The 121,896-nt window shown below is 31.7% G+C and overlaps 1 protein-coding gene across 14 annotated transcripts; it reads left to right on the top strand.

The window, feature by feature from the left end:
• The first annotated feature begins 271 nt into the window (after positions 1-271).
• Positions 272-88,066, top strand: LOC148604154 (uncharacterized). Of its 14 annotated transcripts, none has more exons than XM_088547900.1 (10): positions 272-393; positions 37,171-37,317; positions 38,553-38,817; positions 71,963-72,124; positions 74,196-74,279; positions 75,487-75,627; positions 79,291-79,422; positions 82,611-82,673; positions 83,742-83,934; positions 84,322-88,066. In XM_088547900.1, exons 2-10 carry the CDS (start codon positions 37,171-37,173, stop codon positions 84,431-84,433), a joined length of 1,299 nt encoding a protein of 432 aa, XP_088404026.1. In that variant the 5' UTR covers positions 272-393; the 3' UTR covers positions 84,434-88,066. The 14 variants fall into 14 exon arrangements, with proteins under 14 accessions (XP_088404026.1, XP_088404021.1, XP_088404018.1 ...); XM_088547895.1 differs by having other exon boundaries at positions 279-393; positions 79,291-79,437; XM_088547892.1 differs by lacking the exon at positions 272-393 and adding an exon at positions 5,275-5,434.
• The last annotated feature ends 33,830 nt before the right edge of the window (positions 88,067-121,896 follow it).

The following is a 121,896-nucleotide window of genomic DNA, read 5'->3' as shown; positions in this document are numbered from 1 at the left end:
TCATCTAATGGTGCTGATAATTTTAGGTATTCTTAATTTACAAAAATAAACATTTTTATTTTAAACATCATTAAAAATGTATTTATACATTAAGAATTAGCTTTTAATTGTTAGAAATGATTGATTAGGTAAGACTCCATCAAATACTGCTAATTTGTTCATTTTTTATTACAGCCTATAGCAAACTCTCAATATCTCAGTTTAAACTGAGTTCATATGGTCAATTAGCTTCAGTAGTGAGTGATTACTAACATGATCCATGATTCATACCCCACACATCTGAACATGCATTTTCATTGATTATTTTCAGAGAATTATCAGAATTTTTGTCTGAGTTTTTGGAATTTGAAGATAGTGAAATTTTCTGTCTGGAGTAGTTTCTACTTAATAAAGGTAAGTGCAGTTAAGTCATGATATATTGGTGATTTGTAAATCATTGCTATTTATCTAAATACCATTCAGATTAACTTGAAGAAATGATTTCTAAGAAAAATTAGGGGGAGAGAGTCTTTTAGTGTTGTTAATTATAGTTTTTTTTGTGAATACAGAACCAAGGAAAATATAATAGTGTGAGTAATAGTCTGGATTCTCTATCATTTATATTTGTCTGCTATACACCTGTAAACTATTCGATTATGATCCAATAGCTATGCAGGTAGTGACAAACAGTTGATATTCAAATATATTAACTTACAGTCCCACACCATTATTTGATCCATAAATTTTCATAGTAATAGTTACTGATTACACAAGGAATTCAGCATTTTTACCATCAGTAGATGTAGCAGTACAAGTTAACAATACTTTTACCATCAGTAGATGTAGCAGTACTAGTTTACAATACTTTTACCATCAGTAGATGTAACAGTACTAGTTTACAATACTTTTACCATCAGTAGATGTAGCAGTACTAGTTTACAGTACTTTTACCATCAGTAGATGTAGCAGTACTAGTTTACAGTACTTTTACCATCAGTAGATGTAACAGTACTAGTTTACAGTACTTTTACCATCAGTAGATGTAGCAGTACAAGTTAACAATACTTTTACCATCAGTAGATGTAACAGTACTAGTTTACAGTACTTTTACCATCAGTAGATGTAGCAGTACTAGTTTACAATACTTTTACCATCAGTAGATGTAACAGTACTAGTTTACAATACTTTTACCATCAGTAGATGTAACAGTACAAGTGGATATGTTTTCTACATAATGCCAATTAAAATGTTTTTCTGAAAATCTAATATGTGTAATGTAGTTTTGTTAAAGTTCTAATAAAATATGAAATACCTACAGCAGACCAATTATTTTGTTGCTTTTGTTAAAAGTGCCCCTCCTGTTCGATTGTAGGGAAAAAAACTAATGGGAATGAAAAAAGCTGTAACAAGCTGTGAATCTTGTGAGTTTTGCATGATTTTGTTGGAGGAAACAGTCTGTACACAGTGACACTGAATTATCAATGTTATATACTGACTATATTTTCTATGATACGATGAGAAATTGGTGCTCATGGGTGCGTATATCTGTTGGTCATTTCAATGATCCCATTGAAAACTAATTCAGGTAGAGGAGCAACTTATGTCCCTTTCCTAAGTTATAATAAAAAGTGGAATTGTTTTAATGAAAAAACATATAAAAAGTAAATAAATATATTGATTCCCAAATTTGCATGTAGAACTGTGAAAGTACATAATGTACTATTGTTTGTGGGGTACCAATTTTTGTTGTTTTCTTGGTTAGGCCAAACCCCAAAATTGGGTTCCAAATGAAAAGGAGATTTCCTTTGATGAGTATACTGGAAACCTTAAAATCATGAATTCAAGAATTCATGAACTTGTGTTTCTTCCCTGATCCACGAAAATTGGTATCCTCGAATTAAAGTATTTTCACAGTAAATAAAAGAAAATTGAGTCAGGGTTTTGTGTTCTTTCAAGCTAAAGAAATGCCAATCTTATTCAATTAGACCTTTCAATTGAACCATTAAGTCACTTACATGCAGTGACTGAATGGAACAATTGATAGGTCTTATTTTTTAATTAGATTGAAGAAACTTTCAAGTTTAAAATGTTAGTGCATGAAGCAAACAAAAATACTCTTATTTTTCAGTAATTATAAGTCAAAATTTGAAATGTAGAAGTGATTACCGATATCTCTTAATAAATATCAGATCTTATGACTAAGACGATTAAGATATTGAGTTCCCTGATGTTTGGCTATTGAACAATTGAATAAATCCATTGAATGTTTGAATTTATTTGTAATCATTGTAACATTTGGGCTAATTTTGCATTGTATCTATTGTTTCTCTGCTTAATTTATGATTTTATGACATTGCATATCTTCAAGTTCCTTATTATTTGGCTTGTTTCATTTTCAGTTTCCAATGCCCATGAGAAATCTGATCAATAGCTGTAGCATGACACATTTTAATGTCATATTTATTATTTTACAGCACTTTAAAGTAGGATTTATTGGCTTATTATTGATGATTAGTCAGACTGATGAGGGATAACATGATTCACTGAGAATAATGTACGTGCTGTGGTGGCATTGTCTGGGTTTAGACAAGTATATTTCCAGTATTGAGTATTGAATTTAGCAGTGAAAAAATGAAAAAAAGTGGTCCTTTCATTTGTATTTCGAGTTTTATAATCGATTTGGTTAAAATTTCTTTCTGGATGGAACATAGAACCTATAAATGATAAAAAAAAGATGGAGTGGTGTTGGGGGTGGGGAGTGGGGGATGGGGGTGTTACTATTTAATCTGGTACTTGTTAATTATGTTGTGTAAGAATTACAGGTCTCATGATGAGTGAAAGTTGAATATCGCTCTAATATCTACTGCTTTATTTCAGCAAGTTTATTATGATGTTGTAATTGAATTTTAACTTGAATTGATATTTTGCGTTATTGGACTTTCATGAGTTACAAAACCATTTTCTTTAAAAATTCGTTGGAATATTTTGGCTGTTTGATATACGGCATCTTTCATGGTGGAAATTCTATTGATCATCTTTCTTTGAAGTTTCCAGTGGTGTTGGAAGAACAATGATAAAAATGTCACACGTTTGATTTAGACCAATCAGGTTATATAGAAAATATTACACACAACAACCAATTATAACAGTGAGTTTTTCATATCACTAGCTCATATCACATGGTTCATGGTGTGATATCGCAAATATCTAGACATCCAAGAAGAATCGACCAAGTTATAAAGAATTAATATTTCATTGCATTGTTTTGAAGGTAACATAAAAGTCTGTGTGTTTGCTATACTTTTCATTTTGTTTTTTTTTTGGAACAGGAAAACAGGACATCAGTTATTTAAAAAAATTCAGAGTCTCTATATGGTAAATTTTATATATATTTTAAAGTACTGTAACATGTGAATTTTTTACTTTTTGCTCGGTAATGCCTGGTGCTAGAACATTTCGTTGAAGTACAAGAGCAGGTAAGAAATTACATAAGACTGAAAAGAAAAGATGAAACAAAGAGGTGGAAATCTTTTAAAAAAAATGTTTTTGATCAATCTTTCTGAATGACAGTTGTATTTTATTTTTGGAAGACAATTTATATTTCTATTGGTGAAACACTAAAATCCTTCACTACAAAAATAAAAAAAGCCATAATCTGACTATATAGCTGACTGGTGTCACTGAATATGAATGACTTGGATGGAAGGCAAGAGTGGATTAAAAAATTTATAGACGGAGGGATCCTAGTTATTGTTTTCTCATTTTGGTGCAAATTTTACAAAAAATTAGTAAAATTTTCGAACAAAGAGGGGGTTGAACACCAGGAGGAGGACACAGGGTTGGATGGCCCATCCCCTCTTTTTTCATACCTTCTGAAAGATTATACTTGGTTTTAGTCATTTCAATCTTCTCACCAGACTTAGTATTAACCACTTCCTTTTTTATTGCGTATTATTTCACTGCGTTTTGATCTTTACTTTCCTGGATGTAAAAATGTTCACAAGGCTTATAAGCACTGCCAATTAAAAATCTGTTAATCTCTTTTTGATGTCGTTTACATGTACTTGCGTACATATTGCGTTCCATATAAAAAGTTGAGTCAAGCACTGATTGTGGTGATGGTGTGAAAGTTTTTAATCCTCTCTAGGTTATTGTAAAAAATTATAGAATGGTGATGTTATTTTGCACAATATCTTGTAACTTCAAAAACCTTTTAATTGTATACAGTCAAACCTGTTTTAAGTAGTCTTCCAAGGAAGAGCAAAATCCTAGTCACTGAAGACTGGTAGTCTTGATATACATAGTACATGTTAATTTGACAAAGAATGGTTTACTAAATTCATAGTCTTTGAAATCAGATGAACACTGTTATCATATAATTATACCATTACATTTTCTTTGATTTCAAAATCATTGAATTTGGTACATCAATTTTAATTTTATTGTTTTTTAGAGTTATTGCCCCTGGATAACACTGAGTGTCATTCATGTTTGAAGTCAACTTTAGAAAATTTAGAAATTTTTGTTATTACTGTAGTTTGTTTTTTTTGTGCAAACAAATTTATATTGTACTTTAAATGTACTGTCTTTTCTTAAAACTTAACCAAGCCTGAAATTATTTTCTTCAGATGTAGGGTGTACATGACTATTATAATGTAGTAAGACCTACCACAACACAAGTTTACACACATAAATTCACATCTAAACATTGCCAATTGTTCCTTTAATTTATTGGTATCACTGCAAAAAGGCTATAAATCTGATAAATAAATAAATATAATCACAAAATCCTATATGTAAATATAAGTAATATGATTCTTGATATATATTTAAAGTTGAAAAGTCAAATTCTAGGTCATTTATAGATCAAAAGCTTACTTGTTTACGATAAGCATCCTCATCATGTTTTTGATACATAAGCTACATCCTATTATACAAGATTACATCTGCCTTATTCATTTATCAGGATTGTATCTTGTTTTAAAATTTCACTTGCATTGAGTAAATGCATATGAATGCAAATACACCCCTATGTTTACTGACATTGTAACTTAAAAAAAACTTTGTGAAGTTTTATGACTATGTAATTTTCCCATGGTGTCTAAATTTGGACATTGCCATTCTAAATAAAACTATAGCTATCATTGATGAGGAAAACAAAGATTTATATAAATTCAGGATAATCTGGTCTTTTACTACATGTAAGTGTATGGGTGTTCAGGTTGAGGCCATCATACAACAACTAAACATGTTAACTTTGTTTATTTTGTCACGGGGCTTTGTACAAGTGCAGGATTTCCTTTTTGAAGGCCTCTAAGTACTTGTATGTATCTCTGTCATATGGATATTGTACTGGAGGATGGTGTTGTAAAATTGTACCTCGATTTTTTATTTGTCATCGAAAATGGATAAAATGGATACTTTGATGCGATCTTTTTATTACGAGCTGAAGCAGGTTAGTTTTGTGTCTTATATTATCATGGCAATATGTGTGTTCTGTCATAATAAAAATACTAATGCATGTACTTGAGACTTTATGAAGTGACTCACTTTGCTGAGTTGAATGTTTGCAACACAGATTTATATTATTATTTTCTATACTCATATTGCAGAAAAACTAAAAAAGCAGGATTAAACCCATGTGTTGTTTTAAGCAAATGGAGTAATGTATACCAGAAACTAAGGGGTACCAATATATTTAAATCTTTGTAAAAGGAAGTATCTGTAGACACCTTAAGTGTATTAAGAGTAAATTCACTGTATATCTAACACGTATATCATATTAATATATATGAGGGTCTGTATTGTTCTGGGCCCTTTAGTGCCTAGTTAGGGTTGTGGTGGCTTCTTTTTGTAAAATACTAAGACCATAGCTAGCTCTGCTTAATTTAAAGTACTGTTGAATTTAAATGTATAACTGGAGAGTACTCTACTTAATTACACGTAGGTCACCTCATTCATTGAGTATTGGTGCTTATATAAAAACGATGGTTGAAATTGTAACCTCTGTGATGCTTTGCACAAAAAAGTAGACATATGTATAGGTCTGGATGGTTCATTTTATTTCTTGGGTGACTGGTACATTCTAAATATTGTACGTTATGATATCCACTTGGCTGTACTCTTTCAAACAATGTTTTGACATATGGTATATTTGACCTAATGTTTTCATTTGAAATTGCTGATACTTTCTGTATGATATCAGTAGTCTGAGATAGGAGATATTAAGTAGTTAGAAGAATGGAAAACTATGAAGTTTTCTATTGATTGAAATGAATGCTGTTAGGTCTGAGCTGTCTTAAGACTGGGTGTTCTCCTGTTAGTCTGCTTTGATATAAACATTGATATTAGTATGATCATGAAAGAATAAGGAATACTGATATATTACATCCATTGCTTATGGACAGGTCCAAGTTTTCAATGTGGGAAGGGATGGAGTCAGGGTTGAAAAAAAATGGCCAAGTTGGGTGAAGTGTGAAAACTTTTTGGGGTATTTTGTTATCAAACTTCTGTAGGGTGGGGTGAGGGCATTCTGTGTCTCGCCATATGTTGTCATACATATTCTTCAATACCATTGATTATTGCATGTACTTTAGTGATCTCCTCAGGGTTACGTTTTCTTTGATTATGTGAACCTATTCCATCAGGACAACGCCATATTAAATTGATAAAGATTCTATGTATTGAATGTTAGAACAGAAAATAAATAAATTGCATTTGAATTTTTATGATTGGATAAAATCTTGCTTCAATAATCACATCCCTAGTGTCATTTTAACAGTAATGAAAACACTGCAATAGATTCCATAATTTAAGCAATTTAAAAAAGCAGTATAATGATAAACAGTTGTCTTGTCTTGTCCCAATGCTTTGGTGTTTAAAAGTCATAAATCCCTGAAAAAAAATGCATCAAAACCATGAAAAAATTAAATAAAAAAAAAAATTATTGGACAAACAAAACTAAATATAAAATAAAGAATTTACATTATATATATACATTATATATATACATTATATATATGTACATATTCACTGTTTAAATAGGTATCTAATTGTCTCAAGTAAGTTAACAGATTAGGTAAGAATTATTCATATAATTTGACTGAGAGGCAATTGGAAGCATTATATAGCAGGAAATGGTTATTTATTATTGGGTTAAATCTTATTTTATATGCATGTATGAATGACATCATGACTTTTTTTATTGGTGAAATGAACTTACGTGTTATCCCAATGTGGTCAACAAACAATGCTTTTATACATTTAGTTATCTGTATATTTCCATAAAAGGCAAAAATCAATCTTCTGAAAATATTGAGTTATCTCCCTTTGTAGTTATTCATTGAGATCCAGGTGTGTCACAGGTGGAAAACCAATTTGTAACAACCTTAATTTAGAGACAACCAGACCAATAAAACATGCTCAATACACGTTTATGCGGTAAAAACTAGAACTTTGATTCATTTTTGCAGTTTGGTCAATGGTCTGACCACAAAGAGGTAGCTGGAATTTAGTAATCCTTTGAGAAGATTTAGCAATACATGTACTAGATTACTAAGAATTGCCTATGATAAATCAAACATCAAACAACAGTGTCAAGTTGTATTTAGGTATTTTATTTTGATAGCAGCATCAAATCTGAATTTATATTGGATATGATTCATAACTATCAAAAAAAAAAGATATGCTAAATGTTTTATTGAATTCTAACAAAATGTCATTCAGCAATGTCTTCTATCCTTAGTACTGTACATAATTATCATTACTTTTAAATACACATCTACTTTGTGGTACTTTATAGAGGATTTTGAGGAAGTGCACAACTTTTTATCCATCAGGCGATAAGTATATTTCTGCCTGAGGTTGTCCGTCTTCTTTGATTTTTTGTGAAACCTGTCTTAACCAAACCCTGTATAAACTGATCAGAACATAACATCTTCCTAAAGTGAACATAACATTCTGTTCTAAAGGGGTTCAGTTTAGACAGGTTTTACAGTACTATTTGATTGTTAAGGAAACATACTCTCCCAGCCAGGAGTCTCCACTCTTTATGGTTAAATTTATAATAGATATATGCTGAAAATTGGAAGTTCTCAACCTAGAGTAAAGGCATCACTATATATAGGATTTCAACTAGTAGTATAGAAACCTGGTTTCCCTTCAAACCACCTGGGTGGTGCAATTCTAATATCATTAATATGATTTGCCATTTTTCTAAGAATTTTTATTATTTATTTTTTATGACAAAGATTGAAAAAAATTATTTCTAGGTAATCTGAATCATGAAGAATTGAATTGTATCACTTAAGTCAATATATTTTTTACAATTCCACATTATATTTACATCACTTAGATCATGTCATTATTTGTATATTACATATTCGGTGTGCCATTGTCCATTTGCAGAGGTGGGCTTAGGCAAAGGTAAAGTGGGTGTGTGCCCTCCATATTATTGGCACATCATAGGTTGAAAAAGTGAAAAAATGGAAAAATAAGGCACAAATTGAATTTAGGAATAGCCATAAAGGGAGAAAAAACCCTATATTTATAGAATTACTCTCAAATGTTTTGGTAAATGTCTGCAAACTTTCATGACCCAGACTTTAAATCCTTGAGATTATCCTTGATTTGTCTCAACTATGATTTGAATGATTTTTATAATATTAGAGTAGAATATTTTCTAGTAAAAAGGATGCTTCTATGAATTCATTTATCCCTTATTATGTTCTCATGTAGTAGAAGATAAATTAATATGAGTTTAGGCTTTACCTATCAGTGACATAGTAAGTTCTCAAATTACATTTAACTTATGTGATAATGCACCATTATGATTTAATATCACTGATGTCTTGACCAAAGGGAATATGTAAGGCTTTCCATAACATAGGATTTGTTAAAAGGTCAAACAATCACATCCTTAGTGCATACCTCACTTACAAAATATGTCACTTCCTACAAAAAGATTTTTGAGCCATTCATGTTTTGACACTCCAGCCCTTTGACCATGGTCTGCATATGTGGATAAAAAAGTTAATAGTACCGGTATGTTGAGATTAAAAAGCTGAAAAAGTAAAAGTACTAAGCAAAAATACAGTACTTTTTTTCCTGCTTCTTTGTTCTGTAGAGGTTTATTTGTCTAACATGCCCTGAACAAATTTGTATTTTAAATTAAGGCAACAGTTTATTTGGATGTAATATCTTTTTCTTTAGGAGTAAAAAACTTTTTAGGTCTTTATAATGATTCTTGAGTTGCTATGAGGGTAACAAATGTTTTGGATTGTTTTATTCTATTACACCACTATGCTGTATACTGCCTTTGAATATAAAACAAGTACTATCTTTAAAAATTCAGATAGCCAATGCAGTAAAATTTGTTCCTTTTACTTATAATGTTCTACATTACATTCTGGAAATAACACATGGCACGCAATTTTAATTTTCGATACAGTTTTTTCAAACACCACTAAATTATCATTATTTGGCTAATCGGGAAACAGAATTGTGATCAAGTGACTTGTGTTTCCATGGAAGAGCGTCTGTAAGGTCAAAGGTTAAAAAGCGAAACTATACCCACTGTGTAGGAAAAATTCATTAGAAATAAATTTGTAGCATCCAACATAACTTTACCTGGAGTCACCATTGTGATGTATTTCCAACATAACTTTACCTGTAGTCACCATTGTGCTGTATATCCAACATAACTTTACAGTGTTCTAGCTAGGATTTGAAAATAGAGGGGCACAGGGAAGAGGGCACTTTAATGCGTAGCATGTTTTTTTTTTCAACAAAAAAAGGGACATTGATTTTGTATGTTTGTGTTAAGTCAGTAATTTGTATTCTTATTGCTTACCTGCCAACTTCTGAAAAGGAAGGTCACATCATAATTTGGCAACTGAGTAAATTTGACAACATGATTAATATATGCCTGACACCCTTATTGTATTGAAAGACCTTTCTCAGATGACCAAGTGCTTTTAGAAAATAGATACATCTTATATAACACATATTAGTAGAGGTGAATAAGTTGGGAATGTATTACTGAGGCCTTAAGTTCCCCTATGAAAGAGTTAGAATTCAGTTTCAATATTATCTGGATGATGTGTGAACAATATATGTCTATGTTCTGGCAGTGAGGCAACATATTTACTTGAACTGGTGATAAGTGCAACAGATTCTTTACATTTACCACATACTACAAGGTAATATGTTGCATGAAATGTTACAAATATTCAATATTGCTCCAATTAAATATCAAAACCATACGTAAGTAGAAGGAACATTATTTCATATAACTATTACAATTACAACTTATAGAAAATGTCCTTTACTGTTGAAGAAAATTTTAAAAATATTGAAATTATAAGGGAGGTAACTGAAATTTTGAATCAACAAACATGTGCAACATGTAATTGTGTATACCGGTAGTTCTACATAATTTAGACCTGTTAACTTGAAAATAATTGTAAAATTAATTGTGCAGTAGAAATTAATTATTAAACAATGATTGGCTGTCCAAAAAATTGTTATAGGTCCAATCGGGATTCATTTTCTACTTGTCAATCATTAATTATCGGATAACCCTGGTCAGCTGATTCATCACCAATAGTTACCTGAGGTTTACCTGAGGGTTAATTATGACAGGATGTTGTTAACGAAGTTGACACTTCTTAATTGGCTTGGAGTAATTTATTAAGAAGAGTGGAAATCTTAATGGGTCATACAGATAATTGTAAATGAGCACTTAGGAGGTACTCAATAGGGGCAGAGGGGTGCGGGTGGGTTAGGGGCGGGGTGTTGCGCCCCTTCATTTTGCCCTAGCTAGGACACTGCTTTACCTGGAGTCATCATTGTGCTGTATCTTCAACATAACTTTACCTGGAATCACCATTGTGCTGTATATCAAACATAACTTTACCTGGAATCACCATTGCGTTGTATGTCGAACATAACTTTACCTGTAATTACCATTGTATTGTACGTCCAACAAAACTTTACCTGGAATCACCATTGTGCTGTATGTCGAACATAACTTTACCTGTAATTACCATTGTATTGTACATCCAACAAAACTTTACCTGGAATCACCATTGTGTTGTATAATATTTCTCTAGGTGCATTCAACCATTGGTTTGCATTAAAGACATAATGAATATCAAATCCTATGTTTTATTGATAAGAAAAAAAACCAACAACAAAACCAACAACAAAAACAACAAATCTGTACATAGTTTTAGGAATTCTATGATAAACTTTGACTTAGTCATACAGTGTACTTATTTTCCTTATTTACTTGCAAGTAATAAGGTAGATGATTATTGAATTGATTCTTACAATAGACTAATCTAATTGACAGAGAGAATAGTGTACTTAGATTTCAAGAATCTGGCAAATTTCTTGGAATTTAAGAATGTCATCCAGCTTTGCTTTTCACAATCTTTTTTTTTGAATAAGGATGTTAATATTATATAACCAAACTAAAATACAAAAATGTAGTCAAAAAATTCCTAAACAAAGTATGTCAAGAGTTATATTATGGTAACAGAAATATTTGACAGATGCCCTGTCTAATACTTTGTGTTTACAATACAAGTACCTATGTCCTACAAGATAAGCACAATAATATGATAAAAAAGGTATGTTTTTCATGATAAGCAAATTTAATCTCCTCTATGATTCAGTTTTAAGATCGGTTTTCACTGTATTGTTATAAAGTTGTCCTAATTTAGGGACATTATTTTCAACCATTTTCACAAATTATTTACTTGTACATGCAAAAAAATTTGTTAAGATAAATAGTTAGTATTCTGTTTTTTTTGTGTATTGCCATTTTGAAGGTCTCAATTATCATAAATATTTTCAAAGCAATATCAAAGCATCAAAAGGAGGATAATTTAAATAGGTCAAGATATATCACTTATATGGTAATCAGAATAGAATTTCATTAAATATTCTAAGAGAGAAGATACCAGAACCCCCTGACTGGAATTTGCTTAGATTTGTTAAAAATCAAAATGCTTCATCTACATATGTTATTTCATAAAGCATGACTGCCATGGTGGTGTCATGGTAGCATGTCAGCCTTGAGTTTGGGAGGTCATAGGTTGGATCCCAGGCCAAATTGCACTAAACACTCGAAACATGTCCTTCCAACAAGCACATATATATTGATTGTGATGGCTCAGAGTCAGAATGTAATGACATGTCTACCTGCAAGCTGTTGCTTTATTTGAATCTTGCTCACTGTGTCAGACTAGTACAAAGCAGTTTTTTTAAATTGATCAAATATTCTGGACTTGAAATACTTGAAATATTTGCTGCAGGACATAAAACCACAATCAATCAATCAATCAATAAAAAAGTGTACATGTAATATTTAAACTGCAAAATGCAATCAAAAGATTTTGTACTGTATTGTATATCTGCTTTTTATTTTGGTCCTTCAGAAAATTTTACGTTGTTATAACGTCTTCCGACTGAGGTATACATGTACTGAATGGATGAAGTTGTTTTTGCATTAATTTAAACAAGGCGGGACTAAGAAGTTTTTGTTCTGCCTTTTTGCTGAGAAAGGTATTTTTGATTTGGATAAAGATGACTAGGTAGCTATATGTCTGCAGTCACAAGAAACCTTTTGTTTGTTTTGACATCAAAAAGTGTTCTCCCATAGTACAATTATAACCAATTTTACACTTGCAGGGTTTTCAAGTTAATTTTGCTGATTTAAAATGAAAGACTGTCATGGAAATTGGCAGTGGTGAATAGATTATAGTCGTTCATCATTAACTTGGGTCTGTATTGTCTGTCCATGGGATGACCAGGAATTTCTTAAATATTACTTTTTTATGTAAACCACTACTGAATAATATGTCATAGTATGTAACTTGTTTTCCTGCATGTTGTACATTTTCTTACTCTCCAACTAATAGACTGAGAACTCTTACTGTCTGAACAAGAAATAGGGTACTTTTACAAATCAAATAGATAGAAAATAACCAAAAAAACATAATATGAATTAAAGATTTACAAGCAAATTTTCTTCAAATTAATGTCTTTATAGAAATCATTGATCTCCTATTTTATAGACCCAATGATTAGATTATTTTGACTGTGTGAAAATTTCACTTGTTACAATAGAAGAGACTTATTTGGAGTTCAAACATGTAACTGACAATGATAGGTTTGAAGGATACACATTTAAATCACCTGTTATGATGGTAATTTGGGGTAGTAAGGAGGGAAATAATGTTCAATGATGCATGGGCTGCTTATCCATTGAAACAACTTGGATGACATTGATTTTCATGCCTTGATGAGAAGTGCTTTAAAAGATGATCAGCCCAGACTTCCTTACAAAAAAGATGTAAAATCAGCACTTTGATCAGTGAGGAGCCTCCAAGTTTCATTTACAATATGAATTACAATAATACTCCACATAAATGTTAGGCAGAGGTTAGCATATAAAAAATGTCTCTGAAAACAATATTAAGCATGATAAAAAAAAATAAAAAACACGTAAAAATTTTTTTCTCATAAAAGATATTTTTTGATTAGTTATAGTGATAATAACTACGATAAAATCATCTCAAACTTACGATAAAATCATCTCAAACTTATGATAGAAATATCTCAAACTTTTTTAAAAGGAAGAATTCAAATAAAGTTTGCCTTTTAGTTTTTTGAAAACTAAATTATCAAAAACATTTCAATTTGTAAACAATTAATCTGTTGTTGCTTAGATTTGATATGAAAAAAATAAATAAAATTGAATTTAAATATACATATGAAAATATTGTACATTGGTATTTTCTTGATTCTTTTTTAGTGCAGTATTTATAGTGTTGCATGACTTCTGTTAAGGCCAAAGGTAGCTAAAAGTAGGTTTTATTTCATATTGGAGAATTTCCTTTAATCAACATTTTTGTGTTAGTCTACATGAAGTAAGTTTTAGGCCTTGTAAGTCCTTGCATAGTTCAATATTCAAGTAGAGTACTTTATCCCAGAATTGTTTAATCTCAACTTTCAAAAAAGCAGAACACATAGATCATTATTTTCCTTCATTCAGACAAAAGATAAAAGAAAATTATATTTGCACAACTGTTTTATTTTGAAATTCTAGCTTACTGTACTTGTCAGAAGATGTGTAGGGCATACTGATAACATAAAATTTCCAATTAGTATTGACTGAGAATCTAAAGAAATTCTCCATAATTTTCTAAATGTATTACATTACATGGTATATTTCAAAGTGTGCAATGCACATCTGTGGATGTTATATTTTAACCCTTAGCTATAGAAGATGTTGCTGCAACATATGTATAAACCTAATATATCATTGTGCCTCCCTACATCAAACTATCAATGCATGTTATGAAACTGTATCTGGTGCCTTAACTACCAGTGGGATGGATAGAATGGAACTTCAGTATAACTGAACATGCCTACATGTCACTGAGGCATGTAATTTATATATGTTATCTTCATGTATCTGCATGCTGTATATTAATAGGTTGATTAAAAATTGAAATTTTATTAGGGATAGCTCGAGGATGGAATTACTTTGAAATCTCAACCTGAAATTATTTTGGAATCTGAAAAGCATCTTGACTACTGGTAGGTCAAAATATGGCTGAAAATTGGCATATTCTGTAAAATTGAGAGTTCAATTTTATGCGGTTGTAATTCAGTTTTGAATAAATGTCTTTGTCCCTTAAACTATCCTTTACTGTGACTGTACATAAATATTGTTTTGTTAGAAAAAATGAACAGCATTATGTTGGTAGCATCATGGAGGTTAACTCAATAGTTTCTGTAAATTATTTATATTATATAGAGTAATAATAGTGGTACATGCAAGATATGTTTTATTATGTTGATATTGGTCTATCTTCATGGCTATGAGTTAAAGTTGGTAAATATAAAGAGTTTACGCACTGAGTTAAGAAAGGCACTATATCACTGAGATAAAATAGAGTATTATGATCCCTTAATAATCAGAGAAATAAATAATAAATTTTTATTGATATTTGTTAAGATGAATGGGCGTAGCCCCTTCATTATAAACTGAAGAAATTTACCTTACATAAGTTTATGAAGTTTGACCGAGACGTAAAAATGAGTCGTCATTTTATCATATGAGAAGTGAAAACTGAACCCCTGTACTAAGTCATGCATGACATTCATAATAATCGGGACATTTTTTAGTGATTTTGACAGATTGTCTATGTTTACCTGTAAATGTAAGGACTGGGTATAGTTTTATAACATCATCTATATATGTTACATGATATATGAAGTCTTACCTGTGTGCACAAAACTTAAAACAGGATAATTTTCAATTTAAAATTGTTGAACATCTTGACTGATTTGTTACAATTGTAAACAAGGTTATTTTCCCAGGATATTTCTAGCTGACTTGCTGCATTTTAAAATTTTGGAATAAGAGTTTTTGAAGTGGATTGTATAGGAGTATCATATCTAGAGTCAACGTGAGTATCATATTCAGATGACATTTCAAATTTAGGTTTATTGCTCATATACTGAATTTCATAAATCTTGTCTAGTGTGTTTGCATTTGGGGGGATATTATAAAGGTTAGACCTAATGGTTAACTTGTCCCTTTTAATGTATTTTAGAAACTTGCATTTTTCAATCACAGACAAGGAGCTTGTGTTTACCTCTTTATTGTGAGTCATCATTGTAAACCACTTTGACCCAAGCTACATGTATACATGTACATGTATTTTGATGTGTTAATATGTCCATATCAATAAACAGTGAACACTATCCAATATAATTTTATGGTATATATATATATAAGGGACATGGCTTGACTGAAGTATGACCATCTTGATCAATATGTCAGTTTACACTGTGACATTCTATAATATAAGGATCTTTACTGTATATTTGCCACCATTATGCAAACATCTTTTCTTTACAACCAGCCTTCACCATCTATGTCTTTACAACCAGCCTTCACCATCTTTTCTTTACAACCAGCCTTCACCATCTATGTCTTTACAACCAGCCTTCACCGTCTATGTCTTTACAACCAGCCTTCACCATCTATGTCTTTACAACCAGCCTTCACCATCTATGTCTTTACAACCAGCCTTCACCATCTTTTCTTTACAACCAGCCTTTACCATCTATGTCTTTACAACCAGCCTTCACCATCTATGTCTTTACAACCAGCCTTCACCATCTTGTAGATCCTAAAGCTTGTCCAGTTGGAGGTCTGGGGACAGAGTTGCATCCAGAAAATTATATCAAATTTTCCTATCCTGATATATAACAGAGGCTCCAGGTTATCATTTGCTATTTTATGCCCTGATTTGGCACAAAATTAACAACTATTCCAACAATAAGAGGAATGAACGCCCCATACCAACCTCTGGATCAATCACTGGAGGGGTAGAACCATTCCCTAATTGTAAACAACAATTTAAGATACTGGATTTGAATGTTTTATTATAGGTGTATTGTATGTATCTTTGTCAGACTTGATAAATGTGGCTTCAGATTTCAAATCTTTGGCTGCCTGTAAACAATCTATGTAATTTTTCATAATTCTATATCCTGATATGCAACCCTGTGCACTGAAGTTGAAAAACCACACTCTATACCTCCTCTTATTGTTAAATTGACAAAAAGACTTTAATTGCAATATTTTCCACAACTTTGACCATTTTTTTTCCTCTTCCTAGGCCTTGAATAAATACACTGATCTGATTAACCGTTCCACCAAGCATTTCACAACTTCTTTTGGGATATTGTGTCATAATTTTCCTTCCAAATTATATGACATAAAACATATCAATGTGTCATAATATATATATGCCTGGTGGGATTTGCCAGTTTGTACTCTTATCTATGTATGGTTGAATTGATTAGTGATTGTAGCTATTATATCAGTGGCAGATCCACGGGGAGGGTTTTACACCCCCCCTTTTGTTGGACAATTTTGCTAATTGTGTGCAAAATTGGACAGTTTTGTTATTCATGTGCAAATTTGACAATATGAGCGAATTAACCTGGTACAAACCCTTTTTTGATAATCTGGATTGGAAACATTGCCCCCTTTATTAATTTCTACACTTTGTGCTAAATTTGGTTACTCAGATAGGCACTAAAAAGCAACAAAAATAAAGGATAGTCCTTAAATTAATTTGATAAATAGTAACTTTCATGATTTAATGCTCACAATGTTAAACAAATTAGTTAACTAAAAAAATATCCCTACCTACATTGTACATGTATATTTTTACAAAGGTGTAACATGAAACACACATATTATTTTTTTCGGCCTTATTGCAATTATGTTTTGGACAATAGGTGCATTAAACTATTACACATATTACATAATTTCAAATAATGACATCAACAGGAACTAAAATGCTTTATGACTTGAAGCATGCTACTGAGAGTTATATGTATTTTGAGTGGGGCTTTCTATGGTGCCATTAAGATTCTATCAAAACGATGAACAAAGTAACATACAAGGATATACATCTAAGTATTGTATAGTTGAACTTTTTATTTTGGCACAATGTACTGTTTTACGTGACAGGATTACCCTTTCTTTATTACATAACATTGGAGTCATGTAGGAAAATCCACTATGATTCAAGTCAGATTTATCAAAAATTATTTTTCTCACCCTCCAGAAAACCTGCTTCATATTTTTCTTATGACTGCATTGAAGCATCATTAGGGCATGCATTATTTATGTACTTTTCTCACACTTTCCTAAATTAGTTACTTAAAAGTCCCAAATTTATTGATTTTTCGTTATCTCTGTTTAAATGCGGGTTTTTCTCTGTTTACTCATGTGACACATAATAAATGCAAGAATTGCGCGACTTTTATTTTTCTCTTTTTAAAGCCTTTTAGAGTTTCAAGGTCAGTAGATTAGACTGGCTTGTTGTCTTATTTATACACTTGATCATACCTTACTGTACAGTCATTGTACAAATGTTTAGATCCCTTAGAACGAATGCTTATTATGATTTGATTGTTTGCTAGGGGATGGCAATTTAAATATTTACTCAAAAGCTCATCCTTTAAATTCTATAGTTTAAGCGGCTATAATTGATAAATTACAGAATAGTTTTACTACATTTGTGATTAGGAGTGTAAAATTAGGAATTGCATGTGGATCACAATAATTATGGATATTAATTAACAATCTTGCATACCAGAGGTAATGTATATACTTTAATAATGTCCTGAAAGAATTTTATGGAATTTCCCAAAGAAATAAATACATGATAATCGTTGTGGGCAGGAATCATTAATGCATTTAAATTGTAAAAAACAAAGTAGATTAAGTGATATTATTCTAAGAACAAGGAAGAAGAAACTCTATTGTTGTTACTTAGAACAATATGTCTAGCTTTGAAGTGTATAGATGATCATTGCAGATTTTTGATAGTTCTCTAATTGTTGATACAGTCTGAGTATAAGTTTTGTTTCTCGTGACATTTTCCAGCCATATTGCATTCCTTTGTCTCAGTTTTACATGTACTAGCAATTAGTTTTCCTTCAAACAAGATTTCTAGGGGCTGATTCAGACACTTTGCAAAGGAGGGTGCCAGCCGGGGTTCCTCAGAAAAAGGGGGTGCTAAGATGTTATTTACCATTTATTGTCAAGTTTAAACACAAAAATAACCCCCTGCACCCCAGGATCCACCACTATATTCATCCACAGAAAAGAGATCATTTCCATACTGCATTGACTTATATACCTATGGCAATGGTTATTGAGCATGACCTGGGTTTTTAAAGCTTGAAAACATTTTTGCAGATGATTTCAAAATCAAAATACTGTTGATGTTTCTTGCCAGTTGTTTTTACAAAAAAGATTTTATGAAATTAAGTAGCTGCCCAGCTAAGAATCATACAAAAATGTTAATGGTACATTTTTGAAAAAGTTACATACATGTATTTCAATTTTTGATAGATATAAAGTCTTCTTTTGAAAAATATTTGTAGTGAAAGTTTTTATGGAATGTGTTGACAATAACTTAATTATCTCCCTTGAAAAGAAAAACTGATATTACAATCCATTGCTTCCCCAACTAGAAAAATTATATCATAGGACTCTTTTGGCAAATTCCAATACTTGATACACTGAGGCATTATTAACAATATGAAAACTTAGTTGCATTTAAAATCTAAACCTTAGGCGTGATCAAATAACAAAAGAAGAGGATAAATGGACTGCTTATTATATACTCCCTAGATCTTTTGACAGAGAATAAAATCTGGACTAAACGGGGTTTATATTTGTAATCTCTGTATTACAGTGCATGTTAATTGAATGTACATTTGTGACTGTGACAGGGGCCAAATTGCAAATAAAATTATTATTATTATTATTATTCTACATACTGAGAGACTATGTACAGATTGTGGAGTTATTGAAGATGAATCTCATTTTATACCAAAATGTAAAGTCAACCAACATTTGAGAGAATCATTTTTCAAATGCATAGAAATAGATGATGTAAATTTCAAAAAAGTTTGTATGAACCAAAATTAGTGTATTTATTAGATCAAATTTGTTTAAGGCTTGTTAAGAGTTATTGGTTTCTGTTATTATATCCAAGGACATCAGTATTAACATGCCATGTTTAATATCCTTTTCTTTGGTGTTGTGTTCAGCTTTGTCACAGACATAATTATCATGTTTAATGACAATAAAGTTATTTGATTTGATTAATAATAAAAAATATCTCTGGGAAAGATGACAAATGGATTGACACATGTATCTTTGCCAACCACGTTGGCCTGGACTTGAGGACTTTAATAGGCCATTTATTGACCTTGCTAAAGAAATATTTTAATATTGGCAAATTAGAATAATTATCTATACATAGACAACATTATTGTGTATTTATTACCTAATTATGGTGAATTATGCTTTATGCATATCATTCAGTTATGAAAACATGCAAAATATTTGCCTCATATATCTAGGTATACCTTGATGTTTATGATCAAAATGTAAATTAGGCTCTCAAATGTGTCGGTTTTAGTTATAAATTTGGCCTGTTTAAGTTCTTATGAAGAATTTTGTAAAATCTTTTATAACTGAAATTGAAGGGATTGTATAATTGTGACAATTTGACCTTATATGGTAAAGGCTTTAGGGTTATTTCTAACAAATAATCCTACACTTGATTTCAAATTTAAATCATGAGGTCAAATAAAAGTTTACAACTTTCTTTGTACAGGTAAATTGTAAATTTTTCTGAAGATTCCTTGCATAACATTGTATGAAGAGATGGATAGGTTTTTGTGGATACAACAATGGTATTGCATTTGTGTGACAAAAATTTGTAGTAGGGGCCTCCACATGGGTTGGTTACTGCTCGAGGTAATTGGTGCTTTGCTTTGGCCGTGCCATTAAGGTAGATCAGTTGAATTAAAAATATAACGAGAATAGGTATGGTGAACATGTCAAAGAGACAACAACCCCACTAGGATGAAAATAGTAGCCCAAGGCCACTCGTTGGTCTTCAGTGACCAACATGAAAACTCTCACACCACAGGGCAGGCTGCAGCTGGCCTCAAAACATCATTTTACTATGATACAGCGTAAGAGTTGCCTCTATATACTCAAATACTCAAGTAACATAATAAAAAACTAAGGTGAAAATGAAACAAGGCATACAGAGGCAAGAAATTTCTGACTTTGGATAGATGCAAAAAATGTAACAGGGTTAAAGAGTAATCAAGGGAACAAAGGTTATAGCGGTAATCAAAAGAGTGTAATCTAGGGACAAAGACCAGACATGGAAAACAGACACACACAACAAAGAACATAAAGTAACTAAAATCATACATACAAGGTAACAAAAGCAAATGAGCAACTTGGACTCCACTAAAAACTGGGAGCATGGACCAGGTGCACCGGTAGGGTAAGCGTCCTCTGCTTTTCCAGAAACACCCGTTGAGTAATAAAGTAATAATTGGCATGATTACAACACTTGCCCTTTTAAATCTTGCCACTGTGGAAAAAATATTACACAATAAAACACACCTAAAAATCAGTTCAAAAAGGTCTGAGTCCCTTGTTACAACAGAAATAAAAAAACTGAATATGGTACTTATTACACAAATGTACAAACTAAGGACTACTAGAAGTATACTGATATGCCATCTCCAGACCAGTTTAAACCTACAAAAAGTTGTCCCCATTGTATGTACTTGTAGGAAATACATTAACTAATGAGTAGTGAATTTTCAAATAAAAAAAATAATTGCTGTGAATGAAGCATCTAAAATAAAATTCTACAGTAAAAGCATTAACTCCATTCTATAATTATTACCAAAACACAAAATTTCAATGATTGGTGCATGCATCTTTACAACTAGAAGATAAAAACTGCTATGAAACCACTATTTGTCAACCAGTGCATCTCATAACAAGCTATCTAACACATTGATGTTGTATTTCATAAGTTGGAGAGGACACTTTTGATGTCCTGTAAGCCATGTTTGATGTCTTTTTTAAATAGTTGGCCATGATACTGACTCAGGATTAAGATCAAATCTTCCGAACCTATGTCTAATTGCTTTAAATCATAAAAGAATTTACTATTCAACATCAGTGACTGATTTTAACTGTAGTATGCTAAGTATTTGTAACAAGATTTGAAAATACAGATAATTCATTTATATGAGAGGATGTGTTGATACAACCTAGATAACACTATACAAACAATTCTTCGGAATTTAAAAGTCTCGCATTTTGGGTATATTATCGTAGATGATTATTGTAATTATCTGTGGTTAGGTTTGGTAGATTATCGTATTGTTCTTATAAGTACTATAATTAGTAAGATATGCTAAGACAGCAAGTTTTTGTAGTGCATTATTGTCAATAAGCCTATATCATAATCCCTTTGGTAGTAATACTATTTGATGTCCAGGATCTGATGGGTGTGTTATGAAGAAAATTTGCATATATCTCATTGTAGTATATTAAATTACATTGTAGTGGCTACATAAAATTACATTGCCTTAGCTCCCTAACGGCAGTGTAGCGTATCCTAACAGCTGATTTTAATCAGATTGATTGTTATGGCTATATAGGGTTCTCTGTACATTTATGATGTACAGGGGTGACAAGTACCTTTTAAGTCAAAGTGAGTGTAAAAAAACTTGGACCTTCTTGATCATTATTGGGTATTTGAGTTGATTTGTGAGGAACAAACTCTGATGTACAATAGCCCAAGTTCTAGTAACTCTTTCTATGCATGCTTGATGAATGATATTTTGTAAAGTAGAATTCTGTATTGTCTTTAGACTATTGAATACATGCAGGGGTATAGCCCCTTGTATGACTGGTATTGTTAAAGCAGTACCAATAATTTTCATTGGTACAGCATTCAGTACCTAAAATTTCAGTAAAAATTATACAAAACAAAATATTTTACTCATTCTGCAGTACCAATCAATTTTGGGCTGCTGCTCTTCTGAGCATGTCAGACTAAAGACACCACATTAACACTGACATTAGGTCTGTACCTGGACATTTTTCTGGTTATTTGGTCCAATACATTGTCCACTTATCAGTTCACATACTTTCTTTTAATTTTGAAAAGCCCATTACTATGAAAATGTCTTTTCATGTTTAGTAAAGTTTGAAGGATATATGCAGTAATAAGATTCTACTTATTTGCTATGTTAAAATGGCCAAGAAGTATTACATTTAAGACTAGTATAATATGGTGTATGAAAATAGAAACATGTATTAGTCAGTGGTTTTTTGACTACAAGTACCATACAAATTGTAACAGAACAGTTTTTAAAGTTAAAGAGAAAAATTTGTCATATACAATTGTTTGACAAATATGGGAAATTCACATAGATAACTTTATCCAAATATTTCATAGTAAATTCTTTCTCATGTATTTAGACTACATGACTGCTTGTTGCTGGAGGCCGGAAATATTGAAATAACTAATTTGTATAAAATTCATCAGACCACCAAAACATATATGTTTTATGAGTTTGTTACATTTTACAGGATGGCATATTTAAATTGTCACTTTTTATAAGTTCTAAGCGATACATGGAGAAAGTTTGACTTCTTGATTTTTCTTTTCTATTGCAAATAGTTAAATAATTAGTACTGCTATCCTTGATAATTCTCCTATCCCTAACACTAGTACTACTATCCTTGATAATTCTCCTATCCCTAACACTAGTACCGCTGTCCTTGATAATTCTCCTATCCTTAACACTAGTACTGCTATCCTTGATAATTCTCCTATCCTTAACACTAGTACCGCTGTCCTTGATAATTCTCCTATCCCTGACACTAGTACCACTATCCTTGATAATTCTCCTATCCCTAACACTAGTACTACTATCCTTGATAATTCTCCTATCCCTAAAACTAGTACTGCTATCCTTGATAATTCTCCTATCCCTAACACTAGTACCGCTGTCCTTGATAATTCTCCTATCCTTAACACTAGTACTGCTATCCTTGATAATTCTCCTATCCCTAACACTAGTACCGCTGTCCTTGATAATTCTCCTATCCCTGACACCTTTGTAATTTCTACATGCATGCTCAATCTATTTCCCCTTTAAAATAAGGTTAAAGGTTACAGATTCTTTTTTTTTATGGGAAGGATGAAGTCAGTGTCCCACGTATTGTCTTGCTTTTATGAACTTAAACCGTAACTTCAGTGTTAAATGTACAAATATTGAATTGTTTAGCTAAAATTCAGATTTATAAGATAAGGGATCTATTGATTGCTATTTTAAGTTTCTGTATATAGCTATATTTGTTTCTGTATGGAACAAAGCTCTCAATTTCTTAAATGAATAACTATTTTTAACCCAAATTAAGTAGTTAATAAGTTCTTCCTTATTTAAAGCCTAAGTACAGTCATACTGGTTAAATCCCACAACCCAGATAGTTTTTTTCTTACATTTGGGTGCTTTTAAATCAGAAAAATTGAATAAATTTATTTGCATACTTGGGAAACAAGTGCAATGTTCATACAAGCATTATGATTATATAACTTGAAGAGGTATATTCATCTAATGTAATGAATGGCTCAAGTGTGGTATGTTAGTGGTGAATCTTTGTAATAATCCTCTTGTTCTTATCCCAAATACTAAATACTTTATGAGATTTCATTGTGGAGATTATATCATTATAAGCTAGAGACTTAAAATACATGTGACTTAAGATTGGTGATTAAATATTTGTGAGGTTTCCCACCATGTGATACCAGTTTTAAACATTGGTGGTGATTAAATATTTGTGAGGTTTTCAACCATGTGATACATGTTTTAAACATTCCAACCATGTGATACAAGTTTTAAACATTGGTGGTGATTAAATATTTGTGAGGTTTCCAACCATGTGATACATGTTTTAAACATTGGTGGTGATTAAATATTTGTGAGGTTTCCAACTATGTGATACAAGTTTTAAACATTGGTGGTGATTAAATATTTGTAAGGTTTCCAACCATGTAATACATGTTTTAAACATTCCAACCATGTGATACATGTTTTAAACATTCCAACCATGTGATACATGTTTTAAACATTAGTGGTGATTAAATATTTATGAGGTTTCCAACCGTGTGATACATGTTTTCCCATGTTTTCAACAGATTTCATGGTAGCAAACCAATTATTCAATAGTTTTCTTTTAGTTCAAATGATTTCTCCACTTTCTATGGTAAAATTTAGATTTTAACATGCTTGCGACAGCTATTTAAATTTTATTATCTTCAGTGGAGAAAACCATTTACAACTGAACACAAATTTTTGTCTTTTTCGTGTGAATGTTTATACACTTGAGTTTTAAGAAAGTAATCTAGAAAAGCATGCAATATATGCAGTTTTGTTTGAGTTGTGATAATAGAAAATCTATTTTATTCTTCTATTGGTTTCAGTATGAATGCAGTTTCATTGCTCGAAACTTAAGGGGTAAGATATTGGTGTTAAACCAACCATACATCCTTTTTTGCACTACTAGTGAACTTTGGGGTACTATTCCAAATTAACTGAAGTGTTGAAAAAGATTCTGGTAGTTCATGTATAATGTTACCCCCCCCCCCCCACACACACACTGATAAAACATAATATATCTTGCTTTAATTAGACCCTCATATTTTGACAAGTTTCTAGACATTACTTGGTAATAAAAAAAATTTCATTCTTCTTTCTCTGTATTAAAATTTATTAAGCATCCATAACTTAGACCCAGGTTATATATACTTTCTCAACTGAAACCAAAATTCTCCAGCTCCAATACTACAAATGTATTATATGATCATGGTATGTTGTCTTTATAACATATCCTTATTTGTCACACTAATGTGCTCTGAGGCTTGTCTGTTATGGCCAATGATGACCTGAGTCAGCAATCTGACCCTGGGGGTATACATTCACATTACAGTGATAAGTAAATGGGAATATGACGCTATCAAATGTATGATAGTCATTTGATTAGACAGGCAGTCATTAACTTAATTCATTTATAAGGTTAGAACATTTTTTCTTTTAATTGTGCCATCCCCCTCTTTTTTAAATTTGGTCACTCATATTAGGTTATAACTTTCATCACAAAATATGTATACAGTGTTTGTTTCAAGGTTCAGTGTATTAATATGAAAGAAAATCTGAACGGATTTAACAAACCTTGTCCAGGGTGAAACCTTACAATGAAATGTCTAAAACCTCGAGGCATGACTATTTGCAATAGAGTTATAAAACAGTGATAGATTAGGGAGTCCACTTGAGGGTTGGTCTCCAGAATTTAGACCTTTTGTTTAATTCCCATCTATCAGAAACATTTTTATGGATGATTGGGGAGGGGGGGTCATATTTTTCTTTAATGTCCCTCACCTTTAAATATGTTTTTACTTCTATGTTTCATGTGTTTTTACTTCACTGATTAGATACTGATAGACATGACCATAGGTGCAAGTGCACCCTCCTTTTGCATTGAGATACTGATAGACATGGCCATAGGTGCAAGTGCACCCTCCATTTGCATTTAGATACTGATAGACATGGCCATAGGTGCAAGTGCACCCTCCATTTGCATTTAGATACTGATAGACATGACCATAGGTGCAAGTGCACCCTCCTTTTGCATTTAGATACTGATAGACATAGCCATAGGTGCAAGTGCACCCTCCTTTTGCATTTAGATATTGATAGACTTCATGGCCATAGGTGCAAGTGCACCCTCCTTTTGCATTTAGATACTGATAGAAATTCCAAGAGAAAATCAGCCAAAATTGGATGTGCATCCACTTTGAAGGATGAAGTTGTATACAAGTTACAAGTTCCTTCCCCCCCCCCCCACCTTTTCAAAATTTCTGACTACAGTACTTGACTTAAAAGATATGATTGGTTGTAACTTGTATACAATGATAGGGAATAAGTAAAGGGGACCCAGACTGATACTTTAACCAGTCTTATACATCAATATAATAATCGGACTGGGACCTTCATTTATATAGTTTTTAAAGTAAGCTATTGATATGTAAATACATTTTAATAGTAGAATGTAGGTCTTTATATAATGTCTGTTCTTTAATGATAATGTTTACATTCCCTCTTTTTATTTGTTAATCAATACATAAATATATTTATTATCCATAATTTTACAATAATAGTCATATTTTAAAAATGGATTAGCTGACCTTTGAACTTTTAATAGATTTTTTTTAACATCTGTGTGCACAGTGTTTGCATTGGTTAAATGTAGCTTGAATAAACATTTTATTAAATTGATAACCTTGCATGTGTGTAAACAGAAACTTTTGTAAAACTACCAGGAAGTCCTTATACCTACTGAAAGTTTTATGAAGAAGAAGGTGGGAATTAAAGGTCAAAGAGCTGTTGTTTATTAAAAGGTCATAGTGAATAGAACAGGCCTTACTTACTTTTCTGCAATATCATTATAGAAATTACAAAAAAGTGCATGGTGACACTTATGATTTCTGTCAGCACTTTCACTTTTTGTTAGGCATTTTAAATGACCTATATGAATGTAACATTTGCTGTGCCTTCCTTTCATAACTGGCTGCATATGATCTCTCAAGTACCAGTCTTTGTAAGATTCATGCAGTGGATGAAACATGGTATGAAACAACCAACCACTTTAACTTGACAGTGTAGTTTGACAATTTGTCCATCGGAATCCAGAAATGAAACATGATTTTCATGTTCTTTGAAATGTACTGCAGTCAAACATTTTAGGGTAGACAACTGTATAATTACATCAAAAACATAAATTTCACAAAATTTTTTATGAAAAATTTCCGAACATTTCATGTAATGCAGAGATGAAAGAGTGGTCATTTCAAATAGATAATGCTGCCTTGAGTAAAATTATATTGTCAGACTGGTAGGTTTTTGACATTCATGTTTTTACCTGAATTTTTAAAGAATTGTAGTTTCATGTTCAATTTTATGTTAATTTACATGATTATATGATATAACTTACTTTTGGATTTGGTGTCAATTTATAATGAGTGACTGGATAACTTACAGTGATTCAGTCATGACTTCAATATTCCCTATGCTTGATACTAATAACGACACAATGTGTTTTCAAATGCCCCCACTCCCCAATTTTTTTTAACTACTTGTATATATTCTAAGTACATCCCTTTCCTTTACATTAGTTTTCACCTTTGTGTGTTGTGTGTTTGACTCATTCTTGGTCTGTTGTTGTTTTGGTGTTGGTAGCTATGTTTTGGTAATTTTTCTGTTCTCAGAAGTTTTATGAACTAGTACCAGTATGTCAAGAATAACATTATAACATTTTTTAAGATACATGTAATTATACATGTATAGTACATGATATTCATGTATAAGTAGCATAAACACAATCATGTGGAATATCATTGTGTATGTTACAAGTAAACCATGGACCTAAATGTTTCTCATTCCGAATTCAATGAGGTCAATAAACAATATGAATTAATGAGACAATCTTGTCATAACTTACTGATACCTGACATGACAGAGTGCTGTTGACATTGACACCATGATGGTCCCCGTTTTTTTTAAGCACTGAAGGGTTTGGTTTTTGGTATGTTCTATCAGGGACTATATGAATAATAATATAAGGTTCCTGGCTCTATGTCTGCAAGGCAGCAGACTAGTTAGTATGAAAGAAGAAATTTTGTTTTGCTATGAAGTGATTTTGTCTTTACTAATTGATTGGGTCCCTTATAGAATTACATGTATTATCATTACATGGTCAACCTAATAGAAAATTTCTACAAATAAAGCTTTATTTCATTATTTCCCTAGCTACCCTTACCTCACAGTTTTAGAAGGGGTATAGAGCCATTTTTTATAGTTATTTTGGTGGGCACTTAAACAGTACTGTTCCAAGGTATATTTACAGCATATTCTTTAATTATTGTACATATAATCTTAAAGTTACAATGTCCATGTTCTTTAAATGCATGGATATTTTATCCTGCAAGATACCCTTACTTGTAGTAAAAGTTTCTGTCATTAATAGGATAGTGGATCACATGCAGTGACATACATGTAAAACAATAGGATAGTGGATCACATGTAGTGACATACATGTAAAACAACATTGTCATTATACTCGTCAGATTTATATCTGGATGACCATAATACACTATATAGTTCCTAATAGATTCTATTATAAACTTGAGAATGCCTTGAACAATACATACTATATACTTGTACTTATTTGACAAAAAGGTACCTTAGTGATAATTAATGGCCATTGATGGTCAAATGCTGAATAATGAACCCTGATTACCTCTGTCAATAGAGAAAACTGTATTGAATTTTCAGATATAGTCTGGACAGTCAACTTAGTGTAAGGGATGTTTTATGATTATTTTGACGGGTTCATGGGCTATTCACCCTTGTTAAAAATCTTCATATTGCAATGGAATTTTAAATGTGAAATTTTATCCTTGTGTTTTCATTGCATAAAGGTAAGTAAATTCAGAATTTATCTTTGTTGAAATTAAAAACACTGACTTTTTTTACGATTTATTATGTTTTGTGAGAAAACATTTACATTTGAAAGTTTTTAGATAAAAAGGCAGGGAGACTATAATGGTACATTGTGTTATGATATCTTTTTTATCAATATCTTCTTCTTGTTCATATTCAACGATTTTAAGATGATATGTATAATTTTGGAAACAGGTTGTCTTTGTTTCTTGAAATGAACAGAATACAGATATATACTACACTTAATTGTTTTGAATAAGACACTACAGTTCTCCTATGTAACCTTTTATCGTTCTTGTATTTCTACAGTTCTCCTATGTAACTTTTTATCGTTCATGTCTTTCATACATGTATTCGCAGACTTTACAATAGTTTATCCTGTACAAGTTGTCTCCCCATGGAAGCACTATCACTCCAGTAAGCTTTATAAGCTGCCTTTGAATGCTAATTGACAAGAAAAGTATTAATTATATTACTTAAAAGCATCTAAAGCTATCATTTTTCATTTTTCCATAATTTTCAGATTTTGCCATTATGACACATTAGTCCATGGTCCTCTGTCCTTGTAATCTGCTGTATCAACCTTTGCTGATATACATTAACTAAACTCTTAATTGATTCCTTAAAACTTAATGCATCAAAACCACTTGTTTAGGAAAGACTTTTGAAAGGGAAATCAATTTCATTATCAGTATGTAGCAAGTTTAATACTCCTTTGTTTTGTGTCTCGTCTGGAAAGGAAAATGTCATCCTGTTTACGATGGCGTAAGGTTTCTCTTGTTTAGTAACATAATGATACATTACAAATTTGGCCATGTTAATAAATAGGAAAAGGAAAGTTATTAATGTTTCCTCAGTTCAAAGGAAATAGGAAACTTCAATTGTTCTAGAGTAATCAAGGGAACCAAGGTTATAGTGGTAATCAAAATAATGTAATCCAGGGACAAAGACCAGACATGGAAAACAGACATACACAACAAAGAACATAAAGTAACTAAAATCATACATACAAAGTAACAAAAGCAAATGAGCAACTCGGACTCCACTAAAAACTGGGAGCATGGACCAGGTGCACCATTATAGGCCATTGTAACTTAAATTGACTTAAATGGAAGGAGTTTACAGGTTCTTAAGGGGAAAGGCAGAGAAATATTTATTTACATGAAATTTGAAAGGGAAATCAAGGGAACCAGGATTTGAGGACATGATCTAAGGATAACGACAAGGAAATAGACATGCACACACAGCAAAGTTATTAACAAACATTATTTTCTGTATCCAGCGATAGGTGAAACTGGTTGTCTATCATCTTCTCCTTTTATAATTGGGGAAGGGTAAAATTTGGGGAACAATGACATTTATCTTCCAAAAACAATGTTGGGCCCTTTGAAGATCGACATACTTGTTTCAAAGTTTTTACATTAAAAGGCTACTAAAAATAAACCTTCAATGTAATGGAGGTTTTATTCAAATTGAGATTTACTTTTTAATTTTTCCTCAGCTCAATGTTTGACCAATCAGATCACTTGAAATAAAAGATTTGAGGGATAAAACTTGAGTTTTGTCTGTCCATCTGTCTTCTCAATTGTCTGTCCTTCAAAAAAATTTAGTGCAAGACCTTAACTATGTGAAGATGTAGATGTGCATGAAGAAAGCAGGTTGTTTGCAAAAGGAGAAAATCCAACTTCTCGGTTTTCATGATAAAATCAAGAGGTATCACTTGGTGAGGTCAGTCTGCCTAGTTAGAGGAAGTATCTACCATGTTAAATGGAACCTGCAAAAGCCATGTTAAATATCATGTATCTATCATATCCATTCATATTAAGCCATCTATATAGCAGACAGACAGGGATCAATGTCCAATTAATATTGAATCCTCAGGTCTCCTATCTCAGTGTTATGTCAACTGATTGGGTTAGTTTGTAGTGGCTAATCAATACTTGAACTCCCATTCTATAGTTACATATAGTCTGCAATTCAAGGGCTGTACTTTCAATTGTGAAATCAGCATTGATATGCCTATTGGTTGTTAGTAATTATGAAATAGTCTAGTTAAGCACCTTTATGAGGCTTACTTGTTTGTAAGCCTCAGTGAGACTTATAAATGGTTGTGTTCTGCTATTATGAAAGCACTCCCAGACCTTTGTATTTGTACAATCAACTTTGCTAATTATTACAAGGACCATTAAGGACACTTGCTAGACACATAATGATTGGATGAGATCTCTTAAAGCTTATAATTGTACATGTATTATGGTGGGCCACCAGGATGTATGTTGGTTAGGAGATAGGCTTTATTTTGTTTTGGTGATTCACATTTTTTTTCATATAAGCTAAAAAGCTTTAAACTGGCTTCCTCAAATAATTCAGGCTTCAGTTATTAATTACATTAATAGTCTGTTAATTACTATCACCTCCTTATTCTAAAATTTTATGTAATTTTAATACTTAACTGTCCTTGACCTAACATATCCTTGAAAAAATCTCCTGTAATTTTATTTTTGTCTCCCTGTTCACCTTCATCTTACTTACATGGGATATATTGATTTTAAGGTGATCACCAACAGAACACATAGTTAATATGTCATTTATTGAGTTTAGTCAGTCTGTCCATCTGTCACTATGCCGGTCAGTCTGTATATCTGTCTATGTTCCTGGGAAAGACAATTCCTCCTAGTCAATTCAATTTATTTGATGATACTTTCTATGAAGGTTAAGTATCATATTTGATGAACACGAAGAAAGAACAGATGATTATTGTCAGAACTTGCAATGGTCGTCAGACTGTAAGGTTTCTATCTATGGAAACCAAATTGATGTATAGGGTATCATATTGTGAGTTTATTGGGGCTAATGATCTTAAACTGCAAGATAAAGACATTGGAGGCTTAAGAAGGAAAGTATAATTGTTATTCTGTACTGTGGTTAAAACAACTGTGGAAAAGAAGTGGGATAATACATGGTCTTACTATAGCAACTCTGAATGAGCTTTTTTCAGTAAATTTAATAAAAAAAAATATCCTCTTTCTTAGTCATCCTTCAAATTCTTCAAGTTTTGCAGTATTACCTTGAGGATATGTGCACTTATCTAGTACATATGTACACGTTTTTTTTTTTTTTTTTTTTTTAATTTCTTTCTTGATTTATAGTGATTCAATTTAAAAGAGAAGTTAATATAAAGAAAAGTGATGAGATCTTACTTAGCACCCATTGATTCCAACACAAACTGAAACATTTAAAACAGAAATGTTAATCCTATGAAAATATAATAACTTAGATCACTGCATCCTCAGCCAAGAAAAATACTCTTGTGGCAACAAAAAAGTAAAAATAAGTTTCAAGGTTTTCAAAACAAATTTACTATTGATTGACCTTGTGATGAAACCAATGAATCACATCATTCAGATCTTCTGGTGAAATATTGGATAGAGTTTATCACCCCAGATAACAATGTAAACACTCATACACACTGAAATGGGAAATGGTATCTGTAGGGTGGGTGTCCATATACAGGTAGTATCATCACTTGTACAATGGTCATTGTTTACTCTCTGATGAATTATGTCTGTAGTGGGGGCCTCTTTTTAGGATTGATTCTATCTTGTTTAAGGGAGTGAGATTTCTTGATTTCTTTAGTTTTTTTTATTCCATCAGCAAAAAAGCTTCATTTATTGTGATACTTATGTAAGATAAATTGTAAACCATGGATAAGATAGATAATTAAAGGTTTTTTGTATGAACAGAAGTTTTTTGTCCATATCATAACATTCCCCAAGAATTAACCTCTTATGGATGGAAGCCAAAGCTTATAATCTGTTGACTATGCCTTACATTTATTTTAATAATATTGTTGATTCATGCTATGTCGCTTTTACATTCACCTGAGTTCATTAGAGGTATTTGAGAACTTTGAACCTGAGGATATGTGCTCTGTCTAAATACAAACAAAAAACATGAACTAAGGTTGTGTAAACAAGGAGTGAAAAGACAATATTTTGATGAAGTTTTATATTAAATTTGACTTAATCAGGGATAGAATCAGAAAAATATTATGGAAATTTTCATATCCCCTTTCTTCTCAAAACTTGAAAAATAAGTAACACTAAAGGCTGTATATAATGGGAAAATTGGGCCTTGTATTTTTTCCTTTACATTATGAATATACTGTAATTTAAAAAAAATTAGGGATCTAGAAAAAAACCCAAACATCAGTTAATAGGAAAATATTCTGAATTGTAGGTTGATTAAAACCAAGTTAAATGTTTCATGATAATAATTAATAATATTGCAGCAGTTTCAAACTGGAGTCCCTTAGTAGTGATGGACCTCTGTCCCTCAGTAATCTCAGCTTTGCCTGACAACTGTCTTATTATACCCCTGCACTACTGAGCAGAGGGTTTGCTGTTTTACCCTTGTCTGTGTTTCCTGCTATAACAATTTTTTTCAGTCACAGTTTTTTCAGCAACTACTCATCACAGTGGTTTGAAATTTTAATACACACTTCCTACAGGTAGGCCATCTGGTGGGATCCATTTTGGGAAAAGTTCAACAACATTTTGTTTAACAAGGACATTATATATCCTGATTGAAAGCCATTGCTCACAGATTTCTTGTTTTGACAATTTTTGGCCCAGAAGTGGTTCAGTGTTTTGAAGGTTCAATGTATTCTTACTGTTTTGAAGATTTTAGAGATCAAACTTTTGTTGACTGTGCCTTTTTAATAAAGCTGAAATCTGATTTCAGTAATATGATAGGTTGCACTTACCAGTATGATTTAAGGATTGAATTCTATTTTAAACATATGACAATATTAGCTGGGTTTTTCCTATTCTTCATAATGACTCCTATAGATCTCAATGGCCTGTAAAGATATGTATTTGATTCTTCACCCCTTTATTTGATCTTGAAATGCCATATAATGACTCTTTTCTAAATTTAGCATAACTTCATGATGTTGTGTGGAAAAAGTCATGTCAAATTGTTAAAAGTTTAATTTTTTGTTGTTATCTGATATGCTTCCTTTTAGTTTTTCTGGTAAGATGTGAGAAAGTAATTAAAAGTCAATTTTTTTTAAAACAGGGAAATATTTATGTAAACCCCACGGTTAACTTATATTAAGTGGCAGTAAAAACTCATGTCACCATAATACAAAGGATCTTTTTTATGGTACACACACTCTAGATTTTGGTGACAGGTGAATAACAAATAGATATTATAATATTATAATACATACATGTATTTATTGTCAGTATACATGTACTAGTAAAACATAAATCTAACCATATATTCACACATGCTAATGGAGGGGGAGAGATCTGTCTAATGCAAAACATGGAAATACATGACAAATGAGGTAGATTACAATTTCACCTGTCAGGTAAAGATGGGGCTCGTTTATAGGAAAAATGCATCTGTAGCTCTTGCTTGATAAAGAGCCTTAAGACATCATATCTGTGCACTGTATGGTTAGATTAAATGTTTATGACTGAGATAAATCAATATGGGATTCCTGGTTTATAACATTATCTATATTTAATTCAAAACCTGATTGGCTTGTTTTGTTTGTAAACAATATCCCCTCTGTTGCCTCAAGGTATCTTTCAGGTGTACCACAGGTCAAATGTCATATTGATGGGACTTAAAACTGATCAAATTGATAGAAAATTACCCCATAATTGTTGTAAACATCTTTCTATATCCTAAAGATAGTCAAACAGACAGTTCATGAATTTTGAATTAAGGTTACTCATACAGTCAGCTGAGAATTCTATTTATAGAACTTTGATTAATCATCTTCATGATTAGTTGTTTTGAATCAATTTTAAAGGGGTGTGTATGATATGATGTGATTGATTCTATGAAATAAGACATAAGTGAAATATCTGAAGATATTGAATTCTCGCAGATTTAATTGGATATTTGTACTGTAATTCATAAACAAAGGACATACAACAGCCAGACACATTGTAGTGTCTAGCACAATTGGATTTTGCACTGAGAGAGTTTTCTTTTAGGATAATTACATCCCATATTGTAATAAAGTGTTGTGTGAAACTATTTGGATTTATTCAGAAATAAGTAAGGATTTTAATTTTGGGTGGAGTGCATGTTTGAGTACCTTTGATTATTTTGCCATCTGCCGAGATATCTTTGTTATTTCCATTGATTATTCCCCTTGAATTAATTAAGTCTGCAAAATTTGACATAAATGATGGAATTTCTATCAATTTGATTTTGTAAGAGCTTAGTTTATACATGAATAAGAAAATATGCTGGTGTTATATACTTGTATCGGTATGTGTATATTAAAGATCAATTTTCATTTATTAATTAATGTACTTTAGATATTACTCATATTAAATTTTTGCATGTGGTGATAAAAAATTGTCATGAAATGCCAAGGAATTACAAAAATGCTGATGAAGTATTTGGATTACAAACAATATGTTAAATAAAAACATCTGGAGAAAACAGAAACCATTAACATGGAGATTCATCATGTGTCTGGTACATCTTGCATAGAACAAGCCATTTCATTTCCTTTTGCCATAAAAAAAAATGGGAAACCAAATTGCTTTGCAAATTATCTACACTTTCTGAAGACTGTGAAAAACCTGTCAACATGGCTAAACTGGGGCATTTTGAAGGAAAATATTTGGAAAAAAATGAATAATTTATAGCCTGGATACCCCCGACTTTTTAAAAATAAATTCCTTGAAAGGAACCTCCCCTTTTTTAAGACGTTGGACCCACCCTGCTTTTGAAACATTCGTTTATATTGTTTCAAAATTGTTCCAGATCAAGTAGTATTTTTTGGTGCATGCTAAAAACAGTAGTAAGATATTATTCAAAGGTTTCTTTTTAACTGTGAGTAGGGGAGACCCACATTGTGTCTTCTTTACAGCTAAAACAACCTGAAAGGTCACTTGGTGGATACTTTGTAAAGTCTTTAAGGCAAGCTATTTAAGACATTGTATCTACAATAATGAAGGTCTTAGCTACTTTTCAATTTTCAATACTTTCAATGTCCAACTACTGATATTCCTTTACTCTGACTTTCTCATACCTGTATTATACCTGGGTGTAAGGTGCATGATTTTGAAGTCATAATAATGAAATACATCACCTTATTTAACCCCTCTGGAATGGATATTTATACCCCACTTGCAAGGGAAGTTTGAGGGGATATATATATATAAGTTTCATTTATTTCATTCTTGGCCATTATTAATAGAAAAGGGAAAAAAGGTATAATATTATAATGCCATGTGAAATTTTGAAATATTAGTTTATTTCCAAATCCTCTATGTTTGAATATTTCACAATACAGAGCACTTTTGGTCTATTGATGTTGAAAATAACTCTACATGTAAACTCAATATTGATTGTAAAATTGTATAATTTCAAAAAAGTGTTAATATTACAAAACAAATGGTACAGTTGTCTGAAAGGTGCACGTTTTAATTTTCAAGTTGAAAGGTTATTGCCAAAGTAAGATAACAATGAAGGTATTAACATTTTTATAACTTGATTGGAAATTAATTGGTTCTGGATTTTTTATTTAGCATCAAAGTTTTACATTTCATTGGAAATTACAATTTGTGGATTGATTAACCATAAAAAAAACCATCAAAACTGATACACTATTAACAATAGTTCTTCTTTCAAACAATTTTATTGCTGGCTAAATTAAGCATTGGATTACCCTTCTCTTTTTATTTGTAGTAATTAGAACAGTATCTGTAATGGTGAAAGTCTTCTGACCTTTGAAAACAAAATCTTTACCAAATAGTTAACTCTAATGAATCATGCACCACAAATACAAAAGAATTTTATACATTTTTTTTAATTATGCCTGCTTGGCAGAACTGTGAAATCACATAATTCTTTAATTAAACTGAACAATGGACAGCGTATAAGCTTGGCCATGATCTTTCAACATCTTCATGTGTTAGCTGATGTGTAAATCAGAATATTAATCCCATCAAAACTTATTTGTCTGAGATGGAGTGTACTAGTACTTGATTCAATGTATTGGTAAGGAGATGGTAGACTTGCCACAAATCTAAGGAGGTTGGCTTGTAGAGGCATCCTCAAGTTCTATAGCATCATATGTTTTACAGTATAACTATATGATGAATAATACTTTCATGCATTATACTTTATCTCTATTCATTGCAGATGATGGTTGATGTCCTTCCAACTGAAGTAGAGGATTTCCATTTGTCTTCACCATTTCTGTCTTCCGACTCAGAAACTGAAGATGATTCCAATGGGTCGTACCAGTTCAATCTGGATAGTGATACTGACACGTCTCCTGATTCCCTTGTGAGTATTGGTAGATGATTAGCATTATAAACAATGCACTGTTAAAAGCTGTCTAAACCTTTCAGAGGGTTCTATGGAAGACGCAGGCAGTGGGGGGGGGGGGGGTTACATCCAATAGCTTTCTTTCAAAAAAAATTCAGCCATTTTAGATCACAAACCCATGTTTTCTTTAAAATGAGTGTTAGTTTGAAAAAGCACTACAAAATTTAAAATAAAGGAAAACAAAACTCTTTGATCTGTTCATAATTAAGTTGATTTGTAAGGGAACTTTGAACATATATTCTCCGTCATCCACTGTTTCCACCAAAAAATGTCCTGTTTGTTCTGACATCAGTTAACATTCTGAAAAAAAAAAAAAAAAAAAAAAAAAAAACCTGTGTTGTCTATATCATAGGATCTGCATGGTTTCTACATGGACAGCCTCTTTAAAAACTTCAACTAGTTCATCGAACTAGATTTTTCTGTGTAGTAATATTGGTCATTTCATTTGTTTAAGCAAATTTGAGGGAAGGCTGTTTCTTCAAATGCCTTAGCTAAAATTTGACTCATTTTGCATTGGAGTATTAGATATACAGCAATACTTGCACTGGCTTGACCTTACATAAATTCTGTATTAGTTTCTTTTGGTGCAACCCCACTCCCCTCCCCACAAAAAAAATCTTATTATTTTTTGACATAACATGCATTAATTTATTTATTGGTATATTCAATCATTGGCTAGTTTGTATTTTCTTACATCAAAGACTTTACACGAAAATCCATTGATGACTCAAATAGCTGATCAAGGGGAAGTAACTCAAAGTGAAAAACGTTTTCTATCCTTATACAAAATTTTAAAATTTAATTGTTTTAAAGTGTACCATAGTTTATTTGAATTCAACAAGTAGATCAGAGTTATCGCCCATGTTATAATATCATAATTGATTTTAGTTACATTTTCTTCTTGTTGTTTTGGAAACAACAATAACAAATGAATACTTATTGTTCTGAATATTAATGAATTAATAGGGACAGATAGTCAGCAATACTTTATGTTTGTAGGGGTTCTGAAACATGAATGGCTAAAAAGTTTTCAGTTGCTAATGACATATTTTATGCACACACAGAGTGGGTGTTCTTGGAATTCTTACATATCCCCTGTTGGTTGAGACAAGAAGATTTACATGTTTTTTTTTTAATTTCATATTCAAAAGAAAAGATTGTTTTTCATCTACATTATCTTTCTATTTTTGCAGACTGGTCCCTCAGTAATTGTTGTCCCTGAACCAGAAATGTCTGATCTCAATGTAAACAAACTCCATGCCTTCACTGATGATGAATGTAATTTTGATTTCTATGATGAAACAGTCAAATGTGCTCGATTTTATGAGGAATGGCGAGTTGACTGTCAAATAAATGAGAGAGTGTTCACTGATTCCAACACATCTGATAGTGAAGATGAAGCTATCTACATTAGGCCAAAGAAATTTAGGAAGAGGGTTCGATGGAGAAAAAGAGGAGGTCAGTCAATGCTTTTTTTTCATTTGAATAAAAACTATGACAGGCATGTACATCAGATTTTAAAGGAATTTGTTATTTCTTAAATTTACCTTTTTGTGTGAAATTCAGTTGCTCAAAAAAGGGCACTTTATGCACCCAATAAAATTACTCTCTATGCACTGGCAATTGTAAATGGTTCAAAAAGCAGGAAATATTGTGCCTGAAACCTCATGTTGAATTTCGGATTGTTAGTTCTTATTGAGATTCTTTAGGTTTTCTTTTGCATTCTGCTCATTACATACTGTAGTTAAAGGAAAATGATCAAACTCTGTGCAACAAGAAAAATCTCATATATTCTGTGTAAGGTCATTATCTTATCACTGTACAATGTATTTTTGACATTTGGTATTGTCAACTTTCCTTTCCTCTGTGGCAACAGCCCTTCAGCACCTGCATATGGACTTTTTGTATTGCACTAGATAAATTAGATTTCTGGCACAAGGTTGTGTTGCTACAAGATTGAAGTCCTCACTGAAGAAGTTTTATGGTTGTCATTGTGAACTTGTGGATCATTTAGGTGTATCCATCTGCATTATCAAAAAACTGATTTGTTCAATGTGTCATAGTTTTCCTTCCCTCTTTAGTCTACCCTGGACTTGACTTTTTATGAGCAACTCAGCGGGTTGTTCTAAAAAAGCAGTGGACACTTATCATACTTGTGCCCCTGGTCCATGCTCCCAGTTTTTACTGGAGTCTGAATTGCTCATTTACATTTGTTACTTGTATATTATTTTGGTTACTTTATGTTATTATTGTGTTTGTTTGTTTTCCATGTCCGTCCTTTGTCCCTGTATTGTATTACATTCTTTTGATTTCTGCCAGAATCTTGCTCCCCTTGATTACTCTTAGATAAGTGATGCGAGTGTGGCCCCAAAATAAGTTTTAAAAATTATGAAACAATAATATGGGAATTATTTACTAATTTAACCAACTAAGGGGAATTTTCTCTCATTAAAAATTGGAAATAGAGAAAAAAAAACAGTACTAGAATTATCGTGTTTTATATTGTGTGTATCAATGAATGGGGAATAAGTTTCATACTAGTTATGGAAGTGGAACCATGCCTAATCAGCAGCTTAATGTGGTACAGATCATTTGCTGTACCATATATTATTTTGAAAGCAAGTTTTTACATTGTACATGCACATACCAATAGGCTTTAAATTAGGAGGAAACTAAGCATAAAATAATTTCTCCTGTTAAAATATTTTAAATTTTCTCCGTCCTTTCATGGATAGCTGACCCAGAACTTCTGACCATTTGACCTTTTTGCGCTTTACAACTTTCTGCAGTGTTTGTCTTAGAAAGAAAAAAATTACTACGCCGGTGCCAATACACATTTCCTATCAGAAGCAGTTTCTATTTTCTTCACCAACTTACGTAATCCAGCCAATATATTCCATCAATTTGATGATAATTTGCATTTTTTTGTGTATTGATTCAATAACTTTATGCTACACCTGTGCAACACACAGATAAGCAAAGAACTCTATTGTATTAAATTTCATTTCCGGCTTCTGTATACGTAAACACGCGGAGGTCTTAACATTGTTCTAGAAAAATGGAAGGAACTGAACATAAAAGAAGTTTAGGGCTAGAACTTTTGATTCAAGCAGGTAAAAACACATTTTAATTTCTTTATTTATGTTTTGATACCAGAGAAACACGTGACAAACTTTTACAGGTGTTTGTTTACTTTTTTTCAGTTTTGTATCGTAATATGTGAACCAGGAAGTGACATGACAAATCATTTCCTGTTTGAAATATTCTTTGATTTATGCTCTTAAGCACTTTTCTCAAATTGATAAGTGATACTTCAGACATTCTTAACTTCTTTGAGGCGAGAATTTCATTACAATGACCTCTGATTACCTGTGAATAAAACGTTGTCATTTTATCTGATTCGATGATTGATGACCCCGGTTTGACACGACCACGTGCGTGTATAAACAAAACAAAAATCAGAACTTTTGTAAAACGATTCCAGTATCAAAAAGTGATACATCTCAATGAACTGTAATTAAATTAATATTTAAAAAGTATGAATTTTTAGGCTGCATCATCTCTCAGTTTAAAGGCAAATGTTGAACTTCCAATAGTTTGATATTTCAATATTCAATATTTTTATTTGTTGTAACACATTTACAGTTAATAGTCAAAACACAAATAATAGAAGCAAAGTATGTAATTTCTGACAACAACAACAAAGAAAAAAGAAAGATCTAAAGTTTGATTAACGTAGAAACTTGTGCTGTGCTGACTCAGTTGTGCCAAAAAAAAAAAGAATATATGCTGTAAGTTGATAAGATGCATGTGTAATTCATTATTGTCTGGACATTACCCTTATCTTAGTAATTTTAGACTATTTTTTCAAAAATCATTTTAGATAAACACATTCTAATCTTTTTTTACACAGAAGTCATGTGACTTCTGAGTCTTAAAACCATCTGATGTCAATCAAAAGGACTTTCGATTGATAACTGCCTTAAAAGTACTTCCACCACGAAATAGATCTGATGGATGAATATTAAAATGTATCAAATTGATTATTTCATATAAATGCATTGCCTGTTTTTTCAGCATACAATTGAAATTATATTTTTTGCATGATTTATTGTCAAAGAAAAAAATCAAATACATACATGTATATAGAAGTTTTAGCTGCATTTCATTAATGCCTATGATATCCATACATGGATTCAATGTGATTGCTTATGTTTAAAACAAAAAAATTGGTTGTGAAGATTACACATTCAGAAACAAAATAAAAATGAAATGAATCAGAAAAAAAAATTAAATTTTAATTGAAATGTTGAATTATCAGTATTGTGTGGATGTGTAGTACTAGTAGTGGTGAAAGCGCTGATCCCATTGTAAATGATTAATCTTTTTGGAAATACAGAAAGAACAAATTACTATCATCACATTATAAAGTTTTTTTAATTTTGAAATACCTAAAAATATTTCATGACTTCCAAGGTTCAAAGCCATTGGCGCTTTAATTTCATTTGATCAATGTAGGTAGTATGGTATTCAATACATCATACATGTATATCACTTATTTATGAAAAATAAATGTTTATAAGAGGATATTAGACTATTTTTTATGAAGTGGTATTACTTTTACAGCAGTTGTATTACATACAGTTGTGTGCTCATGTAATGTAGTTGATGTTATTGTCAATATAAAATTTGTTTGATGTTAAATATGGGGAAATTTTAAACGGGAGGAACTTATATTACCCCATTTCAGTTAACTAAACATATATACATCCAAAATTAAAATGATTTTCAATTAATTTCACCAATATCCTAAATATGTAATACTTGTATTTACATGTATTTAGGTGTTTTTGTTTGATTGTTTGTTTGTTTTTTTTAATTACAAGATATTAAACTGACCTACATGTGTTGCATAGTCTAATTCAATGTATGTAGAGATTTCTATAAAAATGCTTTAATAATGAAGACCTTTCGGGGGACTGCAGTGTTTTACCCATAACTCAAGTTTTGCTGAACATGTTTTTTGGGGAGGATATATACCATTGGTAAGTAGATTTTCACTGTGTAAATGAAATATACGACAATGACAGATCCAGATTTTATGAAAAGGAAGGGGTCCAATCTTCCACAACTTCCACACAATTTTCCAAAGAAAATACGAATCCAATTTCCGGACCCATTTTTTAATTTTTGTAAAGTATCTGGTAGAAAATCAAATGGCCCTTTAAAATCTGTCAGTGGCCCCATAATAACTGAAATGGTCCCATGAATCATGGAAAGATGGGGCCATTGTCCCATTATAAAAAAATCCTTCCCAACCACTGTATTTTAATCATTTGCCTATGAGAAAACCTTTAAACAAACGAATGGTGTAAGGCTTACTTCTTCTCAGGATTCATTTTTGTGAAGTTGTTTATCAACCACATTTGCTATAAGCACCGCTTTTGAAGGAGTGGGTTTATTTGGGTATGGTTGGTTCAGACTTGAAATTTTGACTTAATGAATATGTATGAATTTGATGATGTACATTTGTTCTATTTGTATTTACAATAAATAGTTTAATTCATAGCTATTCAAGTGTAGGTTGAAGTATAAACATGTACATGTATGTTACAAATCTTAATATTTATAGTTTATGGCATTCAAATTTTGCACATTTTTCTACAAATTGTGTGATTTACATATGATATTTCAATTTTTATATTAATGGAAAAGAAAAAATCCTAGTTTTTTTAAATGTATTTTTGGGAAAGTTTTGTCAAGTAACTACAGTTAATTTGTTTGAAATCATTTCATTCAACAAAGGTTTTGTCATTGGCAAATGTTAAGAGTTTTTTAATTTGACCTGAATTTGATTTTGTAGTTAATAAAGTACAAGTATTTTTTTTCATATTTTGATCTGGAATATGTAAATGGCTTTGATATCAACCTGTTTATTTTCTCATGAAAATAATATATAGAAAACATGATAATGTATTAATATTGTGCCCATTTTGCTGAAATGTTAAATTTTTAGGGCTATTCAAAGACTAGAAAGTGGGTGAGGGAAATTGTTCTCCATTCATTGAAGGCCCATATTTGTCTTTTTTAAAATTTGGTAGGGTTGATATCTCTGACATAGTCCTGGTTTTAACTTTTCTCTGTGTCAGTGGAAGAGGAAGGTCAGAGAAAAATAAGACTACATTTAACTCAAATTGTTAGTATCATTGCTATTTAGACATAGTGAAATTTCCTAGTTTAAGCTAAGCCCTTTCAAAAGATACATGCATGGACTGTGCTCTTGTTGTGAAACTGTAATATCTTAATTTCAAAGTTTTTACCTGCACCACCAATGGTGAAAGCAACTGTTGACTAATCTAGAATTAGTTGTAAGTTGAGAGGTCATTATTGAAAATGTTGTTTTGGCAGTCATAATTTAAGACTAATTTTACCCTAACTTTTTTTCTGTGAAAACTTTTCGCATACAGCGTTTATACTTTGAAGATGTACACCTCCTGTAAACTCTTGTTGACATATTCGACTGATGAATTTTTACTTGATAAACTTTTTTTAAAGCAGTATATGTTGTCTTAAGTGGTAGCCCTCACAAATCTTTTCTAACTTGCTTTAGTGTTTATGCATATATTGAAGGTATTTATGCACTGACATATATATTGTACATGAACATGTATAAACATATGATTGTGATGCAGCTCAAGACATGTTTTGGTTTTATTTTTATGAAAGAGTCCAGGTGCAGGGAAGGCAATCCTTGTTCTAAAATTAGTATTTTAATGCTCTTCTGCAGGGATTTCCTTGAGATTTAATGAACGTCAAAACTAAACTGAAAATTGATCAGAAGATTTTTAATTAATTCAGAAAGCATTGCCAGTGCACAAGCATATATTTGCTTTTCATTTGGTTTTAAATTGTTTAAAATAAAAAAAAGTCCTTGAATAAAAAAAGAATAAATTTGTCGTTTGCATGGTGAAGTGAAGTCAGTATTGGTATAAAATTAAGTATAAGGGGAATAACTCAATTGAAAAGTATGAGACCAACCTAATTGTGGTATGTCATCACTGTTTTTATTCTTTCAAGGTTGTACTTGAATGATTTTAAAAAAATGTACTTATTTGTGTATCATTCTATGCAAGGTAAGTGGTTCCACTTAGCGAAAGAAATCACTGAGGGACATAATATTTTGTAGCTTAAAGACCGCTTTTTATAGTTTTTAAATTTAAAAATATATGTACCTGGTCAATCATTGTCATTCTCTGCAACACGCATAAATTTGATGTTTACCCTTTATACATAGTGAAACATTTGTGAAATAGTCTATAAAGGAGTTAATTCTTTTCATTGTGTTGATATAATTGATTTTATAAATATAGGATCAATGCTGCAGTAGTAATACAATATTTTTTTGCTGTGAAGGGGCAGATGTGCATGATAAACTGATTGTCCTAGAATAAGCTAAAAATCGGTCAGAGATGTAGTTTGCATACTAATTAGTCCACTAGTTCCAAATAATTGTCATATTAAGTCTTCATTTATATGGAAGATCATGAAGTAGGCATATAAGGTAAAAGAATAAAGATTATCTTTCAATATCCATCAATGGAACACCTTCCACACCTTTTTTGTAAGAAGCATTACAACCTTACACTAGATGTAATGGATTCATTGATTCCATGGTCACAGTGGCAGATGATGTGTTTCATTATTGATTTACTCACATCATCTAGGCATGCTCACTCTGTTTACTTCCTTGTCAATTCTGATTGGTTGGTCTTGGTTCTAAAACAACGAATCAATGAAATAGATTTGCGAATTTTTTTCAAAAGAAGTATGAATTTAGCAAAGGGAGATAATAAATATAGTAATCAAACGTTATTCTATATAGTATGGATAAATATAAAGTTTAAAATTTTTGGAATAATGCGTTCTTACAGGAGACTTTGCACAATTTTTATGGTATGTTTTAATTATCTATTGGTGTATTTTTGATTTCGTCTTTAATTCTGTAAAAGTTACGCAAGTTTATAATCCCATCATAAAGGTTGAAACTTTTACAAAGTGTTAATATTTTTGTTGTTAACACTTAGCAGGCATTCTTTAGCACATTAAAGTTCAAACTTACTATATCCGAGTTGAGACTAGTTGTTAATAAGTACCGGAAGAGGTACAAGTGAATTGCCTTAAGTGTACAAGGTGATTCATGAAAAATAGCTTAACTACGAGCTCTTCAATTTTATTGCTTATTTCAAATTTTTAGTGCCAGCTTTTAGCAACATTTTTTTTGCCTTATTTAAAGTTATAGAGTATTTAAGTTGATGCAAGTTGCAAGGGTGGGTCATTTTTGCAAAGCATCGTCTATTTTCCCTCAGAAAAAAATTTGTTTTAATTTTTAAATTTCCCCTAAAAGAGCAAAGAAGATACATTATATTAGTACATGTACATGTAATAAAAAATGGTAAATTTACAAATTACTTTGTTCTACTAAAAACGGCTTTTTTTCCTACTGGAATGCTGATGAATGAAGACTAATTGAGGTTACATTATACAGATAAAAATATATATATCTATAACGATGATAACCCTGCAGTGAACGCTTTGTGCTTTGTTGAGTTGTAAAAATAATGTTTGGAATAATTGGTTTCTTAATTATTTTCTGAAGACTTTCATGTTCTCTGTTTTATATATCATTTAATATATTATTTATTTATCATGTTGAAGAAAATAACAGTACCGTGCAATGAAGGAACCTACGTGTATGATAATACATCAATTAGAAATCAGACTTCCTGGAAATTATAAACAACTGTTCAGTCATTTGGTTTGACAGGCTTCTATCAAGCTCTGAAACAGCCTCTGACATTCAAAATCCACTCTAGATGCTGCAGCCAGCCCTTTCAGAAATTTCAAGAGTCTTAAAAAGTTGGCAAATATTGAATGATTTTATGTGAAGTTATTTGATTGTCAAATGACGTTTAATTTGAACATTGTCCAAAAATTCAAAAGACCTGTCTGCAGGGGTTAGTAAAAGAGGAAATGAAGGACTGCCACAGCGAGAAGCTTGGTCTCCTATCATATGGTTATCAGATTTTATTAATGTTCTATATTCAAAGCAATGTTTTTCATCAGTCTTGTAGTTTGACAAAGTGTGGCTAATTTTGGTGGTCAAGATTGAATGAGTAATAATATTGAGTTTTACTGCTTTTTGAGGACTGTGCTGAAATTGATGCTAAATCTTGGTGAACTGTACAATAATTTATAGTTCTTCTGATTGAGAATATATCAAGTTTGTTTACTCATTTCAGTTGACTTAATTTTAGACTATACCTATCATAAAGATAGTGAAGGCCATGGATTACCTGTTTTGTATCAGAGCTGTTACTGTGTCTGCTGTTTAGCTTTTGGATGAATAGTTTGTAGTAACTTATTTGTATTTTTTGGTCTTTACTATCTGTCCAGATTTGTATTGTAATATGTATGAGGTCTCCTTGTTACTGTAAACGTGACAATTATAATCTTAAATTTTGGGATGAATCAAGTTTATTCAACATGCATCAAACACATGTCCAAAAAACACTATTTGTGATGTAACTACATTTTTTGGGTTCCATGTTAAGAAGAGTCCTAATGCATGTGAAAAAAAAAAACATTACCTTTGAAGAGTATTGACAAGTTTGCTTTATTATCCAAACGTCATATATTGATTATTATGGTATACTTTTAACCAAGCAGCACGACACCGTCTTCAATGTTTATGAATGACGTCATTTACATTTACTTTCACTTCCAGGTTTTGGGGATGACATTTCATAAGTTTTCAAGCTAGGTTTAAGTTATATGTTGATATTGTTTAATGTAAATGTTGACTCCTTGATTGATAGCAGTTTCGATATTTATTCCGATATTTCAAACCTATAGATATTTGGGACTATGGACTATTTGTAATGACATATTTCACCACTTCACATAGCAACAGCATCAATGGAAATGCTAGCTGATTAATTTGAGTTTATAGAAGAACGAGTTCATGGAAGAGAATCACAGGGATCTTTACACACATCTATGAAATAACATTAGGGACATATCATGAGCCAAGGTTCCTTTGTTTGCTTACATGTAATCATTATCATGAGTGTATGAATAATTTTGAAGGTATAAATACGGAGCAAGTTCGTCGAACATGGCAGATTGCATTTGGCTGCAGTGCTGTCAACATCATTTGAAATATAAGAAAACAGCCATGGAGAGGACTTAATGCTGCAAGAAACCATCATTAATGCAATCTCCCACCACACCGATAGTGTCGTTTAACGTTTATTGCGTTTTACAATATCATACGATATTTTCCGCCAATATAGGAGCACCACCGGATGAATTTAATGGGAACCTGACTTTGAAATGAGTGAAATACAAGCATTATTTATGGTGGATAAGAAATATGAAGGGGCTTTAGGATGCATGGATAACATTTAAGGATCGTTTGATGTGGAAAAGGAACTAGGAACTATTAACTTTAGTTGGTGAATACCAGTAGTATTACAATTGGACTAGGATGAGGGCGCAACATAACAAGTCACACAAGACGTATTAAAGACACAGAAACTGCTATCACTAGGAGTCAACATCAGTCTGTTATATGTCCTGCTGAATAGAACATGCATTTATTGTAATAAATTAATCGTTTATTTTTAATTGGTTTGTTCTACATCCATATGCCTACAGTATACAACAGAAACGTAATATTTAAAACCGAGAGCCATCTTATCCAACGAACCATTCGCCATACCTGTTACAAACAATTATGTAGGCTGGCAGGTGCTGTTAGGTTTGAACATATCTCTGATGCAGTACTAGAAAAATTTTTTTTTAGTGCTAGAACCTAGGAATCAGGCAAATTTGAATTAAAATCATGCTCAGAAAAAAAAAAACGGACTTTGACAGTATGGACACATAGTTTGTTGTTTGAAGATGAATTGAGAGTTTGTTCTTCAAAAGTGTCAGAGGATGCAGAAAAAATGAGTTCTAAGGAACATCAGAGACCTTTAATTAAAGAGTTAAGGAACTTTTAATTGGCCAATTTATCAATAAAATTATCATGTAGTGGAGAACAAGATTCCCTGACCTTTCCACTTATTTATTATACTACATTATCCCATTTTGATGAAATGATCTAAAATTAATTGTAGCAGACACTCAGAAGACATAAAAAATGGGAAACTGAAGATTTTATTCAAATATCTTTAAAACAAAAAAAGTTGTGATCGGTTAATGTGAAAATACGGAATTTAATTTTTGAATTATTTTCTTTTTCATAAAAATTGGGAGTTGGTAACTTGTTTTCAATACTTCCTTTTTGTTTGTTTTGGCAGGAAGAAAAATGGGGTTTGAACATAAAGCTACGATATTATCAAATTGTAAACTGAAGGTTTTATTTCAATATTTGCAGTACTTTTTTTACTTATGATCATTTTAAGTCAAGTTGTCATTGTTGCCTATGTAAGTTTCCCGCAGCGTGTTAATGCATGATTTCTGTTAGTTGCAATTTTCTTTAATTACAGGTACATGTACAATAGAATGGTTGGGGAAAAGTGGGTTTTCTCCCTTTGACAAAAAAAAAATGAAATGCATTTCATATAAATTATACCATGAATTACTGGCAATTACAATGAAATAAATGCCATTTCTGCACTTCAGGTAACATTTTTAATAAGATTTCATAGGAAGACGTGTATTTTTTTCCAACAAGGATTCACCCACTTCCTGATTCTTACAGAGAATGTACATACATTTTTGTAGTTTTTACGTCTTTAAATTAATAAGGTTAAAACAGTTTTTATGAAGAAGATTAAAACAATATATAAAGACCTTGGAAAGAATTTGAAAGAGTCTTGATCACTTTGGCAATATTGGTCTCTACATTACTTTGTGTTTAACATACATGTACATGTATATGCCCTTTCAGAACTTAACAATGCACAATAACTTTACAATGTTTAAATCTTTAAATCTAGTTCTAGTAATGAAAAATTGCAATTGAAATTAATTTCCATACTTTAATACATACATTGTTTACAATATATTCTTGTAGGTGAATTCTACCAATTCAAGAAACCAAGATATTCTTTAAAAGCCTCTTCAAAATTTTTCTAAATTCGAGTTTGCTTACTAGGTGCACAGATTTGAAATTTTGAGGAATGAAAAAAATCTCAATTTGAAATTATTGATAAGCGAGTTAAGGATTTGTTTGAAGGGATTATCTCTTAACTATAAACCAAATAGTTTCATTTAAGCCAAAGTGTATATTTGTAAATGCAGAAAATGCTCTGTAAAAGAGGAATGCATTATTTTTTTTTGTCTTGAATATGTCTTGAAGATATATTTTTCATATTCATCTTAAGTTACTAACTTGTCAAATATGTAGAGATTTTTATATTTCATAGAGAAAATTAATCATTTTGTCATAATCAAAGGGGAATAATGCAAATCATTTCTATGATAATTGACTTAGAATGTGCATGCAGAGTTATTTCCCTTTGACTATACTAATATTTTACCATAACCAATATTAATAACTTAAATATATAAAAAAAAAATAAAAATAAAAATAAAATAAAAAAGCTGTTTATTTATCAATTTCAAATACATGCACATGTACATAAACAAGTTGAACACTGTTTATTAATTTCAAATACATGTACATGTACATGAAAAAAATAGAACACTATTTATTTATTTCAAATATGTGAACATAAAAAAATAGAAGGCTACATGTATTTATTAATTTCAAATACATGTACATGTATAAAAAATATTTAAGTAAAACTAAAAAATCCAAGTACTGTATCAATTTGATGGAAAACAATTTTGAAGCAGTTATGAAGTGTGCCCACACTTATGTTAATTGTTGTATAGTAATTTTTCTTACCTTTTGTTACAGTAAGGCTCTTTTTCTGGAAAAGAATTAATGAGGGTGCTTTTTATATTTTTCATAAGTAAAAAAGAGAGGTGATCTCTGTTTTTGTTTCGTTTTTATATTTATCAATGCAATAATAAATGGGTTATATGGTCCATAAATACAGATGAAGAAGGGACTTAGAAACAAGAAATCAATTTCAGTTTGTTGAAAGATAAATTCTTAAAAGAAATTTAATTATATGTGTTTTGAGTTACATCACTCAACACATTCTGGTTAGAACATAATTATTTTCAACCATATTTGTGTATAATTCAACATTTTCTTTGGGAAAAAAAATGTTCCATTGTAGGGTTATCTCCCTTACACCATAATTATTTTCATTGTCTTAATCAATATCAAATGTTACCTATCAATAGAGTTTTGAAAAAAATTCACAGCCTAAAGTTAAATTTGATAGGGTTGTTATAGATGTGTCATTAATTCCTGTATTTTCAATGACTTGTTTGAGAAAGCTGAATCATCTTAAACAGGTCTCTAGGCTGATGAAAAATGAAAAAAAAAAATGGTTTGCCGTGTTGTTCTTTTTGAACGTAATAAGTAAAAGAAATTATTGATGCAAGCATCTCTTGACTTTTAGAAATGAACTGAACCTGAAAATATGTACATGTAGTAAATACATGGTAAAAACTGCTGACTTATGTTTCATCTGAACATGGCATTACCAACATGTACATGTATGTGAGGAAACCTAAATATATTGGAATGGAGATGACGAGTAAATAAAATTGTTAGAATGAGAAATAGCCTTGATCAATCCTTGAAACACACCATAATGAAATAGAAGGGAAGAGCTATAATGAGGTTTAATGGTCTTAGAATATACATTTTATTTGATATATTGCATGAACAACTATTAATTCATAAATTTTTGTAACATTGTAACCATTATATTGATGTATCATTTTAATTATCATCGTGTATAAATGTTTACTGTTGTTAAAGGGAAATTTTACCCCTTATTACAACCAGATCTTAAGAACATGAATAGAACCTATTGTAAACCTATTTAGATGTAAATAGTATGTATTTCAGTTGGTATCTTTTTTCATCAATACTTTTTTTTATCTTGTTTTAAGTTTTGTAAATTGACAATTACTAGGGGAAGTGATATTACAAAAAAAAGTCATCAGTTTTTTTCACAATTCTTGTCTTCCCAATCATGATGTAAACTGTTCAAAGATAAATGTATCTACAAGATTAGACTTCAGGCAGTTATAGCACTGTAATGAACTATGTCTCCATGCCTTGAATATCACATTACATGGATCTCTGTTTACATTAATTCCATTGTTTCACTGGGTTGTGTCTTGTTATTGTTTAACAATAGTTCTTTTATAAGTAGGGATAATTTTATCTTCTCAGGTTAGTTGAGAATGTCTTAAATGGTAGCATAAGCTGGAGTATCTTGTTTGTGTGTATCATACTGTGTCATGTCCATATGAGTACATGTACAGCCATGGCCTGTCTAAGTGACTGCCTGTCTTCAGCAATTACATGTCTTCATAGACTATAATTAAAACATCCTCATGTGGTACATTTATAAAAAAAAAAATAACTGGTATATAAAGACTGCTTGTGTTTTTTTACTGTGACTTTTCCTTTGAAGGTTATTTAAGACTGGTCATAACTGTATCCTAAATTTCTCATTCTGCAACACAGACATTTACAGTGAAATGAATGAGATCTACATAGATGTAAGCTTACTTATAGCTCACCAAAAACTGTGTTTTTAATCCAAAATTAATTGCTTTGTTTTATTTTTAATTTTAATTCTCATTCATGTTGTTAAAGTTTTAAAATCAATAATTGTTATTATGTCTTCTGATATATTCTTTGCCACATCGTCATGACAACGAAAACTCAATCAATGTCAATTATGACTTAAAATGATTCTTATGTCTTGGTTCTTCCGACTTATCCATGTTTATTACTTAAAATGATTCTTATATCTTGGTTCTTCCGACTTATCCATGTTTGAACAATTTGCCTTGTATAAAACATCTATTCTTGTAACATGTTGTTAGACATAATGATATTTATCTAAAGTAGCATGATAAGATGTAAAACTATCCTGCCTCTGTTTTTAAATTTGGTATTATATAATTTCATTGACTAAGGTTTTGTGTTTGATTTCTGTTATCGTTAAGGTATTTACAAATTAAGTATTCCATTAATTTTTGCTAGTTTTTGACCGAGAATGTTGCCCATTATCTGATTATACGTGAACAAGTGTCTTACCCAAAATTTGTATAGAAATGAAGTCATGAAATTCTCTCTGGTGACCTTTGTAGTAATCAAATTTTACATACAATGTCTAATTGCAAATAATGTTTGGTTTTTAGTGTCATGTTTCCAGAACAATTTAAATAATTTGGAAGAATGACAAGATTTCAATTCAGGATAAATAATGTATTCTTGCCTTTATGACCTACATGTGAGACCTGGTGAACAACCTGGTTTTCAGTAACTGATAAGACCAGATAAGGTTAGAGGTGATGTGGGGTCATAGTGTTGTAACATAGTAACCAAGACATGTTTTTGTTTTAAGTTGCTCTCACTCCAATTAGCATGTAGTATTGAAAGGAAATGACAAGAGGAAGTTGTTTGAAGTACCTGTTTCTTCAGAATAAGGTCCATTTAAGGGAAAGCGAACAAAAATAGATAACACACTACATTGTAACAAATATTAAAAACCAGTTTAGGCAGTCTCTTTAAATCATATCATTTGTTTTCTGCCAACATATGCAAAACAATATTAGTTGAAGTGATGGACCTGACAAGTTGTTTATAATCAACACTCCTACTGCTTTCTTATATCTTACATACATGTACATGATGGTTCCTAGGCTCACTTTGTAAAGTGATTCACACTTGAATAAGATCTAGAGCATTGTTGTCAAGTGAATAAGTTCTGTACTTGTAATCACTTCTCTGAGTTCAAATGTGACAGTATATATCTTTCTGTGAACAGAATTCTTTAATATATAAAATCCAACCACTTCTAGTAACAATATGTACAATTTGTACATGTATGTTGTACTTATTAACAAAGTATCTTTACTTATACTTTAAAATGTTTCATCTAAAAAGATTTTCGAAGTTTTAAACTGAAAATTTATAACAGCATGTACATGTATCATTGTACATGTATGTTTGTAGGACAGAGTTTGCTAAATACATGTAGCAATACAAGCAATTTCAGCATTCAGAGTATAAGATGGCATGTATTGTAAAAAGAATTCTCTAAAAAGTTATTATCGAAAATGATTAACACATGCAAGGCAATATAATCCTTGGTTTAATTGTTTTCAAGTATCAGTTACAATGTTTTATCAGTGAATTGTAATATATATATAGTACCTACATAGCTTAAGGCATCCTTTAAAGTTGGTGTAGTTTTCTGAGAAATAATATCAGTATCAGAATGAAAGGATCTTCATTTCATTCTCTTTTTTTCTAAAGGTTTATAACTAGAATTTGCATGATTAGAAAAGTCTTGTTATAATCACAAAACTTAAGATACATGTATATACGATCATTTAAGAACAAAATCAAAGATCTGACAAGAAAAAAATGGGTTTCTGACGTAGACAGCAGCTTGATATATCATATACGCTTGAAAACTCATGTCCTACATATGAAAATACTAATAGGAAAAACAAGAGATTTTCAATAAATGTGAAACTTTTTTTATAAAAAAAGGTAGGTAAAAATGCTTTCCCTGTTAACAACAGCTGGGAGCACTAGACCTCTTCATGACAAAAGTGGAGACAACTTTGTATAATTTTTATTTTGTTTGTTAATGGCAATAAGACAAGAGCATCATCAATACAGGTTAGAAGATCAACTATTAGCAGAAGGCCTGTTTTATTGATCATACATGTACTTTTGTTTCATTGCACTTTCCAATCCTTCATCGACAAGCTATATCAATTTGTTGGTTGGAAGTAATAATTCATGTTTAATTTTTTTAGTTATAATTATCAGGTACATGTATAGACATGTCAGATGTTACCATGATACATACAATTTACAACACAGAATAACTCAAGTTTAATAAATTTGATCTGTGTTTGGACTGATTCCAGTTCCCCCTTTTCAGATCCTTGGTATTTTATATACTTCTTTGTAATAATACTTCCTGCCAAATTCTTTTATCAGTTTAAATGACCTCTCTTGTATGTACTTGTACTCTAGGAACACTTTAAATAGATTGTAGTCCTTTAACCAGACAACAGTGTCACATGGGAAATCTTCCAGTTGACGGCATTGTTCACTGACTTATATCTTTTTTATCTTATAGAAAAGACTTTCAAATCTTTATAATTTGAGATAGATGTATAGGATGTATTTATACATTCAGTATTATGTTTAAGAATTAAATGCATGCTTATTTTAGTAATAGGACCTAATTTACTTCAAAACATTGACTTGGGTACATAGGTAGTCTGTTTTAAGGACTCTTGTATTGTGGACCCTAATTCATGCTGAACATACATAGACAGCTGTAGTAATCTAAACTGGGTGGGGCTTTTTCATATGTCTAGTTTCATAATTTATACAGGCTAGGTCTTTGGTGTGACAAAAAGTACCTTAACAGTACTAGTTACCATGGTTACAAAATTTTCATATCATCACTTGCAAGAAGTCAGTATTTTAAGTGATATGTGTTTCTCTGTCTGTCCATCTCATTTGGTTTCCTGGTGATAATTAAAGAACATTTCAGCAAAGTTTGTTCTGTCTTCAAAGCTTTGGATCAGGGAATGAATGTCAAGATCATTATTTCATAAAACGCATTTCAAGATCAGAAGAAAGGACCTTTTTTCACTTCAGAAACTAGGAATGTTTAGTATTTCTGGGAAATCAATAGAAAATGCTTGGCTTTCCCATATTTTTTCTACTTGATCAATGTAAAAAAGAATGAGAAAAGTCAGTGGGCTATTGTTTCATTTCAGTGGAGTCTGAATGGTTAGATTGAAGGGTCTTTGGCCCCTTTATATCAAATGTAAGTGTCATAAAGAAGGGTAAATGGACAATGGCCCCACTCTTCCAAAGTTATGTGTGTATCACTGATATAAACTAATGCTGAAACTCTTTTATTGTTTGAAAATTCCTCAAGTGATTTTTTTTTACTTGTACATGTAAGCTTATACTATTGAACAATTCCATTCTTTCAGCTTTATGTCTTCTCTGCATAGAAAACTTTTCTAAATCAATACCATACTAAGATTTTTAATATGAATTTTTAACTAACCATTAAGTATGTAAGTATGTCACCTGTGTTAGAGACCAGTCACCATAATTTACTGATGTTTAATGTATAGAGTATTAAAATGTTTTCATCTTATATTTTCTGCAGTTGTATATTTATACCATGCCGCAAGAAGTGGCTGGCTTTTATGTGATATCCTCAGAAAAGTTACTTTCTTTCTATCAATCTCTCCATCCACAATGGTTTCCAAATAACTTTAGAACAGATCAATGAATTTAAAATAAATAACTTTCAAGTTTGTACCATGAAATACATGTTAAAAACAATTTTAGCAAAATCCAGAGTGTAGTTTTGAGTTTTTTTTTAAATTTTGCCGTCCGCCTTTTTTTCACCATTACATAGTGGAGTATCACTTAATGTTCCATCAATCCCCTATTTTCCCCCTTTTTTAATGACTGGGTACTTTCTTAAGAACGAAACAGAGGAAGCAACCACTTTATTGGGCATTTTATTTCATAATTAAGTAAAACTTAAAACATTGGTAATTTCTTATCCTGGCATTACCATTTTAGGTCTGTATGTCTGTAAAAACATACATTTATTAAGTATGATTTATGTGCTGTCAATACAAGATGAAAAGTTAATTAAAATGAAAGTTTTGAAACCCTGGAAATGTTTATATTTGTTCTTTTTCCATTTGAGCCAAGGCTTTTGTTTCATTGTTTGTTTGTTGGGGTTGAATGTCCGAGCAGCAATATTTCAGCTATATTCAGACAAACTTTTGTTTCAAAATGAAAGCATATACATATATAGAAGAATTAAACAAGCTAACCTTCTACACATTTGTCATTTATCTAGTAAAATGTAACTTGTATATAAAACATTTGAATATGTTGAACTGCAAGTTGTTGACCAACCTTGAATTGTTTCAAGGACTTTTATCATAGGCTACCTTTTATGATTCTATTGCTCTAAGACAGAAAATCCGAGTCTCTTTTAATTATGGAAGGAAGCAGTATTAAATATCAAAAGAATAGATGAGGACGGTTCTGGATAGATCAATAATAATAGAAAAGTATAACATTAAATGTTGTCGTTTCAAAGAATGGAAATAATTTATGTTGGAATGATAAAGTCAAAGGTAATAAAAAAAAAAAAAAAAAAAAAAAAAAAACGATACTGATGCATCAGTTGGTATGGAAATTAAATGAAAATATCTACGTAACTTGTTTTGAGAAGACATTTTGGGCATACTGATAATAAAAATGATATTTTTGGAGATTCAAATCTATGCTTTTCCTTCTAGGTATGCTATGGAACGAAATTTATTACAGTGAGTTTGATATAGAAACCGTTAAAACATCACAGAAACATTAATAGCCTATACACTTAAAGAGGAGAAAGGAAAATATGACATCTCATGATCTGAGAAAAATTTCCATATAAAGAATGGAAAAAAAATTAAAAAATATATAAATTTACTCATTCTGGTTCATCCATATTTTTTTGCATTATGCTAGCAGTGTGTTGAATTAAGTTTGGTGTTTAGACATACCATAAAGAAAACAAGAACGTACATATTTTGTATATTTTTCCTGGTAATAAGTTACACGAAAAAATAAAAATGACACATATAAGTACATTAATATACATTTTTACACCTGCGTTCCATGCACTTAATTAGTAATTCACTCGAAGACAAGAAAAAGAAAATGTTTTGGTTTTAATTGAATATAGCTAATTTTTTTGTGTGTAGAATAAACTGTACAAAAATGTTCTCTGCAGGCTATTTATGCTACATATCACTTCCTTTTAAGCCCTCTGTGTCTATTTTGTCTTTGGACTTGATGCCACAGACTTGTATATGTTTCTAATCCTTGGAAGAGGATTACACACAAATATATGCCACAACATGTTGAATAGTTCAGAGACATCTAGTGTGCTATAAAATTGTTAGGGTCATGCTACTAAAATAGTTTATAGATTTGCAGAGGTGGAAATATGTGCTTATTCATCTAAAATTTGTAGGATTCTTTTAATGTTAATATGCATTACTTTGAACTATCTTGAGAATTTAGTTTAAGTTAAGGGACCTTCACTCCAGTTGTATATATCTCATGGAAAGTTTTTAATACCGTTTTAATACCCTCTGCTCTGATTGCATTGAAAAGGTGTATAGTGACTTAAGGAATTCCATTGTGCATTAGTTATGTTTTCTTGGAAAATATGGACATTTTTTTACAAAGTAAAGCATACATTGTAATAAAGTTGAAATAACCTCTTAAAATGAATTCATTGTTGAGAATTAAAAAGCATAAAAGCATGATTTAAGATTCATTGGATTTCATTATATTGCTTAACAGGAAACATTAATGTCAAAAAGAAAAAAAGTAATATGTATGATTATAAACTCATAAACTTATACATTGAAACAAATGTTCAACTTTTTAAGAATGAACTCAGTGCCATGCGACTGAAATGTTTTGTTATTTAAAGACAGTATAAATGTAGACCCAGCAAAAAATTGTTATTGACATAGACCTAAATATTAATACCCAACGCCTACTGACATTCAAAGGTCTACAATTTGTCATGTTTACTTGTATATGTTGTCAGGTCGGTTCATTACACTAGCTGACAATCATTTCTATAACTCCCGGCTCTACAAGGCGATATATGCGGAAACAAGCAATAAAATGGATCAAATTTCCGCATCCACCTAACTATAAAAAATTTACCTGTGTGAGTGTCGGCCAATCTTTAACACTTAGTTTTGATCCTTTAGAAACTTTTGATATGTCTTAAAGGTATTATCCCTCATATTTGATGGCTCGAAACATTTAGTTAGAGCTGTTCCTTTTTCTCAGAATTGCCACACACATATTTCTGAACTCAGATATAACAGTGACTAAGCAGATGCTAGTTACTCATCTTGTTCCACAGAATTTCTGACCTCAGATGTAGCAGTGAGGAAGGCAGATGCTAAACACCCATCTTAATCCACATAATTTCTTACGTCAGATGTAACCATGAGGAAGGCAGATGCTAGTCACCCATCATAATCCAAAGAAATTTCTGAATTCAGATCTAAAAGTGCTACACATAAAAATCATTTGTAGTGCTATATATGACAATAATACGAATCAAGTGTTAGAACAAGAAAAATTAAAATGTAGATTATCATCCAATCTTTACAAAAGTTCTGGGGAAAGTTGGAGAATTTTATTTTTTACTTCGTACTAGATACTTGCTAGTCTAATTTTAGTTATTTGACGTAAATCCATAGCCACATCAGTTTAAGAAATGAAACATCATTTCTATCACCAAGAAATTAAAGATTTGTGTGTTATAGTATCTCAAAACTAGAAACTGATGTGAAAAAATCCTGATTTTGAAACTCTTTCCCAATTTTTTTTTTGTATTTGTCATTTTTTAGGGACAGGAAGAGAATCTACTAATTATTATTATTTGGCTTTATATGTTGGACATAGGTTTCAATTTTCTGTTGATTATCATAGGATATTACGGTAATATGTTTTTCACAAAAAACGACAATTGTATCGTAGCAAGTCAATACTAAAAATGTATTAATTTTTTTGCAATTTTGGCAGGGGACAGAAAAGAGTGTACTTGTGATATTGATTTTTAACACTATGTAATGCAAATATTTTTTGAACTGCAAAATGTGAAACCAACAAATATATTAACTTGTCAGAATCTGGGAAAATTCATACATTCACAATATTTAATAATATGTAAATTATGATATTGTTATACAAATCAGGCAACAGCACTATTAACTATCCAATATGTGTGCCACTGAATGCTTATTATCTAGTGAAAAAGGTGACCAGTATGCATTAGGTATCACACTTAGATCATAGAAATGTAATCTGTATGATAAATAATTAACTTCTGCCTTATACTGAACTAAAATGTCAATATGTTGCATCGTTGCATTTTGTACTTAATTTCTAAATACACCTGATCAAATATAATTAAAAATTTTCTATATTAGTTGCACTATATAATTCCATTGACTGTGTTTCTACACTTTTGTGTCACATTTGTGATATTTCTACATTTCTACATCAAAAGAATGAAAAAGAAATTTGTCAGAATTGATTAATGAAATATGTATGTTTTCAGCTCACCACATGTTACTGACTTCAAGAAAAAACATACCAGTATTGATTATATTTCTTTACAAGGCATGCTGTAGAGAATACATATTCTTTTTAGCAAGCTTGTTGGGTTTCATTTCCTGTAAGTGGGAAGTATTTCCTAGAAACAAAGCCATATCCATGGAAACAGAATCAATTTACAGCAAATGATACAATATGTTTTATTTGTATTACAATCCTATTCACACCCTTACTTTATGTTTCCTGCTTGTCTTTTTAAATTTTTTTTTCTCATTGTTTGGCTTTTTGGCCATTAGTTTTGTCACTCAACTGGTCTTCAAAATATTGCACTTCACAAAAGTTTTCTCTTGGTCTGACATGTTTTCAGTGATACTGGCTATTGAAACTGAGAAAGCACTAAATGGCTTATAATTTGAGGGTCCATTCTCTTTTTAAGTGTCATATTCTGGAAAAGGTTGTGGAATTCCTGAAGTTTCATTCTAATTCTTTGCAAGATTAAAATGACTATATTTTTGTGAATTGTTTCCTTCCAGTGGATGTAGTCAGACAATGAAGGAGGAAGTAAATTAACGAATAATTCATAGAAACTTGAAAAAAACCATAACAAAATTCTAGGACACAATTATAGTGTCCCATTTTTGTGTAAATGCACTTGTGAAACTGAAATGATGTCAAATAAGATGTATTATGTAACATTCATCAATTCAAGTCAGAGATTAAAATTGAACAATGTCTTCTTCAAGGTTATTTGCAGTGGCCAGATTTTCACAGAAAAGTGTCTACCTCTAAAAATATAGCACTTTCAGCACTTTGCATGAATTGTAGACTAAAATGGTCACAGGCTATTGGTGTTTTAGTGTTACCCTATTTTTTATGCAGGGAAACACTTATTTTAAATTTACTTTTGCCATTTTGTTGGGAAGACCTAGTTATAACCATTTTTCTCCCATTTACACGAAGTGATAAATAATCAGCTAAATAAGTGAAAAAATAAAAAAATGTACCTACTCTGATTTTCATGTGCTTTCATATGGTTCTTGTTTGTATCTAAAATTCTTTTCTTGATCTTTGTCCCTTCAATTATGAATTTCTGAATAACAGTTACTTTGATAACTCTTGATTTTTTTTACATAGGTGTAGAAGTTTGAAATAGACAAAGACACTAATCACAGTAGAAATGAAACAGTAGTTATACCCAGAAGTGAATGGACCCCTCTTTTTTGCCCCAGTGTATAAAGCCTGTTAGATATGTTTGGATATACCCCCCCTTCTAAATCTTTAGATCCATCCCTGTGAAGGGAATCTAATTTACCTAGAACTCAGTCAATGTTACATTGTTGTTACCAAACATGAAGTTATAGGACTATAAATTTCTGCCTTGGCACACACCTGAAGTGTACAAGGACTGTCATAACTTGGGTTGATTAATGTATCTTGTTGTAGTAGTTGTTCAGGACAGTTATAAAGACTTTATATTACTAACCCTTGACATTACTTGTTTGCTTCCTTCCTTAGGGTGTTCCCAGTCTTGTTATGTCTTTATCACACATATTCTTATTATAGAACTTTCCGTCATATTTATTGTTGTGTTTTAAGCTATGTTTTTGTTGGTATTGTATATAAAGTTTTGATTTACATAGTATTTCTTTGAAGTTTAGAATATACGCCTTTGAAGATTTCTCTGCAAACTAATGAAATTCATTTTTATGCTTTTTACTGTTAAAAAAAAGGGCATAGTAATGTTTTCTACTTTTTAAAGAATTTTCTGTAATTTGTGCGTTTGTTGTAAGGGAAATAAAAGTAAATTGGAATGACTTGGACTTTTGTTTATTTGGCTGTGTGTAATGTGTTTTCCTATCCTATAGTTCATTGCCTGTACTTGTAACTCTGTCATAAAGAACTGTAAGTTTGTAAATAGTCCACACAAATTTATAGGACTATATGATATCATGTTCCCTTATCAAATTCTACTTAGGATCAAGAATTTATGTTTACTAAAGTGAATAACAAGTACACAAATCCCATAGTGAGGAAATCCGGAAAGACTGTATTTAAGTGCATCAAAACAAGCTAAAAAATAATTGTCACCGCACATTAAATATTTAAAAGATATTATTATCATAATGGCGCAAGCACTCCTATTTCTATCTCTTTCGAAATCATGATGTGATTCACAAGCAATGTCGTATGTAATCTATCTCACTGTAAAACTTACTTGTATCTAAACAGTTTGACGTAATAGCATGGTTACAATCGTGATAAAGGTTGTTTACTAAGAAAAATGTTTCCGGTTTAGGTATTCAAGCAGAATTATATTAATATGTATGTTTTTGATGGCAGGTTAGGTAATTGTTGGTAATAAAACTGATATTGCCCCAAAGCGTTTGTCATTCTTACATTGTATTTTGGTGAAAATTAAGCTGTAGTCACGTAATATTCACCTTGTTTATCTATGAGGACATTAAATTGATATATTTGTATAGCCATCACTCCCACATCACAGTTAAAGTGAATTGGTTAAGGTATTTCTTAACAGGACATAATTAGTATCCTGTTAATTAGCGTATTACTCGTTTCTCTTCTGGTTTTGTTTAGATTTAAATATTGAAAAGTCTTGCAAAAACTTAGTACTGGTTGGTCATTAATGATAATGAGAAAAAGAGTTGTGGAAGTGTTGCATTGGTGCAAAATTTTTGGAAAAATTAAAAAACTGAAAAAACTTAGCCTTTAACCCCTCTCCTTTTTAATGAAAATCTGGATCCATGGATATCATTTCTTTAAATTTAGATTATTAAAAAAACTTTGAGTTTTTCTAATTGAGGAATTTGAATTATTTGCTGTTTAATTATATGTCTTCAGATTTGAAGAACAAAATGAATACTTGTTGGCATTACTGTAATGTATCGACTAACGTTTGAACATTGGCCTAAATATGATCAAAACTGCCAATACAATACAAAATACAAAAGTGTGCCAATACAGGATTTAGCCATCCAATACGGTATTTTACTCGTCCAATACATCAAATTGGACGGGTTAAAATCGATATTGGCCCAGCGTAGTAGACTAGTTAGTCAATAAAGGTATAATTGTGTAAGGTTTTCCTTATTGGCTGAGTTATTCGTCCTTGGCTGGAAATATTGAACTTCGTCTCCACCTCAGTCCAATATGGTTTGCCTCGGAACAATAACTAAGCCAATATATAAAACCTTAGGCAATAATACTGTAATATTGCTGTTCAACCATGGTATTTTGGTGGCGTGTTTGGCCTTTCAAAAAACCCTATTAGTATGCAAGTACACACTGCCTATTTAAAAAATGATGTTAGTTTGGACTTCTTACATTCATTTTTTTTCTATGGTTAATGTCTTATGGGCAGTCACCCCATACTTTTCTACAATTTGTCCAGTATTTGTATTACTGATCGATAATGGTATTTTGTCATTTGACAGTAACTACTTAATATATGGAAACACAGAAAGAATTCACCCTCTATGAAAAATGTTTAGTTTAGTCTGTTGTTAGGTTTTTTTTTGTCAATATTTTGTATGTTGTTTACAAGGTTTTTGACATTTGTCAGTAAACAAGTAAATTTGAGTACAATCAGATTTTATCCTATTTGATAATTCTCTGCGTGATCAATACTATTAGAAAACCGGAAGCTATCTGATTTTAATGTTTGGAAGTAGAATAGATATTTGTCATACTGCCTTTCTGAACTCAAGGTTTTATGTTGTTTGCGTGATTGTTCAGTAAAACATTTTCTGATAGATTTGTTACTGTTGAATACAAGGACATTCATAAAACTCAATAAAATATTGATTTCTTTTCTTTTGGTCATTTTTATCTAGGCTCTCTGCTTCTGTATCTTTATTATCTCCCTTTCATCTAACTACATGTACACATACTATTGATACATAATGTTCTTTTAATGGGTTTGTCCTGTCAGAGGACTTTCTCTGTCAATATTTGTGTAATAAAATGGTGTCTGTAGTAAGGGATTTCTTAATTGGACTTTGTATAGCTATATTTTTTTAAATGCATTCTTAACTTTTTTTATGATGAGGACTATGGCTTGGATATTGGAATTCTAAATTAATTCCTTAAATCATGCAGCTTTGTTCGTTTTATCCTTGATCTACATGAAAGAGTGCACCTGGAAACTATACAGTGGTCTGAAACTGGAAGTTATGAAATTTTCAAGTTTGTTTGTATGTGCTTTATTTCCCTAATTACTAGGGATTTCTTGATATCAAATATATCAGGTTATTGGTGTCAAAAACATGAATGTATCTTCAGAGGAAAAAATGCAAATGTGATTATCAGTATTGCCCTGAATTTTGTGACAGATTATTTCGTGTTGTCCAAATTATATTTCACTGCTCTTTCTGATATAAGTTGTACTACATGTACATGTATGTACAATGTTTTTGAGTACTATTTAGGTGTGTGTATATGATATGTGTAATGTTTACAAATGATATTTAAGTAAAACCATTTATACTGACACAATCCTTTCAAAACAAGTCATAACCTTTTATCTAATCCTGTTTCCTCTATATCTAATAGTGTGTAACAACTTTTTTTACCTGTAATTTACCTGTGTGTATAATACTACCTATTGGCTTCCCCCCATTAACAAAGGTATTTTTCATTAATCAATACTCTTATTTTGAAAATAAATTTTCCTAATCTTAATCCCCCTAAAGCTGTTTTTGTCACTTTGAATCAAGGTAATTCATTTCCTACTTGTGTATACTAGGTAGACACTATGTTGTTATCCAAAATTGACAAACATATACATTTCCTACAGTAAGTGACCTAGAAAAGGAGGTCATGTGACAAGGCTTTACTTCCTATGCATGCCTTGTTATTTGACATTAATAGAAGGGACTTCCTTACCACTCTGGTATGTGAACACGGGAGCTATGGACTTGTTAACAATTACCTCTGTTTAGCATTGGGGAAAATGTGCTAATTGAAGAAATATTTATTTATAGACATACTGCTGGATGACATTATATGTAGAAATTTTTTCCTGTATTGATTTATATCTATAGAAGTGTAACACCAACTGAGTGTAAGATAGACTAGCGATTGGGTTTTGTCACTACATCACTTACTAACCAGTCTGTCGAGATGTCAACATTCAGGCAGTTATTTGGACATAATTACAATTTTAGATTATAAAAGAGATACTTTGTTTTCTCATATTGTGTGATATTTTTTAAGGACATTTATTTTTTTTTTTGCTTAAGTTCATAAAAGTCAAACACAATGATGGATTATTACAGACTGCCGTTAAACTTTGCAAATGCTATGGAGTATGAAACATCTCCTGTTTTGGATCTATCAATGAAAAAACAAAGACGAGAATCAGTTATGTCTGAGGATAGCTCTTGTGATCAGGCAATGGATGATTCAAAAAGAGACATGTGTAGTACTAGTGCTAAGACATATAAAAAGAAACTACTAAACCGATATTGTAAGTTGTTTTTTCTTGTGGTTTTTGAAAAGTATTTTTGCATTTTTTAATTGTGAAATTATTTTGTTGCTTTATTTAGTAAAAAAAATTACTAGCTTGAAATATGACTAACTGTTGGGCAAAAGGAAAATTCATCTTTTTTATGAAAGTAATTTGAAAATTTGATGTTTCATGTAAAGATGAAACATTTCTTGAAAGAACTTTCTATTTTTTTTTATTTGAATTTTTATAAGAATTTGTAAAATGTTTGATTGTAAAAGAGGCTCTTACTAGAGAAAATTTAAGAGTGAAAAAGGAAAAATTGGACAAAAAAAATATTTTTTAATTTACATGGTGGATTGAAATGACTAAGTTGAAAAAAAAAATGGTTTTAAAATAAAACTGGGAGAAAGGGAATAGAAAAAGGTCTGTTGAAGTAAACTTACAAACTTATTTGTACCAATTTGACATCATGATGAAAAAAAATGTGGATTTTCTTTATGACGAGGATGGTTTATTTAATGTCTGACGTCACCCTTTTTGACTGTCCGTTAATTGAATACCAGTTGGGCGGGTTTTTATGAGGCTATCATATAGAAATGATTTAAATGCATAAATTGTTAAGTGGATCACAGATTTTTAAACCTGTCTTGTCATGTTTTTGACATGAACTGCTAGGGCAAAAATATATCTATAAAAAAATAATCGTTTTATGCAGTTTATCTCTGACTGACTTGTATTTGAAGTTTATCCAGTACTTGAAGGTGGTTCTTGGAAGTAGGATAAGGGAACTTGGAACAAATATTGTTCCGTGTTTTGTCTGGTTTATAAGGAAGTTATTTTTCGTTAGAAGTGATTATATTTTTTCAGTGCAGGTTTTTTAGGTTGGTTAACTGTACTTGGTTTAAATGCTTCAGTTCTGTTAGCTTTAATTGAGAGGGTTTATTTGCATGTGTAGCATAATAGAAATATTACTGAGTTAATACTCATTGAAAGCATTTCCTATTATTATTTATTCAAAAAACTTCTAAAATACCCGTATTTTAAAAGATAAAATCCGGAAAATATTGTAAATGCAAATACACAGAAAATAGGATTAATTCCATGGCTGCAATAAACAGAGAGAAATCTAAGATGCAGATGGTGTCAGCATTTCCTTATTTTATTCATTAAAGCTAAATATAAACCAGTTTATGGCTATACAAATCTATTTCTATGACATACTTGTACTTAGATTTTAGTAGGCTTAAAAGTGCTGTTTGCAAATGAATGTGGTGACATACATGTATCACATGTTAATAGGTTTTAGGTGTATTACATCTGTCTCTGCATTAGTTGTTTAAATACATTTTGCAATCATTGAAAATAACATTATCGAGCATAACTGAAATTTTAGAGGGGTTCAAGATTAAGGGATTGGCTTGAACCAGCTCTTTATGGAAAAATACCACAAACTATTCAATGTAACATACATTTGAGTTAAACAAAAAAAAAACTTTTTCAATCCACCTTTTGTCTTTTGCTCACTTAGACATACATTTAGAGCATATAAATTTCATTACTCACAGTTTCTTTAAAAAGCTGTTTAAAATTAGACACATTAACAGATAAATTGATTTGATTCCTTCTGAGATGAAATTTACATTGACATTCCAAATGTTAAATAGAAATCTGACTTGTATGTTACATCATGCCTTAGATAACTTTAATTGTTTTTGTTTTACTTTCCCTATCACTTTAAGAAACATAGTAGAATTGTGCATGCTTCAGCTGGCTGCTTGAATCAATACAGAGGTGAGCTAGTATAAGAATTTCTACAGTTCTGTTGATCAGCATTGTTGCAATTCAAGTCTTTAGAATTCATTTTCAGCATCTCAAGATTTTTATTTTTAACTAGTAGTTAAGTTTTCTTTATATCACACTTGTTGTGAGAAATACTTCACATTTCTCATCATTTATTTAATACATTTAAATTACAATTTAAAAGGAAAAGGGGGGGTTATAACACAATATCATGTAACCTTTTACGCTGATGTTTAGAATTATATCGTTACACAGCTCAAATTTCTATCTAAGAGTAGTCCAGAAATGCATATTATGTATTAATAAGGAACTGATTGATACATTTCTGTACTAGCTTATGTCCAGATTAAGGTCAGAAGGGTAGGATAATTAACCAACAATATATATTTAATCTATTACAGTGGTCTGTGATGTGTTTTTCTGCCTTGTACTAACCCCTTTCACCCTTGTCATGGAATGGTAGATATTGTTTTGAGTATTGTTAATATTGTGCCATAACAGACTTAGGATATCATATGTTATAGATAGATTTACACGTTCATATTCCATTATTTTTTTTGTTTGTTTTAAATCTTATTGCATTGGATCACATTTAATTTTAAATCCTTCTAAAAGGCAAGCTAAAGAAGAAGGCTTTATAAATCTAACCAACAAATTAGCTAAATTGAAACATTTTAGGTAGGCAGGTCTATATTAAGGAGAAGAGTAAAATCAGCATGATGTATTTTAAGTACAATTTAAATTATTAAGGACATTTTAAAACACAAATTGCTGCTCCGACGTTAAACCCCAACAAACAAACAAACAAAGCAATCTCAAAGCATGTTTTCCTATTGTTTTTATTTTGAATCTCTGTTCTCGGACTTGGTCTTTGTAACAACATACGTTTGGCATATTATACTAATTAAAACATGTAATGCCTGGGGTGAACACATGTATCATCTGAAAACAGATCTATGATACTTTTGTCAAGATGAAGATGTCCAAAAATATTTCTTGTCTATGGTTTTTGGTGGCCTTCAGGCTGAAACATATGTTTCCGGCATAATCTGTGTTTCCTACGTCTGACAAACATAAATTGCCTGAACTTTCTGTGTACTATCCCTCAGGGGACAAAACTCCTGTCATGTTTTCCAAATATTGTTATTCTGTATTATAGGATTTTGTCCTCTTTTTACTTTTTGTCGATATATGTCTGTTTTCTATGAGAGAAAAGCTTGGTTAAAAATTGTTTAGGTTTCAAAAGTCTTAATTTAAAACTAGTATAAATGACCTGTCAACTAGAACATTAAGCTGAGAGATTAAAAATTTTCATTTGAAATATTTTGAATTTTTACTAAATTCATGCAACTGAAATTGCATTACACCGATAAATGTAAATTGCTGTTTTGAGAATTAGCCTCATTTTCATTTTTTGATATAATCAGTTCCCAACTTGCATGTTTTACCAAGGTCATGAAATGAGTTCAGATTCATTTGAAAAATATTGGATAAATATACACTTAATTTTTTTTATCTTGCTGAAAAAGGGGGGTGTAATTTAGACTGTGGCATATATAACCAAAACCCTTAATGTTAATAGACAGCACTAAGTGTTAAATCTGAATGTCTAAGGTCATCAGATACACTTATAGGCTACAAAAAGTGATGTAGTGCATTGTTTAATAGTGTATTATCAATCCTAATGAGTGCCAAGATAGCCATGGCTGTCAGGTGTATATAATACCAATGTATTGATGGAGGAGAAACTTACCTGGGCATAACTAGTATTTAGGATTCTATGGGTCTTAAAGTAGACAGGTCAAAGGCTATAAAACCAATACATTAATTATACCCTTATGTTTAGTGGCCTTGAACTTTGAACTTAGGCTCACATTTGCATCCACTGCATTCATCTACCATGTAAGGGTACTGGTACATGTGAACTGATCAACATGTGAACACTCTTGTTGTCTCTAAATGGGTCATCTAATTAATTAATAGAATGTAAACAATATGTTACTAATTATTCTTATTATCTAGGAAGTGGACCTATAACAAATAACCATTAATTGTTTGACCATCAAGGATTGTTAGAAATATGTTTTCTGGCAAGGCTAATGTAAGGCGAAGTCAACATTATGTTATGTTGTTTTTTTTATAGGAAGATACAGCCATTGTTAACACGTCATTCAAAACCATTTGAAATTGACCCAACTAATTGAAAGTATTTATTTTGGTCACTAATAATTTGGCAGGATTTATAAGAGATGTTAAACATAAAACATAATGTCTTTTGTGGTCTGATTAAGAGATGCTAAACTCAAAAGATGCTGTCTTTGGCCTAAGAAATCCATTATATAACAGTGCTTTTGTTTCCTAAGTCATTTGTCTCAGATCTGGAACAGTCAACTTGAGCAACAAAAATGTTTGAATCTGTTGTCATATTCCTCCATTATTTTTTTTTTTTTTGTAATCTTCCATGAAACATTGACACTTTCTGCATTTTCAATTTACATCTCAATTTCACATAGGTGATGCAAAATAAAGAAGAATGAAATCATCTGTAAGCACCATTTCATTTTTATATAACATGTTTTTTTTTAGTTATTTGTGAAATATTGAATCTAAAGGAATAGGTGTTCTGGATTATAGTAGTACATTGCCTCCAATTACCTTGAAAATTTGGAAGTCCTTAGGAAAGCTTGTTTTCTGTAGCTTAGTGATAGCATGTACTGTTTGTTTTGGAGGAGATTGATACAAAAATAATGGCGACACAAGAAGTTTTTCATGCCTTGTTATTATAACTAAGAGACGGAAGTTTTTTTTACTGGTAATTGCTGTTTGGTGCGCTTGGGGATATCGGTTAGGTCTAGATCTGTAACACTTTTATTTCAATAATGAATTTCAATTAATTTAACAAAAATTCACAGAAGTATTAAAAGTTCAAATTCATTCAATAATTCCGTTTTTGATAATAAAAGTGACAATTCTTAACAAAGGAACAATAGTCATCTGCTAATGATGAATTCCGATTCTATATTTGCATAATAGTGTACATAGTGCACTTAATGAATGATTTCCTAGACAACAAGTACTTACCACCTACTTAAATATTTCACAGATTTTTTTCCTGAAAGGGTCTTTGGTTTTTTTTTTGGTTGTATTTTTTTTCTTTCAAAAAGTGCCAAGTTAAGATATAGAAAAAGTGCAATTTGAATATACCAAATGAAGCAATAAAAGTACATTATGTTTGGATAAGATATATTTGCAGTGTCTTTTTCTATTATTGACTGAGTGTTATAAATGAAGTCCCTTGTTTTAACCCCAGTAACATTGTTTAGTAATTATAAAACCAGAAATGAATCACGAAACATAAGTTAAGGAAATACATATCTTCCTTTTCTAGTCATGTTTCAAAGTATCTTGTGTTCTTACTTTGTCATAAGATTAACATGTTGGTATTAGGTCGTATCCTTTTTAGAGTATGAGTTATGACCAACTACGGAAGTTTGTCATTTGTAACAAATCTAAAAACTACAAAGTAGATGTTCCTTTGCCTAATTTATTTTTGTCATCTTTCATCTTACAAAAAGTTGTTTACATGTTCATTAGTGTTGAAAGGTTATTGATCTTAGTATATACTGATATATTTTCAGAAAAAAGGGGGATCATCCTAATTATGTTACAGTGCTGTTAGCTATACTCAGTTCAGTAAATTCTTTTAATGTTGTGTAAAATATTCTAAAGAATTTCAACCTATGGCATCTTAATCTACAAATTTTGCTTAAAAGTTATTTTGTACAGACATAGATTTATTTTTGATCTAGATAAAGTTGAATTTTTTACACATTTCTTTGAAGCAATTGGGAAGCTGCCAGAGTTAAGGGTAAAACAGTCTTTGTTATAAAGTCATATTTCCTGATTTGATAAAGAGAACAAAGGCATTTAACCAACCATAGGTGTGTGGGTCATTGTAATTATACAATAATGCTGTCGGCCTGAAAAAATATTTGTCGGAAATTCGCCTTGTTTACATTTTTAAAGATTTAAAACCTTCTATTGTAATTCTGGAACTAAATTTAAAATGCACTCTAATTCCAATAAACTTCCACAAACCTTTGGAAAATTCTTCAGATTATTTGGAAATCTGCCATTTTTACAGAACAACTTAAAAATGATCGGAAATAATCAATATTAATAATTTTAAGACAACATGAGACATATATTTATGTAGACATTTTAGAGTTTATTGACAGATAATGTAAATATTTGATCAATAACCCCAGGTAGTCCAAAGATTATAAATAAACATATTTATACCTTTTTTTACAAGAATGGGAGATGATTCAAAAAGTCACACTTTTAGATCTTTGATTTTGACCAATGAGCTATATTAATATATCTTGCAGAGAAATATCTGTCTGTCTGTATTTGTAGTTGTAATAACCAATTTTTATTAGGATTGAGAACTCTGTTAATTTTGAAGTGTTTCATAACATCTTTTTAGTAAAACGTGATATTGCTGCACACAATGACCAGTCATAGAAGAAAAACAACATATTTGGTTAGGACAGATTGTTCTGTTTTTTTCCTGTTTGTTTTTTTTGGTCCCTTTCCATGTTGTCTACCTCTCATTGCCAGGACACAATATCATTTGTCATAATTAGTGCAAGCATCTGTAAAATTCATGATTATTATTGGTTTACACACAAGACTCAAACCTTGGTCTCTGGTGTATCGGTACACCTATGTTAAAACTTAACCAACTGGCAACCTTTTTTGATAGAAAAGAGATTTGCTAAGAAGGCTTTGTATACTGCCCTATTAAAAAATGCCTAATTTGGCATGTATGATACTTGCCAATACCCATACTATTTCCCGCATGTAATTGTTTGTGTTGGCGGAGGTCATACATGTAAAATGGTTCAAGGATGTGTATAAGAATAATAAAAAAGGAAGGTTTATTTGTCTGTATGTAAATCTTATAAACATAATGGTAAAGCAATGTTTATTTTTTCTCATTCTAGTGGATGCATGTGAACAACAAACAAAGGTCAAGGAGGAGCCAAGATTACACATACAGAATGGCCATCATGTGGCAGCAGAGGCCTTACTTGGTATGGACTCTCCACAGGAGGAGAATAAAACCTTCCTCCAAGATTTCCTTAGACAAAATCAAAACAAAACAAGTGAGTCCTGTCATTAAAGATTTTTATTTACAATAATTTTGGTTGTTTGTTTTATGTATGTTATGAGGTCTCTTATACTTTTGAATTGAACAACACTCCTTGTTTTCACTTAAAATCATATCTAAACTGTTTAGTCTGATTTATACTGAAAAAGCATTGATTTTTGCTTCATGGCATTAGACAATTACGTTGCTTTACAGGATATTCAACAGGAGAGCATGATTTGATAAGTTGTCTCTGAATGTACTTAAAAGCAGCAATAATATGAGATAATTAATTATTTGTGTGGCTTGTGTTGATCACTACTACAAAAGTTTTGATATTACTCTTTTTAAAGAAAATTAAGGGATAATTTTATATTTTTCTGTATTAAATTACCAGGCTAGAATTAAGCATCAATTTGATAAATTTTATAGTTTGTGAAAAATAAACATTCAAGTTCATTGAAACAGTTCAGTATATGTCATAATTTTCTCACATTGCCTGATATAACAGTGACCCTTAATCTTTTTTCATGATAAAAGCAACAGAATTAATATTCAAAATCAAGGGTGACCAGTTATGGCATCAACTGTCTATAGAGAAATATCTATAGAACTCCACTGCATATCATATCCTATTCACAAGATGAAATAGTCAAAGGGTCTTTTATTGTAGCTTATGTTTTTTTTCTTGCAAATCAAATTTATTCAGAATGAATTTCTTTTCTTGAAACATCTGTATTAACAACTGAGGGCTTATATAGAAATTACCTTTGTAAAATGTCAATCTCCGGTGATAAGTTCTTGTATGCTTTGTCATTTGGAATTATATCTTTTTAAGATGAACACAAATATTTTTAATTCCTTATGTAAGCATTTGTAATGTTACTTAGTTTATGATATTTTTTTGTCTTCTTGCCAAAGACATTCAGGATATTGTCACAACATTCTATTCATGTTCGAGTTCCGCTCCTTTTTAAACATAATAACACATAATGAAAGTAATGAATGTGTTTCTTTTGAAAACGGAAGAATTACAAGCTATTGCCTTTCATGTTAAAAGATATTATAAAATGGTGTAAATTTAAATCTCATAACTTAAATGAGTAACCTGCTTAGGTAATAACGTTTTATGCATGAATTCATTTCAATACATTGATAAGAATAAGGAAATGAAGCCTACAAAGAAGGTTTTTTTACATGATTGTAACTGAGAACCCTATGATAGTCTTAACTAAGGTTAAATATTTAGGACTCGGTGAACACATTTATGACAACGTGAATTAAACTATAGAGGAAGTCCATCAGATAATATAAATCTTTGATTGCTATGTATTAGAGTTTTTGCATTGACAACAATTCATACATTGTCAATGTGTATTCTGAGCCATGACATTGGATCCTCACAGGATTGTACTAGTTTAAGATCTAGAATTTAAACACTGTATTAATTTAAACCTTTTTATGCTTTAAATTATAAACATAGCATGCACTAGTATTAAGAGTTTCCTAATAGGATATTTTGTTGCGCTCAATGCACGTAACTATCAAAGAGTGTATTTGCATTTATCAGAACATTAAAGTCTCCACTAAGACAAAAAAAATAAAGAATGTCCTTTGGGTCAGTGTAATGACATTAATAGGCAAATGGTCTTAGGAATTTGAGTCATGAAATATTGTTTTGTTATTATTTGATTAGCTCTTAGTTAATGTAGTATTCCATGGAACCAGTCTTAACTGGCATCTTAGTTAATGTAGTATTCCATGGAACCAGTCTTAACTGGCATCTTAGTTAATGTAGTATTCCATGGAGCCAGTCTTAACTGGTATCTTAGTTAATGTAGTATTCCATGGAGCCAGTCTTAACTGGCATCTTAGTTAATGTAGTATTCCATGGAGCCAGTCTTAACTGGTATCTTAGTTAATGTAGTATTCCATGGAGCCAGTCTTAACTGGTATCTTAGTTAATGTAGTATTCCATGGAACCAGTCTTAATTGGCATCTTTAGTATTAAATCAACTACATTTTCTGATATGTTGGTAAAGGCAGGTTCCACTGTTATGTAATGTTATATTTGTTTTGTCTTACAGCATCCCTACCTCCCAGTCCTTCAGACAGTGGTGTCTCCTCAGATATAGAGAGTAACTGTGATGACAAGTCACGGATACCCCCAGGTACGTCTAATTACCTATAATAAAAGTCAAAATAGTACATTCATATGTTGTCATCAAAGCTGAACATTCTGTTTTAGACTTGTTGGTATCAGATGACTCTTAGACTTTATGTTTTCTGGGCTATGTGTACAGTATAATGATACAACATACATAGTTATTTCACACAGTCAGACATGATAAGTAGAATACTTGGACCAGATACTGTTGAGCAATAAATATTTTAATATTTCCTTGAAAAGTGATACACAGTTATATAAGGACTGTTGTCCTGTTGTTAAACACATTAAAATTCTCTCAAATTTGGCAAATAATCAGCTTTAAAAACCACACAATTGTATAATGGCCAGAAATAGGAAGTTGTTCACATTCTTCTGGAGTAGTTATTTGAGAAACTTGTTTAGATTTAATTTCCCAGAAAGGGAAAATTGTGTTCCCTGTAACTCTGTTTGAGGAATGCTGTGGTTAATAAGTGAACTTAATATGTTATTGCTATAATAGGCTAGTCAGATTAAGTCTTGATGGGCCTTGAGGACATTCTATCATTTAAGTGGTGATTATTAACTAAATGTTCTCTTCCTCCCTCACTAGCCGGATCCAGTAACCTTAGAATAAATTCTTCTCTATCAATTTTATTTATAGATACTTTAATAAACTAATAAAAAGGGGTTTGTGTGATGTATGCTGAATGAATTTCCATGTTACAAGAAAGTTTGTTTAAAGAAATCAATAGTATCAGTTTTCCTTATTTAATAACCATACCACAAACTGCTTAAAGTTATAGGTGACAATTTTCTGCACTCTTCAGTGCAATTGATTATATCTCTAGGGGAGCTTTGGCATGGTTTATTTATTTCTTTAATGGTATGGCTATGCCATAATTCCATTTGATCAAATTTACCCTTTTTTCTATGTAAAAGATCTTTAAAGTGGTGGCTGTTTTTGTATAGACAAATGAATTTCTGAATAATTTAATCAGTGAAGACATTAAATATAGGTCAATATATTATTGCTATATTTGGAATGTTGCTGTATTTAGGCCAAGAATGGAGAATTGTTATATAAATCTGATAAAATTTGCCTGAAATAATGTGCAATGTGGCAATTCAGATATATTGGTAGTTAAGTAAGACTTAATAAGCAATTCAAACTTAATTTGAACTTAAAATGATTGAATTACCCATAAACCCCTGTTTTAATTTTCTTGCAGTTTATTTACATCGACAGCAATCTTCACCTGGTCCATTTGTTTCACCATTTTGTTCGATGACAGGACAGCTACGACCTCCACCTGCTCACCAGCCATTACCTGCACATTTTAACACTACACCACACATAGCCATCAGACAAGGTAATTTGCATAGCACAATTAGCAATTTACGTACTTAAACAGGTTATTTGCATGCTGAAATGTGGTTACACTGTGTAACACTGCTGTCACCATGAAGATGAGCTGGGTGAACCATGTCATACCATGATGGTTCCCCCTAGTATTAGATGTACATGTACTCAGAAGTACAGTTTCAGTACATTGGCACTATAGTAAGATAACTTTTTATTAAATGTGTTTCTTCTTAAAGAAAGTAGTGTCTGAAAGGAGCATGCAACATTTCTTGATACAGCACAGATAGTAATAATACTAAATTTATCCCAAGTTAACACCATTCTCTATTCTTAGGAGGAGATCTTTCTAAAGATGGCTTTCATTAGCACCAACTGTGTAAATGTGTAAATGTCTCTCTGGATATGTTTACGGTAGTTTTAGAAGGGGAAGGCTGAACTTTTTAATGTGAAAATTATATATTAACACTATTATTTCTTATGTTAAAAAGTAAAAGCAGACTCAGAATACCAGATATACAACCTACTTTTAATTATCACTGATATATGGTGTGAATCATAACAGTTAACACCATTGAAAGTTAGCATTGTTGTGAAGGAAATAAAACTTGGACCTATTATAAGTTGAAGTTAACACATATGTCCCTTCTATAAAAACACATTTTCTTTATCTTTTTTTCATGCTGCTACTATTTTCATCTTTATATTTTTACACATGCTATATTTGTTGATATTAGAATGTCATTGTTAGAAAAAATAAATATGAATTTCAAGGTGTTGGATGTTTTCAGTGCAAGCTGGTCCGTAAATAATCGTGACCTTTCCGTAACGGTCAAGATCATGATTTTTTAGGGTGTTAAGTTGTAACTGTATTTCGCATCATATTTCGGACATGTAAGTATCCAATTTAGATCAGATTGTCATATATTGAGTTGATTTTAAATGCTGTATCATTTAGCAGCATAGAAAAAAGACCTGAAAATTCTTGTAAACTGGATTATGTGATTTCAAACAGGAGTAATACAAAGGAAAACATATACTTTATAGTTCTTTAGTATAAAACAGGATGATATAGGCCTGAATAAATTCGTTTTTATGGTTAAAAAAAAACAAGAATACAAGGGTTGTCTGTTAATGATCTATTTAAAATCGACTTAAAACGATATTTATTCTACTACATGTCAGCTGGACATACTCCAAATCTAACAACCAGTGGAGATTTTTAAAATGCTGGGTTGAACTGATAAAGTAACCTTGATATAAGATAAAAATTTAAATGTACTTGATTTAAATATTTGTCTGAAGTAAACACCAACAGTAGTGTATATATTTCCTGGCCCAAAATCCTGTTCCTGACGGCTAAATACCTAGATGATTAAATGCTAGATTTTTGTATTCAGGTCAGATAGGTTTGGGGCTACTTAAAGGAAATTCTTGTTAAAAGGTGAATGTTTTACTAGGTAAACTTGTAATGTTGTATTATGCCATAAGAAAATTACTACATTGAAATTGTAAAAAGGGGGAGTAAGCTGTCAGGTTACATAAGTTGATGTATGGTTACCATTGGTATTTTATATTTTTATGACCTACAAAGTGGGTATATGTTTGGAGTAAAGTTATTGTGTAAACATTCCTCCCCCTTGTGGAATATGAAATTGATTTAAAAAAGAAATTTTGAACAGACAAATGAATAATCGTCAGATTATATATGTGGGCAACAGTTTTCTTGGATTTTATTTAGTTTTAGGTTCTTAGCTTATTACAAGTTTTCAGGTCAAATTTAATTTTATCCCATAATAACTAGCCAATGAGGGTATCAATTTGTCACATGGTGTCAGTAGGAAGTATATGATTGACTATTATCACATGTAATAATGTGAAACTGAAACTGGAAATAATTCACCAAAATAAGTAGCTTTATCAGTAGTACTAAAAGGAGACATAATCTGATCATTCAGATTTTTTTCATTATCATCTTTTTATTTAGGGAGCAAAGGATTTTCACAATCTTTCATGGCTTTCAAGGAAATTTCGTAGAAAAAAAAAGCAGGAAGTTTTTTATTGTCTAAAGGAAAACACAGAAACTGAAAAAGTTAGCTTTTTAGCATAGATGGATTGATGTATGAAAAGTATGAAACTGAAAGGTCAAACCCTTTGTACTGTTGAACTGTTACATGTGGGATTTTTGTAAATCTCTTTAAATTCTTCATTTGATTGCAACAGGAAATATCATCTGAGGTCGTCCCTTGTAGGAAATTTAAACTGTTATAAGCTTGCAAAACAGGTTGTACTTACTAAATACAAGGATTTAGGTCTTGTCAACGGGAAGTCACATGACTACCATCAAATAATTGAATCACGATAATTTCCGGTAATGTTAAGATAGTTCCGTACTTCATATGTAGACTTTGTGTCCCATAGCTTCGGAAGAAACTCCTAAAAGATCAAAGTTGAAAAAGATAGACATTTAGATAACTACCGTAAACTCCATATTACATGCAAAATATCTAAAATTTAAAAAGACAAGAAGTGCGTTGGCACTGTACTAAATAGCTCTCTCCTCAAATTTTACTTTTAAGCACTTGGTACGTTAAGTAATCCATCTTGGTATGGTTTCAGTATTTTTTTCTGTTGTATGTTATTATGAGATCACAAGTATTAGTATTCTATGTTTCTCTTCCTCTAATGACAATGTACTTTTGTATCATTGCTGTGAGGAATATGCATGTACTCTTAAGACAAAATATGTTATTGTCAGCAAAAAAATCATGGTCAGTGAAGTTTCTGAGGTAATTTTTTTTTATACCAATTGTTGTAAAAGGCTTTAATGTAAGGACATGGGATTATTTTTTTTAAACACCAATGCTCATAAGTGAATAAGGCATGTTTTGTTTGATTAACTTATTAGGAAACATTGACTTCCATTTATCTTGCCTGGTGAATGATCTCGCCATTTTATCAGAATATGGTGTAATTAAGTTTATATCTGAGAAGCATGATAATTATAGCTATGACAAAAACAGGAAGTAGGGCTCGGAGAAGCGGTAGACAATATTGATTTTCCCATCAGATTAGTTCGGCTTTCTATCACGGTATAGAGCGGAAGCCAAGAAATGGTGACTTGGATGTAAGTCTGTAGGCGCCATATAAAATAGTCAGTAATTTCCTATGGTCTTCTTACTTAATGATTTTTTCGCCATTAATTGCCCCTGGTTACAATATACCTAACGACCTGATGTTACTGTTTAGATACCAAGAGATTGGTAAATAATTGATACCTAGCTGTTTACATTTCAGTCCATGCTTACTGGCTAATAGCTGTCAATTGTGGGTTAATTAGTCATTGTTTATCATAGCTTTCACCCAAGGTCTGTTTCATCAAGGATGCATGTTAGAGTTTGTCCAATTTACAAGTATAGTGATTATAACCAAATGTCCAGCTCAAAATTTCAAGGTTGATACAAGTAGTATGTGTAGAATTCAGCCTTCATCGTCAGACAAACTTGTTATTCTGAAAACAGAAAATCTAGTGATGAGTTAATATCACTGAGACCCAATGGTCTGTACAGCACCTTTTGCTTTGTTTCAATTCAGGTGTTGACTTACATTGTTAACTTACAATTTGAGCAATAAACTTTCAGAAAACTAAAATGAAAAACAATTTGTGTTTCAGATGAGTCCAGGTACTCAAGTAGTTTGTTACAGACGCCTTTGCCTCACATGGGAATGGAACCCTGGGAATCCAGCTACAGAAGTGCATGCCATTCGCCATCAACGAATACACCTCCCATGTCTCCTATTAGAAGTAAGGATAAAAAAGGTACCACTATATCTGACCCCAACACAGTCTGCATTAGTCTCTAGCTAAATCTGATGACCTACTTTTCAGTTCTTAAGTTTAAACATGACTGAATAGTATCTGACTGTCTTCATTGATTGAAAGTAAATTTCTTTTAAGTCTCTTGTGAAACGACTTGTCTTTGATTGTCTCTTTTCTTATGCTGTCATATTATTGTCCCCTTTTGGCAAATGCCGAAGGGGACTTAGGTTTACACTCAGTCCGTCCATCAGTCTGTCAGTGTGTCAGTCACACTTGGTTTTCCGGACTTTTTTTTGTAATGCCTCATCCAATTGATTTCATATTTGTTAGCTAGTCTTATCATGACAAGTTACAAATTAAATTTAAATATTGCGGCAAAATGGTTTATATGGAACTTATGGCCCTTTGCCATAGAAAATTACATACAATTTTATGTTTCATCATTTTGATGCAAATTGCTGCTGTCATTCTAGAGTTATTTGCCCTTTAATTCATAATAACGAAGTTTTTTTCAACTTTCCAGGTAATAGAAAGAGAATGTCTTTATGCAGCTTTCTGTAATGCAAAAATGTTATTATCTACTGTAAAATGAAGCTCAGGTTTGATTTTGATGGAATTTGCTTTTGCTGTTCAAGAGTTATTTTCTCTTGATTGTTAAAATATAACACCATCCATTGTTAGTTCACATATATAAAAAAAAATCTCATAAAGGCAATGAGTTCAAAGGCCGAAAGGGGACACTGTATTGCATCAGCAATACTGTCAGAATGCTTGTTGAAGCTCTGAACTAACAGATCTAACGATCTCCATATTTTTGGGTTGCTTTTATCTTCCAAGCTTTAGAGGATGTATTTGGTGTAAATACATGTACCCAGCTATGCCCTTCCAATTGTCTCAGATGTAAATACATGTACCCAGCTATGCCCTTCCCACTGTCTCAGATGCACTTGACATGATTTTATGTAACCAGATAAAATATCATGGCACTTATTGCACGAGAGCAATTGTAATGAATAAAACAACAATTTGTTTGACTAGTTTTCAAGGCTGTTTTAATGTTTCATCATGACAAGCTAAAAATATCCAATTGTTTTATGTATATTACCCATCAGTCTATATATGCTTGTCAAATTTTATTCATCATATTTGACATGGGGGTTGTTAATTAGGAAATTTGTACAAACAGGACAAATCTCTCTTGTTTGAAAAAGAATCTTGTTTTTATTCTTGAATTATAATTTCAAAGTGTTTAAAATTCATTCTGTACTTTTATTTAAATATTTCTACAAATAAGATAAAAATTATGTAAACATATTTGTATTTGAAGAAGTTTTTTGGTTATATTTGCAAACATGGAAAAAAGCCTTCTTGCATTTATTACGTCTTATTTCACGCATTTCATTGACCGATTATATGTTAATGATCTAGTTTGATGCATGCATGTTATTTCATCCTATGCAAGATGTGTAAACACTTTATCTATTTATTTCCAAATAGTAAATCTGGTTTGTGTAACTGGGCTGTTTATTACCTATCTATAAACTTGTACCATGTAGGGTTGAGTGCATGCAAGGACATGTTTAGGTTAAAAATAGGAATGGCTACCAATAAGTCATTTTGGTGCCTAGACTACATGTTCTAGAGGAGGGTCCAGATGATGTATGTAGACCTATTCCTTAATGTTGAAATTTAATTGTGTCTGTTCATTTTCCTATCTGTATTTAGGACTTCTGTGGTTCTACCTATTGACATGATTGAAGATGACATATCATTCTTTCCTACTCAAGTCTGTTAAGGTCACATGACCTTTGTTACTCCTGTACTAACTGGAAAACCAGTTTTGAGAATCTAAGGCGTATTTATTTTGTTTTAAAGATTTTTCTTATAATAAAACCTCTTGAAAAAAAATGAAAAAGAATTGTCAGTAGTTTGATGTCAACTGAATTATCCCCCCTGTCTGCAGAGGACAAAAGCATGCTTTTTATGTGGCCTTCCATTAACAAATTAAATTAAATAAATTAACATAGTACAATATGTTACAAGAGGTTCATATTTACTTACAAAAGTGGAAGGTTCTTGACTTTTCCATTTTTCCAGTTGAGGAAAAGTCCATGAGAAAAAAGTTATAAAAGTGAAGATTAGAAGGTCATGGAACTAAGTAAGGGAAATGTCAATAGTTTTGTAGGTCAGAGGACCTTGGACCACCACTACTTTGAATCCCTGGTTACATGAAGTTCACCCATCTTTCATTTCATCTTATTTCATAGGTATATTTAGGTTTCGATGTGCATTTGGTTCTGAAAAGTCAACATTTTAATGATGAGTTTCATTTTCTTGTGACAGATGGTTTACTATATATAGTTGACATACTTTCTTATTAGTGACTTATTTTTAAAAAGTGCCATATGTTTAAAATTTGGTGACAGCAGAATAAAAAGTCTGTACTTAGGTAGGGATTAAGGAAATTAGTTAATTCATTCATGGCTGTCTGACAAAAAATTGTTTTTGAATTTGACTTAATGTGAACTGTAAATAGCCTTTGTAATGGGAATCTCAATGCTGTAAGCCAATAGCCAACAAATAAATGAAGTTTTTTCTTAACCTCTATAACACTTTATTTATTTGTAAACACTTTATTAGCCAGGTAAGTATGTCCTTAATAACCTAATAAATAGTATCTGTAATGCACTGATTTAAGGTGCCATTTCTCTTTAAACTGAAAAAAAAAGACCTTCGGTAAATTATAGGTGACAGTAGTCAATGATAGCGGAAAGTTTCTAGCATTGAAGTGCTCCATTTTCTTATCACGTCCTTGTGTAGGTGCTTCTTCTCTGATGATAGTGCCTTGTCTACTTGACGTCATTCTTTCCATGGTAAACTTTTCAGGCAGTAGTTCTGTCATGATATTGTTTTGAACATGTCTCTATATCTTTGAGTGGGCTGGAGGATATGTATTTTCTTTACTCCATGGCCTTTTCTCTCAAAAATAGGTCATGTTTTTTTTTATGGTGTCAGTTGAAGGAATGTCTAGAATCAGTGATTATGTTTGTGGACAATATTGTTCAGTATTAAAATTGTATCTTGATGGTATAATAAGTCCTTGAAGTCTGAAGCAGATTTGTGTTATTATTTTATATCTACTTTGTTTTAAGACAACATTGTTTCTTTTTCAGGTAGAAAACCAACAAAGAGCATGTTAGACTGTCCTATCAACCAACCTAAACGAAAGAGAGAAAGTAAGTCAGTTGGGATTTTATTTGTCATCCAGCCTTTTTTTGCAATTTTTTGGGACAGTTGTGGCCTGCCCGATGGTATAAGGGTTTTCTCATTGTTCATTGTTGCCCAATGAATGGCCTTGAGCTGATATTTTTCATCCCAGGGGGGGTTGTTGTCCTTTTCACATACTCACCATATCCATTCTTTTTATAAGGGTTTCATCACCGTTCATTGTAGACCAATGGATGGCCTTGAGCTGACATTTTTCATCCCGTTGGGGGTTGTTGTCCTTTTCACATACTCACCATATCCATTCTTTTTATAAGGGTTTCCTCACCGTTCATTGTTGACCAATGGATGGCCTTGAGCCAACATTTTTCATCCCAGGGGGGGTTGTTGTCCTTTTCACATACTCACCATATCCATTCTTTTTATAAGGGTTTCCTCACCGTTCATTGTTGACCAATGTATGGCCTTGAGCTGACATTTTTCATCCCAGGGGGGGTTGTTGTCCTTTTCACATACTCACCATATCCATTCTTTTTATAAGGGTTTCCTCACCGTTCATTGTTGACCAATGGATGGCCTTGAGCTGACATTTTTCATCCCAGGGGGGGTGGGGGGGTGGTTATTCTTTTCACATACTCACCATATCCATTCTCCTTATATTGGAATAGAAAAATATAGTAAAAAAAATAATTTACATTTTTTAAGTGTTGAATAGTAATGTATGTATCATTAACCTAACAAAATGGGTTTAGCTGTCATGTTTTTGTTATAATACATATATATATAAACATGTTCACATATTATCAAGGTTGAAAAATTTTGTTCATAAAGTGTATCTTCATATAAAAAAGATAACTTTATCTCAATGGTGTTGGACTAGATAATGCTGTTTAGAGAAGAAATTAAATGTTGTCTGAAATTATCCTGAAAAATAATGTCTACTGCTGTATGTTTCAGTGATGTTTATTACAAGTTAAACAAACTTTACTAATATAATTTTGCCCAATATGATAAATGTTTGACCTTTATTTTTGTCTGCCTCTGGTTTTCCTTGTAAAACTTTTTTGAACTGTTTACAGGTAGTACCACTTATCTGTGGGAGTTTCTGCTGCAGCTATTACAGAATCATGAAACATGTCCTCGATACATCAAATGGACCAATAGGGAGAAAGGAATATTCAAACTGGTTGACTCCAAAGCTGTTTCTAAACTATGGGGTTTGCATAAAAATAAACCTGATATGAACTATGAGACCATGGGCAGGGCTTTAAGGTCAGTAGATATAGGTCTTGTTTATTTTTATATATAAATATAGTTGAAGTAAGTTCTAAAGAAAATGGTTTATTTTTATTCCCATGTAAATCAATGCTGTCAAGAATTGTGATGATTGTAAAACAGATTGTGTATAATAAATTGATTCAAATACATCCAAAGTAACTGAAGTTTTGGATCCTTTGGTAATGATTTAATAGTCTATCCATTATAAACAAATATGGACATGTATAGCCTTGAGAGCAAAAGGCTATTAGTGACTTATGATGACCTTGACCTATTTTCAGCAGAAATAAGAATTATATTATAGCTATTTAATGTGTCCTCATTTTTCTGGTATATAACAATTTAAACATAGTATTGAAAAAATGCCTTTGGGTGTTTCAGGTATTACTATGCTAGAGGAATCTTGAACAAGGTAGACGGACAAAGATTAGTGTACCAGTTTGCTGAGGTTCCCAAGCAGATCATTGAGATAGATTGCAGTAATAATGTTTGAAGATTGACATTTATATTGTGTAAAGTGCCATATCCTTAAGTCCCTGTTCATTGCCCCTGTCAGGGACTTTTATAACTTATTATGTGATAATCATGGATCTACAGTGATGGTAATGTACTGCAGTCAACACTAGAGTGTAGTTTGGTTCCTGTTCTATCGACTAGCGTTTGTTTTGCCGGTGTAAAGTGCAATCAGATGTAATTTAAACATGGCTGGGAAAAATGGAAGACATAGACTTAACCAACGACCACGGGTGCCTTAGAGATGGGAGTTCTGTTAACGAAGTGAAAAAAAAAAAAAACATGTCGTGTGTGTTCACCGATGTGCTTTATAAGTAACTATGTGCTCACATAACTTTATCGAATGTACAGATGAAAAAAGATAGACTTGTATATTTTGTTGATTTTATATTGTTGTCGCTATTTTTGAAAGTTATTTAAATGTTATATATGGTATTGAAGTCATTTGATTATAAGAGAATGTATATTATAAAATGTAATACATGTACATGTATGATTACAAATGACATGTATTTATGAAATCCTTGGTACAAGTATGTATCAGATAATTGTATGATTTACTTATTTAAAACTTGCAGTTCAGATGATGTGTTAGACAGATGTTATTGACAGTTTTATGAGTCTTCACATAACTTTGGAGTTGAAGTTAAGATTGATGTTTAAGACAATTGATTAAGTTTTTGTACAATGTTCTAGTCACAGAAAAAAACCACAAAAAGAATTCCTTTTGTCCAAATTAAAAATGTTTTGAATGGTTTTCACACTTTTTATTTTAATGTCTGCAGTTGAAGTATTGTCCCTACCTGCTAATGGGGCAGTGATAGTGAGGCAAATTATTCAAAATTTTTACAAAGCTTTGACTAACAAATTGTGGCATCTCATTGTGTATTGTTAAAGATAATGCAATTTTTTGACCAGTTTGTTTATTTTTTATTTGGTATTTGATGTGGTTCAATCCATTCCGATTTCCTTTAACAAAACTCTATTCTGGTAACCATGGTAACTATATAATCATTTATCTTGTTTGCAGTTGCTCCACCTTTTTATAATAAATTTTCAGTGAGCAGTTTTAGTATATTTTCAGTTTCGTATTTAATATATATCATGAGCTTAATCCTTATTATATAATGTTGTTTGAGTATGAAAAAATCAATTCTTGAATTTATTTTTAAAGCTTTTTTTAAAAGAATTGTAGACTTAGCAGTTAATAACAAGAAGGAAATTACTCCAACAACTGCGCATAAATGGCTTAGAAATTCAGAAGAGATTGAAAGCTTCAACATGTTGTCAATCCATGTTTATTATTCACTTAATTTGTTTTAGAAAAACAGATTGCATTTAAATCTCAACACGTTTCGTGGTCATTGACTTGTTCCCTGAACTAAATTTTTAATGGTAAAAATTACAATATGTTGCCATGGTTACAACCTTGACCAAACCCAAACATTCCTTGTTGACCTTGATTTTTTCCTATGGTTTTGAAATACAATATTTTGTTTGTTATTTTATAATGTTTTTTTTATGTTTGAGGTATAAGAGTTGTCTGTGTGTTTAATATATTTTATGTATGAGTGAATGTTTGTGTTGAACCATAAGTTTTACTTTTATGGATTTAATGGTGTTTGAAAAGATTTTTTTTTCTAACATTTTATCTTATTTTAAATGTTCATTAAGTTTAAAATGCATAATAGAAAGTATTGATTCAGGGAAGTCCATGTTTTACTTGCCAAAGACATTAATAAGATCATACACTGAACATTTGATTTAGAATAAAAATATCATTCCTAAAAACAGTTAAATTGAACTATGATAGTACAAAAAAATTTTCTGGTCAATCACTATCCATTAAATTATTTTGGTAGGAGATTGAATTTTCATGAAATTTCAGCACATATTGCAGTTTTTCCTTGATTATTTATTCAACTGTAAACAGATAGAGCAATGAACACATATTATTGATTCTTGGCTCATTTTGTTTGTATCTTAAGAAAACGAGGATGAAAAAAATCAATGATGTGAAATAATAAATCCTGGAAATGAACTGGCATTTACGTATATACTACAGGAATATTGCCACAGGTTTCCATCCCTCATCACTCTACAGCGCTATATCTTCGTGCTGAAATTTCAAAATGTCATTTCAGTCTTGGCTTACATCAATATCTCTACAAGATATCACCAATGTAGAATCAATAATGCATATGGTATATACTTAATAGGTTAAAACATTCTAATGTCTTATCTACAGGCTAAAACATTCTAATGTTTTATCTATAGATTCTTTTTCCTTTGAGGATATACATCAGTTTCTATTTATTTTCAAATTGGAGTACATTGACCTTTTGAAAATTGTAATTAACATTTTTTGTTGAAAGTTCAGTCAATTGCTTAATCAGGCATTGAATTACTACTTAGAGGACCATTTTAGGTCATAATGATATTTTGATGGTTTAATGAAAAGGTGTTTTAAAGATCTTAACACTTTCTTATATAGGTTAAAAGATGCCTGTATTCAGTAATGCCCTTTTAGATAAATTGCATTGTTTCAGATAACATTTTACTTGAATTGTTTTCCTAAGGTTACTGGTCATTGATTTTTGTGTGGTTAAAAAAAAGACAGTTTAAGATAAAAGAAATTCATAATTCATGATTTGCTTTTCTGAAGAATGCCTAAAGGAAATATCTTGGAAGTTTTATATTTCATTGATTGATGGTAACATTAGCTTACATCGTTTCTCAGTACTTGTTATTATTATCAAGAATAGCATTGCCTTAATATAAAAAAAAACAATTTTATTATTGAAAGGAATGCAAGAGGTCTAGATCCTCATTAACAATACATTAGTTTAAGTCCAGAATATTTAAATTAAAGTACTGCACTTTGTGTTACAAGTTGAAAATGGCCAATAGGGGTTGCAACTGTCATTACAAACAACTACAATTAAAATAATTTCTTTAAAAGCCATCTTTTGTTGCTGTCACATTTCTTGGCTACAGCTTTGCTTTAACAGCATTAAATTAATCTTAGCAGGTTTCATTTAAAGCAACATTTGTAAATGTATAGCTGACTTAAATAATGGGCATTATTCATGTTACTGTGTCTGTCTGTGTTTTTGTGGTTATTTGTTGAGTACTGTCTAAATGGAAAGCTTCCTGACGTATATTTAAATTTTTTTTGTAGTCTCTTCAGATTTTGTAGTCAGACTAATGGCATTTTATCCATTCAAATTAGATCTGGTTTAAATAAATGAAGTTGTTTATTTTTTTTTTAATTTTGGAAGTGTCAAATTTATTGAATTTTGTGGCAATATTTAATTAGTATTATTGAGCCAAAACAAAAGGATTTTTAGCTCAATACTTTTATACATTTCTGTTTTTACAATAAATGATTTTAGATTGAAAAAATATTCAGCATGTAATCATAAAAGGATTTGAATATAAGGACAATATCACCTAGATTTTTACGGTTTTTGTAATTTTAACTAACCAAGATGTATGTACAACTAACTTTGCTTGGAATCTGAGCTAGAGATAATGAATGTGTTTTAGTATGATTGCTGTGGTTGGAAGCTATTGTGATACAAAAATATGACAAATAAAAAAATGAAATATATTTTCATTTAGTCAGTTGTTTATGCCATATTATGGATTTTTATTTCTTTCCTAGAAAAAGTGTCTATGAATCGTTTGAAGTCAAAATGAAAAGTGTAATTTTGTTATTAGGATTCATAAATACAAAACGAGAAAGAAGAATAGGGTTCATTACCTTTTAATTTAAGACATACTTGCACTGAAATCTTTTTGTACATTAAAATGAATCAATACATACCATGGACAGATTTGATAGATGGAACAACATAAGAGATTCCTAAAAAGAACAAATAAAAGACTAAAAACAGCAGGGAGCGTCGACCGAGTTGTATACAGTAAACAATATTAGAACTTCACAGTGAGGCTTCAACTCACGAACCATACACACAAACATGCAGTCAAACTTAGCCCACAGTAGTCATACAAAGACAGATTTAATCAACCAACATATTGGCGTGTTTACGAAATACATTGTAACATATGTTTCCATCAATAACACTTTATGAAACATAAATAATGATTTTCGAACGGTATTTCTAAAAAAAACACAGTAAAATACCCTTTTAAATTGTTTTATTGAGTGAATAAAAAAAGGTGAAGGGGCGACAACACTGTGATAGACAATAGCGTAAATTACGTGTAAATTAAATATTTTGTTCCATTCATTCATTTGTTAATGCTTAATAACAAAGTAATTTCATCTTAATTGTTTCTTCAAAAAAATAATTTAAGATTTAATATTTTTTTTTTTAAAAATGTTATGCGTGATTTTTTATTTTTAATTCAAATCAATTATAAATATTTACATATAGTCATTAAATTTTTGTTATGAACACAAATCATATGAAACATATCTAATCAATCTGGTTAAGCATACATGAAACAAATCGAGGAAACAAATGAAAATGTACATTATTTCCCCTTTCGTTTACCTCAGATGTGAAATTTTATTAGTCGCTAGGCTGGCGTTTCTAGTTAAGCAGAGTACACTTACCATATCACTGCACCTGGTTCAAGCCTCCAGTTTATATAAAACTTTTGTCCCTATGTAAGTGATATTTTGGTTACTTCATTTATTTGTTGTGTGTGTCTTTGTCTAATTGTTATCCTTGGCTTATTTTTATTACCGTTTGAATCCTGCCGATTCTTTTGATTTTATTCCCTTACGACACATAAAACTGTCGTCATATCCTGATCCTAATGAAGAAGCTTTTGAAATAAAGGATAGAAATTCACCAAATAGGAGCAAAAATGGTTATACGAAGGGCAATACTACAAGCACTTCTCAAATAATCTTCACTGTTCCCTGGCTTATTGTTGGCTAGCTTGAGCTTGGGTATACTTCTTGCATGATTGTCAAGTTGGAGCTCAGTTGCTTCATCATAATTTATGTCTTTTTTTTCTGCAAGTATCTTTAAGATAAAAAATACTTCATTAAAATATTTAATTGTTTGTTTTAAATTTTGATGTTAATATAGTTCTTTGAAGAATAAATAGAAAAGGCATTGATACGTTAGATCGTCCTCTACTGTTAATATACTGTAGAATAAATTGGGAGATGTTTTACAATAACGAAGCTACTGCTTTAAAATATTATCTAACAGATTATAAGTGCAGGTCATTGCCTACATTACAGGAGGATATATATCATTTATGGAGATCAAATAAACTTTTGAATTGTAGAAATATAACAATTGTTTTGCAATACAAAAAGCTGTGAGGAGTATTAAATTGAGAATTTAGGAACAGAACTACGCCTTACAAGTAGATCATATAGTTAGGACAAAGCATATCGGTTCATTGGAATATGCTGTAAATTCATCACCATAAAAAAACAAAACGAATGTATAAACTTTGCCATAGATTAATCCATTGCTGAATGTGCTTGGGCAATACTAGAAAATAAATATCCAATACTAAGACGACTACTTCTTTACCAATATCATATTCAACGTGTCAGAGAATAGTGAGTGGCTTCAATGTTGACCAGATCAAAATTGGAGTTGAAAGGAAATATATACTTTATTCGCCTTCTTAAAGAAATTAGAAATTAACATATAGGTCAAGTATGAAAGGATAAACAATTGACAAGAAGAAATATAGATTTAATGCACATTACTCACAAGCACACAGCTCAGATCAGCTTATGCAACATAGTTCAATCAAAAATATGATATACACACAATTGCACCAAATCCACTACTAACTGTACTTCTACCCCAAGATTCAACGGTTCTAGGTAGGGTCAGGGACTATCAAATATATACATAGTACCCTTTTCAGTGACAGTCCCTTTGGGTTTAATTGTTAAAATTAATCATTGAACCGTCTGATATTAACTTTTAAAAGAACTGTGCATACTTGTTTATTCAGAAGAGAAGATGCAGTTTGAGGTTTTCCCGTTTTTTTTCTCCTATATTATCTCCAAATTAGTTTTCCTTCCAATTCATAGATAAATGACATGTTTGTGACTTATGAGTCTTCTGAAATAAAATATATCAATGAGTTTGCGATCTTTTTTATTGAATAGATTAAACTGCGCCTTTAACCATCTTATGAATTTAAGATAACTAAGAAGTGTAAAAAAAAACTGGCAAAAACTTATCAATTGTCATTATAAAGGATGTAAACTAACATTGGAGAATTGGGCATAAGAAATGAATGTAGACTGTTTGAATTCGCCTTTCTAGAACTTTGAAAGATAACTGTTTATAACGCAAATGCAATAAGTCTACTTTATTTTTATTTTACAGTTGTGTCCAGATAAACGTCACCTGAATATGACTCTGAAACATATCTTATTATATAAGCCTCGTTTATAATAACGATAGATAGTAAGTGTAATTGATTTAATCGCGATTGTTTTTGCGATCTTGTGAGCCTAGCACACGTACCCTATAACCTCAGTGTTCAGTTTTAGGTTAGGGAACAGCCATAGCCTGGACCAAATCATATGAGAATAAACATGAATAGAGAATTATATATAGCGACATCCGTATCTTGCGAGACCCGACAGGGAAGTCAAGGACGATAAAAAAAAATCCTTAGTAGTAGTACACAGTATCACAGTATCACCTGACGACACCGTTATCAGATCGAAAGCATTCAGCACGAGTGCTAAAATTGGTTGAGAAGTGAATTGACACATGACACAAAAGTACGACTTTATGATCTATTTTTAGTCCCATCTCTTAAGAACATTGGCAAATGAAAGTATGCATTAATTTTTTCTGATCATGTATTCTTATACGACGTGCTTTAAAGGTCTTCAGACCACAACCATGTTAAAAGTGATAAACACAAGACCAACATTTCGTGCAACTCATTAGCTGTGTCTATCCAAAAAATATGAAGAAACTGGTAAAACAATGCTACATAATGGCCAGCCCGTGGTAAAACAATGATAAAATGGAGTTTCCGTGATTTATTTATAAACTTGACCACTGAAAGTCATATCATTAATATATATCTATATCACATCCAGTCACTATTAACAATAGTGTTGATTCATAATGTAAATAAAAAAAACCTGCTGAACAAACGATAATTATTCAGTTTACTCATGTCTGTATTTTGAAGTAAACCATACATTTATCTCTTATACCAACCAAATCAATAAGAAAGATAAGCCTTACAAAGTCCATTCTATATACATTATTATTTTCTCAGAAGTGCGACAATAGTCTGATTATGTGGTATGTAGCTGTTCCTGCCTTAAAAATGAACATTTTGGGTTTTTGACATGAACGTATAACACCCTGTACGAGATGAATATTAATAAAAAAAAAAAAAACCTCTGCTTCTTAAAAACTGAAGAAGGGACCTCCAGGACGCTGATCCTAAAAAAAAACTTTTTTGTTTTGCATCAGTGAAAACTGATATTTACCAGTTTAAATTAATTTGATGGAGAAAAACTGAATTTCGTTTTCCATTTTATTCCCCCGTTGGAGCATAACCATTGTTTGAAATTGATGATATAATATATAGTTTAAGAATCTATGTATGTTCGACCATAACACTAGGTGTTGGCAAGTCATATACTGATCATACATAGACAACAATATGAGCAACACTAGACCAATGTAATGAGTGAAAATATTGCCAAACGAATGTTTATTCAACAATCCTGTCACTGTGGAATTTACAAGTGGGAATATACAAGGCCTGTCTTCATAAATGAATTGTCCTTCGGAAACAGTCGTTAGCGTTTGCTTTAAAATAAAACTAACGATCATAAAGCAATGCTTAAGCATATATTTTGATACTACTCCAATACAAAAATACCAGTTTTATATATTGTGAATTTCGATATACTGTACACGTGTTTCAAGGAGTAACCTATCATCAGCAGCATTTAAATCAAATATGTAGGAAGATCATAATCAAAATGTTAGTTGTATACAAGAAGTACTCATGACCAAAACTATCGAAAGAGGAAGACAAATCCATTACCGAGAGGTTCTACCATATGCAATTCAAGGAATGAAGCCTCGGTGTTTTACATATTTTAAAATTTGGAATACTGCAAGATTTTATAAATAGGGTAGATAAAATATGATATTATTCGGGATCAGACAAGTCTGACCACTGGGTTGGTGAATACCCTCGGGGACCTAAGATCCACCAGCGGTTCTTAAATACAAAAAATACCAGAGCAGCAATGAAGTTTATAGTTAATCGCATGACTTTCTTATTGCTATAGTTAAAACGAGACCTGATGGCCTGACAACAAAAAATCAGTCGACCTATTCGCGTTATCACCGATAATCAGTCCACCTGACTGCGTCACAACCGAGAATCAGTCGACAAGAATGGAGTACTACCGATAACCAGTCGCACTGACGGCGTCGTAACCGATAGTCAGTCGACTGACGGCTTCACAACGGAGAATAATTCGTCCTGACGGCATTACAACCAATAATCTGTCGAATGACGATATTGATTATACTCTTGCTGTAGCACAACGAACCATTAGCAACAGTGGTGCATTGATGTTGAAAACATTCTATACAAGATGTTATTGTCACGTCATGCGAAACATATCGTTTACGACAGTTTTACAAGGAAACAATGAATAAGTACTTCTCCAGCAATATTTGCCTATATGATTATTTACAGTTATAAATACGAATCATCGTCCATTTTAAGCCCTCGTAATTTTATTTAGTTCCATAGTTGTATTGATGGATAAATTGCTTACCTATATATCATATATCTCTGGATGTATTACCGTTGTATTAAAGAGTAATCTAAGGAACCAAGATTCTAGCGAAATCAAAGGAATTAATTTTATAGACAAAGACTAAATATGGAAAACAGACACACAACAAAGAACATATACTAACCAAAATTATACGTACAAAGCAACAAATGTAAATGAGCAAGTGCTCTCTGTAGTATAATGATTCTTCATAAACAATTATTAACTTGTTGCTAATAAATTCAATGGAGACATTTTTTCCTTGACTTACTAAATCACGACATTACTAGGATATGGTTTGATGGGAGACTAATCAGAGATTCGTCATTTAATTGATACACTGAGTCTTGAATGGTTACCCATAAAGTATAATACGGCATTTCGACAACATTCCGAGGGAATAATTGCGCCTACTAAGTAGTCTTCGTGGAGTGTACAAGTCTAAGTAGAAATTGCCATTTCTCAAGTTACGTTTCAAAACTTACTTCCATATCGACCAGGCATTTTACAACGAGGAACCTGCTGTTGATTCCTTTTCTAGAACTGAAAGTTCAAACGAAATTCTTTACTAACAGCGAAACATGTCCAAATGATAACAATTCAAGAAATAAACCACGAGTAGTCGAGGGCTATGCAAGAAAATGGATAAAACGAGAACAAGAAGACATTGATTCTCTGTCAGAGTGGTTAAAGGCCGTGAGGTCTTTAATTTTGATACGAATGAAAGTTTTAAGTAGGTCAATGAGTGCCAAGGCTACATAAGTTTTTAAAGACCAAGATGTAGCAAACACATTGTCTACTGTACATGAAAAGTATGTTGTCGTACCTGCAGACAAAGCCCAAACAACATTGTTTTTGTCTGCAAAACATTTAATAATATCAGTGACTTATACTGCTACCACACTCTCCAGAGAAGAGATTGTGGAAAACCATAAATCTTTGTTATCCTCTTTTGCTCTCTTCACCAAGGACGATGACGTTTGTCTACCCCGGACTTGACTTTTTATGAGCAACTCGGCGGGTGTTACTTGAAAAACAGAGGACCTTTACCCAACCGGTGCACCTGGTCCATGCTCCCAGTTTTTAGTGGAGTCCGAGTTGCTCATTTGCTTTTGTTAGTTTGTATGTATGATTTTAGCTACTTTATGTTCTTTGATGTGTTTGTCTGTTTTCCATGTCTGGTCTTTTGATTACCGCTAAAACCTTGGTTCCATTGATTACTCTTTCACTAATGCCTACGGCCCATCAAGCGTTTAAAACATATCCCAACTGTAGAGTGCGTTATACAACCAAGGAATCAATCAACCTTTTATAACTTCTTGCAGGAAATCACAGACCAGTAATTTAAGAGATTTGCAAATAACTGAAATCTCGCATTAACACCCAACGTGAAACGAGATCTCGTATACTTACTTAATCGACAATGACAACTTGATCTTAAATGATCATAACTATTAAGTATTGCGAATATTGAAATAAAACCTTCAGTTTCATATTTCACGATACCTTAGCTTCATGTTCATATCCCATTTTTCTTTCTACCAAAACAAACAAAAAAGAAGTATTGAAACCAGGTAACCTACCCCCGATTTTTACGAATATGATAATGATTCAAAATTAAATTAATAATTTTCACATTCATAACTTTTTTGTTTTTAAAGATAATTGAATAAACTCCTCAGTTTTTCATTTTTACGTATTCTACGCGTCTGCTTCATTTATTTCAGATCATTTCGTCAAACGGGTAAAACGTAGTAAAATAAGTAAGTGGATATGTTAGGGAATTCCGTTGTCCGCTGCGTGTTCATTTTATCCAAAAATTGGCTAATTAACAAGTTTCTAATCTCTTTAATTATTGGTTTCTGGGTATATCCATGCATCCATAAGGTAAGCCTTAGTAATCAAAACCAGACATATGCAAGTCTTTAGTGACACTTAGGTTTTATTATTTCATTTTCAAACCTATATTCTCTTGTACTTGAGTTTTCAGAATAAACTGTAGAACAAAATTTCAAACCTGGACTATACAATGGATCGGCTACATATTCCCATTGAAGTATAATTTGTTTCCACAAGTTTTTTCTTATAAACACTTCGCTTTTCTTTTTTTAGTAAAAAGGTTTTTTTTTCGTAAAAAAGGTGAGTTGTGATGCAAAAGCAGTATTCTGGTTTTAATACAACTTTGCTATAAAAAAATTCTTGTACAATCATGTACATTTATTAGATGAAGGAAGTGAAAGCTAGCCAAAACAACTGTTAAGACTGAGGCATCTTAAGTTGTCATAATTGTGTAACTAATCCTGCATGTGGGAAATATTCGTGCTAGAAATGTTCAAAGAAAAAAAAATATCTTGTTACGAATATTCTATTAAATAAAGTAATTTGTTGAATTCAAATTCAATAACCAATTCTGTTTAAAGTCGATATGAGATTTAGAACTATCGAATGTTGTCTACCGTTAGGGCATATAAGCGAAATATGCCACATATGTAAATGATATGGTTTACAACATATGATAATCATATGAATCGAGTATCATAAAATAATCATATGTTTTTATTTACAAATCTTTTCATGTCAATTTGACATAGGCTAATCACATGACTATCAAGTGTAATATATAACTAAACCCTTTTGGATATTAACCTAGAAAATCTACCTGTCTCAACGAACAATTTTCGTGTGATCATTTAACATAATTTGTAAGCATATTATAATCGTCTATGCATAATCAACCCTACCTACAGAATGAAGAAATGATGGATGTGAACTTAAACAAACTATGACGAAACTAAAAATGTTATACCTTTTTTTATAATATGATATCTTATTATTTGCGCCATGAAAACTGATTTGTTCAACGGGTCATAGTTTTCCTTTCCTCTTTCGTTTACCCCGGACTTGACTTTTTATGAGCAACTCGGCGGGTGTTTCTAGAAAAGCAGAGGACGCTTACCCTACCGGTGTACCTGGTCCATGCTCCCAGTTTTTAGTGGAGTCCGAGTTGCTCATTTGCTTTTGTTAGTTTGTATGTATGATTTTATTTACTCTATGTTCTTTGTTGTGTTTGTCTGTTTTCCATGTCTGGTCTTTGTTCCTGGATTACATTCTACTGATTACCGCTATAACCTTGGTTCCCTTGATTACGCTTTAACTTATATGTGGCTACAATTTTAAAAGAACAAAGATTTGTTAACGATGAAAGTTACAGATGGAAAGCATATCAAAGAAGATTTCATTACATACCAAATACCATAAAGGAACGTTGAGTAATCACTAGAATGGAAGATTTGCTTATTTCTCAAGTTTGGAGACTATTCAAATAGGTTTTATATATCTTAAAAAAATGGGATTAGAAGTTTGTGTTTTAACCTATAGATTTTCTGTAATTGCCAAAAGATTTGAGCACATTTTGACATTTGTGATACTGCAAAGTGATATTAATTTTGATCGATTCATTATTATATAAAATTAAATAGAAATCTCGAACAAATAATAATTATAATAAAAATGATAATAATAAATACTCGTGCTAAAGCCGCGTGTGAAATACTTTTTGCTCACTCGCAATAAATCACTTTGTTTTCAATCGATACTGTTCGGCCATTCCCAATGTACTTATTTTTTTAATCCGTGTAACTAGAAAGTCAGAGTAGTTCCGGTTGACTTTGTTTTATAACGCCCATGATTATACCTGTACTTTTAATATCCGAACTCTCAGTATCAACTACGTGCTTTCTGGTCATAAGTTTTTATTCCAAATACACAATACATTTCCCAACAACATGTACACCACCATTATGGTACATGTATTGTCCTGAACTATAAATACAGACAATTACTTTGGAATAAAGTTTTGAGCAGAATTAAAATGCATCTAACACATAGTAAGGCATAAATAAAGAAGGGTTCAGTCAGAAACGTGTTTACTAATATCGTTTGTGAATATTTATTTAAAATCCTGATAAAGTAATAAGATCACTTATCGGAGGGCCTTTAGGTTTAATAGGGGACGTAACAATACCGCAATATTAAGTACCTGTCTTTATAAAAATAAGATAGGAAGTGATTCATGCATGTGAAAAACCCACAGTATTAACATTTATACTCAATTCAGAAACAGTAACATACCACAATACTAGTCTCCATTTGGTTATTGCATTTCCGGATACAAATTATATCTAGATTTTGCGTGCAATTGGATCTTTGGTTGATTTTAGTTGGATATCAAAAATATATAGCAAGAATAGGTATAGTATATATGTCGAAGAGACAGCAACTCCAGTGGAATAAAAATGTGAGCCCAAGGTCACCCATTCGTCTTCAATGAACAATGAGGAAATCCCCAAACCATAGGGCAGGCTGCAGCTGGCCTCAAAACATTATTGTACATAGGTTAAGTTGCCCCTTTATATTCAATTAACATATAAATAAACTAAAGGTGAAAACGAAGCAAGACATAGAGGCGTGAAATTCCTGACTTCTAGGCGCAAAAAAATGCGGCGGGGTTAAAGTACTTTGGCGTGATCACAACCATACCCCTTTAAAATCTGGCCCCTGCGGTAATAAATATTGTACATTTTAAACACACCTAAAAATCAGTTCTCTACTAGCAGGACTACTATCTGACATCCCAGCTCCTGACTAGTTTAAACCTACGAAAAAGTTATATCCCCATCGTATACAAAATCAATCCCAATACTTCCCATGCGGGGTTGAGAATCGCGGTACATCATGAGTCATACAATAAGGACATAACCCATATCATGCCAAAAACTGTTTTTAAATAAAGTGTTTTAATTTCTATGTAAAGACTCCATGAGCACTTCAATGTTAATACAAAAAAAAAATAATATCCTTAATGATTTGACAACAATATCATAACTATATCCCTAACGCATTAGCCTATTCACAGGTTTCAATAACTTATTGGATGGGTATCGAGCTTTCCGTGCTATTGTAGAATATTACCGTAAAACAATGGCGAGAGATACCCACACGTATTAAGCTTTTACAAATATATCTGTATTTGCCAGTGAGTTCCTTGAATCAGTTGGAAAAAAAATAAATGTTTCAACGAGCATGTGATGCCGAAAACCTTGATGAAGTAATTTCTCGATTACATAAAGATTCTTTTCGTTGAAATTCGAAACGTTGCTACAAGTACGAGCAAATCGAACCAGTTGTGACATTAAACACCATATGATGAAGACAAGCGGATGTCACCATCTAAACATGGACAGTTGACATTAGGGAATGGAAAATTATACCCTTTATTTTTAAATTTTAGTATTAAATTTACCGTTATCGACATAAATACTAAGAACAAGAAACGGAATTCTTTATTCAAAGACAGTTCTACATGATATATAGTTCTTTATAATAAATATTGAAGTCATGGTTCTTAATAGCCAAAATATCGTCACCAAACCAAACATGTAAGGTGGTATTAATGTTTTCTACCAAATACTGTTTGGAATAGTCTATATTTGTTCTAGCCATAAATTGCAAATTGTAACAGTACACAAAGAGGTCGGCAATAAGCGACGCAGAGTTGATCCCCATTGGAAATCAAATGACGTAACGATAAACGCTTTTGCCAAAGCATACCAAAAAATATTGTCTAACAAGAATTCAAATGCTGTAAGCATATCAAAAGAAGTTGAGTTTTTATGTTTTGCGATACTAAAATTGATCCAATAGAATTCGAACAAATATATTCACATCCCCATTTATTAAATGACCATTTGATAAGATAAATGAATTTTTGTTTTAAGAGTGAATGTGGAAGTGTAGTGTATAAAGTTTAAAAATCAACCTTTGAACAGATGCAAAAAGATCCCAAATGTACATTAAATTTATCAAGGGCTTCAAGCGAGTTTTTAATACTCCAAAAAATAACTTCTTCTTTGTAGAATTTAAGTATAAAATTTACGACAAATAATTATAATATAATTTGCAGCTTTGTCAGCAGGAACAAAATCAAGTTCCTTGCTGAGTTCTTTCAATTTTTGTTTTGTATCGGGAAATACGGTCTCGTCGAAATGTTTTATTCAACTATTATCATGATTGTTCTGAAGAAAGAATCTAATGCTTTCTTGTCTACGTATGAGGCTGACTTTATAGCTGATCTGATCAGAAAGAAAGAATATTGTTTGGCTAGATCCTTCAATCTCAGTTTCCGCTATATAGATGACGTATGATCTTTAAACAATCCTAATTTCGGGGATTTGATATATCGCACCTACCCAAAAGAACTTGAGATAAAGGATACTACAGACACTGTGAAGTCAGCCTCATATCTTGACCTACACTTAGAAATCGATGGTAAAGGAAAACTATTGACCAAATTTACGACAAACGTGATGACTTTTCATTCAGAATTGTCAACTTTCCTTTCATCTGTGGCAACATCCCTTCGGCTCCTGCGTATGGAGTGTTCATATCACAACTCATACGTTATGCCAGAGCTTGCCGAAACTACGCAGACATTTTGTATCGCGCTAGAACTCTAACAAATAGGCTTCTGGAACAGGGTTGTGCTGCTACAAGATTGAAGTCATCACTACCGAAGTTTTATGGTCGTCATCATGAACTCGTGGATCATTATGGTGTATCCATCAGAACCATGAAAACTGATTTATTCAACGGGTCATGGTTTTCCTTTCCTCGTTTGTCTATCCCGGACTTGACTTTTTATGAGCAACTCGGTGGGTGTTTCTAGAAAAGCAGAGAACGCTTGCCCTACCGGTGCACCTGGTCCTTGCTCCCAGTTTTTAGTGGAGTCCGAGTTGGTCATTTACTTTTGTTACTTTGTATAATTTTAGTTACTTTATGTTCTTTGTTGTGTATGTCTGTTTTCCATGTCTGGTCTTTGTCCCTGGATTACATTCTTTTGATTACCGTTATAACCTTGGTTCCCTTGATTACTCTTGCCAAGTTTGATCTATTTTACACAATACGAAAAGAGTGAATCCTGGATTATGTTATGACATTTATTCCAATTGATAGTGGCTGGAGTACGATATTTAGGTCTTTTTTAAGAAAGGATTCATTTTTATTTTAATAATACTTATCTCCCATCTATTTACTTTATTTACAAAAGCCAACCCGTCAATTTGTGTTAAGTTATATCGCAATATGCGAAAGATGTGTAAAATTCTGATATTTTGAAAATGAAATAACTCAAAATATATTTATGGTCCAAATTCCCATGTTATTACAGGTAATCTGAATGTCGTTAATGACCGAGAGTCGAAATCCTTTCTTAAAAAAGACCTAAATATCGTAAAACAGTATTTTCATGAAAAATAATGCTTCAGAAAAGGGGTCTATTTTATGAACTCAAAATAGAATTGAAAGTAAAAGAAGTCAATTTTAGTTGGATCTATTCTGGTGTACCAAAGTATTCTTTTTCTACAATATACATAAACATTATTTTTGACATTATCTTAATGGAAAGAAAAAGTCAAATGTTAGATTAAAGCTCCTTGTCTATTTTTTTTTAAATCATGAAAATTTAAGGTTTTCTATGGAAACCTATTGGGCAAAAAAGACTGAGACCAAATGTATGATTATTTAATATATTTAATATACCAGGAATGTTAATGAAATCAAAGCCCTTATTATTATACTTTAGTTTTAGAAAATACTTTTCTTTGGTTTTCTGGTCGATTAAACTTTGGGAAAAGTTTGAAATAACAGCAGACAGTTATAATTTGAACTGTTTCATATTTTAAAGTGCTGAAAGAAATTATTACAATCCTCAAGAAAAGTGTGTGATGTCATAATCAAATTTAAAGAAAAAGTGCTACCATTAACATTACTATATTATTGGGGAAAGACGTGGAAAAGTTAATTATTTGTTGGCATAACATTTATCAATAGAAGGGTACCCATGACTTATTTGCAAAAATATTTTAGAAAGTCGATTATGTACAGGATTAGTAGATTGATTTGTTTTTGCCGTAACATAATTCCATTTTTGTTACACGTTAGTGATTGTAAGAGTAAACAAGACACCTAGAAACCAGGTCCTGTGTACGGTATTAAATATAGAATGATATCCTTCATGAATTACCCTACTGTGTATGTATGGTAAACAAACTGAGTGCACAACAATGGGCGAAACAAAGACAGGATATATCAGGGTAGCATTCTGTATTTGACTATATAATAGCATGGGACTGAAAGAAAAAAAATGAACATCAGTAAGGTTTAAAAAACGGAACTTAATAAACTTTGCTCTCAGATACGCACTCTATTAACTGAACTAATATAGGAACATACTTTAGCAGGAGGAAATATTTTACCGTCTCCATAAAGTCTACTGGCGCATATGTAGACCGAAAGAAATGTTTGATAGGTGGGTATTTCTGTACTACGAATCACCTTTATATTAGGCAATATCTGAATTTGATATGGCTAGGTACAAGCTCTCATGCTTTGATGGCGTCCGATTAGTTCATTTTTATCTTAAATTTGTATTAATTCGTTTTTTTTATATTATTTTGCTTTTTCTTTCTTTAATAAGTTTTATCCTTGACATTTACTGCAACAATAGTTCACTTCATTTATATTAGAAGTAGTTCTTACCTAATAGAAAAGAAGGATAGTTCATTTCCATGAATGTGTACAAGAGTGTCTGTAAATCTGATAATCCAAAAAGCAAAACTAAGATAAGATATCCTTTTAATTGGATCGAATTCTAAAAATGTATATAAAATATCCAACTTCGAAAAATTTAAAATACCAAACTATAATACAGAGTGCAATTTTATTTTTAACATTTTTTATTTATAATTTTACGTAAGAGATGCTTTTAAGTTCTTCAATAACGTAATGATACCCTATTGTTTCCGACTTTTCTCTTGTCATATAATTGCCGTATAATCGTTTTCTTCAAAATGTTTTATAACTATTTATATGCCGTTAAACTTGAGAATATTCTGTTGTTTATCGTAAGATAATTCGCCTGTAAAGGTTCTATGTCATAAGTGACATTTCTGCTTCAAAATAATGAAACGTGAATTTCACCTGAAAATCACATAAACTTCATGTTAAATTCGTGCGAATTTATTGTAAAGCTCGATTCACATATATTTCACGTGGATGACATTTGCATGTGCATGAGTTAAATTATGCAAAGGTCTATCATACTAAAATTAATATACAGGTAGAGAGTCTGAAAGGACAAAATCTTCTTAAGAAAACACTATAGTGGAAATTTCATACACAAATAAATAATATCAAGTAAAATCAAAGATGCCCTCTCACTTCGCAATCCCCAGCTAGTTTGCATTAAATCAGTATCATATTTCGTCATATTCAGCATTACATGTATACGCAAACTGAGAAATAATAAAGAGTATAGGTTTAACCATGTTTTCGCAAAAAAAAAGTGCACTGAAATCTTTGACTTAGTCTTCCTATTGTGAAAAGGCCTCCCCTTTTATAGCTTGGGGTATTGCGGATAACAAAAACTCCAGACAAATGGAGGAGTTATCAATGGAACCAAGATTCTAGCGGAAATAAACAAATGTAATCCAGGGACAAAATCCAGACATGGAAAACACAACAAAGAACAAAGTAGCTACAATAATATAGACAAAGTTACAAAAGTAAATGAGCAACTCGGACTCCACTAAAAAACTGGAAGTATGGACCAGGTGCACCGGCAGGGTAAGCGTCATCTGCTTTTCTAGAAACAACTGCCGTTTATTGAAGCCCGGTGCATATATATGTTACGTGAACAGTATCTGTCCAAATATGAGTTTAACTTAAATATCTTCATTTACATATCATGCTTACATACAAAAACGGTTTTAGACGGATGGATAGAAAAAAAATAGTTTGATGTAGTATGACATAGTGCATTAGACAAGGACAAAGACAACGTTAGAATATATCAGATTTATATTTTGTCATATTCATATTTTATCTACAAACGTAATAAAGCAATAAAATAACTACTTTGGAAGTTGAGTATAATTAAAGGTTATAGCTTAACTATGCAAAATGTAAATATACCGTCCATCATTGGAAAGTGGCGGGAAATCAGTTATAAAAGGAGTCGCTAAGTTGGTGGTCCACGCTCCCAGTTTTTAGTGGAGTCCGAGATGCTCATTTACTTTTGTTACTTTGTATGTATGATTTTAGTTACTTTATGTTCTTTGTTGTGTTTGTCTGTTTTCCATGTCTGGTATTTGTCTCTGGATTACATTCTTTTTATTTCGCTAGAATCTTGGATCCTTTGATTACTCTTTCTTGATCAAACATTCAATACTATATAAATAAAGATAATGTCTAAATCAAGCTTCTTTAGTTCTTGTTATTGGAATAAGCCCAGCTGAAACTGTGAATACTGCACACCCTGCAAACGTTTCTTTTGCAAACTTAAGTTTCAGGGTTATTTACATACATCTAATATTATTTTGTTGAGACTTTTATCAGTAATTAACTAATTAACGTTTTTTCCTCCCAACCTCCTACTGCTGATTCTACAATAGATAATGAATGGAAAGAGGTGAATTAAATTTTAGCAAAGAAAGTAAATTAAACAGCTTAAAGTTGTTTTCAATAAATTTACGATATCATGCATTATAACGCTACATCAGAGAATGTCCATTATAAGATGCATTCTTATGCGGAAAATCCTGTTATATACATGTTGGAGATATGCATTCAACAATTCAAACTGTATAAATTCAATATAAAATAAGTGTTTCGGGGGTAAATTCTTTCCTCCCTTGCCTTATCAAGTCAGAGTCGTATGTTTTGACCAGTTTGTTACTGACACTGACACATCTGTATTAGTAAAATGTCAAAAAGAGCTGAAGATGTTGATAATCTGTTGTTGTGGTGTATTAAAATGTAAACTAAAATAAAGCAGGAAATTCGATTCCACAAAGAAATCTGAGAAATAAACGAAACGAAGTCGTTTCTGGTTAACAACAAGAATTTTTGTCATCCCTAAACAAACGTTTTAAAAAGGAAACAGCTGGTACAAGAACAAGGAAAATACAACCTTTCTGTGCAACGTTACTGTGGCAAAGCCACATCTTGAATATGCTATATTAACCTTCAACGCTATCTATCATTAGCTGGACATACCAAACAAACGTGTCTGGGAATGTGCTATGAAATGTATAAGACGATGAAAAAAAGACATTTTTCTTTGACAGTTTCACATTATCATTTGTCACAAATCTTTAGAACAAGATACTGTTAATACCAAGGGAATTTAAACATACTTTCGGATAAACAATAATGGGTATTTATTTCTCTACATTGACAGTTGCAAGAAAAACTTGCTTCTTTTTATGAAGGTTACGATTGAATATTGGTTTGAAAATAAAGATCAGCCAGCAATATTAAGACGATATTATTCATATTTTCTTCTAGAACCGTCATTTTCAAAAACCGGTAATGTACTTATTTGACGACTGCAGTTATCAAAAGAAGATGATCAATCAATTCATGAACATGACGTATTAAAACAGAGGAACAATCCCCCGATATCAGAATAAAACAGAGGAACAATCCCCCGATGTCAGAATAAAACAGAGGAACAATCCCCGATATCGGAGTAAAACAGAGGAAAAATCCCCCGATAGTGTAAAACAGAGGAACAATCCTCCGATATCGGAGTAAAACAGAGGAACAATCCCCCGATATCAGAATAAAACAGAGGAACAATCCCCGATATCAGAATAAAACAGAGGAACAATCCCCCGATATCAGAGTAAAACAGAGGAACAATCCCCTGATATCAGAGTAAAACAGGAACAATCTCCCGATATCAGAGTAAAACAAAAGAACAATCCCCCGATATCAGAGTCAAAAGCTTAAAGTGATCAAACAAAATAGAATCTAGGACCAAATGAAATATAATTAAATGATTGGTGTTTATTATCATCTGTGAAAGACATTTAAAAAAATACAAAAAATACCAATCATATGTATTGCAAATTTCGATATGCTGTACACGTGTTTCAAAGAGTTACTTCCCATCAGCAGCGTTATGATAATAATAATAATAATAATAATAATAATAATAATAATAAAAAAGAAACAAAACAAAACAAAACAAAACAAAACATTGTATGCAAGAAGTACTCAAAACCAAAATTAAAAAAAATCATACACGTACTTTGCCTTTTGCAGTCGTTTTTGGGTGACCACACTTTTTTCGCATTGGTTGTTACACGTTCTGTTTCAACGTCTTTAAATAAAAGTCTTCATATGATGTTGATTGCAATGAATTCGATGTTCAAACTGAAACTTTTAAATACATCTCAATGTCCAGTCAATTAGAACTGAGTATTAGTGGTAACAATTACAAGACATTAAACATTATAACAATAATGAAGTTTTCCATCTCCAGGATGACATTATAAAAGTTCGAAAGAGTAATCAAGGAACCCAAGGTTATAGCGGTATTCAAAAGAATGTAATCCAGGGACAAAGACCAGACATGGAAAACAGACATACACAACAAAGAACATATAGTAACTAAAATCATACATACAAAGTAACAAAAGCAAATGAGCAACTCGGATTCCAGTAAAAACTGGGAGCATGGACCAGGTGCACCGGTAGGGTAAGCGTCCTCTGTTTTTCTAGAAACACCCGCCGAGTTGCTCATAAAAAGTCAAGTCCGGGGTAGACAAACGAGGAAAGGAAAACCATGACTCGTTGAATAAATCAGTTTTCAAGGTGCTAATGGATACACCATAACGATCCACGAGTTCATGATGACGACCATAAAACTTCTGTAGTGATGATTTCAATCTTCTAGCAACATAACCCTGTTCAAGAAGCCTACTTGTTAGATTTCTAGCGCGATACAAAAAGTCTGCGTAGTTTCGGTAAGCTCTGGCATAAAATTTGAGTCGTGATATGAACACTCCTTACGCAGGTGCTGAAGGGATGTTGCCACAGATGAAAGAACAGTTGACAATTTTGAATGAAAAGTCATCATGTTTGTCGTAAAGTTTGGTCAATAGTTTTCTCTCTCAGGCAGTGTTCTTGATGTCACATACACATTGTTCTTGATCTCATATACAAATTGTTCTTGATGTCACAAACAAATTGTTCATGATGTCACAAATTCATATCAAGTACCACTTACCCAAATCATCACCCGAATAACAATGACAAAGTGTGTTAACTTAAGAAGGTAGACCTAGGGTAAGGGACATAACTCATAAGACCGTTTGTATTCTGCATATTATATCAATCTATTGTAAGCATCAAAGTAACAAGGATTGATTTCGTTCTGTATCAAATAAAAGCTTGATAGACTTTGGTGAAATTGAATATGATACAAACATATCACTGATTTCAAGAGTTAAATCCCTTACCCGAGGTCTTCCTCTTTAAGTGTTGGTAATAATGTTGTCATCTCAATTCAATCAATTGACAAAGGGAAACATTGGATGTATTGTAATGAATGTAAATGACAATGGAATTTACAAAAATGGGACGAGAGTACTAAAGAGAAATCAAGGGAACCAAGATTCAAAAGCATTTAATCCAGGGACAAAGATCAGACATCGAAAACAGACAAACACAACTACATTACAAAATGATACATACAAAGTAACAAATAACAAAAGCAACTCGGACTCCCACTAAATTAAATATCATGGACCAAGTGCACCGGTATGGTAAGCGTCTTCTGCTTTTTTGAAATTCCAGCCGAGTTGCTAAAATTCAAGTCCGGGGTAGACGAGTGAGGGAATTAAAACTATGATACGTTGAACAAATAAGTTTTCATGGTGCAGAGGGATACACCGTAACGATCCACGATTTTGTGTTGACGACCATAAAACCTCTTTAGTGATGATTTTAATCTTACACAGGCAAATATGCTATTAATGAGAACTATATGATTTGCAACATATGATTATCATATGAATCGAGCACGATATGGTAATCATATATTTCGCATATGATTATCGCATGATTACCATATTTCCCACAAAAGTTTGACTATTACATGTTTTGAAGCCAAAATTAACATATGATGATCGTATGATAATCGCATGATTATCGTATATGATAAAACATATGATTTTCATATGATTACCATATGATCATCATATGAATCGAACACCTTATTTTTACCATATGTGGCACATTGGCTGTGTAGCAACATAACCTTGTTCTAGAAGTCTAATTGTAAGAAGTATAGCGCGAAAGAAAAAGCCTACGTAGTAACGACAGGCTCCGACATAACGTATGAGTTGTGATATGAACACTCCATACGCAGGTACTGAAGGAATGTTGTCACAGATGAAAAGTCATCGCGTTTGTCGTATAATTTGGTCATTAGTTTTCCTTTAATATCGATCTCTGAGTTTAGGTCAAGATATAAGGCTTATTTCACAGTGTCTGTAATATCCTTTATCTCAAGTTCTTTGGGGTAGATACGATGTATCGAATCTCCGAAAATAGGATTGTTTAATGATAATACGTCATCTATATAGTGGAAACTGAGATTAAAGGATCTAGCAAAACAAAGTTCATTCTTTTGGATCAGACCAGCTATAAAGTCAGCCTTATAAGAGTGAAGGAAAAGGTCAGCAAGTCTTAGTCAATGCAATTGTTTTGTGGGCAGTCTAAATATCACGTTATTGACCAGTTTATCAGCAACTATTTTATAAGTAACAACGATGTATAATGTTTTTGAGTCGGGATTTTAACTGAGTATGGGGAATAGAAATATAAAGAGTTAAAAAATCATAAGTTTTAATGTTATTGTGTTCTGATAATAATCTTGAATTGAGGGTTTCCCGAAGATCTTTTGATTTTTTCAGGATTGAATTACTACCACTACGGGAGTGGTGACAGTTGTGAGTAGAGAATTTAAACGTTTTGAAAGAGGTTGTGTGGTACATGTTGCAGATCCAGCTATGTAGCTTGTTTGTATGGATTATTTTGGAGTTAAGACATACGCTACATGTATAGCAGACATGTTTTTGCTACCTCGGAGTCTTTGAAAACTGATGTAGCGTTGACACTCATTGAGAAACTTTCAGAACCATGAAAACTGATTTATTCAAAGGGTCATGGTTTTCCTTTCCTCGTTTGTCTATCCCGGACTTGACTTTTTATGAGCAACTCGGCGGGTGTTTCTAGAAAAGCAGAGGACGCTTATCCTACCGGTGCACCTGGTTCATACTCCCAGTTTTTAGTGGAGTCCGAGTTGCTCATTTACTTTTGTTACTTTGTATGTATGATTTTAGTTACTTTATGTTCTTTGTTGTGTATGTCTGTTTTCCATGTCTGGTCTTTGTCCCTGGATTACATTCTTTTGATTACCGCTATAACCTTGGTTCCCTTGATTACTCTTAAACGTTCATACGTTTCAAAATTAAAAACCTCGAAGCCTTAACTCACTCTGACAGAGAATCAATGTTTTCTTGTTCTCGTTTAATCCATTTTCTCGCGCAGTCCTTCATGGCTTCCATAAGAAGTTTAAGATTATACCTTATGGTTCACGGTACATTGGATCTTTTGGAAAGGACCTTACGTTTTCGAAAAGTAGTAGGACAACAGACTAAGGGGTACATGAGAAGATCACATATCAGCATACTGAAATTGATTTTGTGCACCTATGTACACATTCATTAGTTATCATCTTACACATTATTATTTATTGAGCAGTTTACGAAGAGTCAATATTGACGAAATGTACAGGACATTTTGCTTGAAATAAACTATTGCTTGTGAGAATTTTCTTTTCCTATAGTTACAATACTTGTAAAGTCATGTAGTCTATAACGACTATGCATCTCCTTGTAAGAGTTGTGGGACCTTAACACTTCAGTTCAGAAATAGATACCACTGTGGTAGTTTTTCTGTTCAGCAAACAAACAAAAAAAAAAAACAAAAACAAAAACAAAAATCAAAAACAAAAACAAAAACAAACAAAAAAAAAAGTGATCTTTTAGTTGCGGAACTGGATATTTTGTATTGCATGCACAAAACAAGATTATTTCATGTTAGAGAAGAATGATCTATTTTTAATGTTTACACCATATGGTAGTTTTCACTATTGCATGTTAAGTAATAATAATATATGTTGTGAAAGGGCTCAGTGAAAACATTTACCTTTAATTCATATTTTATTTGCATGTAGTTCCTTTAAACGTGGATAGTATTCACTTGTTCTCTTGTTTATTAATGCATGCTCCATATTTTTCAATGAAATAAACACAGTAGTTGCTGAAATCATAATCAATAAATTGACCGCCTTGGACAAGTAATCATACTGTTTTCAACATTAATATTGTGTATAAATGTGGTATTAATTGCTGTTAAATACCACAATATTTTATTTCCTAGCCAATGCAAACACATTCAAGACAAAACTATTTGCTCTTCGGCAATACAAGTATGTGTTCGCACTTGTAAATAGAACAACCATTAATGATGCTTTGTGAATATTGCTTCATTCACTCATTTATATTGTTTGTATTTATTAATCAAATCAAATTCACACATTTGCATTCTGTACTAGATACAGTTTGATATAAACATGTCTAGTTAGAAGGTTTGTACAAGTTGCAACCAATTTCATGATAAAGGTTGTACAAGTTGCGTCATGTACAGAAATAATTGTACATATTGGAACTTGTATTTTTATGTCATACACATTGCAACATTTACAATAATTTAGTATTTTTGTACATGTTGCAACTTGCATACAACATATATACTACAATAACATGACACAGTTGGACTACATATAGTAATACCACAAGAAACATTGAGACTGACGTAAAAACTATTTTCACACATGACAATGGACCTATCATATTAAGTGGCAAAATTTATGGTAGTTGGAAATACATTTTGAAGTACAAACAGTTTTTTAATTAAAAAAAAATTGAACATGGGTTGTACTTCGCTTCTTGCTAGATACTCTTCGTGAAGCACGGCAAGTGTCGTGTCGGTTAAATATGTACACATTACCACCAATGTACTCATTAATTAATTATTCTTTACACTGATACTTCATACAATCAAATATGTTATAATGACGACTGCAGTCCTTTAGATACGAAAAGTTTATAATCTCTGAGGGACCCGTTTAGCTCTCATGAACATAAAACTCAAATTTGAAGAAAAATGTTACAAGCTGTAATAGATAAAATCTAAAAATCAATACGGCGGAGAGCTGGTACATAGAAATGGTCAGCGACAATAGGAATTAGTCAAGATTGTTGTAATTGTTACTCAAATGTCCTTTTTTGACATAAAGGTCAATAAACAATAAAAGGCTTGGGTATGTGTGTGCTTGTGTAGTGACTTAAAGTTCAGCATTTTTGGAGGTGATATGATTACAATTTTGCGAAGTTTAATAAATATTGGAGTGATTGCTCAGTGGTTGAAGCATTGATGTAGGTCCAAGCCACTATTATGGTTTTTAGGGAACAACCGCAGATCAATGCTTTCAAAGACTTCCAAACATCAAACAACAGCTAATTCTCTCCCAGAATCTGGAAATAAATAATAAAGTATGATGGCTAAATCCGTAAAAAAGGTCGCTTAACTCCTTCGTACCATTACTGATTCCTTGCGTAAGCACTCATTTTGAAGTAATAAAATAGAAAATGCAATCCGGTTTTCACATTAAGAAATTTTGTGCGATCAATTAATCCAGTAGAAAATGATATAGTCTTATAATCAAAGTATCGATGCAATGGCTAATTACAGTGGTAACTTTATAATTTATAAAATTCTATTAACATTTACCTCTTTGAGTCATGATAAAAATGTATTGTAACAGCGTTTATTCAAACACACAAAATGATATTTGCAATTGGATATCAGCCAAGTCAAAGAAACGTAACTCATTTATTTTAAAATGAACTGTTTTGTACACAATATCAGTTTTAAACTGAGAAAAGGATTTAACCATGATAATAAATGTTTGTATTATTAATACATGTACATTTTGATAAAATAACAATTGTACATTACATATCTAAAGTATTCATTTGTTATCTGTGCTCAAATGACACTTCATTCCTATTGAGATCAACATCAATAATAATTATAATAAAACACATCTTATACAATGTGAATTTGTTATAACTGTTACAGTTAGTGAAATATTGCGGCGGTCAAATTTAAACTGTAAATGTCAGAATGTGCTGTGAATTGCATGGCATTAAAATTATGCCCCAATGCTCAGAAAACACCGACTATGTTCATTTTTAAAATATTATAATTTAGTGCGATCGAAAATGGTCAAAGCTGTTCATTGTAGGTACATATTAATGTACGAATGGATGTCAAAAATCTCTGAAAACAAACATGGTTCATATGTTATCAAGCATTAGATTGTTGTTGTCATTTTCAACCATAAGGAGGTTTAGTCTATAGATGGTTGTCAAATCATTCATCCTATCAAAACCTCGTAGCATGGAAACTTAACAACAGATATCCAACGGAACGATACCAGTCCTTCCAAACTTGCAATAACTTTCCCGTTCTGTATGGAACCATATAAAGACCTTCCAAATGTCCAATAAATCTTCCGCGTTCCGTACGGAATGATACCAGACCTGCCAAACGTCAAATAACTTTCCCGTTCTGAACGGAATGATATCAAGACCTAACAAACGTCAATAGCTTTCCCGTTCTGTATGGAACGATATCAAGACTTTCCAAACGTCCAAACAACTTCCCGGTTCTAAACGGAATGATATCAATCCATCCAAAGGTCAAATAACTCTCCCAATCTGTACGAAATGATATCAATTCTTCCAAACGTCCAATAGCTCTCACATTCTATACGGAATGATATCAATCCTAACATATGTCCAATAACTTCCCCTTTCTGTAGGGAACGATATACAAGCGGTACTCGAGCGTTAATTTGTGTCTATGTCATATATTGTAGAAGAAACATTTGTTCACGATATAATGCAAAGATAAAACAGATAAGATGTCAATAAAACATTTTCTTTTATTGTTCAGTACAACGTGAAACATAGTACTTCACTATTAAATGTGCTACTAGTGGTTTGAACTGCTGTCACAATAGCACTGTCACAATAGCACTGTCACATGCAGATTATTCAATATGTTCCCCTTAGCCAGTGATATAATTAATTGGATATATCAATTATTACATAATAACAAGCGCATCTTTATAGATCGATACATTCTAACGAAATATGTCTTATGGGTCAATACTTGACAATAAATCCCTAATTCACCCAAGGGTGTTGTATTGAAGCAGGATTGAAGGATTTGTAGTAGTTTCACGCCACTCTCATCCCAATCAGGCTTGAAAGATTCATGGACTGTTCAAGTTATGTAATTTGCGATCTGAGGAATATCAAAGACATTTTTTCACCCCCGCTAAACCGCAATGGCTGTTACCCGAATAAATGTCTTGCATACAGACGGGTAATATATAATGCATGTGCCAAAAGACGAATGCTACAACTTTATTTCCATTGCAATTTTACATTATATATTTATGACTGTCTAGGTAAATCGTCGCATGAAAAAAACAAACAACGTTTTTATTATGACGTTGAACTTTTTAAACATTTTAGACCCTTAAAAAAAGACATAACAATGTTTGACTGAACTGATTTATAATTACAATTAAAAGTACATTGTAATTTATAGCTTATTCAAAACCAAATCAGGTCATATAAAATCAGGTTACTAAATGTGGATAAAAGATGACTACATTACTTTAAAAATGATCAATTTTCGCCACATATAAAAGAACGGAAATGAACATACACACGAAACAAAGTGCAACATCTATAGTTGATAAACCTCCTCTGTGTCACGGGCTTCAGTTTGGGGAAATTCATAATCATGGTAATTGTTTTTATGAAATAAGAATAATTTTAATGATTTATCTTTTTTGGTCCGTAAACTCAATATATTGCACGTCTTATTTGTTGTTTGTGTAAATTGGGAAATGATGCTCCCTCAGAATTGTGCCTATTCATTTCCATAAAGATATCAAACTTTCTATTGTAACGGAAGAGCATGATTTGACTCAAAAAATTATACTCCACCACCGAGGATCGAACCCCAGACGCTCGGTGACAAGCCATTGACAATCCGATTCGGCTAAAGAATTAACCATTTAGCCTAGTCATTTAACTGGATATTTATATCTAACTTCCTACTACAACGCAGGTAGGCCGTCCTGCCACATTTCCCCCACCTTAGGAGTCTTCGTACCACGAACAACTCTAACACTAGCTCATCGGCTAACCAAACACCTCGGATTTTTTAGTTGGGCACCAAATGCAACGGGTGAGCATGATTTGACTCACAAAATTATACTCCGCCATCGAGGATCGAATCCCAGACCGCTCGGTGACATGCCAGCGACAAACCGATTCGGCGAAAGAATTAATCCTTTAGCCAAGTCAATTAACTGTCTGTTAAACCTTACTACTACTAGGCCATCCTGCCACACTATTAATACATACAAAACCATGATTAAAACATATTTTCCAAAGACATTTAGAACAAAGAAAAGGTTTGGAATATTGTCCCCATGATGTCAATGATGTCAAGCGTAATCAAGGAAACCAACGTTATAGCGGTAATCAAAAGAAATGTAATCCAGGGACAAAGACCAGACATGGAAGAGTAATCAAGGGAATCATAGTTATAGCGGTAATCAAAAGAAATGTAATCCAGGGACAAAGACCAGACATGGAAAACAGACATACACAACAAAGAACATAAATCATACATACAAAGTAACAAAAGTAAATGAGCAACTCGGACTCCACTATCAACTGGGAGCATGGAAAACAGACATACACAATTTTGAAATGTTTTTGACAGTGTAAAAAAGCCATAAAACTGTTAAACTGAACTGATTTATAAATATAATTGAAAGTTATTTTTCAATTTTATTATGATCGTCTTTCAAACAAAACCACATTACATGAGAGCATAGTACTCGAAGTGGATATGAAATGCACACGACTTTAAAAATGATAATTGTTCGCCACAGATAAGATTATAAAATGGATTCAAGAGGTAAGTTAAATTAACTTATTCGCATGACTAAATCTTTGGAGTCTTTTATCAAAAAAAAAAAAAAAAAAAAAAAAATCTACAGGACATAATTTATTTGTGTCATCTGCACTGGACAAGATTGTGTACTTGAACAGGAAATTTAAGACTAATGTTTGTACAAAAAAATGTTCCTGCCTGATGCACCAGTACCATTTTAAATCGATTAAATTCAAAAGTGAAACAAAAAGAACTTACTTGATCTGTTATAGTGTTACTCGTTCATTAGATACCAAATACATGTACCATGAAAATATAATAAAATAAAATGTAGTTCATGAAACAAGGGCCCTAAATATCTTTGGAATATTACTGTCGACGTCAGCTTCTCTTAATGCCGAGTATAGTAAATATCTGAAAATTATTTACTGAAAAAGCATTTTACTGCAGTCGATGATATAAACATCAGTAAATAATTCAGTCATAACACTCCTTTGTCAATGCCCCTGTACTGCATCTAGTACTTTTAGAATGGTGATATGTTTCTTTACCATTGTGTATCTAACTTTCTAATTTTAGGTTTAATATGTCTTAAAATCAATATAATCAATGTTTGTCATTGAAATCGTTGTATGCAAGTCTTTATGGTTCATTTGTTCTCTGGTCTTCTAAACTGGTAAATCATTTATCATCTCATCTGATATTAATGTTAGTGTGACACGCTTTTGTAACATATCTATCTTTAAGGTGACACCAGAATAAGATACTGTAGCCTTTGTGAGCAATGTGACCTGTATAAAAAAGCTGTGATATAGTGAATGCGAAAGAGTAATCAAGGGAAGCAAGGTTATAGTAGTAATCAAAAGAATGCAATCCAGGGACAAAGACTAGACATTGAAAACAGATATACACAACAAAGACTATAAAGTAACTAAAATCATACATATAAAGTAACCAAAGCAAATGAGGTGCCAGGTGCACCGGTAGGGTAAGCGTCCTCTGCTTTTCTAAAAACACCCGCCGAGTTGCTCATAAAAGTCAAGTCCGGAGTAGACAAACGAGGAAAGGAAAACTATGAACCGTTGAATAAATCAGCTTTCATGGTGCAGATGGATACACCCTAACGATCAACAAGTTCATATAACGACCATAAAACTTCTGTAGTGATGACTTCAATCTTGTAGCAACATAACCCTGTTCCAAAAGCCTATTTGTTAGAGTTCTAGCGCGATACAAATAGTCTGCGTAGTTTCGGCAAGCTCTGGCATAATGTATGAGTGGTGATATACGCAGGTGCTGAAGAGATGTTGCACAGATGAAAGAAAAGTTGACAATTATGAATGAAAAGTCATCACGTTGTCGTAAAGTTTGATCAATACTTTTCATTTACAATCGATTTCTAAGTGTAGGTCAAGATATGAGGCTGACCGTACAGTGTCTGTAGTATTCTTTATCTCAAGTTCTTTTGGGTAGATGCGATGTATCTAATCCCCGAAATTAGGATTGTTTAAAGATAAAACATCATCTATATAGCGGAAACTGAGATTGAAGAATCTAGCCAAACGATATTCTTTCTGTCGGATCAAATCAGCTATAAAGTCAGCATCATAAGTGGGTCCCAGTGCGAAGAAGCGTTGTGTGAAAGCTGCAAGAAACTTCACGGATTACTAAAAAACACAAAACTTCACAAAACAATTACAGTCGAGTGCTATGAATCACTGCCCGCTTTCAAACTAGACGCATCAGAAAATTGCATAGAATATGAACAGAAATTTGAATTATTTTATGATTACAATATTCCTATTTGTAAATAAAATGTGTGTCATCCACACACAGAGGATGTGACGAACTCTCCCCGATAGACGAAGAAACTAACAACGATAGGTCTCCGATATTAAACGGTTTGATAAACACGTTGAACGATATAAATGTTTACATCGAAAATGTAACTTCTAGGAAGAAAGCAATTAAAGTTTGATGAATGCCACGTACGAGTTTCTTCAAAAATAAGATCCATGTGAACTCAAATAAAGTATCCAGACCAGTGGATCTAATTATTTAGTTTATCTTACTGCTACTGAGCTTGAACACTATGTGATTAACCAAGAAAAGAATGTTTTTTTTTCTATAAAAGACGAAAAAAAAGCATGAAACCACTATTACTTTAAAAACGAACAAAGACTTTGAACTTATTTTATCTAGCATTAGCCTCGGTAAATTCGTAACTAAACAGTCTTCAATTTCGTTTGCATACAACTCATGGAAAGATAAACAGGCTCAAACGTTGATGCTGATTCCTAAAAAGAGCATCGATGATCTTCAACTACATCTAGAAAGGCGACTCTCGGTACTCGGAATTCTAAATACCCAAAAGAATGGCATTCGAGGCTGTGCAAGAGTATCCGAAACGGATTTGATATTTGCAAATTATGGGAAGGATGGCCTCGTTTTGATGAAGAGAGATATTTTTATGACACCAACTTCCGCTTTTGACGTGTGCTGTATAGACAAAAAAAAAAGACGTTGTGTGCACGTCGCTTGAATTTGTCAATATAGAATATGGTCATTGTAAGAGAACATTGTTAAAGTCAGAAAGATGTGGAAGTGTGTCACACTATAATGGAACTCTCGTGTACAAAACATTGGAGTGCTGGCGTATATCTATTTCGGATGAAAGAGAGGTTGTCATACCAATTAAGATATTGAATATAAACCATTTAGCACTCTACAAAAATAATATTTACTCCACCTTGCATACGTCGACCAATATGGTGTATTGCAATGACAAGCTTGGAAACATAATTTGGGAGTTCAAGTTTTCTTCTCCGACCATCAGCTCTCACCATGATAAGTTTGGGAATATTTACGTCATTGGTGAAAAGTGTTGTAACGTTGTTGTTCTTTCTTCTGATGGAAAACACCACAAACAACCTTTATATAAAGATGATAGTCTTTCTAATCCTACAGGGATAGACTGTGATAGGCAGCAGAATCAATTACTTGTCACAAACAAAGACGGAACCGCTTTTCTATTTAAAGTGAACACTTAAAGTTTTATAACCTAAGTAAAGGGGTTGACTTGAACTCGTGGATCTCGAGGTTCGATCTTATGTCTGAGACCGTCATCCACTTGATTGTGGTCACTGCTTCCCCTCCTTACACGTGGCATATAGGAAAAAGAGTACCGACCGGATGGTTTGTAGCAAAAATAATTTTCCGAATGATTTGGATGCCTACCTGCCCACTGTTAATTTTTTTAGGTAGCATAATAAAGATCCAGCTCAACCTGTCAAACTTAGTAAAAGCAGAGTCTGTTGCACTGGTAAACACTTCCGTCTGGAAATGTACGTAGTACCTGCCATAGCACGTTAAACCACAATCAATCAATCAATGAGACTTATTTTGATCAGTCCAAAAAGATGATTTCAAATAGCAGCTGTCATGATTGTGAAATCATTGAATAAAGAAACCGTTGAACAGAGAATATTATAGATTATTGTTGAATTAATTTGCAGCTAATGGATAGAAAAAAGACCGAATGTCTCACTCTAATTAAATTGCCTTTAATTTGCAGATTATAACAAAATTAAACATAGTTTATCAAGTTGACCTCCATTGTATTATGACATACGGATGAAGTAAATGTAGTATATTTGTTCCAAACTGTGAATAACCTGTCGGTAAAAAGAATATTATAAGCACCACCCATCCATCAAAAAATGATATGAAATAAAATAAATAAATGAAACAAAAAAATAATAAACACATCCACACATTCCCTGAAAACCATGCAATCAAACAGATATAAAATCCAAAGTTTCTTAGGTACTTGTAATATCATGGTACCTGTCTTTAATCAGTATATATTTCAGTGTATTGACGCAACTTATTCCATTATTATCCAACCAAAGTACAGCATGAAATTTATTTAAATTCCATCGAGTAATGATATAAAGCATTGCAAATGGAGAGTCGTTATGACCGTTACATTTTCCTGTAATGCATTAATGTTTCTTCCTGCTTGTAGCAAAATACATTAAAGTACTGTCATGAAAAATATTCCCTAGACTTTCTGATTAGATTAAAAAAGTATCTCCAAAATATATCGTGCCTTCGAAATTAATTACAAAAGTAAAACCTATTGTAGTTGTGATAAGAGCGACGTCCATCATCGTGTCCCTTCATGTCTTGATAAATGGGGACATTTATCAATGAAATTAAAAACATATCTTCAATATGACAGATCTGCGATCGCTTTACAGAATATTTCTAAAAAAGAGAAACTTATTTTAAAAGGCATAGAAACCCTTGTCTTTATTTCTTAAATCTTGGAAAAAGGTGAAACCACCTTGAAAGATGGTTGAGTTTTCTTGTAAATGACTTCCATTTATATCCGCCATCGAACATTTGAAATAACGCATCTCAGTATAAAGTAACGTTAAACTTAAAAATAAAAGTCAACTCTCCGTTTCCAGCGAGTTGATTATTACGTAGATACTGTGAAGGTAGTATTTTTCGTGGGGTACCAATTTCTGTTCCCAACGAATATGAGATTTCCTTTGATCTTTGTCAGAAAACCTCAAAGCCACGAATTCAAGAATCTACGGATTTGAGTTTCCTCCCTAATACACCAAAATTGATATCCACGAATTAAAGTACTTCCACAGTAGTAGTGATTAAGTAACAATTTTCAATTAAATAAAATTAATATTTCACTGAGAAAATTTACGCATGGTATCACTACTTGAAAATCCACTAGTCTATGGCAATAGTGGTTCATCGATATAGAACTCCGCTAGTCTATGGCGATAGTGTTCATCGATATACAAACGCTACTAGTCTATGGCGATGGTGGTTCATCGATATACAAACTCCACTAGTCTATGGCGCTATGGCGATAGTGGTTCATCGATAAACAAACTACACTAGTCTATGACGATAGTGGTCCATCGATAACTCCACTAGTCTATGGCGATAGTGGTTCATCGATACTCCACTAGTCTATCGCGATAGTGGTTAATCGATATACGAACTCCACTAGTCTATGGCAATATTGGTTCATCGACAAAAAGATCAACAAGTACGTTGTAAAAAAACATAAGAACTCTAAACTATTAATCTTAATGATAATGTGAATAATCAATGAAAGATCGTGAATACCAAAATCACTGGTCTGGGGAAATTATGCGATAAAACCCATACCATTCCCACTCGAAATCACTGGGATTTGTTGCAATCGTGTTTATTATTTTCACATTATCCAGTTGATTATCGTATAATGAATGAATTGGTTCCTTTATCTCAACATTGTTATATATATATTAAACTTTTCTGCCCTATTTCTTTATGTTAGTATATATAGTCCATTTGAAAGGGGTTGACACATTGATAATTTGATAAATATAAATTATAAAGTGGTTTTTCCCTTTGAAACTAGTGATAATTTCTGAGGAGTAAAAAACATTGATAATGTTCCAACCTTGCGTATTAACTGGCTGTACTAACGAATCTGGCTTTATCAATTTTACGACGATTCACAAGACGTGAACAAATACCATCAATAGATCGTTGAATGTACTTCCTGTTACTTACAATGATACGTTGCAAATGTTAAACATGACAAAGTGTGTTTAAGAATAGTTTTACACACGTGCCTTGTTGTATTTTCAATTATAGGATAATAAATAAAATATGAAAATAATATTAATGGAACCGTTATGGCATAGGGACTTGTCATAGTGACTTTTTACAATTAAAGACATAATAAGACAAGGGACATTACCCTTACAGTCGACTTATTATTGACGGTAATTATATAGTTTTTTTATAATCATTTTATGAGAATCGTGCAACTATAATAATATGAATAATTTATGCAATGCTTCAGGAAAGATTTAATGTGAAGGGTGCTCAAAAAGCACTGTAAATACAGCGATCATAAACAATAAAGACAAAAATAGCAAAATCTTACAATTAATTTCAGAAGCCCCAAGATATTTACCAATATTAAAAAAAGGACATTTTTGATGTATCTGTTTTCATTTGGTTAGGGTTTTTTAAGCTTTTTATTTACCATAAGTAAACTATGCTTGAGGTTTTGAAGCTAGTATTGACCACTAAAGCAAATTTGATTGTTCTTTGATATAACACATGTAATGATTAGAAAAAAAAACACATATGTTACACGGGGTAGAAAAATGAGAAAAGAAAACCATGACATGATGAACAAAACGTTTCTCATGGTGCAACTTGATACACCGTAACGATTAAATCAATCATGATGACGAAATCGAATCAATATATACTCTCAGAAAAATTATTCATTCGATATGGTGCGATACTTTGCAAAACCTTTAAACCAGCATAAAAAATTATTCTGTAATAAGAATCACTGTAGTACAGATGCCACTGGTGTGTATCATATATTCTAACAAATAGTAATTTAGACTAAGAACAACCTCTTAAGCCGCCTATATAAAGCAACGCAGTGCATTTAACATGTTAGCAGGATTAATTCATGTTACTATGAGGTTTATTCTTCGAATGAAACGTTTGATATAAGGAAGCTCATTTGTCTAGAAGTCTTGAAAAAATTATGTAACTTTGATAGAGACGGAGAGTCAGCTATATAAGTAGGGCTCTTAAATAGGAATGCTCAAAATTGTTCTGTAGGAAATAACGAATGTTATTCGTAACTCGTAATCGGACGCAGACCATACCCTCGTTTGGTCTAGTCAACTAACGGTAAAACATGCGTAAAATCGAGTGCACCACAGCCCCATCCCTTATAGGCAAAGCATACAAAATCATAGAACTAGTCATTTACAAAACTTGTAGACTCTGTGTAAACAGACAGGATGTTAGTTTTCAAATGGGCACCAATTGTGCTACTCTCTACTGTTACGCATAACAGATCATCGTTATTCCTTTCAACATGATTTGTTTCACTTTTTGGATAATATGTTTAGATAGCATGATTATAATTTGACTTTACTTTGAACACTACGATAAAGATAACTACCCATTAGAACTTCAATAGCATTGAATGAAAAATACATTGTATTAGTTATTTTACAATCAAGTCCTGATTTTAAGCGTTTTCCTCGATTTCTGTTCGTTTAATGAAGTGATAGCTCTATCAACACACCTAAACTTGTTGTTCATTTCACTGTTTATTAAAGAATGGTGTAGGAGGTAGCCAATTAGTAATAGATTATTACAATGTCAAGTTAAGTATATTCGCACTCTAAACAAGAGGTTACAAAGCTTTTATATTTTGTGCACATTTTGAATCTTTAGATAGCTTATCATCATGCTCTGCTCCATTAACACCGAGCATTACTTATATTAATTGTAAATTTTTGTACCGTCTTAACATCAAAATAAACGATATATTTAGAACAATGGATTAAATACTTGTAAGAGTGGAATGTTCAGCTCCTGTTATTAATTTGGTTGACGGCTTACTGTAGTTCAGGCTTATAAATGTCTTAGTTTTACACTTACGAATCGAAGTTATTTATTCTGTTGTTTTTCTTTATTATTCCATGAATTGTTACCTAGAGCTTGTAGCATTATTATATGCAATATTATAAAGCATGTTATTAAAACTAAAATGTCAGAAAACA

This window comes from Perna viridis, chromosome 10 (assembly GCF_037379345.1).
Source record: "Perna viridis isolate PV_CMFRI_1.1 ecotype Kerala chromosome 10, ASM3737934v1, whole genome shotgun sequence".
Taxonomy (NCBI): domain Eukaryota; kingdom Metazoa; phylum Mollusca; class Bivalvia; order Mytilida; family Mytilidae; genus Perna; species Perna viridis.
Note: the sequence above shows the minus strand (reverse complement) of the source record. Positions and strands in the feature narration are given on the sequence as shown.

Coding starts and splice junctions, on each gene's coding strand:
- LOC148604154 (XM_088547890.1), top strand. CDS start 5,384: ATGGATAAAATGGATACTTTGATGCGATCTTTTTATTACGAGCTGAAG. Junction 5,435..37,170: donor TTTATTACGAGCTGAAGCAG/GTTAGTTTTGTG, acceptor TATTCATTGCAG/ATGATGGTTGATGTCCTTCC. Junction 37,318..38,552: donor ACACGTCTCCTGATTCCCTT/GTGAGTATTGGT, acceptor CTATTTTTGCAG/ACTGGTCCCTCAGTAATTGT.